Source organism: Ruditapes philippinarum, unplaced genomic scaffold (assembly GCF_026571515.1).
Source record: "Ruditapes philippinarum isolate M1 unplaced genomic scaffold, ASM2657151v2 ctg686_1_1_1_1, whole genome shotgun sequence".
Taxonomy (NCBI): Eukaryota; Metazoa; Mollusca; class Bivalvia; order Venerida; family Veneridae; genus Ruditapes; species Ruditapes philippinarum.
In genome coordinates, this window is record NW_026854763.1 from 1 (window position 1) to 132500 (window position 132500).

A 132500-nucleotide genomic window follows, 5' to 3' on the forward strand; every position below is an offset into this window, starting at 1 on the left:
AAAAAAAAAAGGCCTATTTTTTAAAGAATTTTAGGCCTTCTATATTGCAAATGGTGTCTATATGGTAAAATAAGAGTATCTGCTTGGGTATCACAAATAGGTCACCTTGAGCAGTTTGTGCTCTGGTTAGCTAAAAAAACACTATGTCTCTGACACTTATAAATGTGCATTGCAAATGTCGTTTTGTGGTAAAGGGAAATAACATACTAGTGCATTTTTAAAATTTAACCATTAAGGAAGTCTTTTTGTTTACATCAATAGCAAGATTCTTTATAACAACTGCTTCCAAATTCAATCCTAACTTCACAAGCCACATATAATGAGATGCAGTGAATATCATGCAATTGTTACTCAGAAGAACTGTAAGGAATACCTATGTTTGGTGAAAATGGTAAAATTCAACATGTGTCAAAGAATGCATCAATGGCATACTCTTAAAGCAGCATGCCTCCAGATTTATGATAAATTTTATGCACATTTTTTAAATGCTTAAAAAAGTAAAATATTGTAAAGTGATCAAAGAAAAGTAATTTACGCAATACAAACAGCATTACAAATCAATTTTTGACAATAGGTCAAAATATGCAAAAATAGTCCAGTGTTCCTAATGCAGTGAGTAGAAAATATGGTGATGTAAATTACCTCTTGAGTCTTGACTTCTGAATATCTTTACTTTACTTAAAATCTAAGAAACATTTTTTTAAGGTTGATTTTTTTAAAAAGTTTGGCTCCAGCTTTAAATCTATCTAATTTAACAGTGTGTAACAAGGGAGGCAACTTAAGTACCAAGTCATAAAAAGTGACTGTATACTTCACTCCCTTTGAAAGATAACTAACAAACTCTGAATAGATAACAAAGATAATTTATTTCCTTTTACTCCTTACAATAAAACTTCAATAAACAAGAATAACATTAAATATAATACAACATAATAACTGTACATTTATACATAATCATCATTTGAGCCGTGTCACAACAAAACCAACATAATGGGTTTGCGACCAGCATGGATCCAGACCAGCCTGCGCATCCGCGCAGTCTCATTAGGATCCATCCTGTACGCTATCAGTTTCTTTACTTGTTATAGCGTCTGTAAGTGTACAGCATGGATCCTGATCAGACTGCACGGATGCGCAGGCTGGTCTGGATCCATGCTTGTCGCAAACCCATTATGTTGGTTTTGTCGTGACGCGGCTCATTTCTAGATTAACAAGTGTTTCCTAGAATAAATGATAGAAAGACACAACTCTTAAAAACAGAATTTTGTGTCTAAAAATAGATCATAAATCAGTTCAACTTGCAATAATAATCTTTCTAACAAGGGCATGTAAAGTTAACAAATATAGAATGTAGAACTAACATTAGAAACAAGATTGCATTTGAGAAAAATGCTATGCCACCGCATGGTTCAAATTTCAAACTGTACATCAAAGGACAAGAAAGTAGGTCACATCATCAAAATCTAGGTCAAAGTTCAATTTTACAACTAAAACTGTGCACATGGTCAAAATGTCATTGCTGTACATCAAAGGACAAGAAAGTAGGTCACTGTCCCCTTGGGCAAGGCATAATTTTGACCCAAGGGTTTAATAACAATCTTGATACAGGTCCACCAAACAACATTTCAAGTCAAATATCTAAGCTATAGCTTTCTCCCATTCAGAAAACATTTGTTTTATTTTCTGTTTTAACTACGTGTACATAATGAGAATCACTGCCCCCGGGCAGGGCCAATTTTTGACATTTGAACAACTTTGGTAGAGGACCTATAGATGATATTATATATCAAACATCAAAGCTCTATGCCTTGAACCTTCAGACAAAAATTTTTTTTTTTCACTATATGTACATAATGAAAATCAATGACCCCCGGGGCGGAACCAATTTTGACCCCAGGGCTATAATTTGAACAATCTTGCTAGAGGTTCACTACACAATGTTTCATGCAAAATATCTTAACTCTATCCTTTGTAAATTTAGAGAAGATGATTTTTTAAGTTTTAACTATATACATATAAGATAAACCTATGGCTCCCAGGGGCGGGCTAATCTTGACACGAACAACTTTGGTAGAGTACCTTTAGATATTATTTAACAAATATTAAAGCTCTAAGCCTTGTACCTTCAGACAATAAGATTTTTTTATTTTTTACTATATGTATATATTGAAATCAATGACCCCCAGGGCGGGGGCAATTCTGACCCCAGGCTATTGCTATAGGTTTACAACACAATGTTTCATGCAAAATATCTAACCTCTAGCATTAATTAATGTCAATTGCTAGAAGAATTTTTTTTAAGTTTTTACTATATATATACATATAAGGAAAACCAATGACCCCTGGGGCGGGCCGATTTTGACCCCAGGGCTATAATTTGAACAATCTGGGTAGAGGTCTACCAGACAATGCCTTATGCAAAATATCTAAGCTCTAGGCCTTTTGGGTCTTTACAAGAAGGTGTTTTAAGTTTTTACTATATGTACAAATAGCGAAAATCAATGACCCCGGGGCGGGGCCGATTTTGACCCAAGGGCTATAATTTGAACAATCTTGGTAAGGGTCTACCAGATGATGCCTTATGCAAAATATCTAAGCTCTAGGCCTTTTGGGTTTTTACAAGAAGGTATTTTAAGTTTTTACTATATGTACATAGTGAAAATTAATGACCCCCGGGGCGGGGCCAATTTTGACCCCAGGGCTATAATTTGAACAATCTTGTTAGAGGTCTACCAGACAATGCCTTATGCAAAATATCTAAGCTCTAGACCTTTTGGGTCTTTACAAGAAGATTTTTTTAATTTATTCTTATAATTCCTTTTGGTTGCCATGGCAACCAGATTTCTGCATGGAATGAAATTCTTTGAACAACTTTGGAAGCCCTTCACCCAAGGAACAATCTTGACAAGTTTGGTTGAAATTGGACTAGTGGTTTTTCACAAGAAGATTTTTTAAGTTCACTATATAATCTATATAACACACACACAAACACACACACACCAACACACACACACACAGGTGAATCGCTATATGCCACCGCATCGCAGATGCTGCGGTGGCATAAAAACAAGGGTGCCATAGTCACAAAATACGCCCGTTTACGAAAAAGCTTTAGATGGAGATGGGGGCATTATGGATAAGTGTTATCTAGCAAGCAAGTTTTTATTCTTGGCACTGTGTTGTTAAATGAACCTTAAAAAAAATCAATAGGGAAGATATGCACAGAATGTGTGACCTTGACCTTGGTCGCAGGGACCTGAATTTTATGCACGGCACTCAGCCTCACAATGATGAACATTTGTGCCAAATTATATTGAAATCCCTCTATGCATGTAGAAGTTTTGCTCCAGACAAGTGTTTTTCTATGAGCTCTAACTGTGACCTTCACCTTTGACCTAGAGACTTGGTTTATGTGCAGGGCACTACGTCTCATGGTGGTGAACAATTCTATAAAAGTAACATTAAAATTCCTTTATGCATGTAGAAAATATGCTCCGGACATCATCTGGATATTTAATCATCTCCAGTGACCTTGACCTTGCAAATATTAACCTAAATTAAATGTGTAACACCTGTAGCCATGAAAGTTACCATTTGTGCTACAATCCATCAATAAATGATGACTAAATGGTCCCTATAACCATCTTCAAATTTTTATCTGAACTTTGACCTCTATGTGTAACCTTGACTTTGGTCGCAGGGATCTGAATTTTGCATGCGACACTCAGCCTCACAATGGTGAACATTTGTGCCAAGTTATATTGAAAACCCCCTATGAATGTAGAAGTTTTGCTCCGGACAAGCGTTTTTCAATGAGCTCTAAGTGTGACCTTGACCTTTGACCTGGAGACCTGGATCATGCATGGAGCAATACATATCATGGTGGTGAACATTTCCATAAAGTATTATAAAAATTCTTCCATACATGTAGGAGATATGCTCCAGACAAAATCTGGATATTTCACCATCTTTAGTGACCTTGACCTTGCATATATTGACCTAAAGTACATGTGTCACATCCGTAGTCATTATAATGACCATTTGTGTTACAATCCCTCAATAAATGATGATTAAATCGTCCCTATACACATCTTCATATTTTTTATCTTTTTTTAAACGGGCGTATAAAAAGTACATGTAATTTAATAACTAAAAAATTCTGATTTAAGATTTTATTCTAGGGAAATACATTTCATTACAATTCTTAATCTTTGAATGAGCTGAACTGATATTTACTTGAAAATTAAAATATAATTAAATTTCTATGAGAAAGTATTTACATTTGATAAGGTAATTACTGTATGATCTTTATGAACAAATACCAAGTCTACAGAACACCATAGTTATCACAGTTAAGAATCTTGACCAATGAATGAAACATGTGTAAATAAATGTTACATTCTTTAGAACATACTCAAGTCAAAGAAAGAGGATTATTTCATGCCCTTTGATTAAATTCTATTTTTAGAATTGAAAGTGAAAATAGATCAAGGGGAGTAATTGTGTAAGTCATTTATGAACAAAGTAATAACTTTGTTGTCTCCCTTTGATTAAATTCTATTTACAAAATCTGGATATTTCATCATCTTTAGTGACCTTGACCTTGTATATATTGACCTAAATTATATGTATCACAGCCATAGTCTTGATAATGACCATTTGTGTTACAATCCCTCAATAAATGATGACTAAATGGTCCATATACACATCTTCATATTTTTATCTGAATTTTGACCTCTATGTGTGACCTTGACCTTGGCCGCAAGGACCTGAATCTTGCACGCGACACTCCGCCTCACAATGGTGAACATTTGTGCCAAGTTATATTGAAATCCCTCTATACATGTGGAAGTTTTGCTCCGGACAAGCATTTTTCAATGAGCTCTAAGTGTGACCTTGACCTTTGACCTAGAGACCTGGTTCATGTGCGCGACACTGCTCCTCATAGTGGTGAACATTTATATGAAGTTTCATTAAAATCCCTCCATACATGTAGGAGATATGCTCCGGAAAAATTGGACGCCGCCCGCCCGCCCGCCCGCCCGCCAGGGGCATTCCCATAATACGTCCCGTTTTTCAAACGGGCGTATAAAAAGGAACTGGCAAATGACAGATGAGCTATATTTCTTCAATTTATCTAATACATTATGTACGGGTATATCAAAGGTTAAGTGCAAAACAGCTGTAACTCATATTACATAATGAAGGAGTTAAGTCAGTTTTGCATGGATCCATTGATATTTTTTTTTACCATCCCAAATCAATCAGAGAAATAAATGTCAGAAAAAGGGACCACAACAAAAATATCTGAAAATCTTTTAATTTATTTGAGTGAAGTTATAGATTTCATTTTTCAAAAAAAACCCAACATTAAACAACACTTGTCAGTAACTTGGACTTAAATAAATCTTGAAACTTTCACCCCAGCTTGTTTCAGTGTTGACTGGAAGATAAAATGTTACTGTATGTACAAAGTGTTAATAGATAAAGAAACCAACGTAAAATTACACTGGCAATGTACTGTGTTCCTACTTTAGATGGATCCCGTTTAAAAAAATCACAGGAAAGTTTTAAGTTTTAGAAAATAAGGTAAAATTCAGGCAGACGTGTGTACTTGACAAAGATTGAAAAAAAAAAAACATCTAGGAGGAATAACACATAGCCAAAAAGAAACTAATATCAATCCAGAAAATATCATCTTGCAAACAAATCTAACAAAAATAAAGCTACCTTTGGTGGGCAATGTAATAATACTAATTTTCCATTATCCAAAATCCCTCTGTAAACACATGGAAACTATCTTGCCCTTAACGACAGAGTAATCCTAGCATAAATGTTTTTCTTCTTATTTCCTACAAATAGTTTTTACGAATAATCTGAAAAGCTCTTGAGTAAAATGTTTTTTTATATCTTAAATGCAAAAGCTCAGGGTTAATTAAAATGATTACAGTTGAATATAAAACAAAGGACGTAAGGATATATAATTCTAACAGGGGCAAAAACTGTGTTTGTGTTCTGTAGAATAAGGCATGCCTTATGGTATGACTGTAAAACTTCAAGGATACAGCCATCTTGTGTCCCGCAATAATAAAGTACGCAGAAGAATATAACAAATAAATATGTTTCCTTCTTATTAAGTTAAACTTTCACTTCTACCTTCATTTGTGTAATAGATTTACCTTGCATTACATATGGGACAGTCCATTGGGTTTTAAACACAAAATATCAAAATTGAGCATATTTTAGCAGAATATGTTATTGATATTCATTTAGCAGAATATGTTGATTATTTAGCAGAATAAATATGTATATCAAGTATTAGAACTTAAATGAAAGCAGAATGGCACAACCAGCATAAATAAATATACATGTTTATGATATTAAGATAAAGAAAAATAAATCAGCTAAAAAAAATAATTTTTATACGTATATACATGTAGTACTCACTGTACCAAATAAACTGTGCATTAACTTTACATATTTCTAAAAATAAAACAAATCAAACAGTTAAAGACTAATAATTCCTTAACAAGTTTGTAAAATCACTGCATACTGTAAACATTAACTTGTGTGTTAATTCTGAGTCTGAGAAATAAACAATGATCATATACTTTTTGGTATGACTGCTTGGCTCACATGAAAGAAGCCAAAGTCCCATCAGAATTAGAACCCATAGCGGTGAGTGGCAAATGGTTTTGAAGTTAACAAACTTTACCACCCGGCCACAGACACCTTACTGCTCACTGGGGATGGCAGAAACAAACAGGAAAAATATAACTTTTATTTTTGTGTTTCAAACAGATCAAGATTTCTATCTATTTATTAAATACACAGTTTATTGGGCATGTTTAAATTTTTAGAGACTAGTATCACTGAATTTTTAGCACAATATGGGGCTTAGTGTTTCCAAGTTTAAATAAATGACTTTGGAGTACAACATTTATGTCAATCTGCGTTTAAAGTTGGTGCTAAGTATGTAAATTAGCATGTCCTTGAATTACTACCATATTTTCATTGACATTGTTTTGGCAGGGACTAGCATACTGTATGAGCCTATGTTTGAGGTGTGTGAGAGATGTTTCACTTCCCATTAAATCTCTCATGACACATATTCAATCAAAATGAATCTGTCATTTTAACCCACTGAATTTTTTTTTTTTTTTTTTTGTTTTTCATTGATCCTAAGAGAAGTTTGTCTTTGAGAACTATGTTACTATACATATACTTTGAAGTAAATTGGCATAAATACATATCTATAAGTAAATAAATACATCTATTTTCCTTTTATAAGATCAGTATTCTGGATTTTTAAATAAGTCCATATAGCAGAAAAATTTACATTCGCGATTTCAAAAAAAATCTTCCTGGCGATCACTTCATGAAAAATTAAAGCTACACATGGATTGAAAAAAAAAATGACTGCTACAAATATGAATTCAAATGGCAATAATGAATATGCATGAAATAGCTCCAAAAATGAATATTTAAATGACAAATGAATATTCAAATGATTGCAACACTAAATGAATGTTTAAATTCTATACTTGAATCTAATACAATACTTGAATATATCATAAAAATTTACAGCAATGACAAATAATCATGTATATTTGAATATTGTTATATCTAAGCTAAACTATCTTCAAAAATGTTTGAATGGAATGCATTTTTATTCATCTAACATATCATTATCCACATACATATTCAAATAACCATTATGCAAATTTTTTACATCATACAATTAGCTCCTCCCATGTACATTTATAAATATTTAAATGACAAACAAGACAAACAATTATAAGTTAACAAAACACTACAAACTCAACAACAAACAACATAAATGACTAAAATCAAACTTCTTTTTATAAACCAGTCCCATGCTGACTTGAATAATGGACTCTTCCTGCTTTGAATTTTGAACAGTCCATTGCTTTAAAAAGGGTATTTCAGCATGAAAACTTTCAATTTTGAGCAGTCGACAATATATAGCCTGACCAGATGGCACAGTGGTACAGACTAGTTTTGACTTTACACTGTTGTCAAAGAGAAATCATTATCATCACTGGCATTCTATGGATTAAGAGATTATAACATACATGGTATGTAAAATATTATCACCTTTTTAGGATGCCTATGAAATACTTAAACACTTGTAACTCATTCTGTAAATAGATAAATTCTTACATGGCTCCATAAACAATGCTTACTTAACTCTATGAACATTGATTGCTTAGCTCCATGAACAATGGTTACTAAGCTCCATGAAATATAATAACATGGCTCCATGAACTATGCTGACTTAGCTCTATGAACTATGATTACAAAGATCCATGAACTATGCTTACTTAGCTCCATGAACTACATGTATAAGAGATTAGCTCCATAAACTATGCTGACTTAGCTCTATGAACTATACTTACTTAGCTCCATGAACTATGCTTACTTAGCTCCAAAAACTATGATTACATAGCTCCATGAACTATGCTTACTAAGCCATGAACTATGCTTACTTAGCTCCATGAACTATGACAACTTAGCTCCATGAACTATGATGACATAACTCCATGAAATAAATTAGAAAAAGGGTTAACAAGAATCAAAATATCAACACCAGGGTACGTAATTCTATGTGGTCCACTTGTTTTGGCCAAACAATTGGCAGTCAATAAGATCTACTGTAGTTTATATTATATATATAAGTATATCAGATCCCTCTGAAGGTGACAGTACATTATGTTGATCTAAGATAGATTTGTTTACAGAGGCATAAGCCAAACCCTTAGTTAAACAGGCAAAGTCATACGAAGTATCATAAATAACAAAATACATGTATAATAACTATGTACATGTACTAAAAAAACTTTCCTTTTTTCCTGTATCAAGTCAAAAAATTGCCATTTTTTTGGCCACTGTTATAATTTGAGGAACAACTTTCCTCAGCAAGACTTAATATAAAATTTTGTGATCTATGAAAAATGAAGGTAATTTTTTTTTCAGAAATAAATCCTTTTACATACTAAGTACTAGAAGGGACATTATACATATTACATATCCTCTGTTATAAGATATTTAAAGCACGTATTTGTAGCTTCCTGACTTTTAAATGAGATCAACTTATGGTGGAGTATAAACAGTAATTAAATATCAGTTTTTATCTTGTGACATACTAACTTGTTTCCAATTTAAGATAACTATTACATAATTAGGAAAATTATAGATATTAACTATGAGAGCATTGTTGTAGAATAATGCGCCATATGCATACAGCTGTGCACTTGTATAATCATAAAGGGCAGGTAGGCCTATATCGTCGCCTTCAAGTGCAGTAACAGGTTAAGTCCTTCTAAATTAAATAGGTTAGTTAACCAGTTATTACATTAAGGTGACGATATCTAGGTGATACTTTATCATGCATTTGAACAATAAACCATGCATGATTGCACTGCAATGAAAGAAAATATTGATATCTTCTTCCATCTTAAAGGAACTCCACTGAGGTTCGAAAGCTTTAAACAAATAAAATTTGCATTCCTTACATCAGCAGAAGATGATTAAGAAATATTCTTAGAAATAAGTTAAAAATCGTATTTTCTTTTGTGCTATTAGAGTCATTTTTCACTATTAAAATCATCATTCTGGAAAAACTGATGGAGCGAATGATATGAAACTTTGCACACAAGTCATTGGTCTAGACCTACATCAAGTAAAGCATCAATATTAAGGAAAAAAATTCAGTCCCCTGAAAAATCTCAGTGGAGTCCCTTTAACACATTAATAGCGAGAGCATCACTAAATATATGTTGAACTACATTATTAAATGAGCAGAAAAATAATTTTCATGACATTAACATCATATGGCATATAAACATTTCTTTCCTACTTTTGAGCATTATTGTAAAAGAAAAATGCACTTGATTGCTCAGCGTGGTTATGAAAATAGTGTAAAAAGCATAAGAATTCTTACAATTAAAACATGTTTGATATAAAAATTGCCTGTCAAATTGTGTTATTACAGGTTTTCTGTAGAATCTGGCTTTACAACATTGTACATGTAATATGATAAAAAGTATCTCTAACATTTATAGTCATTTCAAAATTTATGAATGAAAACTTTTCTCAGAAAGAATCCTTGCCACAGGGTGTGCTTTATAAAAAGACAAAGATCCTATACACATGATAATTATGATAATCAAAATGATAGCAATTGAGGTCTGAGTAGAAAGACATATTGATAGTTATAAAGATATGTTGTTGTAGTCAACAATCAAGAATTAAAACAAAAAATATAACAGTTAAATTTTCTGATAATTTAGCTGCACGATTGAATTTCTATTTTAAATAATGTGATAAATACAGAAGAATAAACATTTAGTGAAAATTGTTATTAAAGCCACATTATGCCTCAGAAACAAATGAATAGTTCCTCTTTAAGAAACGGCAAATAAGAGATTAAGGATGTTTAAATAATTGTTTAAGAGCATACTACACGCTTATAACCTGAAGAAAATTATAATTATGGTAGACCATGGGTAATGCATTACCTTCACATTGAAGAGTATTCAAATAGGCTAGAATCACTTGACAACTACATTGAAATTGAGGGGTGTGGGTTCAAACCCCTGAAGGGGCAACTTTTTTTCTTTCTTTTTTTCTTTTTAACATTATTTATGTATCTCTCTGATCCCTTATGGCAGAAAAAAGGGTTTGATTTAAATTATATAATTTTTGTAGGTATTTATTAGCTAAATAATGCCAAAATTTATAGCAAATATGAAACCAGATATTTTCAAAGTTTAATAAAATAAAAACTACACGGTAAAAGTATTTTACATTTCACATGATCAACCAATATACCTTTAAGAAAATTGAGGCAAACTTTGAAAACAGCCCCTCATTATGGTAAATTTTAGCAATATTTTGAATAAGGCATTATAGATAGGGAAATGGTAAAGTTAGTGTTTAAAGTGGATGGGGTAGGGTAACATTTTTATACATATTAAGAACATTTTGTTTAGAAACAAACATTTTGCTTGTGTAATTTGTTACCTGAATGTTATTATTTGTTTCTTAAAATGAGCAATAGAAAAACATTTTTTATAATGATGATATTACAGATTATTTAAAGTTTCCTCATTTCTGAAAATAAGCCCTTCTAATGGCAAAGTCTTTGTTCAGAAAATATATCCATAACCCATAAACCACACGGTAAATTTTATTTAAATTTTGCATACAGGTGACCTTGAAGACATATAACTGTCCTATGTTGTCAATTTTACAGTTCCTTATGGTGCACATTACCCATGGTCTACCTTAATGTGAAATTTATTTGTTATAAAAGTAGCAAAATGTAAACAAAGAAGTATTTTCATTTCCATACAAAATACTAAATCACTATTTCTCTGTGTATTACCTAAAGGCAACAGAAGCAAAAGATGGTTCAAGTAATTGGCAAATGAGTAATTTTTGGAAACTTAATGACAGGACACCAAAAATAGAAAACTTTTGAGAAATAAAAATAAAAGCATTTCTGCAGCATAAAGGGCCTTTAATACAAAATACCATTTTAAAGTATTTAACTCCTCCAGAGGTTGAAAATATATAACAATTAGTGGAGGAAATGTATGAATGTATAAATATTATCAGTCCTGTGAAACTTTGAATGTGTTATGCAAAATTTGGCAAAACTTACTATTTTTCATCACCAATGAATGGTCCAAACGTTATGTACATGATAACTTAAAAACGAAAAAACACGTAAAAGCATATAAATGTTGAATACATGTATGTTTGCAGATGAATGTGCTATTTTTGCGTAAGATGTTACATGTCGGTTTGTACCTTCTTGCACTAATATGATATGCTTAACGTCACTTCTCTTCTAATATTGTCTTATGTAATATATATAATTTTACATATTTGAAATTGTTCCTTTTGTATAATTATGATGCTTTACTTTGCTTAATGTTTTTTCTTTTCATTGACTGTTTTATGTAATATGTATATCTTCGAACATTCGGAGGCAATAAAGATGTATATATAAATATATACTATAGGAGAGTGCTTTTGGCTATGTTAAATCACCTAATTTATACATGTACATTGTACACCTGGCAAATATCTTTACTAATCTGAGCACAAAACTGGAAGCATGTTGCTTTAAGGTAGAAACAAATATTCAAAAGTTTTTTCAACTAAAACTGACCTTTAAGTTTTATTACTCTGATTTACATTTCATTATTAGATGTTATCTGTAACTCAGCATATATGGGGTTTTCCCCCCCCATCTTATTCGTGGGTACAAACCATTACAGCTTCACGTTGCACTAACATTCACAGTACATTAATATCACTTAATATCACTTAATACACTTGTTACTATATATAGTAACAAAGCTTTCTATATGATTTCATCTGATTATGAGTGTCATGTGATCAATTTTGAGTTTGTGGCCTCAGAGGCCGAAACCTGGTAATCATAATCAGCCAGCTGAACACTTGTGGAAAAAGTGAAACAAATATCTTATTGAAAGTATAAAAATGTGTTTGTTTCCTGGAAATAGATGGGAAAACCCCTAATTTGTAGAGTTTTGGGGTACATGTATCTCTATTTAAAACAAATACTGTTAATCTTTTGGAGTTTCCTTTTGCTACATGTACTGCCTTTTGTTACAAGCACTGTGACAATTAATTTTACAGAATTACACAATAATTATTGTCTTCCTGAATTATTCAAATGACAAAGGATAACAACAATAAGTCTGGAATCAATTTTGTATGTTAACATATACATGTATTGTTGTATCTGTTGTTTTTTTGTTGTTGTTTTTTTCTATGTCATTGTGCAATAATTTAAATTTCATTGCACATTTATTTAAACAAGGAAGTATCACTTTTCATAAAGCTAAATTTAACTTGTGACAGCTTTTAACATTTTTTTTTAACTTCTGAAGTACTGTCAACAAATCTAATATGTAAGATGAATGTCCAATGGTAATAATCATCTGTGAAATACAGGAAAATATTTGAATGTTTTTTTTTCCTTTTGGGGGTTAGCGGTAAATTGTCCCTTAACATGCTGAATCTTTGTAATGGAATAGCCCTCCTTTGAATTTGGAACAGTCCATTCAAAGTTTAAGGGATTTCAATTACTAAGTACTAAATTTAGTAAAATACAGCTACCAACAGTATTGAACTTGGCCAGACTGCATGGACATGCAGTCCCGCCTGGCTCTATACTAGCTGGTGACAAATTAAGACTAATCTATTTTGGTTGCAGGAGGATAAAGGGTTAAACTATATGAAAAGTGTTGATGACAAGATGATTCTCCCTCCCACCTCCTTTTATCTAAATATAGTATCATATTGCCATTAATTAGAACTGACAAAAGACAACAATAAAGTAAGTCACTGATATGTAAGTTGAAATTTCTGTGAAAAATAGTTTCAAAATGAATTGTAAGATACAGGATAAGGTAAATTCATTTAATAATTTAATATAATTCACAACAACCGAAAGGCACATTTGTCTGAGAATTATTTTCACTTATAATGCCCAAGTCTTGTGTCAGTTTTTTATGTATATTTTAACAGGGTATACAAATATATCCATTTAGCAGAAGAGTACTATCCTCTTCTTTAAAAGACAAAAATCAGTCTGGAATGTAAGGTTTTGATTCTGAGGTATTAGTATTCATGCCCCCCCCCCCAACCCCCCAAAAAAATCAAACATTATCAGGCCAAAAATATTAAATTTTTGTTTCTATCAAATTTCATCTATAAAGCAAAAAAATAATAAGAAAAATAGTATATTGGTTTGCTGAACCCCTTTTCTTTATGATCCTTACAGTTTATAAGATAATTTTATTCAAAATAATTTTTTACTCTTTACAATTCAAAAGTTGTCACGAAGAACCACAAGAATAAAATCATATTGTGTTTTGGCCTATTATTAAAAAACAATAATATCATCTTACATTGTACATGCATTGTATAATCATGGAATATTATTATTGTATATAACATAACAACACTAAACTTCTAACATTAACAAATATTTAAACAAACAGCACAAATAACACTGATAAAAATGAATACTTTTAAAGGGAATGTGTCCAACACAGAAAAATGTAAACATTTAACATAGTTTCCTTAAGGCAAAAAAAAATCTGTTTCTAGGTCCCTTTAATCTTTGCTTTACTTTTTCCTTTAAAACAACATAATAATACGCTCTAGATTATAAATTTCTTTTCTCCTTTATATGTACATTATATAATTAAATATAAATATATATAATTATATAAATCTTTTTTTTATATTTATATGCTTACTTATTCGGTTTTTATCTTTATTTCTTTTATGTGAATAATCTGATAGAAAATGAGAAAACAAGAAATTAGAAATTTTGTTGATTTTTTTTTTCTAATCAAGTCTAATAAAGCCTTTTCCTCAGATACTATTTGTGAAAATAAATAAATGCATATGGCAAAATCATACAATATACTAATAGCATAATCAAAATCATATAATATTCTAAGTATTTCTTTCTAAAGAAACCTCTGATTTAATTACAGATACCACAATGTAATTTTTTTCATAAATACAAAATAAAGTTAAAGGAACTCCACTGAGGTCAAAAAGTCTAAATACATGAAATTTTCATTTCTTACATCAGAGTCCTTGTTTTTAAAAGACCCTGCTTACATAGATCAACTTAGACACTTTAAACAGAAAAATAAGCAAAATAAAGAATAAAGAAATATACTAAAAAATAAATTGAAAATTGTATTTTTGTGCTATTCATGAAAAACTTTGCAACTTTTCAATTATGGGTCATTTTTATTACAATAAGAATAATTATTCCGGAAAAAACAGAGAGTGAGCAATTGATCAGAAATTTTGCACACACGATATTGATATACACATCAAATGGTACAAAAATCTCGTAAAATTATTTCCAGTCGCGTCATGTCAAAAAAAAAAAAATCTCTCATTGGAGTCCCTTTAAATCAAATAACTTCAATGCATCCATCAATGTTTTTCTTAATGGTAAAATGATGTTATATGTCATCTACTGAATTTGTAAAGGAGTAAATAAAGGCAGTGATTTCTCATCTGATATGAACTTCAAAACAGCTTAAAATCAATACAGAAACAGAAAAGGAACATTAAATATATATCTACCTATCGTATGGTTTTACATGCAAAACTTAATCATTTTAACTATATGAACATTAAAATACATTACCTCAAGAGAGATGATGTTGTTTACAAAGTTTTAATCCTTAATACAAAAGCAACACCCAATTTTACCATGTACCTGAATTTTTTTTTCCACAAGAATTGTACAGCAATGAATTAAATAAATTAAGATACTCATACAAAACATGAAGTCAAAAATTTAACCAGTGAGTAATCCTAAATTAAAGTGAAGTATCTTATGTGTAGAATGTATCATAAACACTCTTGTTTTTGTGTTTCCAACATAAACAAAGTTAACAAAGTCCAAAAAAGATCTAAATTAGATTGCATTATACATGTACTAATATATCATATATAAAAGTATTTACTTTAACAAGCAAACAAGGAAATTGTGTTTTACAGATAAATGAAAATTATCAATATAATTTTATTAAAATTTCACTCTCAATTTAGATATAACTATGTTATTTCACAACAGATTTTCTTTTCATTTTGTCTCAAATAAATAAATACAAATATCAGCAACATTAACAAATGCTGCAAAAAGTTGCTGTGACATAGAGATGACCTTGCAATGGGGTAAAGTATGAAAATCTATTTTTAGCTCAATTAACTTCTGCTCCAAAAATTTGCTGTGACTGAGTATGACCTTGTAATGGGGAAAAGTATGGAGATCTATTTTTAGCCTCTGCTCCAAGATGTTGCTGTGATAGAGTAAGGTCTTGCAATGGGGTGACATATAAAAATCTACTTTTAGCCTCAGTGACTGACCTTTTTGACCTGAAGCCCTACCTTAACTAGTTATGCAGGTTTCGGATCTATGGCCAAGTATCACAAATAAAAGTCAGTATAAAAAGTTGCTGTGTGAAATGGTAAGTTGATTAGAAACATAGAAGAAAGGACAAACTGTCAACCATGCAGTATGCTCCATTACAAAATATCAATATGATGAAAACCTAGTACACAATAAGTTAAAAATTAAAGCTACATTTTCACCTATAACTGAAAGCTCCAAAATGTACAACAAAGAAAGTCCTTAACTGATACTACAGGAGACAAAACAGTAAAACATTAAAATTGTGCAATTTAAGCAGAAAATTTTATCCATCTAAAAATAACATATGATCAGATAATATGATCTCAATAAATGTGACTAAATTAAAAAAAAAAAAAAAAGACAAAAATTTATGTAAATCTTAAATAAACAATCTCAAAACATTATTTTCACTTGTTTTTTTTTTAAATTTTTGTGTCATTTCTTTACTTTGTTTAATTTTTGTGTCATTTCCGCTTATTTGTTTTAATTTTTGTGTCATTTCCTACTTGAAAATACTGGTACATTATCCACACTTTATTATTCTAGACTACTAAAATGCACAAGTTTTTACAAGCTATTGCAATCTCTGTTTCTTTTGTGTATGATATTTCCTTGTTCTTGACAATGTGCTCCCAGTGAGGCCATCTTGCAGATATCTGTCACCATGAAAATTAAATTTAAACTTTTCAAATGTCATCTCCATTTCATTCGCTGGCCATGATAAAAAATATTTCAACACTATATTGATGTAGATTTTTCACCCCCTCTGAACATCACTTTATCACAAAAAAAAAACTTTCAAATTACCTCCCCTTGCACTTCACTGTATCACACAAGCTTGAGAGTTATCTCCCCGCTGTCCAGCAGCCTTAGCAAAACAAATTGCCTGCATCCAGTCATTCTGTGCTGCATTTGTTTCTGCTTGTATATAATATGTCCTCCCATTTTCCTTCGACTTTATAGAAAATGCATGAGGTTTTTTATCAACAGTACTTTCAGAAATTTCCGCATTTGTTAGTGGGATCTTCTTTTCTGCATCCTGAAATATGAACAAAAAATAAAGACCATGCTTTCTCATTATAATAAAAACAACAGCCTAATAGAGGCTGCACTCTACATTTTCTTATTTCTAAAGTCAAACACATCAGAGGAAGTATTTTATAGTAAAGAGTTTTCCTACAATATATTTTTTAAGAAATAAGATTCAAAATATCATATTTGACCTTGATGATTAAGGTCATTCAAAGGTCAAGGTCACATTTGCATTAATCTTCATATCAGTTCTGTCAGAACTGAGAAGTACAATTTTATCTAAGAATGCACAAATCCATAAATAGAAAGCAAAGTAAGGAAAATTTAAAGGCACATAGTGTGCCTCAGAAACAAGTATTTTTCCCTTCTTTACAAATGGTAAAAATGGCTTTTATAACATTTAAAAATGTTTTTTATATATACATGTATTTTTTATTTTGGCTGGGTTATATGTTGCACCAACACAGTATACAGTAATTATACTATAGGTCATATGGCAACTTTTGAGCTTTACTGGTGGAGGAAGGTCTTGTGCATTTTTTCAGGGGCAATTGGGCAGCTGTGTAGAACCACTGATGTGAAGGAATCCTGTTAGAGATGAGTGGTTTGAACAATAATATGAACTTGATTGACATGGTAAAAAAGGTCAAGGTCATATTTGAGAATCCATTCATAAGTAACAAAGTTATAGCCAATTATAGCAAATATCAAACAAAATTCATTAATTTGACCTTAAAGGCCTTGAGTGAAGGTCATAATCAAATAAGACTACTTGAAGGTCTTGTACCAAGTATGAAGACAATCCATTGATAAATAACAGTTATTACCAATTATAGCAAAAATCAAGCAAAATTTGACTTAAATGTCAAGGTCATTTATGAGTTAATGTTAAGTTCAGTCTGGTCTACTTGATGGTCTGGTTGTGTTCAGTTATGAAGACAATCTATTCAGAAATAAAAAAAATAATGGCCAAAGTTAAAGTTATTGGATGGCAACAACAACCTTACTGAAAATTTTCTTCAGAAAAGTCAAGCTAAAAAACTGTTAAATAATAATGAGTACTGGCAATTAGTCAATAGTGATTTGAAATTCATTTGTTCAATCAAAATCGTGACCTAGTGAATAAGGTATGATGATATATCTGCGACTCAACCAAGAACTTGTTACTGTGGTCATGACTTGTAACAATCAAGAGTAAGTGCCACAAACTACAAAGCCAACTCTGAAATCCTTCAAATGGGCTACAAGCTTTTTTCAGAATCAAACTGAAATAAAAGACTTAATAAGGAAGGTAACGGAAGGTAATTCATTTTTTGGCAGTTTTAAATTCGCTCTCAAACAACTACTATAAGTAACTCTGAATGAACTCAATCAGGGTGTCCGTTTGACCCTTGAAATGACTCTCTGACCCTTCAAATTTCCAAAAGGCCTGATTTGACCCTCATGTTTTAACCAGTGACTCAACTTTTGTTAAAATCATGGGGATTTGACATTGTAGTCGATAAAACTTAGTCAAAATAACGCTCAGGATTTCATGGCTAGTGGACACAATATTTAAAGTGTCTCAATTATACAATCTCAACCATGAAATGCTACCGTACTCAGGGTTAGAATTTAGCGATATTTTCTACTTGCAGATTTTTGCAAGTGTTCAAATGCTTAACTGGCAATATGAGGTAGTCAACTGGCATTTCCATGATCACGAATCTTATCATTACTATAATACACAATGACAATGTATTTTGGACATCTAATATGACAAATGATAATAAGCTTGAATCATGTCAGAAGCATCTTTATCACAAGTAAACACAGATCTATTTCTTCTCGTAATGAAACAAAAACATTTCAACACATTAATTTATAAATAATAAACTGTTTAGGGATCAGATTAGATATACCAGAGGAGCACCCACTGATGACAATGTACAGTTATAAACTTGTTCATGTAATGTTATTTCTTAGGACCTTTATTAATTTTAGCGTATTTTGTGCTTGACTGAAACCTAGAGGTACTGATCTACTTAAACAAATATTTCAGCTTAAAAGTAACCACTTTACAGAGTAGTGCTACGCATTTACATTGGATAAAACAACATGGAGTTCTAACAAATAGTGTTTGGTTGTTATAAATAGTCCATCAAAACATAGTCACAGAAAAAAAATAGAGCAACTAAAAACTGATAGCAACTAAAAATTGATTTTTAAGTTTCTAAGGTAAACGTCATCATTTACTGCATCTGGCACATTAAACATCATCAGTTTCTTCAGCGGGCAGTAAAAATGCCAAGCATCATCATCAGCTCAGAAGATAACAATTTTGTATGATGTATATGTCCAAAATGAACAGTCACTTGCAAATAAATGCCAGCTAGAGTAATTTTTACTGACATTATTAGATTTTAACTGGCATTTTGCCAGTATGCCAGCTTAAATTCGAACCCTGACCGTACTGATCAGGGGAGGTAAATGCTACAAAGGAACACAACTCTGATTAAACATGCTGTTGCCCTTCTTAACTATATCCTTCTCCATCATAAACCATTGTGTTGCATGCAGTCAACATATCCTACACTTCAGTAAGGATGAGTTACCCTGTATTTAGATCACTTCCAAAGGAGGACCACCTACCTGATGCTTTTCGTTATCATCAATGCTTTTATAAGAAGATAAGAATTAATACATAGTGGTCATAATACTCATTAACTTTGTAATCAAACAAAAATATTTAATTCCTGGCTTTATTAAAATATGTTACTTTTTTGTGTCATTGTATATAAAGTACAAAATATTAAAAGACTCTTGAAATTGTAACTATTTACAACCGTGAATGTGAAGTTAACTCATGAAATAACAAGAATTATGTTGTTTTGGATAATAGACAATTTTAAAATTCTCGTCTGACATGATTTTTGGTTGATTTGGTGAGAAGAAAACAGAATTAAGGTCAAATTTATTTCATCTAAAATGTGTTGTTTTTTTGTTTAACAGTTTAAATGACACTTCAAGATTATTCAGTTATTCTCATTATAAATTAAATGTTCCATGTATGTTGACATGGTTGTTATTTCATATCTTTTTTCTCTTTTATCAGAGTTACCTCAGGTGTATTCCCATACTGGAGATGTGTATTTTGTAACAGAAACCACTGCTTCTTCCACTTTCTGGAGATCTTGGTTCTTTTCATTAACCATCCTTTTAATTCGTTTGTTTGAAGTTCTTCGTCATTGTGTACAGTCGACGAAGAACGATTTGTTAAACTATTTGTGCGACTATCAGAGCCATCAGAAGAGGCCATTGCCCGCAAAACAGGATTTTATTTAATATTTTGCAACTTCTTAAATTTCCAGTTTTGTTGTGTCACAAACCGATGCTTTGTTTGTCGTAAAAAAGGAGTTGTCGTTAATTTTAGAAATGATCATTTTTAAAACAATTTAGATAGATTGAGATTGATAATCGTCATGTTGCATTAAATATTTTTAATCATTTTTGTAAATTATACCAGAATTAAATTTAGTTGTAGCAAAATGTCAACTACGTGTGCGACATCGACGTCATTTGTTTGCGGTTTGTGGCTGCGACTTCACCCCAGACAAATTTTTTGCATAAATTTTGTGTTTTACGCCAATTAAAATGTTACAATTACATGATCATTCAAGTCAGTTGTTAAAATGAAATTTTTAATCATTGTATGATGCCAACCTGCTTATTTTTCTGGATATTGTTAAGTTAAAAGGACAGAACCCGGAAACGAGTTTGAAAGTGGATTATTTTCACGAGGAGATATTTACTTGAGGACATTTAAAATGTCAGAACCAGATTTGATGCGAAGGAACTTTTCGTTCCAGATGCAGATTGGTTTGACTAGAGAACAAGTTAATGTTGAGGGCGAACTAACACTTGCCAGTTTAAAGGAAATTGCATGTGCATTTGTAGATCGAAAGGTAGGCTCCTTTGTATTTTAAATAAATTCTTATGTTATGGATTAAGGAATGTGAAAGTAGAAATGTTTTTCTTTTTAACATTCATTTCACAATTTTTTTAGTATTTATATTTCCAACAATTATGTTTGACCAACATTCAGCAAACAAGTAATGTATGTTTATTTTGAAAAACAAATAAGATATACACAGATATTCTAGTGACCTACATATAGACAAGATAACTAGATAAGCAACAATTGAGACTTCCTATTTCCACAAAGTTTATCTGTCCATAGACTTTTGTTTTTTCATAAGTTTCAATGGCCATGGTCATGGTCTTTTGCAAAATCAACTTAAGCATGATGGGTCCTCCAACAGTAAACTAAAGGAGTAAAGACTTGCACAACAAGGGAATCCGGGTCAGCTCGGCCCTAAAACGTACTCGGCCCCCGAGTCAGCTCGGCCCTATACCAACTCGGCACGGGTCAACTCGGCCCACTTTTCAATTAATAATATTTAGGTTTGTGTTATCACTATTTATTGTAACTATTGTAATTATTTATAATATATGGATTGACAGTTTTCGAACTAGCAGCAGACAGGCTTTCTTATCAGTAGAATAGTGAGGAAAGATAACCGATTGCGTATCTCACTGTATTTCTGACTCGTGGTAGGTTTAACCGTAAATTTAAATACCTTCAGTGTCCAACTAACTCATTCGTTCAAATTTGATTAGTGACCATGCACCTGCAATTAATTAGAAGCTTATGATATTAAGTAAACACGTTTTTGTTTCTTATTTTTTGAATAGTACTTTTAATACAAACAAAATGCATCTAAGGAAACACATTTTCATTAGATCTATATTAATTTTATCGAATCTGCAAGACAAATGAATAACTTTTTTTTCTAAATATACTTTATTTCCGTAGAAGTAGATCTACAATGTAAAATTATATAATAATAAGATTATTTCTCATTATTCATTTACCTTAACAACATGCAAAGCAAAGTTAATACGTTATATAAATTTTTGTAAAGTGGGCCGAGTTGACCCGTGCCGAGTTGACCCGTGCCGAGTTGACCCGTGCCGAGTTGGTATAGGGCCGAGTTGACTCTTTTCCCAACAAGGCACTGGCTAGCTCTACAGGCTCATATTGGTAGCTGAAAATTCTAGCTGTACTTGATTCAGATACTGTTAGCCTATACACACTGTTGAAGCTAACTGTACAATATTTTAAAAATAAATAAAAATGTAAAACAATTATGAATATAATTATATATAATAATTGTAACTAGTTATAAATAACGAGAATTTACATCCAAAAACTCTTTAATTGTAGGTGAATTATATATTAGATGTTCATCCTTTGTTAAAACTATGACGGAATAATAAACTATTGAAGGAAATGAAATGCTACTCCAGTTAAAATTATAGCCAATAACATCAAAATCTTGTGGCTGTAAACGTTACCAATATAGCAAATTGAACAAAATTCCAAATTTGAAAATGATACTTTTTATGTCAACTTTACAGTTTCTATAGCTGGAACTTCACATTTGCTTATTAAGTTTTAAGAAAAAAATTGTTCTTAAACAACAAGCTTAGTAAAATCAGGGATTTTTTTTGCCGATATTCGGGTCATATTCCAATCGAAAATAGTATATTATTTCCCAATCCACAGGAAAAAATTCCACGTTATATATTCAGGGCTCACGCTGTCAGTCGCCATAGTCGCCATTTGCGATTATTTTATAAGATTGGCAATTATTTTTGCAGTTTGGCTACAAAATCTGGCGATTATTTTTTACTTCCAACAGTCATGACAGTGTTTACATAAGGTGTAAAAATCGATAAAGACTGCAGTAGACCAAATTAACATCGGCGGGGTAGATTTAATTGAGTGTCAGGTCACGCATTGCTTACTATTGCCCGAGGTGATAAAAAATACATGCAGGTGATAAAAATACATGCAAGATGTAAAATTGTGTATGTACTTAAAAAATATTGTCCAGCATTATAATAGCCATCAAAAACCCGTCAATAAGTTACAAAAGTCGTCTAAAAATTGATAAACTGGATATTGACCATGTTGACCAACCCAAAATTTACCTTAAATTGCAGAAGATGTCAAATTTTAAATTTTTTTCTTTTAAGCTGCTTGACTAAATCGCCAGTGGAAAACAATAATAAAATATTTAAAAAGTATTTACTTCCAAACAACTATTTGCACAACAACCAAAATTGTGAATATTTCTTCATAAAACAGGAAAAATCCGATTGTCACATATTTTCGCGACACCGATAATTTTGATATTTATTTAATTTTAAAGGTGAAAATAAGCTATGTTCTATTTAAAAATCTTTATTATTATGGCAGAAAATTTGTTTTACATTGGCGATGATGACATTTTTCAGTAAGTTATTCAGAAAAAAGGCTGCATTCTGTGAATGAGTTTGCAAGTGTTATTTCTATAGGCTAATATGACCAAGATCTACTCCAGTTCTGTGTGAAATGTGGAAATTGACAGTGGTTATAGCTGACAAAATTTGATTAGAACAAACAAAAGAAATTGTCTGATAACAGCATTATGTAAAGTTATAATGAATCTTTAATATTATTGTTATACAGTAATTATACTATATAACATTTTTATTCTGTTCTATAATAACAATTAAAGTTGTGGTTCTATGTAAAAAAGGTAGTTATCAATATACACAAATGTATCAGTTTATTTGAGAATCCTTATAAAACTGAAAAAGTTTTATATGTAATGTTTATTTAATCAACTGCTTATGTTGTTAATCGCTAAATCGTGAATAGTCCGCTGAACTTTTGGCTATTATTTTTTTAAGTTAAAAATATTGGCTATTATTTTATTTGAGCCAGTGTGAGCCCTGTATATTACAAAATAAAATATTGCATAACAAATTCTAAAATCTTGGAAAATAAGGGCTTCTTCACTGTTATGGTGTTTAAAAGTTAGAAGATGCCTTCCTAGACAGTTATTCTTTTGCATTCATTAAATCACTGCAAAATTTAAGTCATGCAATTTTTCCCAAATTTTAAGAGAACTGCTGAAATTCCCAATTCCATGGGTATGGGTCATGTTCCCAAAACCCTGGGAAAAAAACCTGCAGCTTAAATATGTATATGTACATTTTTATTGTCTCCATTTTATTTATTGGAATTAATTTATTTATAGATATATAAAGATTGTAATGCTGATTTATATTTCTTGCTAAAAGTGAAATCAGTTTAGTGGCAAACATTGTTGTTCTTTCAAGAACTGATATTGATTCTTAAGAACACTACATATAATCAGTTGGCATTGAGAGAAAAGTGTTGCAAATAGCAATAATTTTTTACATAGAAACTGCATTTTAAATGATTTTTAAAGAAATATGGCAGTTGTTAAAGTAATATTTCTTCTTCTTTTTCTTTTCTTCTTCTTCTACTTCTGGATAATGATGATGATGATAGTCATACATGTACAATGTTTAAATTTTTTTGTAACATTTTTGTCTCTACAATTATCACTTGAATAAAATGAATCATCAGTCTGTGCGAAAGTCAATCGGTCCTGGCTGAATAAAAATCATGCAGTCCGGAATAAGTTTCCTTTCAGTCAGTCCTAATGTCTGAATAAAATTTCAAGAAGTTAAAAATATGGATGACCTGTTTATACAAGTCAAATGAACCATTCCAAATGTTTCATAAACAATGGTTAATTTTGCCGTAAATTACAAATGTGAAAATTTTGTTTTACGATGCCTGTAGAAGTAGCCGATGCATATGGAAATTTTTTATATATTCTGGAGAGAAAAGAGAAAAATGCTTTCTTTTCATTTACAATGCCTCCTTAAAATTTTATATCTGGATGAAAAAAAGCCTTGTTCAAGTAATTTCCTAAAATCCTTGACCAGCATGTTTTAATAAGATGTATTTCCTGTAAATCACAATCAATATTTTTTTATTAATTTCTTAAATTTTTTAATGAAGTTTTTTTTTGGGGGGGGGTTTGGGGGGTGGGGGGATGCCTGTTTTACAGTTATATAGAATAAATAAAAGACCCAGAAGAATTTGTTCTAAAATTTAAATAAAGATTGTAACAGGCAATAAGAAATTACAGTAAAATGTATTTTGAACATATTTTAATTTTTTCAAATAATGTAGTTTCCCTTTTAAATTTATTGTTTTTAAGTACTGTGTATGAACTGCTTTAATGAGAATTAAAGTGACGACCCTTCTTTGTGGTCTGAGTTAGTTTCGGTTGTGACTTAAACTCTGACGCTGTTTAGTTTTTCAACGCTGTGTCTTCTAATTCCAACTAAACTTCATATTCTTTCAGATGACAAAGCTGTCCAATTAGCTTAAAGTTTCTTAAGGAGATCATGTTCTATTCAGGTGCCTGCATGTGCCTTAATCAGATACAATGCATCAGAAGTGCATATAAATGTATTGTCTTAATCAAACAGGAAAGTTTAAAAGTTACCATATAATGTCTTTAAATTTTTCCGGTGAAATGTAAGTAACTATAGGCCAAACAAAAAATATAAATTACTTCCACATTTTAGGGTTGTCATCATAGCTGTTGCATTGTCATTGCTTTTGAAAATGTGCTCAGGTTTTGGTTCCGTTGATATATAATATTTAATCAAATGTTCTCCAGGTGATCACATTATTATTGTGTACATGATCATTTTCACATTTGTGTGATTACTTTGTATTAATATCATCATTAAACTTTGCATTGGAATATTGATGACTCTTATGACAAGATAACTGACTACCATAACCACCTGTGTTTGATGAATCATATTTCACTCCAATAACAGAAACTTCAGTCACACTTGCGTATTGATTTATTAAACACTAGGTCATGAAAAAGGCACTTTATTATCATTATCATTATATACCTCATGATATTATATGAAATTGTGTTATAGCTGGAATTATATCACCAAGGAAACCAGTGAAATATTCATTTATTTATGACATCTATTTAGAATATTGCTGATAATTATCTAAGTATTGGATTCTGCATTCTGCCTAAGGTCCTCTCACGTCTGTGTCAGATGTCATGTAAATGTTTGTAAGGAAAGTGTAAATAAGTATGACCGATGCAATAATGATGTTGTTTGAATTTCAATAAACCCTTAACCTTCAGATGTGATTAGACTGCACATCCATGTAGGCTGGCCTGGTTTCTATACTGGTGGCATGTGAGTGGGCTCGAACTTTGTATTTTGTAAATGAAATCCCTTAATTTCAAATGGACTGCTCCAATTTCAGAGTAGGGCAAGTCCATTTAATACACAAATTAAGCAGGTTAAGGGGTTCAATATAGGAAAATAGTTTATGATTATGTTTGTATTACTGACCCTAGTGACCATTGATTATATGTATAAGTACTGTACAAGGTCTAATTACCAACATCAACCTCAAAACAAAACTTATAAAAAGTGTTTGTTTATCTATATGAAAATGTTATTTACTTTATACATTAGTTCAGGGGCTTCTTTTAAAAGAATATTGCTGCTTTATATTTTGCATAATTATATTGATCAAATATAAATATTTCTTATCAATTTTAAAAGAAAAATGTATCTGTTTTATAAACAAGCGATCTTTGTCAATCAGCGACTGTGTAATGATTATGTATGTATTCTTTTATATGAGCACAAATATATGGTTTTATTTTGAATGGTGTTCAAAGTCATTATACCAGTCAAAATACTCGTGATGATTTATTATATAACATTATACATGTATTTACAATACTTATCATCTACGTTTTTTAGTTATTCATTATTTATGCAATACATATGCAAATCGTCAAAAAAAATGACAATAAGAAGTGAATTTAATGTGTTTAACCTTAGGACAGTGTGTAGTGGTATTTAACATCAACTATAGACAATTGATGTTCATTCATTAACCTACAATATTTACAAACACCCCTCGGGCCATCTGTGTCACAAGCCATGCTATCTGTAAGCTATTTGAACACGACGTATAATAATTGTACGCATCAAACTAGATCAAAATCTATTGAAGTCAAAAGGGTATTTTATTTATGCACTGTATTTTTTAAAAAAAAAAAAAAGTATGCATTTTACATATTTATTTGAAAAAAGGGCCATTTTACTCTGAAGCAGCCATATTTTGTATGTACACGTATGTAATAATGTTTTAAACCGAAATCCTGCTGGCATTAACTGAATCTATCCATGTGACCTTTAGTACACAGCATACACAATCATGCCATTTGATCTTGGTCTGCACCGTTTACTATTCAGGCAGTTTTTAGAAATTTTCTCTAAAAATTATGAATTTATATAGTTATGTTCAGATTGAAAGATGGACAATAGTTAGTGGATGAAGCGTTTAACTGCACAGTGCTAAACTTGCCTAATATTTTGAAATTGAACAGTTCATTTTGAGCCACAGGATTCAATCATAATAATTTATAATTATATAAAGAGAGATGATATTCAAGTTTTTTCTATAAATAGGGGATTTATTTTCATCGAGAGATATGAAAATAAAATATTTCAGGAGTGGCAGTAGTCACAAGTGAAATATGATATATTTTTCATACCACATGTTGAAAATAAATCCTGTATTTGTAGAAAAACTGAAATATTCTGTTTTTTATACATTTTTCTCTTTTTTGACATTACATAGAGCTGTCATTGATTCAGTGCAAAGCATATCAACGATATATCGATAACAAGTAACTAAAATCAACGATACACCGATATATCGATAATATCCTATACTCACGTGTCTGTCATTCACTTTCATACCTGTTTCAATGATTTCAGTCAAAAACATGTTCTGTACAGTGCCTTGTCCACTGCATGATTTTTTTCTAGACAATATTTTTTGTCACCATTGCTATGAAATAATTCCGCTATATAACAAAAGCATCACATTTGATATAAATAATTGTTTCTGCATATATTTTGGGTGAATTGTATAATTTCTAGACAATTCATTTATAAGTCAAAAGTATTGATTTTTTTAAAATGTGTATCGATTATTGATCGACAAAAAAATATCAACGATACATCGATATTGTCGATATCGATGACAGCTCTAACATTACAATACTTAAATTTTGTATATTTGCCGAATTTAAAAGAAAGTAGTTTGGCATTTTAAGACACCAGTGAAAATACAGAAAGTAATTGTTTCACTGCAGTGAAAAATAAATCTGTTACCGTGAAAATATGGAAAATGAAAATAAACATTTTAATTCATCAATATTTATCAATATTTCATTTATATATTAATTTATAATTAAGTATAATTATGATGATATGTAATATTTGACATAACTAAAACGATTTGACAGCACAGCACAGTAATAGTCCAAGTCAGGTTAGAGTCAGTAGGGATGACAATTTCATTTACAAGGGCCATCATCATTATTTTTATAACCACTATGCCAGAATGACATGTTTTATAAATGTATGAACTTTAATATTATGGCTGAAAGTTTAATCACAGGAATTTAATACCACATAAATGTTGTTACTAACTTCCTGGGCCTGTGATTTACTGACATAATGAAATTACCTTTTGATTTACGGTCTTTAAAAAAAATGTTTGAAGGTTCGCATACATTTATATTGCAGTAATAAGCTGTAATAACAAATCATGTAACATGTAAAGAAATGATGGTACTTGAATATTAAATTATGAATTATTTTACTACCAAAACACATTCCAGTGCAAATCTGGGAAACATTTTTACAGAAAGGATCACAAAAGGGGTAAGGCATATTCCAGAAGGGAATGCCTATGGCATAATACTAGTTTCCTGGACAAGTTCTTGAGTGAATTTTTTACATGATTTTCATATAAAGAAGTAAGTTGATATTGAAAGTCAAATTCCTTGTCACAGAGGCTTGTAAGGAAAGTAATATGCTGGTCCAGAAATTCTACTTTATACATATATCGTTGTACGGTGCATATAGTGTACTTTGGAATCCGCTAATTACCAACAAAAGGTCATTGACTATATTTAAATGTCTCCGGTCAATATTGCCAAATAATATCCAGACCTTGATGTAATTAATATTTTATTTTGTGTGTAAATTATTAGAAATTTTTTTACAGAGGATAAAATATAAATCTGCCCGAACTCTTAAAAAAAGAATGTTAGGTGTTATTTTCTGATGCATTATTTACAGAAATTCCGTGGGTCACATGAGTTCCGTATCGTTCATACAAAGACAGTATTTAATATTATAAAAAAAAAAAAGACTGGAATTATGGCAAAATGCAAACTTATTTTGACTTTTACCTTGTCACTAACTATTATCTATATAATCTAACAATGGATTGTCATAATGTCAATTTAACATTTTGTAGCCAATGAATTGTCTGGTATTATAAAATATGAAAGCCAAACCTCTACCAACTTAATTATATTGCAATTAGTTGATAATAATAGAGAACTTTGCTGTCTTCTGCTAAACTCTCAGGTGTTTTTATCAGGTCTGCTCATTGTCATCTGCTTCTATGGATTTCTGGTAACCACGGCGACCATATTTTTTTATTTACAGCAGTACTAATTGTAAAACAAGCAAATTTGACAAATCCGGAAATTGTAGATTATTTAGCTTCAAACCATACATGTATAATATAACATGTATAATAACATGGGACTACATGAACTTGGGAAGAATAGTTAATTCTTTGTATAAATTTAATTGGTGTCTGTTGTTGCCCCCCCCCCCCCCCCCTCATCTTCTTAAGTTCAGAGATACTTTAACATTCATCTTAGGAGTGGATTACTTCAAATAACTATATTGATAATATTCCTTACTGTTCGGAGTAATGTGTAAAACTTGTATTTTATATAGCTAATAAAGTAAACAAATAAAATGCATTTTTCTACACATTCTGGTTAAAAAATGAAAAACCGGACAATTCTTCTGTTAATGTAGATCTACACATAGAATTATGTAAATAACAAAAAAAAAATTTTCAGTTTAAGATGTGCAATTGTGTTAATACACTTTTCAGTTGCATTTGATTTGATGTTGATTAAAGGGCAGGGTTGAAGCATCAAAAAGCTTAAAATTCAGTGGGGTCATAATTACTGTACACTGAGGCATTAAGGTCATTAATTTGTTTTATTTTTAGTTTTATTTGATTGGACGGTTAAATATGTGTTTTGTTAAAGAAAACTTCATATGAAACAATTTTGGACATTTTTATTTGATCGGTACTTAAGTTTTTCACCGAAGTTATTTTGGTTCGTACAATTTGATTACACTAAATGATCTGCATGATATTTTTATTCCAATTTATTATAAGACACAGCATGTCCCCGCCTTAGTGCAGTAACAGGTTAACTCCTATTGAATTATATAACAGTTTGCTTGTTACTGCACTCAGGTGATGACTTGTCGTCATCGAGTGATATTTAATTATAGGAAGAAGAATTGATTCTGTGTTATATCATGTATGCAATGTATAATACCATTAATTTGTTATCACCAAAGTTGACATGCTTTCGTGACTTCAGATATGATTTAATTAACATTCAGATATAAATTTTATTTTGGATGTAAAACCACTTATAAGACCGACACTCTTGTTGTTTTAAAACCCGCTATGCATGTCAACTTATGTCCGGATATATCATTATAATAATACAAATGGTGACCTTGATTATCTATTGAATATATCCTATAACTCACCATATTAAATTAGCCCTACGTGACCTAGTGGCTTATTTGTGGGGGGGAAAAAAACCAAAAAAAATCTTAAATGGGTTAATATCATTAAATCAAGTTAAAGCAGATATTTGTTTTTTAAATTATTTTAGTCAAAAGATTGATATTTTAAAAAAAAATATGAGCCGCGCCATGACAAAACCAACATAATGGGTTTGGGACCAGCATGGATCCAGACCAGCCTGCCTATCCATGCAGCCTAATCAGAATCCATGCTGTTTGCTTACAAACTCTATAACAAGTAGAGAAACTGATAGCGAACAGCATGGATCCTGATCAGACTGTGCGGATGCGCAGGCTGGTCTGGATCCATGCTGGTCGCAAACCCATTATGTTGGTTTTGTCATGGCGTTGCTCATATGTACATTATAATTATGTACATGTAGTTATTAAGTTAAGATATTTTTATCTATTTTTAACTTCCACCAGAGAATCGATAGATTTTTTGTATATTAGAAAAAAAATCTTCAGCTAACTTGCTGAACGTCCGTGGTTCAATACTTTGGGCCATACTTGTACCTGAATTAATACACAAAGGGGCATGCATGTGGGGTCTTTCTTCCCCAGTAAAGCTGGAAAGTTGTCATGTGACCATTACAGTGTGACTCAAAGATTGTATACTTCCTAAGCCTGTGCTAGGAGGTTACTGACAGACATCAGTGGTTGTACTCCGGTTCCTGTCTGAATAATACAAGGCCAGAAAAGCTGGAAAGTTGCCATATGATGTAGTCATGACTTTGTTTCTGCTATGTAAAAACCCAACCAAAAAAGGCTTTATTGCACTTTTACATTATCTCTAATAAACAAATTACCCAGTCAAAGAAAGTCTGCAATTTTCATTATTATTTTAATGTTTTTCATTGCTTCTGAGGGATTATACCCCTTTTCCAGATTTTTACAATCCATCAACAACAGTGATACTCAATATGCTCCTTTAGCTGCTTTATGGATGTTATAATTATTCTGCTGCAAGCCTGAGAATGTCTAAAATAATTTAAAACAACATTTTGATTGTTGGAAAGTTGCAACTTTTATGTCAGTTAAAAAGAATAGATTGCTTTTCTTTCCCCAATATTATTACAATTATGAATTAATAAGAACAAAGATCACACAATATGATAATAATAATCTATATCTCTGTTTTAATTAAAAAAATTGTTCTGTTGACCTGACTTATACAATGTATAATCATGGTTTTTTTTATCCTGGGGATCAAGGTTTTTGACCCTTTAAAAAGTATTTAACATACATGTACAGTACTGTTCTGAATGTGATGCTTAATTATAATGTAAGATTGTCAGATGTTAATTGGACATAGAGTATCCCTTGGTACATTACACTAAATGTACAGTATTATTAAATGTTCATCATAATAAAATAATTCAGCATCTAACACTTTTCCTCTTATTGTTTTACTAGTATTAATTATTTTGTTGCAGTAATGTTTTTTATGCCCCCTCCCCTGTCCCACTAAAAAGTGTATGTTAACAGGAACACTGTCTACCTATTTCACTATATATATTAATTGAAAAATAACTTCTTGAAAAGAATGTTAAAAAGTAATCCAAGAAATTCCTAACAAATTTATTTTCTAGAGTATTCAAATAATGTCTGTAATGTAGAAATAAATCTTATTAAACTATAATTGTCGATAGTAAGCATGTCTTAATTAAGAATTTTATTACAGTAATAGTAACTTATTACAATAAGTAACTTTAATAGTTACAGGTATTAAAAATTTAAAAATTGTATTTTTAAAGTTACATTTATTATTACATAATTATTTTGAAAGATTTAATTTCCTGTTTTGTTTTTTCGTAATATTTTTAGCTCGACTATACGAAGTATATGGAGAGCTGTCCTAGTAGGCTCGCCCCGGCGTCCGCGTCCAGATTTTAGATTAAAGTTTTGGTGCAGTAAAATATTTTTCACTATAACTTTGTCATTTCTTAAGGTATCAACTTCAAACTTCAAATATATGTTCCTTATCATCAACCACATCTTATGTGACAAGGTTCATAACTCTAGCACCAATATTTTCAGATTTATCTCCCCTTGAACTTAGAATTTTCCTTAAAAAAATACTATTTTTTACTGTTACTTCTTTATTTCTTAAGGGATCAACCTCATACTTCAAATATATTTACGTTATCATCATCCCCATCTTATGTGACACGGTTCATAACTCTAGCACCAATATTTTCAGATTTATCTCCCCTTGAACTTAGAATTTTCCATAAAAAATATTATTTTTTACTGTTACTTATTTATTTCTAAAGGGATCAACTTCATACTTCAAATATATTTACGTTATCATCATCCACATCTTATGTGACAAGGTTCATAACTCTAGCACCAATATCGCAAGAATTATCTCCCCATAAACTTAGATTTTTTTACTAGAAAAATGTTATTTTTAATTATAACTTTTTTTATTTTTAAAGGTATCTACCCCTAACTTCAAATACTTATTCCTTATCATCAATTACATTTTATGTGACAATGTTCATAACTCTTGAAGCAATATTTACAGATTTATCTCTCTTTGAACTTAGGATTTTCTTTAAGAAATATAATAACTTCTTTACTTTTTAAGGCATCTACTTCAAACTTCAAATATATATTTCTTATCATTACACAAATGTTGTGGTCCATAACTCTAGCATGACTATTTCTAGAATTATTCCCCTTGATCTTGGAATTTATGTTAACAAATGTTATTTTTTAGCTCGACTATTCGATAAGAATAAGTAGAGCTATTGCAGTCACCCGAGCGTCGGCGTCCGCGTCCGCGTAACCACTTATGTTAAAGTTTTTGTAATAGTTCAAATATTTTCAAAGTCCATAGACATATGGCTTTGAAACTTTGCACACTTGTTCACCATCATGACCCCAACCTGTAGACAGGAGGAGGTAACTCTATCAAGCATTTTGACAGAATTATGCCCCTTTTTCGACTTAGAATTTACGTTAAAGTTTTTGTAATAGTTCAAATATTTTCAAAGTCCATTGACATATGGCTTTGAAACTTTGCACACTTGTTCAACATCATGACCCCAACCTGTAAAGAGGAGGTGGTAACTCTGTCTAGCATTTTGACAGAATTATGCCCCTTTTTCGACTTAGAATTTACGTTAATTTTTTTGTAATAGTTCAAATATTTTCAAAGTCCATTGACATATGGCTTTGAAACTTTGCACACTTGTTCACCATCATGACCCCAACCTGTAAACAGAAGGAGGTAACTCTATCAAGCATTTTTTTTACTATCAAGCACTAAGAATAGTCGAGCGTTGCTGTCCTACCGACAGCTCTTGTTTATTATAACTTAATACATAATTATACATAATTGATTTTTCTTTCATAGTTTTGTTCTCCTTACTGCGTCCAGTATTTTATTAGTCGAGCTTCGCTGTCTCCTGTGACAGCTCTTGTTTAAAAGTTCATTGAGAATAATGCAACTTTAAACCTAAGAATTAAATTCATTAAAAATTGGGATTTTTTTACCAATTTTTACTGATAATATTATTTTATATTTATTTTTTTATAACTAATACAAATGTTACATTTTGGCATTGGAAATGATTGCATTTATTGGTTGTGTAAAAAAAACCTGTCATGACCTGTTGCACCAGAGTGCATGTATATTATCACTGGCTTGAGTTAAATTTCAAACAACCTAATGTAATATAGTTACAGTCATATAACTTGTCAGAAATATTCATAACATAGCAAACTTCCTTTTTTACAGACTTCTTTATAAATTGACAGCAGCCCTGTATATAAAAGTATAGCAACGTCACAATTATCCAATGAAAAGCAAGTTTTGCGGCCAAATGTTGCTCCAACATTACAAAAAGGCAGTAGTATGTTCTTATAAACAAGGATAAGAGAAGATTATTTAAACCTTTTTTGAACATGATTTATCTGTTATATTTATGTCGACATGCTGATGCACCGATTTTATGAGTCATCTATATCATACTTGAAAAGTGAAGGACCAATGATTGAATATCTCTTATCGTTTACATATTAATGTTATTTCCTGTCCAGTATAGCCTCTAGTTTTATACTGTCCGAATGTTAAGATAACTATGTTGAGACACAGAAACAAAAAATGTATTTCTTTGTTACTGTAAATGTCAATGTAACATCTGATTGCACAGGCTGCATTTGCAAAAAAAATGGCAAATTAAAATTTTGAGTCATTTTTGTTGAATTTTCTCTTCCACACTCAAATTTTATTTTAGATCCTTTGATTAAGTAATGTAATTTATCATTATCTAGATTTTTGTACAGGAGTCTTTTGAGTTAAATTTCTGCAAGCATGAATACAATGAACAGGAAAAGTTAAAATTTTATGGCAAAATATTAAACAAACATTTTTATAATGTCTGCAATATTTTTATTTTACAATTTTTATTGAAAAAAGTTATAGTATCCTTATATATTCAGTTGAATTTAATTTACAATACTTATTTTGTTATTTCTTCTATCATTTTGGAAGTACCATGGGCAATTAGAAAAAAACTATCATTGGGAATTTTAGAATAATAAGTAAGTACTTCCGAAGCAATGTAAAAACTGAAATTGGTCAGAAATGTTAACTTGTTATGATGAAGGGTATATAGCTATATCTTATGAAATATTTTTTAAAAATTATCAACAGTAAAATCATATTGGTTACATAGTCTTAGAGTCATTCTCAAAAAGAGTTGTTACATAGAAATTGTCTCCATTATAAGACTCATGATTATTGTACTTAAACAGAATAAAATGTTCCGTTTCAAATAAAATATTTAAAGTCAGCTATTTTGAAATATTAGCTTCATATCTGTAAAGCAATTATTTAATGCATGCACCATTTACTTAAGACTGAGTTTACTGGCATATAATTTCATACAAGCATTTCGTAAGGAATCCTTTCTAAAATTCAAACTTTAATTTTCACAGCAAATAATTACATATAGCTTTATACACTTTCATATGATGTGCATTGCAAAAATCAACATCTGTCTGAAAAAATGTTTTCCAATTGGGAATATGTTTAACTGCATTTACTGATCATGTTTAGCAAAACCTGACTCTTGATCAATGACACATAACTTTATTGGGAAAAACGACTCAACTGGGAGAATACAAATCTTCATTATTTAAGAACCAAATGAAAGAAATGTGTTTGGCCGTGAAGAATACTTACAAATGTTTTCGCTGATGTATGTTTCAGATAATGAGTCAATTGACAAGATTTTGGACACTTTAACACCACTTTTTGTTTGGGAAGTATTGTTAGTAATTATGTACAGTTCATTGTAAAGCTAATAAATATGTCTCACCAGATACATAAAGGTTAGGTCTAAACTCTAGACCTGTTGGTGAAAGGCTATAATTTATTGTATCTGTCTTTACTCTTTTTATAATCATATGTACTTAGGTAATTAGGAAAGCTAGTTATTCTGGCAAAAAGGATAATGTCTGATTGTGTGTATATGTATATAAATATAATAATAAAATTATACACATATTGAGAATGTATACTTTTAAAGCTCAGCATGCCTCCAGATTAACCAAAATATTTATCTAGAGAATCAAACATGAGAAAAATGTCCTAAAACTTTAAGAAAAGTTAAAATGATTTAAGATTTAAGAAAGAAATTACATTTTATGTGAGATTATTAAATGATTTTGCAGTATTTAATTATCATCATTTTTAGCTTGACTATTCGATAAGAATAAGTAGAGCTATTGCAGTCACCCGAGCGTCGGCGTCGGCGTAACCACTTATGTTAAAGTTTTTGTAATAGTTCAAATATTTTCAAAGTCCATAGACATATGGCTTTGAAACTTTGCACACTTGTTCACCATCATGACCCCAACCTGTAGACAGGAGGAGGTAACTCTATCAAGCATTTTGATAGAATTATGCCCCTTTTTGTGTCGCCTTGAAAAGGTGACATATAGGGGTTACTCTCGTTGGCGGTGTCGGCGGCGGCGTCGTTGTCGGCGTCGGCGTCGTTGTCGGCGTCCCCTAAAGCTTGTCCGGAGCATAACTCAGTCACTATAAGTCTGATTGACTTCAAACTTGGTATGCATGCTTCTTTCAATCACCCGAAAGTGCAGTGCACAAGGACCGGTACTCTGCAGGTCTTTATTTTTTGAGTTATTGCCCTTTGTTAATTTTCATACATTAATTTTGTCCGGGCCATTTCTCTTCAACTAAAAAAGCTATGGACTTGAAACTTCATAGGATGATAGATCTCATTAAGAAGAAATGCAGTGCACAAGAATCAGTACTCTGCACTTCCTAATTTTTTGAGTTATTGCCTTTGTTTAATTTTCATACTTTATTTTTTTGTCCGGGCCATTTCTCCTAATGTATAAAAGCCATGGACTTGAAACTTCATAGGATGATAGGTCTCATTAAGAAGAAGTGCAGTGCACAAGAACTGGTACTCTGCATTTCTTATTTTTTGAGTTATTGCCCTTTGTTTATTTTCATACTTAAATTTTGTCCGGGCCATTTCTCCTTAAGTATAAAAGCTATGGACTTGAAACTTCATAGGATGATACATCTCATTATTAAGAAGTGCAGTGCACAAGAATCGGTACTCTGCATTTCTAAATTTTTGAGTTATGGCGCTTGTTAAATTTCATACTTTATTTTTGTCCTGGTCATTTCTCCTCAAGTATGAAAGCTATGGACTTGAAACATCATAGAATGATAGAATTTATTGATAAGAACTGCAGTGTACAGAAACTGCTGCTCTGCACTTATTTTTTTAGTTATTGCCCTTTGTTATTTTTCATATTTCATTTTTGTCCTGGCCATTTCCCCTAAACTACATTGTTCACAAGGCGACACATCCGACTCGCGGAGTTCTAGTTTGACTTAGAATTTACGTTAAAGTTTTTGTAATAGTTCAAATATTTTCAAAGTCCATTGACATATGGCTTTGAAACTTTGCACACTTGTTCACCATCATGACCCCAACCTGTAGACAGGAGGAGGTAACTCTATCAAGCATTTTGACAGAATTATGCCCCTTTTTCGACTTAGAATTTACGTTAAAGTTTTTGTAATAGTTCAAATATTTTCAAAGTCCATTGACATATGGCTTTGAAACTTTACACACTTGTTCACCATCAGGACCCCAACCTGTAGACAGGAGGAGGTAACTCTATCAAGCTTTTTGACAGAATTATGCCCCTTTTTCGACTTAGAATTTACGTTAAAGTTTTTGTAATAGTTCAAATATTTTCAAAGTCCATTGACATATGGCTTTGAAACTTTGCACATTTGTTCACCATCATGACCCCAACCTGTAGACAGGAGGAGGTAACTCTATCAAGCATTTTGACAGAATTATGCCCCTTTTTCGACTTAGAATTTACGTTAAAGTTTTTGTAATAGTTTAAATATTTTCAAAGTCCATTGACATATGGCTTTGAAACTTTGCACACTTATTGACCATCATGACCCCAACCTGTAGACAGGAGGAGGTAACTGTATCAAGCATTTTTTTTACTATCAAGCACTAAGAATAGTCGAGCGTTGCTGTCCTACCGACAGCTCTTGTTTCTTCTGCTTGACTGATGCAGTGAGGGATATTTTGGCATATTTTGACCACTAATATTTGTTTACAACGATTGTAAGTGTTGTTTGCAATACGTTAATTATTTTCTCTGTTCATTGAACATTTGTTTTTTTTTAAATACATTTTCAAAAATTTCATGAAAATAAGCATTCATCTGGAGGCATGCTGCTTTAAGAAAAAACTTTCCATCTCCAACCCTCCCCCCCCCCCCACCTCCCACTCTATGTCACTGTCACTACTCACCCACCATATTAATTGATATGGAGGCAAATTGGTCTAGACTAAATAAGATCATGTCAGTTTATCTGTCTGTATTTGCTGGGATTTAGTTATAAAATATATTTGTACTTACATGCTTGGTTACTGTAATTGAACAGCTTCGTTACAATGACATATATTGAAATTTGTTAAGACTCTCAAATTACTGAGAGAAATGTCATAGATTCAAGACTCCAGAGACATTTGTGTTTTGCAAACATACATGACTGTACATTTTCTGAGATTTAGATGTAAAGTGTGTATTTTAATATAAGTAAGTGTCAGTTGTATAAATAAAATGACTTTTTACATATTTTTGTAAAAAAATTTGGGGGCTTTATAAAACATAAAATAAAGTTAAATTCTACCACGCATTTGAGATATTGTATTAAACACATTAGTTCATCATTATAAGGGTTGTGCAATAGGTAGTTATTTATTAATTTGTTTTCAGAGGGGTTTCTGAAATATTGAAAAGTCTGTGTTCTTCTTTTGGATGAAAATGTTTAGTTTTTCTAGCACATTGTGGAAAATATTGATTCTGCTTTATCATTTAGGTGAACTTATTCACCATTTATAGATTGTTTTGTCACTATGATAATGCGAATTTGAAGATCTGTTTGATTTATAATGGCTTTTCTTAGTAGAAAAATAAAAATATTTACAACTTTTACCTTTCCTTCTTTTCTCACTCTTAGCACTTTTATTATTTTTATGGATACCTTGGAACACCTCTTCACCTAGGTAGGACTGCAGGTCATTATAAAAATGTTACAAGGTCAACAGCTGAATTGGCTTAAAATAGATTATTTCCCAGTAAAGCCTTTGGCTTTCACATGTATTCACAGCATGTTTTCCCCAATTTAAAAGAAGGCCTCACTCACAGTGTTGAAGGTAGGCAAAAGTGCAATTTAGGATGATCCACCAGTATTGCCAATATTCTTATCATTGAAAATCAAAGAGTTGAATGATAAAAAGTCGGTGAAGCAGCTGAAGTGCCTTTTGAGTGGTTAAAGGGACTCAACTGATTTTTTTTTTGACATGACAGAACTGGAGATAAACTTTCAAGATTAATATTATTCGATTTAATTAAGAATATGACAAAATATGATTTTCAGTTTATTTCTGAGTATTTTTCTTTAAATTACTAGTATCTCTTGGCAAATTCTGACATATCTTTCTGTTTTAAGTGCCTCAGCTCATCTATGTAAGAATTTAAATTTTTCATGTTTTTACCCTTTTTGACCTCAGTGGAGTTCCTTTAATGTAAAAATATTATGATAAAGATGGGTGTTCTGATGAGATGGCAAATGGCTGTCATTCACTGTTTCATGCAACTGTCAAAATAATTAATTGCTCCATTTGAAATTCATTTGATTCATTATTAAGTATTTTTAGAGGTTACTCGCTTAGATGTTTTTATACCTTTGACATTTCAGTGTTACTCATATGAATGTTGGCCTAATTATAAAAAAATTGTTGACATTATCATTGTTAGAAAGTTAGGTTAATGATTAATGTAGTTTTATTATTTGTCAGTATTGTTTTACTATGTACATAAACATTTAAGAAAAATGTCTTTGAAATATTTTGTAATCTTGTTTATTGCAGTAGTAGGAAATCAAGGGCAATTAAACAAATGAATGGAATGCCACTGGTTCTTGTACCTGAATAATGCACAGAGGGGGCCCAAGTACCTGAGATCTTCTTTCACCAGTAAAGCTGGAAATTCACTTGTTCAGTTCAGGAGATTAAGGGGAGCACCAACTGAATCAATAGAAATAAAGGGTTAAACTTTTATGGAAATTGAGGGTTATAACTGTTTCAATGGAAATTGAGGGTTATAACTGTTTCAATGGAAATTGAGGTTTATAATCTATTCAGAGGAAATTAAGGGAAATATTTCTTTCAGAAGAAATTAAGGACAATTACTTTAATGGAAATTGAGGGTTATAACTTTTCCAATGGAAATTGAGGGTAATAATTGTTTCAGAAGATATTAAGAGCAATTAAATTAATGGAAATTAAGGGTTCATAATAACTGCACAAACGTTAAATAAGGCAATTACTTTTTCAAAGAGTATAATTTATAATAAAGGGCAATAACTGTTTCAAAGGCAATTAGTTCTTTAACTTATTCAAAGGAAGTCAATGGAAATTATGTGAGTGAGTCAAAAGAAATTCTGAAATACTGAAATAACTTATTTAAGGAATATTTAAAGATGATAACTCTTCCAAAGGAAAATGTAATTAAGGCTTTAACTTATTTAAAAGAAATTAATTGTATCATACCAATTATTTGAAGGAAATTTGCCCCCGTCCTCCCATGTTTTTGAATTAAAGTTATTTTAAATTTAAAATAAAAATTGTGCATTCTATTGGTGGTTTTTCGCCCTTGTGTTGTTGTTTTGTAACTTGATAATTTTGAGTAGTGGGCAGTAACTTTTGTTTTTTGGTTCCTGGTTGACTCATAACTAAATGGTTAAAGATGTCATCATTACGAGCTGAGGATATATGAGCCGTGTCACGACAAAACCAACATAATGGGTTTGCGACCAGCATGGATCCAGACCAGCCTGGGCATCCGCGCAGTCTGATCAGGATCCATGCTGTTCGCTATCAGTTTCTCTACTTGTAATAGGGTTGGTAAGCGAACAGCAATGGATCCTGATCAGAATGCGCGGATGCGCAGGCTGGTCTGGATCCATGCTGGTCGCAAACCCATTATGTTGGTTTTGTCGTGACGCAGCTCATATTTACTACAACAGACTGCATCATTGGCTACTGAGTGGGAGTTACTCAAGGATATATGATATGACAGCAAAAAAGACAAATTAACCTAGACCACAAAAAATAGTCTGTATACATTGTGTAAATGTTAACATGTATGTTAATTATATCATGGACAAAAAAGGGTTAATTTATTATCGTGTCGTAGATTTTAAAAAAGGTCATGACATGTGAGATTATCATGACATCCTATGTAAGCATTTCATGATTTTCGAAATACGGGGAATCTGTAAGGTATCACGATTGAGTATTTTGAAGGAGTTGATGATCAGATGTACGTGAAAATAGCACAGATGAGCAGAATATAGGGTACTTGACACAACCGAATTATTTAGGTGATGTGAAATCCACTTGAGTTCATTAGTGGCAATTGTTGACTTAAAAGGAGGGTTGTTGACATGAAAAAAAAAAGGCGTTCAAGAAGAGATTGAAAAAACGGAGACGTTTTTTTCAGTGTCTACTACTAGGGTTTCGCTCCTTAGGTCATGTAATTATATCCTCGTCTCGCAATATTCTTGTAAAGCCATGATTGTGATATTTTATCTGGAAAATGCTTTAAACTTATGATAGTTATAAAATATAAGATTTATTTACAAATAAGTACAGGCTTAAACTGTTGGGCGTTGTCTCTTACTTTTATTGGGCAACATGATATCCTTATTAGGATTATATATGTTTTAAGATGTTGTTTACATGTATTAAATTTTGCATCATCATATGACTTGCTATTTTGAAAAAAACCCATCTTTTTATCGATCCCTTTTCAGATTTTTATTTCTAATAAAAATAGCTACATTTTTAGGGGGGGGGGGGGGGGGAATCAACCTATTTTGTTGCTTCATTGATATTATTTAGATGCTGTTTATTGTAACCTTAATGTACTCTTGTGAACTCTAAATACCCAGTTGATTAATTACTCAAATTATCCTGCAGGTTGTGCTGACCAAATTTACTAAGAATGAAATTAGCTAACTGTAGGAGTAAGCTGTCTATATATGCATGTATAAGACTCCCAGCAGAGAACGCCAAATGAAGAAGTGTGTCTTTTACACGTTTGGGAACAGGACACAGACTGTCACAATTTTTGACAAATTGGCATTTGTGTCATTGGGAATGAGGAAGTTTAATTGGACACATTCTTCACCTTTAGACTATTGGCAGTAACATTATTCTATCCTGCATGCAACCAGTACAGACCAAGATCCAGTCAGCATTTTTGTGCTGTCTAATCATGGTCTGCACTGTTTGCTATAAGAAATCGGTCAATACATTTTATTTTAAAATTTCCCCTAAAAATGATGAATAGTTCTGTCAAGATTGATAGATGGACAAGTCCATTTTCGATATTTAGTGTGGTCAATGTTTTAAGAAAGGACGATAAAAGCACTGGATATTAAGAGGTGGCTTTTTATCAATCTAAATATGCCGTTGGGACAGATAAAGCTTGGAATTATTTGTCGTTTTCTAACACACAGAGGGATAGAGTGCTTCCAGTAAATGTGTTATAATTGAAGATCGACATGATCTAATGTTCCAGCGACTATATTTATTCCGATTGTCCTACATTATGTGATATGGATATGAATTATTAGAAATATCTTGGTTGTAATCTTGAAACTTCTGGTGAGATTTGTTTTAATCGTTGTCAGTTGTCGGCTGATTTTCTCCGCTTTAATGTAAGTTTTTCTACACTTGTTTTAGTTTTTTTGCAAGGTATTTTTTTACATCATGAGTTTAAGTGACTGTGTTTAAGGTATTTTGACATGCAACAGCATGGAAATATTTATCATAGATTTGTGTACTATTTGATCAAGGTGATATGATGGGATGGAAATATTTATCAGATATTTGTGTAACATTTGTTCAAGGTGACATGACAGTACAGAAATATTTATCTAAGATTTGTGTACCATTTGATCAAAGTGACATGATGGGACAGAAATATTTATCCAAGATTTGTGTACCAAATTTTGTTCAAGGTGACATGATGGGACGGAAATATCTTTCTTGCATAGCATACTGGCGTTTCCGTTAGTTTTACCCATGCTGGAAATTTCATCTGGCATGGGGGGTGTCAGATGAGTCGCATGCTGTACAATGGCACGCTTAGGATGACGTCATTTTACCGTTATGAATGAAGTTGCAATTTCATACGCTGTTGTAAGAAAGTAGTTACGGTTGTCATGATATTAATTTCCATTAAAAATAAAGATAGAGAATTTAAAATATAATGGAATATGGTAAAATATGCAAGAAAAAATATCTGACATATGTTTGTGGTTCGGATCGGAATATCCGAATACTCGGCAAGATTTGTGTACCATGTGATCAAGGTGACATGACAGGATGGAAATATTTATCTGAGTTTTGTGTACCTTTTGATCAAGGTGACATGATAGGACGGAAATATTTATCTGAGTTTTGTGTACCATTTGATCAAGATGACATGATGGGACAGAAATATTTATCTGAGATTTGTGTACCATTTGATCAAGATGATATGAGAGCACAGAAATATTTATCCAAGATTTGTGTACCATTTTTGTGTCGCCTCTACGGAGTAGTGGCGACATATAGGGATCACTTCTCCGTTGTCTGTCTGTCCGTCTGTCTGGCTGTCCGTCCGTCTGTCCGTCCGTCCGTCACAAAACTTGTCCGGACTACCCCTCATAAACTACTGGTGCAATTTCATCCAAACTTTACAGGAATGATCAGTATCAAGTCTAGTTGTGCATATTGTCAGCATTTTCCAGGTTCAATGATTTTTGTCAGAGTTATGGCCCTTTAATAATTTTTAATTTTAAAGTTTGTCCGGACTACTTCTCTTATACCACTAATGCAATTTCAATGAAACTTTACAGGATTGATCGGTAGCTCAAGTCCTTGCGCATATTGCAAGGGTTTTCCGGTTGAATGATTTTTTGCCGAGTTATGGCCCTTTGATAAAAAGGTGTTTTTTTCTGTGTGTTGCCAGATACACAATAGCTTGTCCGGACTACTCCTCATAAACTACTGGTGCAATTTCATCCAAACTTTACAGGAATGATCAGTACCAAGTCTAGTTGTGCATATTGTCAGCATTTTCCGGTTCAATGATTTTTGTCAGAGTGATGGCCCTTTAATAATTTTTATTTTTAAAGTTTGTCCGGACTAGTTCTCTTATACCACTTATGCAATTTCAATGAAACTTTACAGGATTGATCTGTAGCTCAAGTCCTTGCGCATATTGCAAGGGTTTTCCGGTTGAATGATTCTTGGCTGAATTATGGCCCTTTGATAAAAATGTGTTTTTTTCTGTGTGCTGCCAGATACGCAAAAGCTTGTCCGGACTACTCCTCATAAGCTACTGGTGCAATTTTATCCAAACTTTACATGATTGATCAGTACCAAGTCTAGTTGTGCACTGTCCATCTGTCTGTCCGTCTGTCACAAAATTTGTCCCAACATGAAATTGGCCATTATGAGGCGACACATGTGATTACTGATCGCTCTTGTATAATGGTGACATGATGGGATGGAAATATTTATCTGAGATTTGTGTACCATGTGATCAAGGTGACATGACAGGATGGAAATATTTATCTTAGATTTGTGTACCATGTGATCAAGGTGACATGACAGGATGGAAATATTTATCTGAGATTTGTGTACCATGTGATCAAGGTGACATGACAGGATGGAAATATTTATCTTAGATTTGTGTACCATGTGATCAAGGTGACATGACAGGATGGAAATATTTATCTGAGATTTGTGTACCATGTGATCAAGGTGACATGACAGGATGGAAATATTTATCTTAGATTTGTGTACCATTTGATCGAGGTGACCTGATGGGACAAGATTTGTGTACCATTTGATAAAGGTCAGACATGACTGGACAGAAATATTTATCCAAGATTTATGTACCATTTGATCAAGGTGACATGGTGGGACGGAAATATTTATCTGAGTTTTATGTACCATTTGATATAGGTCGATCTGGTCCAGTAACTTGTGATTATTCAATCACCCATTTGTCCATAATGCGCAAAATGAACCAAAAATGACCCCTTAAACTAAAAGCAGTGCAACGCCTTTCACTCATTTTGGGCAAATCATTGCACAAAAAACGTATTTTCAATTCAAGGCTGAGTATAATCTGTTTACATTATAACTCAGCTTCACTTGATCTTATGTAAGAATTCCAAATTGTTTGTTTTCAGAGTTTTTAACCTCAGTGGAGCTCCTTTAATGATGATTAATTGTATCCATTATTGCAATCATTTGTTTTTCAGTTTTGTTGTGTTAAAATCTAAAAAGTTGTTTTTGTCAGTCACAGCTTATGCTGGAAGCACAATATCATTGATCTTAAATATGCATCAGTTGGTATTATCTTAATGTATTTATATCAGTATGTATCTATTTAATATTTCCAAACTCACCAAAACTGAAGGATGGGGGTGATTATTATTATTATTAAATTATCAATTAGTATTTAAAGTCTTAATAGTGCAATGCTGAGATTTTCTTCAAATTTGCTATGTAATGCAGGTTATATTTACTTTCAGTTTTAATAACAGCAATTACATTAAATTATTCCCAGTGGCCACTTAAACAATTGTGCCAAAAGATTTTATTAAAGATTTTTATTTTGGAACTTTGTCATAAATTTTTATCTCTGTTGCATATATCAAAGTAGAGATGAACTAATCTTCAAATGAATTCACATTTATGATCCATTGAAGTTATTATTATTCAGTAAATCTCAGATGTATTCAACATAATAATTTGGTAATAAAATTATTTAGTAAACCTCCATAGAATGGTTCTTCATTATATTCACACAATACTGCTCAGGTAACAGGGTTTAATGAAAGTCTTTTGAAAGGTATATTATTGTATTGGACTGCCTTTGTAATGGCTACAAAAACTAAACACCTAATATCTCATACTTATATGACATTGTATAGAGATATTTTATAAAAGAGAAAATAGAAATAGTTTACCTTAATGCCTTTTGTTTCCAGATGTTAAACTGAGCTTTGATTTTTCTACTTTTGTTTCCAGATTATTAACTATATGCTTTGTTTTTTCTACCTTAATGCTTTTTTTTTCCAGATCATAAACTTGGCTTTGATTTTTCTACCTTAATGCCTTTTGTTTCCAGATGTTAAACTGAGCTTTGATTTTTCTACCTTAATGCCTTTTGTTTCCAGATGTTAAACTGAGCTTTGATTATTCTACCTTAACACCTTTTGTTTCCAGATGTTAAACTGACAGCTTTGATTATTCTACCTTAACACCTTTTGTTTCCAGATGTTAAACTGAGCTTTGATTTTTCTACCTTAATGCCTTTTGTTTCCAGATGTTAAACTGAGCTTTGATTTTTCTACCTTAATGCTTTTTTGTTTCCATATCTTAAACTGAGCTTTGAATTTCATAAAATCATGCTGTCTTTTCATTATTTTCTTTTTGACTTATGTTATTTTACTTTTATCATTACAGTACCCCGAGCATGGTTTCTATGGCATCGCAGACAAGATTTTATTATTTCGCCATGATTCAAGCAGCTCGAATGTCTTACAGATCCTCAACAATGCCTGTGAAGTGATTGACGGTTGCCTCGTGGAAGTAGTTCTCTCAGGTCTGTCTGCGTATTGATTTTTAATGGTTTCCTCTTTATTTAACTTTTACCACTTTTCATTTTATAAAATCTAAATATCATTTTTTCGGATACCAAAATAAAAATTTTAAAGTAATAAAGCATCTAACAGTATAAAATCTAGCTAGATTGCGTAGATAATGTTGGCTAGCCAGTGGCTCTATACTGGTAGCAATATAGGCTCGTCACTCTCAGTTCAAGCAAGTTATTGATTTTTACCATTTTCTGTCACCATACTACATGTAAGTCTTGTAAACACAGGTCCATCTTAAACACTGTTGTTGTAGCACTTTGCTTCTTTAATTAATGGAGAGAAATGGGAAGAATTATTGTTAAGAGATAAAAAAAAAACCTCCCTGAGAATTATCTCGCTGACATGTTTAGGTGTAAATGTCCTTATAATGGCCAGGAACAAAAATAATTGCACTTCTTGTTCCATTTGCCACTTACTGTCTGGAAAGTGTTGACAGATGATTTTGATTTTATTTTTTTTTTTAATAAAGAAAAGAATGTAATACGTCACCTCAGTGTAGTAATAGGTTATTGGTCCTTATAAATCATATAAGGAGTTAACCCGTTACTGCACTAGAGTGACAATAGGTTTGCTGACTAGATCTCCTTTTTACGTAAGATTATTATGTTATTTCATGTAATATATTGGAATCACCATTAGATTGTTTAGCGATCATTGCAAAATAGAAAATGCCTAAATGCCTAAAAGACAAAAAATTTATTGTTTGTATTGATTTCGAAACTTTCATATCCATTGGGAGACTAATTACTACAGCTTAAATTGCTCTGAAAAATAATATTATTGTAATTAGAATTCTTTATTATTTTTTTTCCAATCAATTTTAGCTTGACTTTTCCATGAATAGAGAGATATATTGTACTCGCCCAGACGTCTGTGCCACACAGTTAAGTTTGTATGTGCAATTTGGTATCTCCAAGACTACTGAAAACTTCACAAATTTATTTTAGAGCATAAAAGGAGGTCACTATCCATCAAATGCCCACAACTCTACAATGGCTTTTGACAGAATAATAAAAAATGCCACATAAAATTCTACACTATCCACTATCAATCATTGAGAATAGCCAAGTACGGCGTCCTACCTGAGCAGCTCTTGTGAATATCATTTATTAAGTATGTTTTCAAGTAAATGATTTCACTTAGATTTATATTTTAGACAGGGTATATTTGAAAGTAACTATAATGTTTCAAGACAGAAGTCTGAAAAAGAGACTTGGAAGGTCAAGTTTTGTAGTCCAAGGTCAAGTTGCGTAGGTTTTGTTTGTGTAAAGAAGATAACGTCATATAGTTTTACTGAAAACATCTCTTCTATTTGCATTACAATGTTTTGGTACAAGTGGTAACACCTGGTTACATCAAAGGGAACTGGTCTTTGTTACATTTTAATGCTTTCCTAAACAGGCAAACATTGTTTTAAAGTAGGTAAGTTCATTAGAATTTTTGTGAGACAAAAAGATATATTTAGAACAGTTGAAGGGTGGTTTTTTGTGTTGTTATGTAAAATGATGACTAAAAAAAAATGTTAATTTTTGTTTTATTGGCAGAAAATCTTTTAATTTGAAAAAAAAAAATAATAATTTGAAAGTTAAGAAGAATATTAATTTCCTTTTGTATCATAATCTTGTTACTAAAATTGACTACTTTAAAGTTTAACATTACATTATGTAAAATTCTTGCTAAATACTTAATCTGTGTGTGACTGTCGGATATAGTTTTTCCTTGTTGATTCCTTTCATATTAAAGTTTCTTCTTTTTTTATCTCACAGAATTTGACCGGCTTTGCTTTTAAGCTATGTCAGTGAAATCTGGGATAACAATATATTATTAATTGTTTTATGAAATTTTAAATATTATAGGTATCCACATTTTTTTCCCATTTAAACTTACATAAAATAAGAATCTATAGGGTTCATAAATTTGTGTCATATATAGTTTTTCCTAGAAGTTCAATTTAATTTTTGAAATGAAAATTCATGAGTGATTGCATAAAACATTTAACACTGGTATGATGGTATTTATATTTCATTTCAACATTAATGTGAAACAGATTTGCCATAGATCATTGTTTTGTCTTTTAATATATTCTGTTATAGAGGAAGACAATTTATGCAAAAATAGATAGGCAATATATTTGTCTAAGACTCCTGCTTAATAGGAAATGAATATTAATAATGTTTTTCCTTGTTGTTTAAATGAATGATTTGTTTTTGTTGTGTTTTTTTTTTTGTTATTGTCAAAATGTCGTAAAATGGGAAGTATTTAAGAAATTACGATTCAAAATATGTTCTGACATGCAATGTTTTTTTTATTTGCATGACTTAAGATATTGGTTAGGTTACTAAAACAATATGATGATTTACGTCATTTCAAAATTTGTGATGCTATTACGTTGTAAGATGATTTTGCGGTAATGTACTTCATAAAAGTCAAGAGTATAAGAGCCAAAGCTGCATAAAAGGGCAGTCTAACTAGACTCACAGTAAAGTACTTTCAGTTGCTTAATTGTGGCGTTAAGCATTGCATAGACTAGGCTTAAAGCTGCATGCCTCCAGATGAGCCAACTATTTCAAAAAAATCAAACTTGAGAAAAAGTGTACTAATTTTTAAGAAAAGTTAAAAAAACTCAAGATTTAAGGCATAATTTAATTGTTCAATTTGTCTTATTATATAATGACAGATTTGCAGTATTTATCACAATATTTCTACTGCGTGACTAATGCAGTAAGGGCTATTAAAACATATTTTGACCTCTTTTTAGTACCGTAATTTACAATGGTTATAAATGCTGTTTGTAATGTGTTAATTACATGTATATTTCTTTGTTAACTTTTAATATTAAATTTCTTTTAATATTTTACTTTTAAATACATTTTCAAAATTTTCAGAATCTGGAGGCATGCTGCTTGAACGAATGTGTTGGAACTCACAAATAACAAATAAAATATATTTTCCTTAATATAGTGATAATTATACGTATTACCTATATTTGGAAATGTTAGAACTATGTTTTTGATAATATAAATAGTATTTCCAGTTTTCATGTTGTTATATAAGTTATTGGAAAAATTCATGTGAGGTCATGGCCAAAGTTACTTGTCAAATATCAGCCCTTAGTATAATAAATCTGAGTGAAGTAATAACTTTTGTGTCATTTTCTTATTTTGATACCTACTGTTATAATGAGGATTTGACTGAAAAAACATTACAATCAATATTTATCAGATTGGGTTTTTTTATTAAATGCACGTAATGGTGTCCCGGAATTAATGTTATCTTACAACCCCTAGGATGCACATGTGCTTAAAATGTCATTTTTCTGACATAGAAAATTAGTTGCATTGGGTCATCTTCATTAATGTGGATTGGTCTACAGTATGGGCCGATTTTCCGAAATATTTCAGTTATTGACAAAAACAATAGAAATGTATCATTTGAATATTCTTATAAAATATTACTGGGGAAAAAAATGTTGATAAAGTTCTTAGTGATTTAGTATGAGTATTTAATTATATTATGAATAATAATACTTTGACATAGAACAATTTATTATTCGCTATACATTACATGATATGAATATAGTATGTAATATCCGATCATTTAATTCTCACACTCGCCAACATCTTCCATATACAATTCTTACATTGTTTGTTGTTATGTCTAATAAACATAATTATTTATTGTAATACAGACCTTTCATTATATACCAATTCACTTTAATGAAGTGGTACAATCATGTCACTACAGACTATAATAGATTATTTTCTTGACCATCATGCTGTAAGTTTGTAAAAAACATCACCACCCCTTCACACAAACAATGGTTCTATTACCTCAAAAAATATTTTATTGTGTAAGTGACGAGGGTCAAAAATGTTTTAATCAGGAGTGCCATGTTCACAATAGAGATGCTGAACTCATGGTAAAAAGATTAAACTATCCTGCTGTCAGTTTCTAAATCTATTTATTGATTATAATGATAATTAATACAGTTTGCAAACAGGTGATGCCAGGTGAAATTAGGCAGGGCTTATCAGCTAGTGGCTATATTACTAGCTGACCAATAGTGAATCAATATAACCATATCAAAAAGTCTAGGGCTTTTAAATCAAGGGTGTTTTTTATGGCTGTAAGGTCTTGACACCATAACACTGTATTTTGAGATTCATGTAATTAATAAGTGTACAATTTGATGTCATATGTTATCATACTTCAATTAAGATAATGGACATGTTGTCACCTTAGTGCAGTAACAGTTTATGTCTTTCTAAATTTAATAGGAGTTAACTACTTATTGTACTAAGGTGACAATGTGGCATGTGACAGTCAATAAGTTTTGTATGATCACTAATGTTCTATGTAGGTGATTTTTCACAAGAGGGTAACATGCTCAAGGTCACTTGCTGCAGTGGCCATCTTCCCTCTGTTTGCCCACTGTGACTTTTCTTAAAAATAACCGTTGATCATACTTAATCAGTTGGTCACTTTGTCATTGTTACTTTATAACAACACCTTCAATAGTTGACTAATATCTTTGATATTTGGTGTTTTGATACCTTCTATGGACTTCTAGCCATATATAGGATTTCAGGTCAATTTAAACCATGTCAGGGTCCCCATGGCTCAAAATAGATTTTCCATGGATTGAGGGACTGCTGAATTACATGTACTGTAAAGACACTGCACCCAAAGTTTAAGGGACTTTAAAGCATTATTTGTGTTGTATTTTTGTTTTATGATGATGATGTGGTAATTTACAAACTTTATAGGGTGAACTGTGCTCTATAAGGATGAATTAAATTGTGTAGATGAGCATGTTCACAATCAATGATTTGTCAAGTTGGTGCTAAACGGTTTTATGTTGTATGACAGTACGACATAGAGAAATAAGTTTCACACTGCCCCCATATAATGTATAGTTTAAGAAGGAACTATTATGTAATTTATTTGTATATATTCAGCGAAGGCAACAATGGAGGAGAACTATTATGTTATTTGTTTGTATATTTTTTAGCAAAGGCAACGATGGAGGAGAACTATTATGTTATTTGTTTGTATATTTTTTAGCAAAGGCAACGATGGAGGAGAACTATTATGTTATTTGTTTGTATATTTTTAGCAAAGGCAACAATGGAGGAGAACTATTATGTTATTTGTTTGTATATTTTTTAACAAAGGCAACAATGGAGGAGAACTATTATGTTATTTGTTTGTATATTTTTTAACAAAGGCAACAATGGAGGCCCGAGAACTATTATGTTATTTGTTTGTATATTTTTAGCGAAGGCAACAATGGAGGAGAACTATTATGTTATTTGTTTGTATATTTTTAGCAAAGGCAACAATGGAGGAGAACTATTATGTTATTTGTTTGTATATTTTTTTTTAGCAAAGGCAACAATGGAGGAGAATTATTATGTTATTTGTTTGTATATTTTTTAACAAAGGCAACAATGGAGGCCCGAGAACTATTATGTTATTTGTTTGTATATTTTTAGTGAAGGCAACAATGGAGGAGAACTATTATGTTATTTGTTTGTATATTTTTAGCAAAGGCAACAATGGAGGAGAACTATTATGTTATTTGTTTGTATATTTTTTAGCAAAGGCAACAATGGAGGAGAACTATTATGTTATTTGTTTGTATATTTTTAGCAAAGGCAACGATGGAGGAGAACTATTATGTTATTTGTTTGTATATTTTTAGCAAAGGCAACAATGGAGGAGAACTATTATGTTATTTGTTTGTATATTTTTAGCAAAGGCAACAATGGAGGAGAACTATTATGTTATTTGTTTGTATATTTTTAGCAAAGGCAACAATGGAGGAGAACTATTATGTTATTTGTTTGTATATTTTTTAGCAAAGGCAACAATGGAGGAGAACTATTATGTAATTTGTTTATATATTTTCAGCGAAGGCAACAATGGAGGAGTTACAGATACGACCACATCTGTTATTTGTGCATTCCTACAAGTCACCACACTTCTGTGATTTTTGTGGAGAAATGTTATTTGGCCTTGTCAAGCAGGGAATCAAATGTGAAGGTATTAATTTAACTATAGCAGCAATATTTACATTGACAGTATTTAGATACTTGAGAGATTTTTATGCCCCCACAATGTGGGAGCATATAGCATTGCACTTGTCCGTCCGTCCGTCCGTCCGTACGTCCCGAAATCTTGTGAACGCAACTCCTTTTAAACCAGATGGCAGATTTTGCTTAAACTTACAGGGATGAACAACCTTAATGTGTAGATGGTAGTAAAGGAAGGAATTTTTGCTGCGACCAAATTTAACAGAATTATGGCCCTTTGTTGATTTTTTCACTATATACTATGTAGAAATTTTGTGAACGCAACTCCTCTTAAACCGGATGGCAGATTTTGCTTAAACTTACAGGGATGAACAACCTTAATGTGTAGATGGTAGTAAAGGAAGGAATTTTTGCTGCGACCAAATTTAACAGAATTATGGCCCTTTGTTGATTTTTTCACTATATACTATGTAGAAATTTTGTGAACGCAACTCCTCTTAAACCGGATGGCAGATTTTGCTTAAACTTACAGGGATGAACAACCTTAATGTGTAGATGGTAGTAAAGGAAGGAATTTTTGCTGCGACCAAATTTAACAGAATTATGGCCCTTTGTTGATTTTTTCACTATATACTATGTAGAAATTTTGTGAACGCAACTCCTCTTAAACCGGATGGCAGATTTTGCTTAAACTTACAGGGATGAACAACCTTAAGGTGTAGATGGTATTAAAGGAAGGAATTTTCACTGCGACCAAATTTTACAGAATTATGGCCCTTTGTTGATTTTTTTCACTATATACTATGTAGAAATTTTGTGAATGCAACTCCTCTTAAACCGGATGGCAGATTTTGCTTAAACTTCCAGGGATGAACAACCTTAATGTGAAGATGGCAGTAAAGGAAGGAATTTTTGCTGCAACCAAATTTAACAGAATTATGGCCCTTTGTTGATTTTTTCATTATATACTATGTAGAAATTTTGTGAACGCAACTCCTCTTAAACCGGATAGCAGATTTTGCTTAAACTTCCAGGGATTAACAAGCTTAATGTGTAGATGGTAGTTAAGGAAGGAATTTTTGCTGCGACCAAATTTAACAGAATTATGGCTCTTTATTGATTTTTAGTTTTCAACTTGTGGCACATGTAGTCCAAAAAATATTTGACCTAGAGTCATAAGATTGACAGAACAGTGGCGTGTGGGGGCATCTGTGTCCTATGGACACATTTCTAGTTTGAAAGGACTCCACCAAGGTTTTTTATTGTCATGACAGGACTGGAAATAATTTTCCAAGATTGATATTCCATGTTATGTTTGTCTGGCCCAATAACTTTTGTGCAAAATTTCAGATCATTTGCTATCAGAATAATTGTTAAAATTGTGAAAAATGACACAGAATTACAAAATTTCAGTGCTCTAAGTAAAGAAAACAAGTCATCTGTATTGATAAAGAAAATTGGTTCAAGGAGGAAAAGATAAGCTAGTGTTAGCCCTTAAGTAACTTTTTTCCCCTTTTATCTCACTTGATGCTTTTATTGAAACTTGTATTCCTATGCAGGATGTGGCCTAAATTTCCACAAGAGATGTGCCTTTAAAATACCCAACAATTGTTCGTATGATCGTCAGCGTCGAACGTCTACCAGCAGTATTAGTAGTCTTTCATTCTCACTGAAAGACAAACCAGAGCCCACAACACCCACTGAGGTATGTATTAAGTTCACCCCTCTGAGGTTTGTATTACAGAGTATGGCTGTGACAAGTTATATACAGTGACAGATGATGAAAGACATATGATGATGGAAAAAAACAAATGTCACTGTAATTAATCCTATTAAAAAATATCTTGGTCCCAAGCTTACCAATTATTATATTTTATGCTGTTCATTCAATATATGGATAGCCATTTCTGTTCAGTTTTTGGAATACTTAAGTATATAAGATATTGAGCTCATGAGATAACTTTATCTGGGATGGGTAGATAAGGTCAAAGGTCAAGGATTCTGTGGACAAGGTCAAATGTCAAGGATTCTGTGGACCAAAATTTTGTATCCTGTTGCATTGTGCATACATCATTAGCAGCATTTTATATGTATAATGATGTAATATATTTCATGGGGTCAAACTGTATGTATACCCTTTAAGGGTGAAAGGTCAAGGTTGTGTTGTTTAGAGATAAGAGAGCTTGAATGTCTGTTTTGTTATTGTTTTGTAGCTTAAAGAGTTTAATGTCTATGTGTACTATGCTTGTCTAGTTGTGTTTTATTTGTTGTTTAATGTTGAGTGCTTTAATTGTTATATGAAGGTAGGCATGATTGAGTCATATTGTTTTTCCATTAATGGTCAGAATATTAGCTCTTTGTAAGCTGTAATCTGATACAAATTAAAAACCAACAAAGAATACCAAAGGTACAAAAAAACTACCTACTAAAATGCAGCTGAGAGCGTCAAGCTTACAAACTTAAAGTTGATTTTGGCAAAGCACAATTTTGACACTGGTGATGTGTCTAAAGTCAATTATTCTCTACCACTGATTGGCATGTAGCGAAATTGATTACTATGAAGTTATTGTGAAAAGCAGGCTTTTATTTAAAGAAAATTAGTAACTACAAGTAAATAATTTGAAGACAGTAGATAAGTACTGGTTCATAAATGAAAGCAGGTCAGTGCTGGTACATGATATAATTATGTTCTGGTACATAAAATTTAAAGAAAGCAGTAAGTACTGGTACATAATTTAAGGAAAGCAAGTTAGTACTGATACATGATTTAAGTAAAGTAGTTTAGTGCTGGTACTTAATTTAAGGAAAGCAGGCTAGTGCTGGTATATAATATAGTAAAGTAGGCTAGTGCTGGTATATAATATAAGTAAAGTAGGCTAGTGCTGGTATATAATTTAAGGAAAGCAGGCTGGTGCTGGTATATATTATAAGTAAAGCAGGCTGGTGCTGGTATATAATTAAAGGAAAGCAGTCTAATGCTGGTATATAATTTAAGGAAAGCAGGCTAGCACTGGTATATGATTTAAGGAAAGCATGCTTAAGTGCTGGTTTATAATTTAAGGAAAGCAGGCTAGTGCTGGTATATAATCTAAGGACGGCAGGCTTGTGCTTGTACATAATTTAAGGAAAGCAGTCTAGTGCTGGTATATAATTTAAGGAAAGCAGGCTGGTGCTGGTATATAATATAAGGAAAGCAGGCTGGTGCTTGTATATACTATAAGTAAAGCAGGCTAGTGCTTGTATATAATCTAAGGAAAGCAGGCTATTGACAAGGAAAGCAGGCTGAGTGCTGGTAGGAAATGAGAATTATGAATACATTTGTAATACTAGTGTGCATTTAAGATATAGTCTGATGTTGTTGTATGTAAAGATAAACTGGTTGTCATATTCAGAAACAGAACAAATGTCAAGCACCTGTGTTAACAGCATAGTTAAATACTGTATTGACAGATTTCTTGTATGACCATTTTGCCCAGTTTTTCTAGTTGAAAAACTTGTAATGTATTTGGCATAAGGTCAGTGTCTCTGTCAGCCAAATATATAAATAAGTCTTTGCTTAAAAAGAAAAATATATCTTATTGATTGGTTTGAGTATGTTAGCTGGATTTTTAAGTATATTAAATCAACATTTTTAACCCTTAACCTGCTGAAATTGTGAAATGGATTTGTCCAGCTTTGAGTTTGGACCAGTCCATTCAGAGTTCAAGGGATTTCAATATGAAAAATACAAAAATTGAGCTTCCAACAGTTCAATGAAGTCTGGGCCAACTGCATGTATGTGTAGGCTACCCTGGCTCTGTATTGGTGGCAAAGGTTCATCAGCAGAATATTTGTTAAATAAAAATACGTTTAAGAATTTTTGTACATATTTTGTATGGATTAAAGTCACTATCACTCACTTTTTGTTCCACTTTTCAAAGAAATTTAAGTCTCTTATCAGTGTTTCCATTTGGTTAATCCTTTTTATAAAAATGCATTTTTCATAAATTTTTAAACACAGAGTTTATTGATGTTATAATTTTGAATACCTGTTCAATCTCTGAATTTTAAAAGGGTAGGTAATCCTAAATTTCATTTTTTGCACAGTTATGCCTCTTCTAACAAAGAATTTCCTTTTATTGATATATTCCCAAGTAGGACCCTTACTATCTTTAAATTTGCAATACCCACTGCAGTGACACTTCATCAATGCTATATTTAGATTTTTGTCATGAAGACCATAGAAGTTGCTCATTCTCTACTAATAAAATAGAATCATATTCAAAATGGAAAGATAACCTTTAATTTCTTTTATCAACACAGTTATGTCCCCTTTTCAACTTTGTGTTGGTTGAGTTTACAAAGTGAAGGCCTTTTTCTTAAAAACCACTGCAGATATTTAATTTCAAAGTCGAAAGCACAGCTAATGATTTATATGTTTTATAGTCGTCATTTTAAAAATGAATGCCCAAGGTCTGGCTCAGGTGCAATTTCATCGGATTATGATGATTTCATAGAATAATATATTGTAACATCTTTTTTTTTTTCAGATAAATCTTTTGCATGATATGCAAGACTGTCAATTAAGTTAAATAAAACTGAAAATTGAATGAAATTTATTACAGCTTTACTAGTAGTTTATGTGACGAGAAAAAGCAGTTTTTCATGTAATGACATTTTTAGTTTATTTTGACCATTGTGTTAACTGTAAAAACTGTATAATGGAACATTTGCTTAGTATAGAAATAGTTTCTTTTTTAAGTTGTAGAATTTATGGTTAGCTTGTAAAATGGTAGCAGCATTTAAGTAAGAGAAACTTTTTTTGACAGTCTGTGACTTTTCTGTATAGCGTATACCCCCTTGTTTAAATGCTCCATCCAAAATAAACACCCCTGGAATTGTTTGTGTCAAGAATAGAATTGGTATTATTCTGTAAAAAGAACTCCACTGAGGCTTATGAACATTATGGGACTAATAATTTTTGGGGGATTAATGTTCCATTTGATGTAGGTCTAGACTGATAACTTGTGTGCAATTTTTCAGATCATTTGCTCACTCACCTTTTCCATAAATAATTCTTGTAACTGTGAAAAATGACCCGAATTGTAATGGTTTGCATAATATGCTTTACGTTAAAATTGGGCTATATGTAGCACCCATAAATTATACGGAATAAGTCACTTTTTATATGTAAAAATTTGGTTAAAGACACTTTGTGATCTTACCATATTTAGCAAAGTAAGTGAGATAAATCGCCCTACATCAATCAGGTACTTGTGTATTATTACGGGCAACCCTGTTAAAATGACTTTATAGGAGCAGAGTTATATCAAGTACCGGACATAATTCCTTATAACACATTAAACCAGGGGGCGTTTAAACTGAGGGTATACAGTAATTTAATTCTGTATCATGAGTAATATAGGAGTAAATTTATTGTGTGATATGCTTTGTTGTAGAACTGTACCACCATCTCTCTACCTCCTTCCCCCGGGCCAAGGAGCCCACGACACATGGGCTCCCGACCAATCAGCTTTGGTCTGTCAGACAGCAACCCAAGGAGAACAGAATACAAGTACAGTGTATGTATGGCACATGTTTTTAGTATTTGGCTGGTTTCAGGCTTTTAAAGCAGCACACTTCCAGATGCATGTGAAATTTTTTTATTTCTTTTTTTTTTTTGAAAATTTACAATATAATATTATAATTAGTAAAACATTGTCGAGTGTACAAATGAATTGATTTCAGCCAGCCTAGGGCTATTTTTCTATCCACAGAAATCACCTACTAGTATAGCATGTGCTAAGCGTTTGTACGTTATAGCGTAGTGATATGCGTAGATATGTGGCGATAAAATCAGTCATATCAAAATACTCAAAATTTAACATACACTGTAAATATTCATTCATTTATTAGTCTTTTACCATTTTTTTCTTAATGAACAAAAAAATGCTCAATGTTGAAGTTTACCTGACATTTAGAGGTGTTCAGCCTTAATAAATACATGTACATGTACATGTTATAAACAAAGATTTAAGGAGTAAAAAGTCATTTATGGAAATTTCGGTCTTTCATGATGATCGTGACTTTAGTTAGAGATGGCGACACTCCTGCTTCTAAAGGTGTATATATAAAGTAGGTCAAGTCAGGAGTTTTAAGGAGTTTTTCAAAATCAAACTGATAAAAAAAACTTGTAACAAACATCCATTCCATCCGGCTTCAACCTTTATTATTATGCTCTAACTTCTAAGTACATGATGCTATGCATGAAATATGTAAGGCAGTTTACTGAGAATACAATTAACACTCTGTGAGCTTTGACAAAGTTACAATGGCTAGTTTTTGGTTGAATTTACACACTTCTTGGAATCTGAGATTTTTCATGGACCCATTTAGAGAGGTATATCTGTTTGAATAAAATAGTGAAATACAATAAGATAATTGAGTATAAAAGTAAGCCTAAGTTAAAATCTTGTTTTATTCTGATTTATGGAATAGGTAGGGTGTCTGTCTAATGAGACAAAATTAAGAATTTAACCTTATTTCTTTTTTTTCTTTTTTTTTTTTTTTTTTTTTTTCTTTTTTTTATAAAATCAATGCAAGGAAGAAAACCGTCACAAACTCATGAATTATATATTTCTTTATCAAAAATGCATGCCCAGTTTTGTTATTCTGTAAAAATTGCATTGCATTATTAGCCGTGCATATATTTTGTTGTCATTTGCTTTATACAAACTTAGTGTAAAGACGCGCTAAATGTTAGCCTTACTGTATGAGACAATCCAATTTAAAAATGATTCATTTGCACTTTATACATTCTTTATTTTTGGGTATGTGATAAATAGAATATTATATTCGTTAAGTTTCATTACTGAATTTATTGATCTCGTTGGAAAAAAAAAATTTGCTTCAAAGGCTCGAATAATAATAATTTACTCAACTAATGTTCAATAAATTCAGAATTGAACCTACACTCATTAAATGAGCCGCGTCATGACAAAACTTACATAATGGGTTTGCGATCAGCATGGATCCAGACCAGCCTGCGCATCCGCGCAGTCTGATCAGGATCCATACTGTTTGCTATCACTTTCTCTTCTTGTTATAGGGTTTGTAAGCGAACAGCATGGATCCTGATCAGACATCGCGAATGTGCAGGCTGGTCTGGATCTATGCTGGTCGCAAACGCATTACGTTGGTTTTGTCATGACGAGGCTCATATGTTCTCTTGTTATCAAATACTTGAAGTCTTCCTCAAGCTGGAAAATCACCATATGACCTTTAATGTATTGGTGTGGCATAAAACCCAACAAAGAAAAAAAAATTAAATGCAGTAGATTTTGGGTAAGTCGAAGTTGAAGGGACTTACGTAAAAACTTTGACACATCGGGACTTCAACTCATGAGTAGGTCTCAGTGGTAAACAATTGAAGCATTTTATCACACATTTAAACACAAACAAAGGCTGTTGGAACACATGGCTCGGCAATTCTAGGCATTTTAAAGATCCTAGTCTAGGAATGACTTGAATTGCCTGATTTTGTTTTATGAAAAATCTAGAAACTGGTAATTTCTAGGAATGCCTAGTAATACCTAGATCCCGGAAATTAATGGCATTGCCTGTAAACCAGGAAAGAAACAGAAGTTTAATTATTTTTCAGTCTGTTTCTTTTTGTTATTGAAAAGAAGTAAAAGGTAATGTCACATTAGTGCAGTAATGGGTTAACTTTCTTTTTAGTATCCTCTGAATTAGCCCTTTACTTTGTTAATGAGTTACAACTTTACGGAATGATTATCACTTTTAATATCAATGGTAAAGTTACAATATGTGATAATTAACAGAAGATATTGTCCTAGGTTTATAAGACATCTTATAAGGCCAGCCTCACTAAAGATACCGTATTCCTCTTAATATAAGCCCCATGGAAACTAAAATAGTAATTCTGTGTAACAAAAACATTAATGTAGCAGGTAGTTATTCTGGTAATGGTGTTTGTTGCATTGACAGTCTGTTACTTAACCTTAAAAGTTTTATTTCTAAGGCTTAGTGGGTTGACAGGGGGCCTTCTGTATCAATAGAAGGGAGGGGCTTACTGGTATAAAAGGGAGGGGATTGACTTTTTAAGGAGGGGCTTATAATAGGAGAAGCACTGGTTATAAAAAGAGAGAGATACCTTGCACTTTACTGAAATTTATCATGAATCTTTTCACGCACACCCATTTTTCTTTCCTGCACATCCGCACTTATTCTGTAACATTCAACCATTTTATCTTAAGGTGTGTAACTATGTACATGATTTTTGTCTTTAGTTTGTAATAATAGCCCCTCGTGTTTTAATTTTAAAATTGGCTTTTAATTTGAAAAAACAGTCCTTATTATTTCCTTTTTCATTAGTTTTAAAAATTTATTATATATTGAAAAATTGATTTTGAGATAATATTTATATATTAATTTAAGATTAGTATCATTTTCATATTACAGTTGCCATTAGTTACAGACAAAAAGAAATATAAGAACGCTGTTAGAATTAATTTTTTTCCTAGAGGAAAGCGGCAGTTTTAATATCTAAGGGACTTCCATTAGTGTAGTTACTATGGAGTGTTTTAGAATCATCTAGATGAGATGTTTTATATCTGAGGCGGTCTGAAAGCTTTCTAATTCACCAATTTACTGGAACTAAGTGTCTCATTATTGCAGTTAGATTTCTATTAAATGCTGTCTTTTTATGGCCGTGCAGTATGTCTTTCAAACAGTCGGGGAAACATGTCACACTGAGGAGTTGTGAAGTGTGCTGACCAAATGATTGCCGTCTGCTATAAATTAAGCATAATTGTATGTATAAAACATGAAAAACTGTCAAGGATTGTTGACCGTACAGTAGTATTTAAAGAGAAAACAAACACCTTCTGTTGGTTAATTTTTAAAGGTTCAATATATAAATCAATACAGCATTGTAAATAAAGGTCAAAGGTCAGTGAGAAGATTATCATTTAAAAGTTCCATGTATAAACAAATATAGCATTGCTAATGTAGGTCAAAGGTCAGTGAGAAGAGTATCATTTAAAAGTTCCATGTATAAACAAATATAGCATTGCTAATTTAGGTCAAAGGTCAGTGAGAAGAGTATCATTTAAAAGTTCCATGTCTAAACAAATATAGCATGGCTAATGAAGGTCAAAGGTCAGTGAGAAGAGTTTCATTTAAAAGTTCCATGTATAAACAAATATAGCATTGCTAATGTAGGTCAAAGGTCAGTGAGAAGAGTATCATTTAAAAGTTCCATGTCTAAACAAATATAGCATGGCTAATGAAGGTCAAAGGTCAGTGAGAAGAGTTTCATTTAAAAGTTCCATGTATAAACAAATATAGCATTGCTAATGTAGGTCAAAGGTCAGTGAGAAGAGTATCATTTAAAAGTTGTTCCTAAGTCTCACTCAATTTGAGCTTGTTAGATTCTTAACTATTTCTTTATAAAAAATCATCATTAATATTAAAATTTGAATGAAACAACAAAGTCTTGTATAAACTTTACAAAAATTGTGAACAAAAGTCAAGGGTCAAGGTTCCTGTTTTCCGTTAGTTTAAAGAACTTGCAGTTGTGACATTTCATCAAATGTTATAATTGTACTAGTACATCAGACTTTGACACACAAATATGTGAGTCACCCTACATGTAGAAAGGATAGTTATTATTTAAATTTAAAAGGTCAAAGGTCAAAAAGACACTGGCTTTAAAAAAGAACATAAAACTTTGAATATTATATTTTTTCAGCAGTATCATGTAAATTCAGTGCATTTGAAATTAAACAGCCATTAATTTATATATAAATTATAATCTATCTCATTTTAAAAGGGAATATTGAAACTTTAAAGACAAAATATCTTTATGTCAAGTCGACAATTTATTACATTTATCTCATAGACCGAATAATTATAATGGATATGAAAATGATAGACAGCAAACAATACTCAAAGGAGTTGGAATTATTCCTCTTTTATACATATATTGAATAGTCTACAAAAATACAGACATATTGAATAATTCTTGTGTAATTTATATTAATTCCCAGCTGATTCTATCTACAATGGCTGTTATATTCACTGTTTCTATATTGGGATGGAATTTCTGGTATTGTAGTTTAAACTTAAATGGTTTGAAATAAATCCCAAGACCAAACTGTATGATGTTTTAATTCTTAATGCATTTGTTACTATATATAGTAACAAAATTGCTTATGATTTCAACTGATACATTGTATGTGACTGTTTTTGGACTGAAAATTCAAAATAATCTGCCTGCTTCTAAAATTGAAACTATGATGTCACATTTTTTGTCATCAAGGCAAGTAGCTTTAAAGTGAAATGAATAATGCCTTCAGGGTCATTATTATACCCCCGCACAACAAAGTTGTAAGGGGGGTATACTGGAATCAGCTTGTCCGTCCGTCCGGCTGTCCGTCCGGCCGTCCGTCCGTCCGGCCGTCGGTTTTTTCTTGTCCGCCCAATAACTTAAGATTCCTTTGACCCTTAGTCTTCATATTTGGCATGGAGGTTAGTCATGATTAGTAGATGACCCCTATTGATTTTGAGGTCACTAGGTCAAAGGTCAAGGTCACAGGGGCCTTGACTTCAAAAAGCTTGTCCGCCCAATAACTTAAGATTCCTTTGACCCTTAGTCTTCATATTTGGCATGGAGGTTAGTCATGATTAGTAGATGACCCCTATTGATTTTGAGGTCACTAGGTCAAAGGTCAAGGTCACAGGGGCCTTGACTTCAAAAAGCTTGTCCACCCAATAACTTAAGATTCCTTTGACCCACAGTCTTCATATTTGGCATGGAGGTTAGTCATGATTAGTAGATGACCCCTATTGATTTTGAGGTCACCAGGTCAAAGGTCAAGGTCACAGGGCCTTGACTTCAAAAAGCTTGTCCGCCCAATAACTTAAGATTCCTTTGACCTACAGTTGTCATATTTGGCATGGAGGTTAGTCATGATTAGTAGATGACCCCTAGTGATTTTGAGGTCACCAGGTCAAAGGTCAAGGTCACAGGGGCCTTGACTTCAAAAAGCTTGTCCGCCCAATAACTTAAGATTCCTTTGACCCACAGTCGTCATATTTGGCATGGAGATTAATCATGATTAGTAGATGACCCCTATTGATTTTGAGGTCACCAGGTCAAAGGTCAAGGTCACAGGGGCCTTGACTTCAAAAAAACTTGTCCGCCCAATAACTTAAGATTCCTTTGACCTACAGTGTCATATTTGGCATGGAGGTTAGTCATGATTAGTAGATGACCCCTATTGATTTTGAGGTCACCAGGTCAAAGGTCAAGGTCACAGGGGCCTTGACTTCAAAAAGCTTGTCCGCCCAATAACTTAAGATTCCTTTGACCCATAGTCTTCATATTTGGCATGGAGGTTAGTCATGATTAGTAGATGACCCCTATTGACTTTGAGGTCACCAGGTCAAAGGTCAAAGATCACAGGGGCCTTGACTTCAAAAAGCTTGTCCGCCCTATAACTTAAGATTCCTTTGACCCACAGTCTTCATATTTGGCATGGAGACTGGTCATGATTAGTAGATGACCCCTATTGTTTTTGAGGTCACTGGATCTAAGGTCAAGGTCATAGGGACTTTGACTTCAAAAAGTTTGTCCACCCATTAACTTAAGATTCCTTTGACCCACAGTCTTCATATTTGGCATGGATGTTGATCATGACGATAAGGTGTCCCCTATTGATTTTGAGGTCACTGGGTCAAAGGTCAAGGTCACAGGGACCTTGACAAAAAAAAAAGCTTTTCTTCTCAATTGCTAAAGAATGTCCTGTCCGCAATGTATTGATTTTGACATTTTCACATTTGAAGCATGTAGAATACATAACTTAGCAATGCACTGGCTTAGTAACCTCAGATTTGGCAGGGAGGTTGTCCTTGAGCTCTAAATGGCCACTGTTGATTCTGACAAAGTGGTATGCGGGGGTATTCACGCCATGATAGTGGCAGTTCTAGTTTATTTTGCGGGTCAATTATAACCTTCCAGCCCTACTTTGCCGTGAATTAACCTCTTATTAGCCAACTATAGCGGTAACAAATTCTGCACATGAGCAAAATGCAGACTGAGATCATTGGCACATCTTTTCTGTCTGTTCATTTACATGGTGTGCTTTTCAGTCAATATATAATTTGTTTGAAAATTTTCCTTGAAATGATGAATGATTTTGTGAAGATATTAAGTATGGTAGGGGTTAAAGTAATCATCCATAAGGTCGGATGTCGTCTGTAAATTTCAATACATAGATATTGAATAATACTTTTTTCTCCTGAAGGAATAAGGATATTTTTCTTCCAGGAAGTTAGAGATTATATTAAAATTGCATTTGTCCAGTAAATCAAATATCAATTTCCTTTTTGAAGCATTTGAAGGTTTACATGGAAATAAACCCTTGTCTGAAGGTGACAACTTAATACATGTATATCTATGTGACCCATGCAGACCATAATTATCTGATCATAGTCTGTACGTCATAATATATTTTGAAATTTTTCCTAAAAGCAGATTGAAACATGGGCAGGCTCGAGGGATGAGAGTTAAAAAAAGAAGATAAAATGCTTATAAAGAATGCATTCTATGTAAACTTATTCAAAATAATGAAGTTTTCTGAATTTTTCTGTATAATTTAAGTGTTTGAATATTGTAATATGTCTTGTATTATATATTTCTGCATGGACAATCAACTGAATTTGTTAAGTTTATCAAATAACTGCAGCAGAGTTAGGAGTAATCAGCAAAATTTTTCACTTTCTTCTAGAATAAAGTTTTAAATTTGGGAATAAATGGCCATCAAGGATGGTATCTTTTTACATGTATTTGACAGCTCTGTTCCTAATTAAAGGCTTTGCATATCCAATATAACTGTATAAGTGGATATTTTGGTGTGTCAAAAAGTTAAAATTTTTAGACATTTTGTGCGAGGAAATATTAGCAAATCATGCCAGGGTAGAATTTAATGACAGATGGTTGATATTTAGGCTTGAGGAAATTTTTGCGATTTTGGTCAATTTGAGAAATTTGCCATATTTCTGCATGGCTAACTTAACCCACTTATAGGGTATTATTTCAGCATAGTAACGTATAGTGTGTAGATGATGTAATATGATGATGTCATTTCAGACATTGACTGTACCTGGTCAACCTATTCTGGAGGGACGTAACAGCCGATCAAAATCATGGAGTGGTCGGCCAATCTGGCTGGAAAGAGAGTTTGCAAGTCGTATCAAAGTGCCGCATACGTTTATAGTTCATAACTATACGCGACCCACTGTCTGTATGTGGTGTAGAAAACTCTTGAAGGGACTTTTCCGGCAGGGCGTTCAGTGTAAAGGTCAGTTAATGAGAGAGATTTTATATCGTTATCTTAGCTGTTGATTACAAATGTTAAGAAAGATACAAGTTTATATAATTCATTTGTCAAAAGTCGACTATCAAGTACTAGTGTCCCTACAAGGAAAATTATGTGTTGCCACAGATTCAGCCCACACCTAAAGGATGATATCATTGCCCTGCCTAATCTTACAGTTCAGTTGCACTTAAATAAAGGAAAAACATAGTTGATCCTCTTGCTAATTCACATCCACACCTTTTCCTGTTTGAGTTTAAAGACCATATTAGTTTACTTTAAATATATTTATTAAGCTTGATTGTGAAACAAGTTCTTGCAACTTATATTAATCACATCGAATCCGCTTCTTGGAATCAACTATTATTATAATGGCGTCATATGAAGAAACATGGTTGTGACCTGATAAGGGCACAAACTCGTGATCCCTTGGTTGAGTGGTAGACACCCTAAACCACTAGGTCACGGCTCGCCCTTTTGATCATATTGATAATGGGATTCAAGCCCATAATGTCTGTGATCATTAGTCATTTAGGCAGATTAAGTTTTTAGAAAGATTTAATACTGAACACAGCCTTGCTTTTTATATGATTATCAAATGCTTTTGTCTTGATTGATTATGAAAGCCTGAAATGTTAATCAATGAGATGGGCAAAAAAATAAAATGCAGCTCATAATTTTGGCACCAACCAGATCCAAGGATCATACAATAAGAAAATTTCTGTAACCTTGGCTTATTGATTTAAATTTTGTTTGACATCAATTTGTATCAACAGCATAATATATATATCATTAAATATATTAAGTTTAAAAATATTTATGAGAAATTTAAGGCAACTCTAGCAATTAATTTTATTATTGGTATTTTAAAGCAAAAAATACTGAAATAAAATGTTTTCCCTTTGCTATTGGAAAGTAATTGTTTATTCCTTTACTTTATTTTCAAAATTTCCTTCTTGGTTCAGAGTTTTCCAATTAAACTGTATTGGTAATGAAAGGACAAATTTAATAGAACAAGTGTCACATTTAATTATTTCCAGATTGCAAGTTTAACTGTCATAAGAAGTGTGCTCCACAAGTGCCCAAGGACTGCGCAGGAGACCTGCCTAGTGGAGAAGGTATGTAAAAAAAGAAGTTCAAATCTCGTTTTAAAATTTAAAGCAAAGCACTTTCATAAATGCATCAAAATTTTCTCTTAAAATACGTCATTTATTGGTTAACTGAGTTTCAAAAATTAAGATATCCTCAAAACCAAAGTGTAATGTTACATGTAAAATAGCTGAAAATAATCTTGAAGCCAAAGTACTATTTGGCAGGAAATAAATGTTGAGACATTTCAGTATGCCAGACTTTATTGTATCAAATAGGTACAAATGTTCTATGTCTTAAAACCAAAAACTGTTGTTTTGACCTGCAAAATCTATATTCTGCCTTTTCCTCTTGTAAATTTCTTCTTAAATATTTGATGAGTATATTGATGTTTGATGTTTTCATCCAGTCTCAAAAGGAGAAGTAACCATAGGTTAATAGAAATATATGTTTTACAACACCTCAAAAATTTTTCTTTTCCCAAAACCGTATTCCCTACAGAATTCTAAAAGGAATTTTTTTAAAAAAAGGGGAAAACATTTTTAAAACCAAAATAACATTTGGAAAAAAAAAAAAAAGGGCAAGCCCCTGTTTCAAAAATTTATTGGTTATGCATCTGCAAAAATTTTTGGGTTGTCAATAATAGTTATGTATCATGCATCTGAACATATTGGTCATCAAGCCGCACATGGTATCCCAGTCGAACATATGGGGTCATAAAACCTCACAATGTAAATTTTGCCAGCTAAACATATTGGGGTCATAAACCCTGACATATGTGACTTTTCCCCAGATAACATATGACAGTGGTGCAACAGGTTTTTATGGATTTTTAGCTTATGAATGAAATCCCAAAAATTGAAAATTTTAGAGCAAAAAAATTTTTTCAGCAGAAAGTTGAACCTTATGAAGTAAAAAATTTAACTACTTAGTAATTTATTAAAAAGAAAGCGTTTTTTGGCACAAAGGGTGGGGGGGCTATTTTTGTTTGAATTTTTGATTTTTTTAAACATATACATACAAAAACAGTTTCAAACAAGGGGAATATGGCAAAAGGGTTATAAAATTTTCTCTAAACTTTAGCAAGGGGTTTTCCCCTTAAATTTTGGTTGATACTTTAAGACCACCCTAAAAACCAACCCCAGAAAGGGACCAAAGCCGGCTCATTGCGCAGTCTGATCAGGACCCTGCTTTCGTTTATATACTTAAACAAGTAGAAAACGATAGCGAAAGATGGATCCATCAAACTGCTGGATGGCAGGCGGGTCTGAACCATGCGGGCGCAAACCCCATTACTTTTGTTTTTGTCGTGCATGGCTAAATTTATATTAAATTTCCCACATGCTTTTATATAGGAATGGCAAGGAGTAGTCTGATAATGAAGAACTCATTTGGATTTATTGTCGGCTAACAATAGTAATACTGGAGTACTGTTTAGAAAAAAGTATCCCTTTATTTTTCCATTGTATATGTATATGAGTATAGGGAAATAAAATTGTGTAGAATGGACTTCTTAATCAGGCAATCAATAATTTGACAAGTTTAAGAAGTACACAATAACTACTTCCTTTATTTCATTTTCCGTAGCTGATGACATTTTAAATTACCAAACAATGTTTTTGCTAAAAGTTTTTTAGGGGGATTTGAATTTTAAACCTTAAAGTTTATGTTTAATTAACAACTTAAGTATTATAAACCGAAAAAAGGTTTTTTTTTTTTTAAAGGTAGTTCCTGCATTATGATACAGCAATTCTGTTAACAAAAGTGGATCAGGGTTGGGGGTCATTTATTAAAAATTCCCCAGAAAAATGACAGGTTTGACAGAAAAGTTGAAAATAGATAGACTTTGAAATTCGTAAGAAATCTTCTAAGTAACCTAATGTACTCAATTGTAATATTGGTAATGGCTGAACCCTCGAGCACTGAAGTCTGTACATGTGCGTTCCTTACTATAGTGAAACCTTATTCGGTGCCATGTTCTTTTATCACTGGCTAGTCCAGTATTTTGAAGACAAAAATTATTTATTAAACCGAACACCGCATTGCCACCAACGAGAACCTTACTTTTTTAGGCATACATAAACCAATTGATTTAACCAGGTTGATTGCTTGTTTTTGACTTCAGAGCATCTGCTTTGTAATTTATCATATTTTCTGAAATTGTGCCAAGAAACATTAAACAAGAAAGTTCTGCTATATTATTGAGGATTTTTATATGTTAATTGATTGCTTGTTTTGACTTAAAATTACACCAAGAAATCTGAGATTTGTTGTGTATTTTTAACCTCCTAAGGCACTAAGAAAAATTCTTTAAAATTGAAAATATTGAAAGCCTTTAATGTTTTTTAATTAACAAAGCATGTTGGAACAAGTAAAAAAGAAACTCCAAACAGAAAAAGAATTTTTAGATTCTTCAGAAGGATTCAAAAAGACTTGTTTTGATGATTTTATTTCCTAATCTGATATCACATTCTCTTTGTAACCTGCATGCATTAGGTAAGAAACATGCAAACTTTTGCCGCTCTTTCACACAATGCATGTATCAAAAAGGAGAAAAAAGAAAAAAAAAACATCAAAAGTTCCATTGATTTTCTAATTAACCATCCCTATTCAGTTAGTACTTATGTTTTTAAATTTTCCCAAAAAAAAAAAAAAAAAATTCTCAAAAGAAAATTCTCAAAAAATATAAAATTATATAACATTTATTTGATATCTTATATATTGAACATAAATTTAACAGTATTCCTATATATATAAAATATTTGATATCCTTTCCTTTATATTGAACATTTGATATCTTATAAAGGAAACTTTTGATATAATGTATATTAAATATTTGATTTTTTATACATATATATCAAACATATGCTATTCTGTATATTAAATATTGATATCTTATATATTAAATATTTGATATCATATATGTTAAAAATTTGTTATCCTGCATATTAAACATTTGATATCTTATATATTAAATATTTGATATCTTATATTTAATATTTGATATCTTATATGTTAAACATTTTATATCTTATATGTTAAACATTTTATATCTTAAATATTAAATATTTGATATCTTATATATTAAATATTTGATATCTTATATATTAAATATTGATATCTTATATGTTAAATATTTGATATCTTATATATTAAACATTTGATATCTTATATGTTAAATATTTTATATCTTAAATATTAAATATTTTATATCTTAAATATTAAATATTTGATATCTTAAATATTAAACATTTGATATCTTATATATTAAATATTTGATATCTTATATGTTAAATATTTTATATCTTAAATATTAAATATTTGATATCTTAAATATTAAATATTTGATATCTTATATGTTAAATATTTTATATCTTAAATATTAAATATTTGATATCTTAAATATTAAATATTTGATATCTTATATATTAAATATTTGATATCCTACATATTAATTATTTGATATCATATATGTTAAATATTTGATATCTTATATATTAAATATTTGATATCTTATATATTAAACATTTGATATCTTATATATTAAACATTTGATATCTTAAATATTAAACATTTGATATCTTATATATTAAATATTTTATATCTTATATGTTAAACATTTTATATCTTAAATATTAAATATTTGATATCCTACATATTAATTATTTGATATCTTATATGTTAAACATTTGATATCTTATATGTTATAAATATTTGATATCTTATATGTTAAATATTTGATATCTTATATGTTAAACATTTTATATCTTAAATATTAAATATTTGATATCTTATATGTTAAACATTTGATATCTTATATATTAAACATTTGATATCTTATATAATAAACATTTTATATCTTATATATTAAACATTTTATATCTTATATGTTAAACATTTGATATCTTATATGTTAAACATTTGATATCTTATATAATAAACATTTTATATCTTATATATTAAACATTTTATATCTTATATGTTAAACATTTGATATCTTATATATTAAACATTTGATATCTTATATGTTAAACATTTTATATCTTATATGTTAAACATTTTATATCCTATATATTTAATATTTTATATCCTTTATATTAAAGTAATGGTTTTTTTCCTGTGTATAAAATGTTTGATATCATGTGTATTAATTACATTCAACATTATAGTACATGTGTATAGCTTTCATATTATACGTTTGATATCTTTTGATATAACACATTTGACATACGCTTTATTTTGAGCCTGTTCTATTTTCAGTATATTTTGAGCAGAGCGACGCATCAGAAGTGGAGAGTACGAATGGGACCGAAGTTTCTGAAATACAGGAGGACGATATGTTGCTTTTGGAAAATGATAACGATAATGATGATAGTGACAGGAAACCACCTCTTAGGTATGCCATGATATTGTTTTAGCCCTGACCTTGCGGCAACCGGAGGTGATTAACCTTTGCCAACAGTATAGAGCCAGGCCAGCCTGCACTCTTTCCTCGACTTACCTGAAACTTCAATCATCATTATACTTTTGACTCGATTTACCATACATGCCTTACTCAACTTATCTTACACTTAAATCACCATGCACTCTTCACTCAACTTCCCTCACACATTAATTACCTACCATACAATCTTTACTCAACTTGTAACCTTATACTAATATATCACCTCACACTTTATCACCATTTACTCTACTCAACATTCCTTACACATTTTTATGCCCCCGCCATGTAATGGCCGGGGCATATAGTGTTACCCTGTTCCGTCATTCCGTCCTTCCGTCCTTCCGTCTTTCCGTCCTTCCGTCATTCTGTCATTCCGTCATCATCAGTTTCCGTTCATTATCTTAAGAACGGTTGCACACATTCAACTCAAATCTGACATATGGATATGTCATGAGAAAATACAGGTCAAGTTCGAATTTGGTCATGGTTCGATGATTTTTGGCAGAGTTATGCCCCTTTTACTTTGAAAATAATATGAAATTTCAGTTTCCGTTCATTATCTCCCCAACGGTACAACACATTCAACTCAAACTTGACATATTGATATGTCATGAGAAAATACAGGTCAAGTTTGAATTTGGTCATGGTTCGATGATTTTTGGCAGAGTTATGCCCCTTTTACTTTGAAAATAATATGAAATTTCAGTTTCCGTTCATTATCTCCCCAACGGTACAACACATTCAACTCAAACATGACATATTGATATGTCATGAGAAAATACAGGTCAAGTTCTAATTTGGTCATGGTTCGATGATTTTTGGTAGAGTTATGCCCCTTTTACTTTGAAAATAATATGAAATTTTCAGTTTCCGTTCATTATCTCCCCAACGGTACAACACATTCAACTCAAATTTGACATATGGATATGTTTTTGGAATGCCCAGGCCAAGTTTGAATTTGGTCATGGTTCAATGATTTTTGGCAGAGTAATGCCCCCTTCACTTTGAAAATAATATGAAATTTACAGTTTCTGTTCATTATCTACCCAACAGTGTTACATATTCAACTTAAATTTGACATATGGATATGTCAAAGGAATGGGCAGGTCAAGTTGGAATTTGGTCATGGTTTGATGATTTTTTGGCAGAGTTATGTCCCTTTCACTATGAAAATAATATAGATACATCTTAGGAATAGGCAGTTTAAGTTTGAATTTGGGCGTGGTTCAATGATTTTAGACAAACTTATCTTTCCTGAATGTTGGAAAAATTTTGAACTTTCAGTTTCAGCACTCATACTTTTAGCCATTATTTTGGCTACAAATATGCAATATGCTATTTTTAAAAGGTTAAGACTGAATAATTTCAGTGCCTTGAACATTGTATGAAAATGGTTTATGTTAACATTGAAATGTTTTAAGGGCTTTGAACTTAAAACGAAAAAAATAATTAATGCAGCATCTGAAATTTTGGCTGCATGCGGGGGCATCCGTGGCATGATGACACATTTCTAGTCTACTAAACCTTCCTCACACTTTAATCACCATACTCGACTTTCCTTACACTTAAATCATCATATACTTCTGACTCAATTTACTTTACAGATAAATCAGCATGCACTTTTTGCTCAACTTTCCTTACACTTAAATTACCATACACTCTACTCTCCTTACACTTATATCAGCATGCACTCTTTACGCAACTTGCCTTACACTTAAATCATTTTGTACTTTTGACTAAATTTACCTTACACTTAAATCACCAGGCACTCTTTACTCAACTTCACCTCACCATTAACCTGTATGCAACACTTAAATCATTTACACTTTACTCACCTTACACTTTAATCACCAGACACTCTTTCCTCACTTAAATTATGATAGTGTTCACTTGTTTCTTAGCTTACCTTTCTCTCTCTACTCAAGACCTTCTTGTACTATTAACATGGAAACTTCCACTTCACCCATCAACATACTTCAGTGCCTACTTTAAAACAATTATTTCATTGTATACATGTTTAAAGAAGAACACTACTTGATATACTTATAAAAACTTGTGAAGTTCATTTAAGTATTGTCTATTTAACAAAGAAATAAGCCGCGTCATGACAAAACCAACATAATGGGTTTGTGACCAGCATGGATCCAGACCAGCCTGCGCATCCGCGCAGTCTGATCAGGATACATGCTGTTCGATATTATTTTCTCTACTTGTAAAAGGGTTGGAAAGCGAACAGCATGGATCCTGATCAGACTGTGAGGATGCGCAGGCTGGTCTGGATCCATGCTGGTCGCAAACCCATAATGTTGATTATGTCATGACACGGCTCAAATTCTTCCTCAACATTCAACATTACTAATTATATACAGTTTAAATGAGGTTGCGGCATGCAAACTAATAGAACCACTTTGGTGGTATTTAACTGCAGTGCTTTATTGGATTATAATGAATACACATATAAGGTAATGGGGTGGTTTATTTGTAAATAAACAATTTAGTATGGTGCTAGTAAGTAGACACTTAATTTGAATAAAAGAAAGGTCGTCAATTAAGGCGGTGCTTTTAAGTATTTTGCAATACTGTAAATTGTTTAAATGATGAATGTTTGATCAAATCAAGATCAGAAAGATGTAAAAGTGGTTTGATAAGAATGTGGAATTGGATTATTCTTAAGAAAGGTTTTTGTAAATTTTATTTTGATGATAAACTTTTTTCACTGTTGATTTTGTTGATCGTCCACAGAACATTGGTGTGAGCTAGTATTTGTACAATAACGCTAAAATGCTTGGACATCAGTTGTGAATTTATGAATCAATATTTTTAAGTTGTTTTACAGCAGATTTGTAGGAAAATTATATAATAATACTTTTTATAAAAATAGTTTATCTATTATTCTCCATCTGATGAAGTAAAATTTGGTTAAAATTTTGCTCGTAACTTAATGTATCATTAACCATTGAGTATGTTCAGTTGAAACTGGAGGGGGGGGGGGTTGTAGGCTGAGTTGTCAAGTTTGTTGATTTTAAACCACTTGCCCCTCACGGAATCTCGATGTGAACTTCAGAATCTTTCATGTGAGGAAGCTATCCTGCTAGCTAACAGAGCGTCTGTGGTTCAACTCAGGTGCCCGTTCATGCCTGAAATAATGTATGGAACTTAAAAAAAAAATATTGGTGATGAGTTTCCATGCAAGATCAAATTTTATATATCGGTATAAAACTACTGAAGGTACTCAGTAACTTGAAACTTTTGTCAACATATTCATATTATTGTATCTGCCCAAGATCCACAACTCTTACATTAATTTATACTGAATTACTCCCCTTTGATAATTGTAGAACATTCCATTCTAGCTGATGTGTAAGTGTAAAAAAGTGAAGCATGAACTTGAAAGTTCTTGTTAGTATTTATACTTCACAAATGTCAAGGTAATATTTAATGTAGATGATTTGGGGTAAAGTAAAGAATGGAAATATTAACTCCTAAAAAGAGCATTATATCTTTAAGGAAAGATATCTGTCTGCTTGTATCTTTTTTTTTCATTCCATTTAGTTCCATTTTATACTTATTTTACTTATTTAAAATTATGCCAAGAACTGATTTTAAAATCCAGTCAGTAAGTGTGTAATAGAAAATTTTCAAATTCATAGCTTAAAAAAAAGATGTAAACATTGTCAAAAATCACTGTTTTAATTTCTCTATAACACTTTCGAGTCAATATTAAGACAAACATTTATATGCCAGTGAGCATATTTTAGCATGCATGGCCAGACTATGTTGCTGGTTTTATAATTTTAACATTTGTGATCCTAAAATCCCTTAAATCAACAATGGACATGTCCAATTTATAAGGAAGTTCATAAGGCAAGTCCATTACACAAAGTCTGCTGGGTAAATTTCTGTTGTTTGAATGTGAAAATAAAATTAAATCTGTGCTGACCTATATGTAAGAGTTAATAAAAGTATACTTCACTTATAAAGAAATTCTGTTTATAATTTTTGTCTAACTGGAATTAATGTCACAAAATTCTGTCGGTTTCTATTCCCCTAGCTATGCTCTTGGCTTTTGAATTTGATAAATATAATAGTACATTTAATGTATTTGCCAGGTTTGGGTGTTCAATATAGCAAGCTAGTCATTTGTTATTTAGGAAAGACATGTGCCTTATGTCTTTATAAAGATCAAGAATTGCACACTGGGTCTTTATTGATTCTGCATAAATTTGTTAATACAGCAATCATGCATGTATCAAGCTTATGTATCTGCTGCAAAAATTATTGTTTGAATTTTACAAAATAATGCTTCCAAAATGCTTTGACGAAATAAATATGGTAGTAAATTGCCTTAAAAGTGAATGGTGAATAGACAAAATGAATAAATCCCAACTTGAAATAGCAGATTGATATTTTGTTCCGAAACATTTTATTCTGTTTAACATACAGAATTCATGTATTCTTAAATGATAGAGACATTCTATGCTACAACTCTTTCAAGAAACCACCATAAGATTATGGAACCAATATAATTCTATTTTTCCTTTTGATTAATTTTATAAAAAATATTTCATAAGATATAGCTTTATACCCTTTTGAACCAAGTTTGTATTTGTTAAAAAAAAAAAGATAAAAAAAAACCCAGAAAAAAATTTCCCTTTTCTTATGTTTCTCTTCTATGAATTACAGACACTCTTCTTCTACTGTCTTCAAAGAAATTGTTTATAATGCTATGTTTTGCACTTTCAGAAATTTTATCATATGCATTAAAACAATAATAAATGACTTCTGGAATTGTGCATGTTTCTTATTTAGGAAAACAATTTTAAACAGGCAAGTGGGTAGGTTGGGTCTTCAGAGAAATATGAATTTCTGCTGTACTTTCAATATCGTGAAAAAAGACAAACCTTTATTTTGATCTTGAAGGAAATATCAAATGATTTACGATACTAAAACTTTAGGGCCCAGTTACACAGACGGTCGGTCCCCAATCGGTCATTAATTTTAGATTTAGTTGCTGTTATGATCGGTTGTCATGCGTGATTTTATTTCTGGTTTTCTGTGTAAATTAACGGCCATCGGTGACAGACAGCAAACTCAAACGGGAATGGGTCGCTGAAATACTTTTGGTTTTTATCGTTTGTAAATCGGAGCTAAATCGGGCGTAACGCTGATTAATCGGTGTTTGATAGCTAGTCATCAGTGGTTAAACACTTTCCGTCAGATATGGCCGGTGATTCATATTTGGTTATCTTTGTCCGATCGGCGATATCGGTGATTAAGAGCTTGCACATCTCGTGATATAGGTTGCCGTCGGTAATTTTTAAAATATTTTCACCGATCGAGAATTTTAGACGTGTTTAAAAATCCCAATCGGTAATTTTTCACGGATGAAACTTATCTTTCCCCAATAGCAGTTGATAGGTGGAAAACAGGTGACCAATAGGTGATATCGGTGATAAATACGTTGTCATCGGTTCACTCCATAAGTTGGCTAAAAAAACTACCTATCAATCACCGATGGCTCTGTGTAACTGGGGTGTTACTTTTTATCGTGAAGGAAATATCAAATGATTAACCATACAGAAACCTTTATTTTGATCTTGAAGGAAATATCAAATGATTTACGATACTAAAACCTTATTTTTTATTGTGAAGGAAATGTCAAATGATTAACCATACAGAAACCTTAATTTTGATCTTGAAGGAAATATCAAATGATTAACGATCAAATGATTTTCCATACCAAAACCAGATTTACATTGAGTAAGTTCACAATATTATTTTGTCATTGTATGTTTTTCAGTCCCACCCAGAGTAGTAACATACCCCTGATGAGGATTGTACAGTCTGTAAAACACACAAAACGTACTGGTTCTAAAGTTCTCAAGGAGGGATGGATGGTACATTGTACTGATAAGGACAGCCAGGTTTGTTAACTGACATTTCTCCATTGTATTAAAATTTCACATGAGGGTCCTCTGGTCATAATGAAATTTATGAAAATTTTAATTAATCTTACTTAAAGGTTCAGCGTGATTTTATACACCCACAAAGGGAGCATATAGATTTGAATAGATTTGAACTTGTCATAGACTTGCCCTGATGTCGGTCAGTTCCATATCCAGGCTGTCATGCTGCCTATCATTAGACGGACAAAACATAGGAATGTTGCAGCATCATGTTGGGATATTATTATCAATCCAAGAATGGAAGGATGCAGTGCTGAGGAGATCTAATTTACATTATGTAGAATATATGTGTTGAAAATAAACTACATTTTGTAAATCAAAAATGCCCTGTGACCATGTTTTAGACCGTTTTATACTCAGATTTGTTTTTTTTGGTGATAATATCCCTTAAATAACAAATGGACTGTTCCAATTTAAAAATCAAGGTCAGTTCATTATATGAATTTAGTAGGGTAAGTTTTGAAAATATGTAATAATTATATAAATTATGATTTGATATTTACAGAGGAGAAGACATTACTGGAAGCTGGACAGTAAGTCAGTGACAATGTTTCAGAACGAAAATTCATCTAGATACTACAAGGTAAGTGTATATCGTGGGTTGACCGCAAAACTGTTGTATGTCTTTGGTTATTTCATATCAGTTTCTTCAGTTTTGCAGTTAAGCTTCAATATAGGGATAAAAATGCCATGTTCAGGACTTTGGTTTTACAAGTTTTTCAGTGTATACTTTAATAGATTGGGTGCTGTTGATACCTTGCATGTGCAAAAGTAAATTTACTAAATATAGCTTAAATATCACTTAAGATGTTAACGTGTGATTCTAAAAATTATACATGTATTGATATGATTGCGTTTTAATGATGGAACTTCTTTAAATAGATCATTTTTCCCCATATCCAAAGAAAAATACAAAATGTGTGATTACAGTTTTCCATAAAACAAAATGATTTAGCATCATGTTAAATACTATTTTTTTCTGTGAATTTTTATTTTTCATGAATTTTTTTTATCTGCTCGACAGGAAATTGCATTAAATGCTATCATTGGAATAGAATCTTTCAAAATGGACCCTAGTAATGAGTTTCCTCGAGCGCCGCACGTGTTTGAGATCCGCGTACAGAACATGATCTACTATGTGGGTGAAGATCCTTTCTATGGTTCAGAGGAGGGTAGTCTTGTGGTCTCGACGGAGAGTGGTAAAGGGTTGGAGCAGGCACGACACTGGGAGCACGCTATCAGACAGGCGCTGATGCCGGTCACGCCAACGTCCAGCGTTAACCAGGGTACACAACCAAAATGTATGCATGAGGCCTTTCTTTCTGTTCTATATTTAGTGGTAATTTTGTTACACAAGAGTATACCCATGCTTACATGCCTTGGTTTTTAGCTTGTCAGGTTTGAAGAAAAAGCGAAGATATTATGATGGCTGTAGCGTTGTCCTAGTCTAATCATGCAAAAACTTTAATGTAGCCCATTTTTCAAACAATGTCAGAAGTTTTGAACATGAAACTTGGAATACTTGCTTGAATGTGCAGTTGTTAGATAAGGGGCATAATTGTGAAAGCAATATTTTTGGAGTTATGTCCCTTTTAGATTTAGGATTTTTTAACAGACAAGCATTTACACCCAGTGCTCTGGTTGATATTTTAATTATCTAGATGTTCTTTTTACTTTATTCGGGGTGGGGGGGGGGGGGGGAGTGGGAATAGGCATCTTTGATTGAGACATGGTCCATTACATCCAGTAATCGGATCGGTATAAAGAAGATGTAGAAATATCAGCAAAATGTCTTAGTCAAATATTAGCAAATAATCTTGAATTTTGAATTTCTGATCTAGACTGTCAACAAATAGAACATTAATCTCAAAAAAAAAAATTCCAATCCCCTCATGCCAAAAAAACTCAGTGGAGTCCCTTTAAGTCTTTTAAGCAATAAACGAAATTTCGGTCTCCCAAAGAGTGCTGCATTGCAGGGATCGCACTGTAATTACATCAGTGTTGTGGAAATTTCTATAAAAATTTGGATGAAGTGTGATTCCTCAGAAGCATTGATCACAACAAAATTACATAAAAATTGCAGGCTCAGTTTGATTGCGTCTGTACATGAGGGATAATGAAAAAGTGCAATATCCCTCATGCCCCTAGCACCGGCTTGAGTTCCAACACTAAAAAGTGCTTGAAATGATTATCACGAAGGACCAGAAAAACACTATAAACTCTGTAAAACACTATGAAATTAAAAAATAACAGGATATTTTATAGTGAAACTCTTGTGTAACAAGTTTTTCTCTATTCCAATCTTTATTTGTTGTTTTTATTTTTCTTATTCTATCCAGACAAACCCGTAAAAAATTTCTTGACATGTTACTGGCACGTAATTTATATTTAATATTTTTTATATTAAAGGCTTAGGAAGAATGTCTGTCATAGAGACTGAAAGTTTTACAAAATGTTTTATTATGTAAATTTAAAACGTCTAGACTTCTGAAATTTTTTTTATTACTTATACTGGCATTAAATCGGCATTATTTCTTATGACAGTGTAGCTTAGTTTGAAACTGACATTACATTCACTTACAAAAATTCAATTTTTAGTTGAATTGCAATTTATTTAATTATTAAGGTTCATGGATACCATTTAAATGCAAGTGAAAATGAGAGGTATCAAACTTTCATACAGTGCATAGAGCAATACAGGACTGTTGATATTAAGTCACTGAAAGATTCATAAAAATTAAGACATTAGGAAGCCAGATATTTTTTTTAGTTTATTTTATGTTGTGTGTAAAATGTTCCTTCTTTCTTTTCTCTGTGTAATATTGTGCTTGTAATCTATTAACTGGTAATACTTGTCAATTGGTAATCCCATGTTTGTACTGATGACAAAGCTCAAGTTTTCGTCTGTCACTCAGGTTTGTTGTCTCGTAAAATCCGCTTTTTTATCTAATTTTGATTACGCAAATCGTGAAATATCCATTGATTTGTTGTCGCATAAATTCCTTTTTCTGTCATTTGTGATATACCAAGTCTAGGCTGAATAGTTCAGGACAGTTTTCAATACTCTCGCACTAAATGTGATATTATGTGTCTCGTGAATTAGGCGGGACAAGTCTGTGCTCTCCGGCTATATGCAAAATTTGGTGAATTAGTTGGGACAGTTATGTGTTCCCCGGCTATATGTCTGATAGTATAGAAATTTGATTAGACAATTACAAAATTCTTAATTTTCTAGAGAACAAAATTGATAAATTGATATTTAACATTCTTCTAAATACAAAAATAGATTATTTTGGTAGATTTCAACACCCCCTTAACCCCCCCCCCCACACACACACAAATTTTATACATGTGTTTGGCTCATTTGTTAAAAAAAAAGAAATTCAGTGCATAAAAAAAGTCATTGTAATACAGATTAAGCATTGGTTATATTCATTTATTACTAACCATTTATGGTTTTAAATTTTTAGCTATTAAAAAAAACACGAAATTTTACTCTTCAGTCTGATAGGTTGTTTCATTTTTATCCCCTCCCCAGTCCCAGTATGTCCTTCCACCTGCTTTCCCCAAACTTCATAAGTACATGCATCTTGATGAGTGCTACCAGCAAGACCGACTAAGAGGTTGTCTAGCTGTCAAGCAACCCTCCCCACCCCCAACTCCGCCCTCTTAGAAAATTGCATTCAGTCAGACCTAATGCACTTGTTTGAATTCAGTTGTTTGAAATTATCATCATAGCCATCATGGTTATATGTATGATAAAGTTAAATTATTCTGTTATTCATCAAAGTCCTTTATAATTTCAGTGTGAAAAATTGCCCACAGAATATTGTTTTGTCGTAGAAAATGTTTTAAGTCAAGTATTTCCATGGTTATTTGTTTCTGCTCAAGGATGAATAACTGACCTTGTAAATATTGCCAAAATCTATTAGGCAAATGGATTATCTTAAGTTTCTTGGTAGAAACTCAATTCCTTTGTGTTTTTCTAAAGAACTACATTATTGATAGTGGGAACAAAAGCGGAAAATTGCAGAATTGTTTTCAATATTTGATTAAAGATTGTGTTGTCTCAGATGTTAAAGCGTCAAGCAATATTTGTTATCAGAGCTTTAGAAAATAAGGGGGAAGAAAGTTTTTCTGGTTGTCATGTCATTAATTTTTTATGTCCCTAGGTTGATAGACACAGATGGGAATATTGTTTTTGGTACATTGGTTAGTCTGTTTGTAATGTTTGCCAGTCTGTCAGTCATAAAACTATAACCTTGACCATACCATGGAAGTCCTTCCATCTTCAGCTTTCAAAATTCACCCCACTTGTGGCTAAGGGGTTGCCTTTAAGGGTTGAAGTATCAGAATTGCAGCCACTGTTTATACCTGCTTGGCTTGGAGACAACTAGAGTTCGAATTTCTGAAGTCTAAGCAGCCCTTAGCTCCAGCAGGTGAGGTGGTTTTGACCCCTGGTGTTGCTTTAATTTTGTTACAACCGAGGTTTAAGCCAAAATTATCGTTCCGGTTTGGCGTCATATGACCTATATTGTGTTGGTGTGCTGTAAAACCAAACAAAACAAAACAAATCAAGCTTCACAGATGCTTAATATACCTAAATGATCATCACTATCTGCCAGAGTTACTAAAAATTACAGGGTCAAAAGTCAAGGTCACCTCAGAGGGGTCATGGCAGCACTCATTTGAATGTAGCACTTGTTATTCTAAATAACTATTTTGTAACCATGGTAATAAAAAAGTAATGGCTTATGACTGCAAGTTTTTATTTTGAGCAATGGAGGGCTTTTAATTTGAAGACTGCATTACATTAAAGTCTTTTACTCAGTATATTTAAAATTTTCTTGATTTTTTTATTTCTCACAATTTTCTTCTTTTGTTATACTTCACATGTGTTTACATTTTTATATGTTTTGTATTGTTTTGTAAATGCATGTACTTTGTTAATATATAAGCTGGTAATTTTGTTCTATTAGTAACTATGTATAATCACAAAACAATATTTTATTAACAACAATAGCTTTTCTCTTTTTTTTCTGTTTTTGCTTTTCTTTGATTTACAGTAAAGTTTTATCCGCATTTCATGGATTTAAATATTTCAAGCTTGTGCAATGAATCATGATTTAGGGCCACTTTGATTCTCAACCTTTATAACTTTAAGGTATCCAAAGGGTCAAATTAAATAACTATTTTCCTGTCTAAAATAACATGTTGCTCCTTACCTCGCATTAAGAGCAATTTCAATTAAAGGTGTGTAAATAGAGTATAATTTTAGGATCAATACTCTGTATTATATAAGTAAAGTCTGACTTAAGGAGGATAATTTTATCACATGACGTGGCTAATGCTTTCAATGAAATATAACCTTTATTAGTATTATTTTTCCTTTCTTTACACATGTTTATTACACATGTTAAGTGTCATGTTTTTGCTAGAGTAATTTTATCTTCTGACTCATTTAGTGCCATATGATAAAAAGAATTGTACTCACTATACTTGCCATACTACTATGGCTGAATGGTTACGGTTGTTATCCTTGAACCACTTTAACTTGCCACGTGAGGAAGCTATTCAGCTAGCATATAGGCGGTTGATTGTTCTACTCATAGGCCATCGATGGTTCTACTCAAAGGCCATCGATGGTTCACTCATAACCCAGTGATTGTTCTACTCATAACCCATTGATGGTTCTACTCATAACCCATTGATGGTTCTACTCTTAGGCCATCGATGGTTCTTCTCATAACCCATTGATGGTTCTACTCATAGGCCATTGATGGTTCTACTCACAGGCCATTGATGGTTCTACTCATAGGCCATCGATGGTTTTTCTCATAACCCATTGATGGTTCTTCTCATAACCCATTGATTGTTGTACTCATAGGGCCATCGATGGTTCTACTCATAGGCCATCGATGGTTCTACTCATAGGCCATTGATGGTTCTACTTGTAGGCCATTGATGGTTCTACTCATAGGCCATCGATGGTTCTACTCATAACCCATTGATTGTTCTACTCATAACCCATCGATGGTTCTACTCATAACCCATTGATGGTTCTACTCATAGGCCAACGATGGTTCTTCTCATAACCCATTGATTGTTTTACTCATAGGCCATTGATGGTTCTACTCATAACCCATTGATGGTTCTACTCATAGGCCATTGATGGTTCTACTCATAGGCCATCGATGGTTCTACTCATAGGCCATCAATGATTCTACTCATAGGCCATCGATGGTTCTACTCATAGGCCATCGATGGTTCTACTCATAACCCATTGATGGTTCTACTCATAGGCCATCGATGGTTCTACTCATAATCCATCAATTGTTCTACTCAGGTGCCCACTCATGCCTGAAATAATGCACAAAAAGGCACCTTTGGTCTGCCTTCATTATGAAAGCTGAAGAGTCACTTAAAAGCCATTACAGATTTACTAGGACCTAAAACCTTACAAAAAAATATAAAGAAAATGACAGCACATGTAGGATCCAATATATATAAAGTCTAAGATTATTGTTGAAGTACTTCCATTAAAGGTCATGTAATAATATGCTTTACGATTAATTTGTAGATGGCCAGGCTAACAACCCAGGTGCCCCTGAAGAACCACATGACATTAGTCAGTTATACCAGATATTCCCAGATGATGTGCTCGGGTCTGGACAATTTGGTATTGTCTATGGAGGTATGAATCTTTGTTCAGACTGGAGAGGGAGGGGGGGGGGAGTTTGTTTTCTTGTTTTTATGGCAAAAGCCTGTGTATGGAATTAAGTTATTAAAGGGAGGGGCTGTTTCTTTTTGTTTAATTTCAATTTTTATGTCAAAAGTCTGTTTATGACATTTAGTTATTAAGGGGAGGGGTTGTTTCTTTTTGTTTTACTTTATGGCAAAAGTCTGTTTATGAAATTAAGTTATTTTATGAATATCAAAACATGGTAAAATTCTCTAGAGATGTTCTAACAAGTTTTCTGGAAAATTTAAGCTTTAAAAGGTTAGAAAAATTTCCAAGGAAAAAGAGAAAAGTCAACATTTTTTTGGGGAAAAAAATCTGATCTGACAATTGTGTTTTGGCCTACTGAACTAAAGTGCATTAAAATTTGTGCCCAGTGATAATATTTTTAATAATTATAGAAGATACAATCAACCGTTGACATTTTCACGCTGATAATCAACAAACTCGAGTCTCCAGGGAATCCTTCTGTGATAAAAGCAATTATTGTATGGTGCAATAATGTTGTCAATTGATGCAAAATTGCATGTAAAAATGTAAATGTAATCTTAAACTTGGTGTATTGTTTCTGTAAAATCCTTGAATGCTTTGAGACAATTAAAACTCAGAAATAAATGAAATTTTTAGCAAGATTATTTTACAAATTGCTGACATTTTTTACAAATGTTATGTTCTAGGGCTCATAATGATAAATTAGGGGTCATTTACCAAATCCATAAGCAAAATTAAATAAAATTTACTGATTAAAGTAGCATCCCCAGATATGCAAAATTTCATGAAAATTTTTTGAAAAATGTATGAAAAAAAGTAAAAAATATTAATAAAAAAAAAAAACTGAAAGGAAGCAATTTAAAAACATTACAAACACACCAAAACCATAAAAACCCAAAAAAAAAAAAAAAAAATTCAAAAATAGCCTTTTTGGATTAATAAAAAACAAATAGAAACATGTAATTTTATGAATTTTTTTTTTCTTTTCCTAGTATTTTATATATTTTTCTCAGGTTTAATTTTCTTGAAATATTTTGGCTCATCTGGAGGCATGCAGATGTAAGAGCTGTAACCAATAGAATACCAATAGAATTATTAGTTGACATTTTTCTGTTAATTGATAATCGGCACAGATTAAATTTTTACTTATTTATAAAATATCTTAAGTAAAGAAAATTAACACAGCTGTGGTGCCCTGTCAGAAGACTATGTCTAAAACCAGCCATAGTTATTAATCAGACATCTTTCATGGCAAAGCTAGCTAGATGTGGTTATTGAAAAACATGCAGACATTTAACTGAAAACGAGCATGAAAATGAAATACTGTATTCCTAGAAAAGATTTCGCGCGTTTTAAGTTAGCGCTTTTCGCGGTAGGCATGATTCCGCGAATCTTTATAGCCGCGAATATGTCACTTATAACAAATCCGCGAACATTTCTAGCTTCAACCAAACATAAACGTGCAGAATATTTATTATAATCTAATTACACAAAAAAACATATAAACGCACGTGCTAAAGAAATGTGTAAAGAAATATGTATGTTATAGATACCTGTTTGGACCCCGAAGAAAATAAATTGTCAGTTATTAGTAATTATCATGCTTATTGACGTCATTCGGTAGTCACGACGTATACAAAAGCATTTACAGTTTGCGTACATTGAATGGCTTGGATTTTTTTGCATGGCGTAGGTGTAATCTTTTGTTAAAAGTACAATAGCAATCAAGTACTACATTGATAAACAGCTATTATGTTGTTAAAATAAAAGCGATGTACACCGATACTGTGTAAAAAACGTATCGACATTTTGAAGATAAAGTCAGTTATGATTCAAATGAGAATAAAAGCTAACGGGTCTGACTATATATTACTGAATCACAAAATGAAAAAGGTAAGAAAATAAGTTAAAAGTGTTCACGGAACAACTGTCTGTGTTCGACTAGTCAATAGATAAAAAAGGTATTGTCAAAAAAAAAAAATTAAAAGTACCCAACAGGCGAGGACATGCATCAAAAACGTAGCCTCTTTGGGCCGTAGCTACTTAATATTCGCGGAATTCGCGGTTACTACAAATCCGCGAAAGTTTGTATCCGCGAAAATGCAGACGTTGTGAAAAACGCGAAATATTGTATCCGCAAACATTTCTAGGAATACAGTATAGTGAAATAATACTTTCAACTCATGTATCGCCAATATTTGTAATCCAATCATTGATATTCTTTGAACTGAATCATTGAATTGTTCACCTTGGTGGTCATAGGAAAATTCTAGCTGGTTCTAATGTTTTGCTACTTGTAGTTAAATTTTCAACAATCTGATAGTTAAATTGGTCAGTTATTACCTAATTTGACATCCTTAAAATGTCCAAGGATGTTAGCAAACGGGTTTTGGTGATTTGTCATTATAAATAAATTGCAGGTAAGCACCGGAAAACCAACAGTGAAGTTGCGATCAAGGTCATAGACAAGATGAGATTCCCGACCAAACAAGAAGCCCAACTTAAAAATGAAGTCTCAATTTTACAGGTAAAATAGATGAAAATTAGATTAAAATTTTTTTAAGGAAATGGTGGCAGACCCTTTGGGAGGGGAAAGTTGTACTCGGTTGGAATGAAAGCGGTATCATTGATCAGATGAAAATAAGTACAAAAGCAACATAATTTTGATGAAAAGAACTAGAAAAAGTTTTAAAATTTTAAATACAAATTTTTGTTTTTTGAAATGTTGACAAAAATAATGCTTAAAAATTCTTTGAAGAAATTTTTAGCCTTTTTTTTACTAGAAAAATTTATAGTAACCAGCACAGGTGTGTGGTGCTAGATTGGTTACTTCTCCCAACCCCCTTTATAACCCCCATAACTTTTCCCATACAAACTAAATTGCAGTGTTTTTTCATGTGTGTGACACGCATTTAAATATTATATATATGACCCGCCAAACACCAGTGGCAATAATAGCACATTTTCTGAAAACTTTGCTGTATCAGCCTACTTTACCTCTCATGATAATTAAGTTACATTTATTTACTTACATGCAGGTAATAATTAAGTGTCTCTAGTATAATTAACTGTAGAGTTTTGAGCACAATAATTATGCTGTTAGGTAGGTAAAAACATACTTAAGAGGTTGAAAGAGCAAATTGTACATAAAATTCACAGCTTCCTATATTTAATTGTATGTTTTGTCCATATATACTGAACTTTTCACTTTTGATAATTGAGCCGTGTCATGACAAAACCAACATAAAGGGTTTGCGACCAGCATGGATCCAGACCAACATCCGCGCAGTCTGATCAGGATTCATGCTGTTCGCTTACCAACCCTATTACAAGTAGAGAAACTGATAGCGAACAGCATGGATCCTGATCAGACTGCACAGATGCGCAGGCTGGTCTGGATCCATGCTGGTCGCAAACCCATTATGTTGGTTTTGTCGTGACGTGGCTCGTATTGTTAAAGGTAAAACCATTGTTGAGTACAATGTGTCTTTGTCATTATTTTTACTAACATTTTCTTATCCAGCTATCATATTATTAAATGAAGGTGGCTCTACTCAGGTACCTGTTGGTGCCAAAAATAATGCACAGAGGGGCACTTGATGTCTTCAAGTTCCGCCACCAGTAACTTGAAAGTTGCCATAATATGACTTATACTGTGTTGGTGCAAAGTAAAACCCAACCAAAAAACCCCCCAAAACATTTCAGACTTTTAATGTTGTCCGCACTTGGCGATGACATGTAGTACTAAAAAGATTTTAAAAAAGTTTACTACCAGACAAAATGTTTATTTGTTTTGTTTGTTTTGCTATTAATGTCAAACCCTTCCTAGCTGTGTTTTGGTTTTGCTTCTTATGTCAAACCCTGTGTTTTGGGGACCTACTCATAGCACTTTGAAATGTTTTCAAATGACTGCATCCTGGGTGTCTAAACAAGTAATCCCAGCAGTGTTGACTGAGGGAGCCAGAGAAGAAACTCGCCTGCAGAAGGGTCAAACTCATGACCCCTAGATTAGGTTTTTTATGCATAAACCCTTCACCACTCTTCCATTTGTATTTGGTCTGACACTTCCCCTTACATTCTTATTCTTTGTCAAGAAATTGACCGTTGTTGTCAGCTATCAACCCACCAGTATGTGCATTACTGAATTTTCTTTGACTGATACAAATGAAATTACAGTTAACAGACATAAAAAAATGGCTTATAGTTTGATGCTGAAAGTGAATTAGTCTATGCAGATAATTTAGTTACATTAATTCAGCCACTGGGTGAAGATAGGCATTACTGCATTTGTCCTATTAGACACTAATTACAGTGAACAATGGGAAGTAATTACCTTGTCCTTTTCTAGAGTAGAGCTTATAAAATACAGATTCTTGATTACAGTTTAATTCCCTGCTTGACAGGATTGGTTTTTAGCTTGACTATTTTTGGCTAATAGAGAAGATAATCCTCTCATGGCAACATCAATGTTGACGTTAATGGAAAATTTGGTTACTGTTTATTGTGCAGATTTGTCTTCAGAGTCATAATTGTCTGTGATTGGTTAGTTCCCATTATGAGAGGATATTGAATGAGTGTAGATTTAATATTAAATTTATTTTAACGAGTTGAATAAAATATTAATATGCGAGCCTCTTTCTGTCATTGGTTAGTCCCCATAAATAAAGGATATTGCTTGAGTGTAGATTTAATACTAAATTTATTGAACGCGTTCTCCACAGCAGCTGAAATAATTTATTTGAAAATTCACTCACCAGTGTCTTAACTGTAGGACACTGACCAAGACCCATAACTCTAGCAGTGAATTTACCGTATAAGTGGTTTTTTCTGCGTGCTCCAAATTCTGCAGTTTTTCCAAATTTTGGCATGTTTTTATTTCTGCGGACTTTATTTCTGCGGCACATTCTATGGACAAAACATAATTTAAATTCTGCGACACGTCTTATCAAAGTCTAAGTCACATTGCCCTCTATTATATTTGCATGTACACGTTCGCATTTGTTTATCGTCGTCACCGCAAAACTGTATAGTAATTACAAACAGTTATATTGTTTGCTTGCAAACAAATATAATGCGTAACAATAGAAAGGTATACATCTTTGATCAGCGTGAAGTAACGTGTGAAAAATATACCCCGGTTGTATGATCTTTAATTGAATGAAAATGATAGAAGTTTACCTATCGTATCCGAAAACAATTAAAGTAAACAACGATTATTTAGCAGTTTTTGGTTGGAATGGTTTGAAATATCTTTATTCTTTAATTAGCATAATTAACAATAAGTACATCCTTACAAACACACATTACATACTTAGCCGACAGCGATTTTATACAACTTGAAAACCCGCTAACCATTATAATCTGTAGCAATGTAGGATACATATCGTAGCAGGATAAGAAATATTCTGCGGTTTTTATTTCTGCGGTGCCGAAACTGACCGCAGAAAACGCAGAAATAAAGTCACCGCAGAAAAAACCACTTATACGGTGGCTGAATTATTTGTCGTTAGGTATTGCATCATATAACAGTTTAGAAAATAGCAAGTTTTCTGCTTCCCAGTTCTTGTTATTTATAGCTTTTACTCTAATGCCTTTAAGAAAGTTCATTAAATTACTGTTACTGAAGAAAATAATTGACTTTGTCATTGTCGTTCATTATGAAATAATTGTCATAATATTATAATTAGCAAATGGATAAATCGGCAAATCGCCCTTTATTTTATATTATAACTTCACAGCTTAAGTGTGGAAATTTCTGTCTGTGATAAAGCTTATTAAAGATTACAATTTCATTTCTAAGAAGTCTTCAACAAAAAGTGCACATTGTAATATTAAATGAGCCGCGTCATGACAAAACCAACATAGAAGGTTTGCGACCAGCATGGATCCAGACCAGCCTGCCCATCCGCACAGTCTGATCAGGATCCATGCTGTTCGCTATCAGTTATCTACTTGTTATAGGGTTTGTAAGGGAACAGCATGGATCCTGATCAGACTGCACGGATGTGCAGGCTGGTCTGAATCCATGCTGGTCGCAAACCCATTATGTTGGTTTTGTCATGATACGGCTCATATACAAGTGCTATTGTAACGTAAACTTAATGTTTGGTATAAATAACAGAAACGTTACATATAGAGCATACATATACATGTAGAGCATAGAATTGACCATTGCTTTATGGAAACAATATATCTTTAATGTTTATAGATTTTATGAAAATATTTCATAATATATCGCTTTATATAGATCTACCCTTTAAATTTTCCTTAGGAATGTTATATCAAGATTGTGTCGTCATAAAATTGGTACTTTGCAAGTAGTCTAGTACTGGTGTAACTCTCCAGGAACGATGGTTAGGCAACTTATTAACCGCCTATATGACTGAAATACTGTTGGGGGGAAAAGGCGTAAAATGAAACAAACAAACAAACAAACAAAACTTTGCAAGTACCTGAATCCTCAGTATGCTATGTTGGTACCATAATTAAACCAATAGATGAAACAAAAAAATGTTCTGAAAAAAGAGAAAAAGTCTTAAGGGAAGAAATAAAATCGCCAGTGATATATTGAACTGGTATCCCAGAACAAATTTTCTGTCAAATTTTCATGTAGAAATAAACCTTCGAGTGAATCAAAATTCAGGCGAGATTTTGTAAAAGAAAATTTCCTTTCCTATAGACAGTGAATTTTGTTTTATATGCGATTAACGTATTAACTGTTATTGAATACGAGACACATGTTTAGACATAAAGTAACGAGACACTTGCAGACATGTTAATGGATTTTATCTCGCAGTTATACGATTTCAATTTTGTAGAATTATACAAGACTTGCAAAAAACATGCAACAATCTAATGTTGTGAAGTAGTTCAGATAATTTTTACGTCTTGACTTTTATTTTATTGATTCAAATAGTAGGCCTTATTTTTTTAAAAGATTTTCAAATTCAAGAAATGTATATAATTATGTGAATGTTAATGTGTTATCAACAAAGCGGAGATTAATGCGCTTGAAATTCATTGCGGTAATTGGTCTTTTTCTTCATAGCACTTGTTTAAAGCAGCATGCTTGCAGATTCATGCTAATTTTCATGAAATTTTGAAGAAAATTTTGAAAATGTATTAAAAAGTATGATGTTATATAGTGAATTACACATTGCAAATGGCACTTACAATCCACGTTAATTCCAGAAAGAGGTCAAAATGTGCAAAAATAACCCTTACTGTGTTAGTCACACAGTAGAAATATGGCAATATTAAGTCACACAGTAGAAATATGACAATAAATACCGTTTTATTACTTGAATTTTAAATCTTTTTACTGTTCTTAAAATGAGCCGTTTTACGACAAAACCAACATAATGGGTTTGCGACCAGCATGGATCCAGACCAGCCTGCGCATCCGCGCAGTCTGATCAGGATCCATGCTGTTCGCTTACCAACTCTATTACAAGTAGAGAAACTGATAGCAAACAGCATGGATCCTGATCAGACTGCACAGATGCGCAGGCTGGTCTGGATCCATGCTGGTCGCAAACCCATTCTGTTGGTTTTGTCATGACGCGGCTCAAATCTTAAATACATTTGTCTCAAGTTTGATACTCTTGAAATATTTTGGTTCATCTGGAGGCGTTGGTTCATCTGGAGGCGTGCGGCTTTAATTCTTGTTCTAAATTAGTCATGTATACCATGTGTGCTACAGAATATTATTGGCATAATATTAAAGAAAATTTTAAATATCAGCTGGAGAACGTTTACTGACTTAATGATAATAATAACATTGCATGTCAAAGTTTTAGGATTTTTGCTGAGACTCCATGTGTTCTGGAGAAATTGTTTTTTTATAACATTTACAGCAGTTCTTACATCAGTATTTTTATGGTAAAAAAATGCCATATTGTATGAGGCAAATTTAAAGAATCTGAATTTCAAAATCAAAACGAGCATTAATTCTCTGAAATTTATGGAAGCATGCATTGATATTGAAATTCCACCAGCACTGATGAAATTACAGGGAAAAAAAACTCTTGCAAATTGTCTTAATTGCGATTTGCACTTTATAATGGCTGCTGGCTTCTGAGAGTATTTGCCTGTCGTTCACGACCATCATTTTACATGAATTTTCATGAGATGTGAAATCAACATAGCTGTTGTTAGGAAGTATAACTACAGACAACTGACCTAGATATTTGAAGTGAAGGCTGTTAAATTGTGTTGCCCTAGAGATGATGTTGAGAGCTGTGATTAATATTAGATTTTAGTGTAATAGACTATCGCCATGGCAATAAAAATGAGCCACATCACGACAAAACCAACATAATGGGTTTGCGACCAGCATGGATCCAGACCAGCCTGCAAATCCGCGCAGTCTGATCAGGATCCATGCTGTTTGCTATCAGTTTCTCTACTTGTTATAGGGTTTGTAAGCCAACAGCATGGATCCTGATCAGACTGCGCGGAGGTGCAGGCTGGTCTGGATCCATGCTGGTCGCAAACCCATTATGTTGGTTTTGTCATGACGCGGCTCAATTGTTTTTTATTATATTTCAGAATCTCCACCACCCCGGAGTTGTGAATCTCGAGAAGATGTTTGAAACACCAGAGAGGGTATGCTCTAAAATATTTTTAAATAAATGAAAGTGTGATTTTTTTTTTCAAGCAACCTTTTCTTGTATTTTCATCTACAAATCATGGGATTTGAGTTGAATATGATGACCTTGATGAATATGAAGAACTAAAATTGAACGGTATGGTTTTTGGGAGAGTTCCCCGTTTTTTGGGACAGTGCAAAAGTACCTTAAGATTTTTCAATTTCAAAGTACTAAAAGTCAGCTGTCATTTACAGTATAGAGTCTAGTCAGACAGTACCAATATCAAGTATGTGCTGGAAAGTCTGATTTTCTGCAGATAGTATAATTTTGTAATAAATGATCCTGTTTATGCTGAAAGGGTTAGAAAATCTAGAAAGATAATATCCTTTGATAGCAGTGAAAATAAAATCAAACTGTTGAAAATCACAGACACAGTTTTACAATAAGTTTTCATCTTAGTATGAGCCGCGTCACGACAAAACCAACATAATGGGTTTGCGACAAGCATGGATCCAGACCAGCCTGCGCATCCGCACAGTCTGATCGGGATCCATACTGTTCGCTATCAGTTTCTCTACTTGCTATAGGGTGTGTAAGCGAACAGCATGGATCCTGATCAGACTGCGCATATGCGCAGGCTGGTCTGGATCCATGCTGGTCGCAAACCCATTATGTTGGTTTTGTCGTGAATAGGCTCAATTATATCCTTTAAACTGATGTACAGTTCCTTTTAACTTACATACAGTTCCACAAGGGGGAACCCTTGTGGCTGAGGGGTGGCTTTTATGGGTTGAGGTATCTGAATTGCAGCAATGGTTTAACTCTGCGTGATCATAAGAGGCAACTAAATGGGTTAGAATTATTGATGTCAATGCATCTCCTAGCTCCAGCAGGTGAGGTAGTTTTGATCCGTGGTGTTGCTTAAAGTTTGTAACACCTGAGGTTAGCCAAAATAATCTTTCCTGTTTTGACGCCATATGACCTAAGTACATGTAGTGTTGGTGTGCCGTAAAACCAAATAAACAAACAAAATCCAAAAGCAGAATGTCCAAAGTAAAGTATAATTTTATGTTATATTGTATGATAATATAATATGTTATAAATTGTATGTTACAGATATTTGTGGTAATGGAGAAGTTGAAGGGTGATATGTTAGAGATGATATTATCTAGTCCTAGAGGTCGACTCAGTGAACGAGTCACCAAATTCCTTGTCTCACAGGTAGGTTTATCATTTATCATCTTGTGATGATTTATTTTTGTTCTAAAGCAGAAAGTGTGTATTGAATTGTAGAATGCAGGAAGCAGTTGAATCTACCCATGCAACCAGTGCAGACTGTCCTACAAAGTGGCATTTATATAATGCTCATTTTTGTTTCTGTCCAGTTGAGTTGAATAAGTAATTTATTTCAAAAGATTAACTATGATAATGGTGATTGATTGATAACTAATAACATTGACCAGTACGTTCTGAACAATATTTATATAAGTTCCCAATGGTCACTTGAGTTATTGATTATTATATCAATTTGAACACATTTATGGCAAAATGTTTACTTATTTTGACTTTTGCCTGTTCACTGATCATTTACACTTGAATGGGCATAATGTCATATTAGTATTTTCCCTAATAGAGATGAATGGTTTCGAAGTCTATTCTCTCACCTTCTAAACTTACTAAACCGGAAACTGTGTATTCTGACCAAAAATTTTCCGCGGTCCCGATTTTTTTTCTTTCTATTTCTTTGTACAAAAAAGCTTCTGTAAAGCGAAACCACCGAATTCTGCAAACCGGAATGATTTCAGTAGAATTTTTGTTCATTTTCAATGTAAATATATCTCCTTAAACCGCAAAGGAAAAAAATTCAAGTCGATTGACATCTATAGATCTTGTGTATTATCAATTGTAATTAAAAATTTCGCACCTTTAAGAACACTTTTGTTGATCAAAGACGGTGCGGTGCGTTCATTAAATTTGAAAGGTTCGAAAATCACAATTTTTAGGATACATTTGATTATTCTTCTTGCTAAATTTGTAAAGCGATGAATTCTTTAAAGATGATAATTATCGGACCATTAGCGGTTACGAAGAAAAAAGATTAATTTGTGATCCGTTAATATTGATTAGCAGAAAATTTTGATTAGCAGAAAATTGATGAAATATGTATACTGCACATCAATTGAGGTACAGTAATTCAGTGGTTTTACTACAGTGTCATGCTATACAAAATTATACTTATAGTAAATTTCTTTGCCAAAAAAGAAGAACTCCGCAATCCGTAATCCTCTCTAAACTGGAAATTAATAAATCTTACAGGCAAAAAAGGTGTACACATTAAGATTTTTAATGGGTAAACTCTTATCATGTATTACAGAAACTGATTTTTAAATAATAGAAAATATATTTTAGCAGTGGTATGTAAATGCTGAGGGTGCGACTGGCCTGAACTTAATTTTTAATACTTACAAACTTAAAACTTGTAATTCATAAAATTCTATATAATTCTGAATTCGAAAAATCTCAAAAGTTTGAAATCTTAATCTCATTCATGTAATGATGATATGAGCTGCATCACGACAAAACCAACATAATGGGTTTGCGACCAGCATGGATCCAGACCAGCCTGCGCATCTGCGCAGTCTGATCAGGATCCATGTTGTTCGCTATCAGTTTCTCTACTTGTAATAGGGTTTGTAAGCCCTGATCAGACTGCGCAGATGCGCAGGCTGGTCTGGATCCATGCTGGTCGCAAACCCATTATGTTGGTTTTGTTGTGACACGGCTCATATATAAATGCCTTCAGTCTTGTTTAAGTGTTTCTCACCAAATTGTTATCTCCTGACTTGTGATCCCGTAGGTATTGTCTAAGTGAGGAAGTTATCAAATGTCTATAATTAATCTTCCTAAAGACTTTAGTTTATCATTTACATAATATTTTCTCTCTCACTTTCCCCTCGTACATTTGGGATTTTATTTTCAGAAATTATCCCACAGATTTATGTTTCTATTCAATTTTGATGAATTGCTTTGACTTGTCATATGATATTTTACCAATTGAAAAAATAAACAATATTATGAATAACATTTTAATTGGACTGTCAAAAGCTTGTAGAGTTTCTTGTGCCAAATAATCATAAAAAAACCAGCATCCATGTTAGTTGTGTGTTGAGATATGTGATGAATTTCATTATATTTTTAAATGTAGTTATTTTACTCATAAAAGACACAAGTATATAAGTAATTACCATTCAAGGTTTCCTAATATTTTAAATTTTCAGGCTTTAATGTGTAGTGAAACAAAAATACTTTATTTAATCTAGCAATGTTTGTTAAAGCAATAATGCTGAAAGTTCACTAAATCATCTTCCTTATTTACCTCTAATTTGCTATGTTTGTATTATTATTTGTTGTATAATGTTTGTTCACTCTTATGCCCTAAGATCAATAAGTTTTGGGTTATGAATAAAGATAAAAATATATAGATATTTGAATAAGCTAATAGTTTCAATTACAGTCAAACTGAAGAGATTGATGAAACATTGTTTAAGGATTGTCAGCAAAGTTAACGTAATAAACATATTTATTCATTAAAAGACTTACCATCTGTAAAACATGGAGTTGATTTTAGCATATTTACTCACTTATAAAACAGGATCTTGATTTTACCTTATTTGACTTGCATAATAAGGTAAGATGACCAACTCAAGTGTTTGTGGATAAGAAAGAAGTTACATCTTTTTGTACCTCTAAAACAATCAAATATTAAAGCAAGATTATGTAGCCGGTGAGTTTTTTTATTTAAAAAGAAGGAAAATAACAGTAAAATATCTTAAATAAATAAATTGCAGGTAGCACAAATTTTAGAGATCAACTTCTAAAAAAATAAGTTGCGGGTAGTACAAATTTGATAAAGATAAAAATGGATAATAAAATGTTTAAAGTTTTCATTCTAGAATTTTTTTTCAGGAAAACCTTGCATCAACACTTTACTATGTTCATTATTGATAAAAGTTGTATAATGAAAATGCACTATTAAATGAAATGTTCCTCTAAGGTTAAGAAAGATGTCATAATATCTGAAAATAACTTTACTTATGAGGTGACTGGCTCATAAGAGTACATTATGATTACAAGTACCAAAGAAAGATGGTTAATATTCTGATGAAGTACACAATTTATTGTTGTTTAGTCGTGAGTTTTTGTGGATTTATAGACACATCAAGGGATATTATCATTTCAGATAAATTGTCATTTGTTTAAGATTTATTGCTTGTCTGTTTCAGATTTTAGTGGCCTTAAAGCATTTGCACTCCAAGCATATTGTACATTGTGATCTTAAACCAGAGAATGTACTTCTCTCCTCAGAGACAGCATTCCCGCAGGTAAATATCCTTCACAGTACACACTACAAACAGTGATTAATATTATTCTGTCCAAGCAGCCAGTAAAGGGACAGGCTAGCCTTCATTTACATGATGTCTGACCAGGCTATATACGCTTTGCTACTTGTGTTTATATGATTTTTAGCTCGACTATTAAAAAAATAGGGAGAGCTATTGTACTCATCGAGTTGTCATGTCGGCACCACACTTTGGTTAAGGTTTTGCTTGCAAGTTGATATTTCCAGAAATGCAGAAGGAAATGTGTTGTTTCTGTAATTTCACACGCTTGTTCTCTGTGATTATCTAACATGATGGGCGCAGGTCCCATAACTCTTAACTCTTCTTACAGAGTTATGCCATTTTTCTTACTGTCAAGCACTGTGACTAGTTGAGCATGCCAGTCTGATTGACAGCTCTTGTTGAATTTTAAATCCCCTAGACTCATTGCACTAGTTCAAAGGGGTAACAGCATGGACTTGGTAATGACCTGAAAATAATCATATTTTTTTCTTAAATATAATTATAGTGACAAATAAATGCCATCTGCTTTAACAGTGCAATCAGCCTGTTTTTATATTTGTATAATATAGCAGTTAAATAGCAAAGATAATGACAGACTTATCCCACCAATATAGATCTAAATATAAGACAGTCTGTAAAACTGTGAAGCCTGGTTGAGTCTATTTTGTGATTTGCTAATTTTAGTAACAAGGTTGTGAAATTGATCCAGTAATCAAGAGACTTCTCCCATTAAAAGCCAAACAGGGGCATCACATTTAAATTATCTTTTCTAAATGTTCATGAAATTTTATACTTTTGACATATTGTTATTGATGTCAAATGCATTTTCATTGCTCTTAGAACTATCTTTGTATATAAATGTATCAATTTTGTTTAAAGGATTAGTACCCCTTGTGGCAGCGGCATCAGAGTTGCTGCCACCATTTAACCCTGCTTGGGTTAGTGTTACAAGACTTGCACATCATTAAAATTTGTCTGTACATACATTAATTTTGTATATCATTATGTGTTGTGTTTCAATTATAGGTAAAACTGTGTGATTTTGGATTTGCTAGAATCATTGGTGAAAAGTCTTTCAGGAGGTCTGTAGTAGGAACCCCAGCATATTTAGGTAAAGTATATCACAGCCTATAATTTAAGTTAGATTGGATACATACTGTGATTTTTAATTATAAAAATTACTTAAGATGGAAAATAAAGTTAAGATCAAGAGTTGAAAATATTTAACTTATGGATTTTGTGTATAAATAAGATTACTTTATATAGAATTCTATATTCATATACATTTTTCATATATTAGCAATTTTAAATTGCAAACTGAATTCTAGTTTGAAATTAAAGGACAACCTATGTTATTTGAGAAATACATGTAAATTGTAATGCATTAATTTTATTGTCTCCCTTATTGATATTACTAGTAAAGTTGTACATTTAAAAGTAATGCTATAACAGTACACAAAATGTATATTATTATATATGTTTTTAGCACCAGAAGTATTAAAAAGTAAAGGCTACAACCGTTCTCTAGATATGTGGTCAGTCGGTGTTGTTGTCTATGTTAGGTAGGTAGTATATAATCTTGTTTTCTTGTTTGATTGACATGGGCTTTATCCTGAATTGATCCTGTTTAATTGGCTTTTTCTAGCTAGTAATTGGTGTTTAATGATCTGAATGCCATCTGTATTCCCCAATGTGGCAGCGGCATCAGAATTGCAGCCTCCCTTTATCCCTGCGTGATCATAATGGGTGACTAAATAGGTTTGAATAACTGGAGTCTTTTAGTTCCAGCAAATGAGGTGGTTTTGATCCCTGGTGCTGCTTGAAGTTTGTAGTGCTGAAGGTTATCAAAAATCATCTTTCCTGTTTTAGCTCCATATGACCTAGATTGTGCCAGGGCACTGTAACACAAAACAAACCATCTGTGGTAATACCAGTATACATGTACAGCAGGCCATTCTACACATCCATACAATTGTAATCAGGCCTTAAACTGTTGGGGCTGCTTGATTTGAGTATTGGCAACCTCTACAATAATAATGGATGGTTCCATAGTCGAAGCAGGAACAGTCCATTACACATGATAGTTTACAGTGATAATGATAATTATATTGGTCATCTAACTCATGTTTTGAATGAAATATTTTACCAGAATACTTCAGTTGATTGCATATTGCTAATGGTAATTGTTTTTTACTTTTGAATATTAAATGGAATATTCTGCCACACTGATAATAATTATGTTCTTACCTAGGAATATCAAATGGAATATTCTGCCACACTGATAATAATTATGTTCTTACCTAGGAATATCAAATGGAATATTCTGCCACACTGATAATAATTATGTTCTTACCTAGGAATATCAAATGGAATATTCTGCCGTCACACTGATAATAATGATGGTTTACTCTTGAACATTTAATGGAATATTCTGCTATATACTGATTATGATTATGTTATTTTCACCCCTGCAGTTTAAGTGGAACATTCCCATTTAACGAGGATGAGGAGATCAGCGACCAAATACAGAACGCAACATTCATGTACCCACCTACACCATGGAAGGAAATTTCACAGGAAGGTAGAATAGTTTATATCTTTTACAAAGCACAGCATGGAATGTTATGAATTATTAAATGAGCCGCGTCACGACAAAACCAACAGTGAGTTTACGACCAGCATGGATCCAGTCCAGCCTGCGCATCTGCGCAGTCTAATCAGGATCAATGCTGTTCGCTTACCAACTCTATTACAAGTAGAGAAACTGATAGCGAACAGCATGGATCCTGATCAGACTGCGTGGATGCGCAGGCTGGTCTGGAACCATGCTGGTCGCAAACGCACTATGTTGGTTTTGTTGTGACGCGGCTCATTTAATTGAATTGTAGAAATATGTATTGACAAACATTAACAGTGTCCTTTTTGTGTCAAACTAAGATGGCTAACAGTGAATCTTGGGACCAGATCGTCACCATAACGCAATAACTGTTTAACTCATAATAAATTTAGGAGAACTTAACTCGTTACTGCAATGAGGTGACAAAATATACTTTCAAAGTTCTGTAGAAAATAATAATTTACCTATTGATAGTTCAGTATTGATCTATATCATTGAATGTTGCTGGTTTTATGATTATTTGCCATTACTGATAAAAAAAAAATTCACTTAACAGTGTGAATAGCCATTTTCAGGCACCATACTTTTCAATGTTATACAGATAAATAATGAAATAGATTTTAGCTAAACAAACTTTAGCTATAATTTCAGTTATTGTATTGTACATCCTTTTCTTTATATTTCAGCAATTGATTTGATCAGTAATTTGTTACAAGTGAAGATGAGAAAGAGATTCACTGTGGACAAATCACTGTCACATGTCTGGCTTCAGGTATGTTCTTTATATGAGCCGCGTCACGACAAAACCAACATAATGGGTTTGTGACCAGCATGGATCCAGACCAGCCTGCGCATCCGCGCAGTCTGATCAGGATCCATGCTGTTCGCTATCAGTTTCTCTACTTGTAATAGAGTTGATAAGCGAACAGCATGGATCCTGATCAGACTGCGCGGATGCGCAGGCTGGTCTGGATCCATGCTGGTCGCAAACGCACTATGTTGGTTTTGTCATGACACGGCTTATATTTTTGTATTAATCCTTACTATTTTTATATCATTATTAAGTATTTATTCGATATATGTTGTCAATATTGTAATTTCATTTTTTACACATTGCATTTACAGACATAACTATAAACTTTAGTTGATTTACCGCACTATGAACTTTAGTTGTCAATGTACATAGCTATGACCTTCAGTTGAAAGACTTATGTTACGAGCTGGCTTATGTAAATGATCAAGGTAAACAATCCACAGTGGTGGGGGTACTGGTTAGGACACCCAGGAAGCATTCACCTTGCATGACTAACAGTAGGAAACAGTCTGGGTATAAAAAGAATTAAGTTTTACTTAAAATGGGAAAAACTAACAGAGGTAACTCTGTGTCTGTCTGCTGTCCCTCTACTATTGTTTATTTGATTCACTCTTAGAAAATTGTTTATGAAGAAGAAGTCTTGTTTATGTAAGCCGTTAGGCAATAGTGTTAATCTAGCTGATGTACAGTACAGGGCAGTCTGACATATATACCGTATAGGTACCGTAGGCCTAGTGGTTAAGGCGTCTGTCTTTGGATCGGGAGGTTGAAGGTTTGAGCCCCACGGGGTAGCGTTAATTGAATGATGAATGTTTCTCGTAGGACTATAATAAACAAGACCTTTACCTTTACCTTTTTTATATACTGTTCTCTGCTGAAGTGGTTAAGGTCATTGACTTCAAATCACTTGCCCCTCACTGGGTTTTAAATCCTACCAGGAACTTTTGATTCTGTCATGTGAGCTAGCTATCCAGCTAACTTACTGAATGTCAGTGGTTCTATGCAGGTGCCCATTCAGGTCTGAAATAATGCATAGAGGGTCACATGGTGTCTTCCTCCACCTTTTAACCTGGAAAGTCGCGTAGTGGTTTGAATATTGATTTAGTAAAGAATAATAAATTACTTAATTAGATATGAATTGTCAGGTCTCTGTTGCGATATTCCATCAAGTACTCTGACAGAAAAATTGGCGTATATTTTACAGGATTATCAAACATGGTGCGATTTAAGAAAACTAGAACAGCTGGTCGGTCAGCGTTACCTTACTCACGACTCAGACGATGAGCGCTGGGAGACGTTCAGGCGAGAAAAGAACTTGAAAGTTTGGCAAGACGTAGGCCAAAAAGGTGTGAATGAAAAGTACAATTTAAGCAAGTCTCGTGACCGTAACACGCCGAGTTCTGGTACCACGGTGTCATGACATAGTGTCGTGGTGAACGTTGTCCGTGATTACTTGTGTTCTGTGCTATCTCATCTCAAATCTCTCAGTTCGATATTGTGTTACTGCCGCAAACAAAAACCAACCTGCATCGTATTATTATTTGTTGTATATGTTTGTTTTTTCTTTACCGGGGAATATGCTCATTTTTTTTATAGATTTATATAGCAGGTTATTGAACTTCTCAGACAGTTTTCATGACGCAAGTAACGAGCTACGCTACAAGATTTTATACTTGAAATGATGGGTTGGAAAAAAGGCAACTTTTAATCATGTACGTTAATTAACAAGTACAGCTGAACAGAGATCATTGACATTTTAAGCCGAGGTTTTCAGAGATATTTGAGATAATGATGTAAAGAATTTAGATGTTGAAATACAATTTCTCTATTTTTTTACGACAGCAAAATTTTGTTCAAAACAGTAAATACGATATAGGTAGTCTTGTTTATAATATGTATAAAAATAGATACTATATAGAGAAATAGGGATGGTTTGAACGGAGGATAAAAAAACCAGATGTTTTGTTTCTGTTTTATAAAAGTTTATTTAAATATTTGTATATTTTGGATATCTAAACATACACTATTGCAAGAATTATACATGTATGTAGTTTTAATATGTACCAGGAAGCATTTATGAATGAATTGAATGAGAATATATGTTGTTCTTTCGCAAGTCGTGTCGACCAAAAAATCAAAAGTTAATATATGCACTTTTCTTGTGTATCCATGACTTGTTATGATATTGTTTTTTCTCTTTTGCATGAATTATTTCAAAGAAACATGTATCATTTATATATTTTTAAATGTAGTAAGTTATTGTTTTATGAAACCTTTATATTGAAAGGGATTGCTTTTAAATGTATTTTTAGATTTTATAATTACCTAAGGCTGTTTTAAAGCCGTAGGTCCATGAATGCAACAGCGATTTAGTGTATATACAACAAATTATCTTATCGGTGTGTTTTGTAAATTTACCAGTGAGATACAAATCATATCACACTGTTTGAAACTTAGTGAAATATAGAATTTTGGTTTCCCTTATACTCTTGAAACTTAGTGAAATATAGAATTTTGGTTCCCTTTATACACTTTTGAGGGAAAGTGAAACTTAGAGAAATATATGATTTGGTTTCCCTTTTACACATTGAAGGAGAGTAGATCACACACAAAAATGGATCAAGATTTTACATAATGTCATAGTTATGTGAAATTATGATGTCATTTGCCCACTGATTTGGTAATATATGATCTGTTTTAATGCAAAACTAAAGAAAACATAGAATGATTAAAAAAAAATTTCTTTGTTTTAGCAAGTATGGAATAAAGTTCATCTTGAAGTGAGATTTTTAATATTTTCACTTTGAGCCTAGAGCTGGTGAAAATATTAAAAATTCCATTGTATAGCAAAATTAATTCTATATTCACTAATTCAAGCAAAATCCATACCAAGGGGTCCAATGTAAAAATAGATTTAAAAGACTGATGTAACAAGTACTAATGTGTACACCTTTATTTCTCTGTCATGCATGTTATAAATATCACCTTATAAATATCACCTTGTACATAAATATCACCTTGACCCATCAATGACCTTGACCATTGTGGTATAATTTTCAAATTTCAGTATTTAATATTAACTGATTCACTGATATTTAATTAAAAGGGGGTTGGATTGTGTTATATGCACTTGGTGTTTTATGAATACACTTTTTCGTGTTCAGTTTAAAGATAAGGTAAAGCAGTCAAGATTTTCATTTTGATAAGACTGGGTCAAGGCCATTATTTTATGTCAAAGGTCATTAAAAGTTTCCAGCAAATGAGAATCTAGTTTAGTCAAAGACTTCTGTAGTTAGTTAAGTTTCAGTTTGTGCAGTAATTATGTTGCCATAAATAACCAGTATTGTTGAAATATTTCTTTCTTAGGAGTAGATATTTTAGTTTAATCTTCTACGAAACAAATGCATTAGTTTAGAGTTGACATTTTATATGTTAAACTGTTGCCACATATTATTCTTCCTTTATTTCTACTGTACTGTATTGAGTTTCTTTAGAGTTTAAAATAAGATTTTTTTATGCGCATTTTATTGACAGTGCTCTTCCACTATTCCAGTAGATGTTCATGTTCACATATATGTGTTTTTCTACCAGTTCATAAAAATAAAGGGCCTCATGCATGTTCACATATGTGTTTATTTACCAGATCATATACATATTCAGATAAGTCCTCATGCATGTTCACATATATGTGTTTATCTACCAGTTCATAAACATGTTCACATAAAAGTCCTCATGTATGTTTGCATATATATGTGTTTATCTACCAGTTCATATACATGTTCACAGAAAAGTCCTCATGTATGCTCACAAATATGTGTTTATCAACCAGTTCATATACATATTCATGTTAGCATCGAGTTAACATATAACTTCTCATTTGTGTTTTACTAGCTGGTGTTCACATAAAAATTATCATGCATGTTCACATATAAGTCCTCATACATGTTCACCTTTATGTGTTTATCTACCAGTTCATATACATATTCACCAATAAGTCCTCATGCATGTTCACATATAAGTTCTCTTCTATGTTCACATACATATGTTTCTTTACCAGTTCATGTACATGTTAAAATGTAATTCTTCATTCATGTTCACATATAAGTCCTTATTCATGTTCACATATATACTATTATATATTTTTTAGCAATTTTGTCCCAATCCTTGCTCTTCCATGTTTATTATAATTGTGGAATTTGGTGCTAAACTGCTGTATCTTCTGTATCTAATAGGACTGGGCAATATAGTGCAGTATGCTTCTTAATGCAATAAATTTTTGATGCTGTAATATATGGCAATAAAATATCAGATATTGTAATATTTAAAACAGGGTATGTATATATTCATTATAAGCAGCACAACAAAAGATAAAAAGATTTATACGTATGTTTATGAAATGTTAGCAAATGTAATGTATAGTAAAAAAATATTGTTGAGAGAAGAAATAATTTTTGCAAACATAAAGAACTGATTATGCTAATTCATTTACAATTAATTATAAAAATCTTTTGATAGGTTATATGGTTATATGGCACAGTATAAATGGTTGTGAGCTTATATAACCCAAGCTCGTGGATGAGGATTATATTGCAAACAGGCATCATAGACAGCCATATAGCCTGTCAAAAAGTCCTTATAACATATTTATAATACAACTTGATTCCTATTTTTGAGAAAATATTTATATGACTTCATAAATATTTTATTACAAAAGCTTTTTCAGGTTATTTTGACCATGTGTAAATAGTTGTTTGCAATATTATTTACGTAGCAATACTATCATTTCATCACCTTACTGTAACAGGTTAACTCCTTACATAATTTGATAGCAGTTAACCCATTACTGCAATGAGGTGATGATTTAACTTGCAATACCCAGCCCTGTTATTCACATTTAGATACAGTTGTATAACACGAAATTCTTCAAATTGTTCTGTTTTGTTATTTGACTATGACTTTACACTTTTTAGCTCGACTTTTCTATGAAAAGGGGAGCTATCCTACTCGCCCCGGCGTCGGCGTCGGCGTCGGCGTTGGCGTCGGCGTCACACCTTGGTTAAGTTTTTCGTACCACCCCACTTTATTTCAGAAGTATTACAAGTATGGCTTTGAAACTTACCATACTTGTTCACCATCATAACCTCCATCTACAGACAAGAGTACATAACTCTGTCAAGGTTTTTGACAGAATTATGGCCCTTTTTTGACTTAGAAAGTGTATTGAGCTTGGTTAAGTTTTTTGTACCACCTCACTTTATTTCAAAACCATTGGAGGTATTGCTTTGAAACTGACCATACTTGTTTACCATCACGACCTTCATCAACAGACAAGAGGACATAACTCTGTCAAGGTTTTTGACAGAATTATGCCCCTTTTTGACTTAGAAAAAATACATTGAATATGGGTAAAATCCACTTATTGCCTTAACCCTTTGAGATATTGCTTTGAAACTTTTAATGCTATTTCACATCATTACCCCATCTGTACGCAAGAGAAGGTAACTCTGTCAAGGATTTGTTTTAAAAATTAAGGCCTTTTATCGACTTAGAATCTTGGTTAAGTTTTTAGTACCAGTCCACTTTTTGACTGAACTGTTTGAGATATTAATTTGAAAGTTGGAATACTTGTTTACAATCATGATTCCCAAACATGTCCAGGAGAAGGTAATTCTGTCAAAGATTTTATTTGAATTATGGCCCTTAACTGTCAATGTTTTGTATTATAGGCAAGCACTAAAAAACTTAAAAAATCTAAAAAAATTCATTCCTATCCACTTGTTCACTTTACCATAAATTATGTCATATAAACATTGCTGTAATATTCAAGGGTATCAAACAACTACTTCACTTTAAAAATACAGAGATTCTTGTATTGCCTTTTACTGCAAAAACTTTTTTTATTGGCAAGCAATAAAAAAGTCGAGCGCGCTGTCTTACGGACAGCTCTTGTTCTATATGATATCATGTTTAAATCTTTCATATATGTTTGTTAAACAACCAAATGCTAGTCATTTACCCTTATATCACCATGCTTGTTTGTCATCTCTTTCATATGCATGACTTAATAAATGTTTAAATCTACACCCAGAATTACTAATAGGTTGTTAGACATTTCTTAATATTGTAATGCTAAGAAATAATAATTGCAGCTTCAAATAACTTTGCACAATTCCATTCAGGTTGCTTGACAATGGTAAAAACTTTGGTGAAAATTTCAATTAAGATAGCTTAACAGTGGAACCAAATATTGTGAAAATTCCATTCAGATAGGTTATCAATGGAAAAAAGATATTTTGAAAATTTTATTCAGATAGCTTAACAATGAATTAAACTTTTGTGAAAATTTCAATAAGATAGCTTAACAGTGGAAAAAAAAATATTGCTAAAAATGTAAAAATGAAACTAAACATTTATAAAAAAAAATTGTGTACATCACTATACAGTCAAACAAAATATACCAAAAAGAATATTTGCATATTCAAGTTCTGTATGATTTAGACTTAAAATGTTGATGAATATTGGCCTTAATGTTTTTACATTGTTTTTTTTCAACATTTTTGTTTGATATGTGTATGTTATCTTGCTGCATATTGAATTTATAGGGGCAATTTTTAGACATCTTAAACATGGCAATATCATTTTTTTCTCTTCACCATATCATTTCTTTCTACACATACAACTTAAAGCATGACAATAATTATGATCTTTCCCTACACAGTAGTACACAGGTAACTTAAAGCCAAAGCAATATGGTTTTTCCCTACACAGGTAATTTAAAACCATGGCCATTTGATCTTCTGTACACAGGTAACCTAAAGCCATGGCAATATGATCTTTCTCTACACAGGTAACTTAAAACCATGGTCATATCATCTTTTTATACACAGGTAACTTAAAACCATGGCCTATCATCTTTCTCTACAAAGGTAACTTAAAACCATGGTCATATCATCTTTCTATACACAGGTAACTTAAAACCATGGTCATATCATCTTTCTATACACAGGTAACTTAAAACCATGGCCTATCATCTTTCTCCACACAGGTAAATTAAAATCATGTCCATATCATCTTTCTATACACAGGTAACTTAAAACCATGGCCTATCATCTTTCTCCACACAGGTAACTTAAAACCATGGTCATATCATCTTTCTATACACAGGTAACTTAAAACCATGGCCTATCATCTTTCTCTACAAAGGTAACTTAAAATCATGGCTATAGCACCTTTCCCTATACAGAAAACTTGACCCATGGCCATATTTTTCTCTGCAAAGACAAACCATCTTTCTCTACACAGGTAAATTAAAATCTTGTCCACATCATCTTTCTCTACACAGTTTACTTAAAATCATGGCCAGATCACCTTGTTCTACACAGAAAACTGGACCCATGGCCAGAGCTTTCGTACACAGGTACATCATACATGTAGATGTGAACTTTGTTATGCCATATTAAATATGTCATTTCCTTTGTTACTAAATTATCAACTGAAAAAGTTTAATAATGCCATTTGTATTTGACATTTGTTACCTATGTGATAGATGAAAAAGAGTGATAAAGCAACATCTTAAATTGTGTTTGTTTGTGAATTTACTCATAATTTTCGTTAAACTGAAACATAACACTGGCCCCGAAATGATGTTTACCAGCATAGTCATGGTTTCTTAATTCAGGATATTTCTCCATAGCTTTGTTATTTAGGAATTAATTTGGAACAATAGTGTTGTTTTTTTTTGTCTGTTAAACAACACACTTCTTTCATGTTACAATTTTTTTGCTGGCAATACCTTTTTAACATTTTTGTAATTTTTATATTGATGAAATATGTTTGTCTTCTGTAATTAAATGCAATAATAATGTTGAAAGTAAATTGAAAAACTCAAAGTTGATAGATTTTTTTTTAATTTGATTTTTTTGAGAGAGAGAGAGAATTGTTTCTGCATAAATACCATTATAAAAGTCTATGTCTGTTGAACAGAAGAGGCAGACTTCAATCCAGTACAAATTGAATTAAATACAAAAATTGTGATTATTTTATGTTTTTGATAAAGTTATTCTAGTTTGAAAGTTTCATTAATTCAATGTTATTGAAATTTTGAAAGAAAATCCTGAATAGATGTTATCCAGAACTCAGCAAACCTGGGTTTTTCCCAGCTAATCCATAGGTACAAACAAACTTACCGTTATAGCTTAACTGTGCACTATCAGTCATAATAAATTTGTCAACCTGTTGCGCTGGTTTTCGAAGCTGTAACTAAAAAGTTTGTTTGTACCTACAAGTTAGCTGGGAAAACCCCAAATTTTCTTTATTCCAGAGTTAGTGTATTGACCCTGAAAGTATTTTTTCCTCTTACTCTGCTGTCATGAACATATTCTACCCATAGAAAGAGCATCAAAACATGAGGCTATCTGATTTGTACGAGGGGGCGTAGTCCCCGAGTATAAATCAGATAGCCGAGTGTTTTGATGTTCTTTCTCTTTTGTATCATAGTCAAGCATAAAAACACGTTCCCTGTTGTCACAATATGAAACCCCAGAAAAAAGTAACCAATGAACGAGCATCTGAATATGATATTTCTGTCGCTTTCCCTTTCTCTGTCGTCACAATATGTAAACCCCAGAGAAAATGAACCAATCAATGGCCATGCTCTGGAGTGCAGGTAACTGATACCTGCACTCCAGTTAACACACTGTGCATGTATATGTATATGATTTAACTCTGACATTTTTTCAACAGAAAGGTCACCAAACTATGATATAATACTATATTGTATCATATTTTACGAAATTGATAATCAAAATAGGTAATATTTACCTCCCTTGTACAGAAATGTTGTAATTACCTCCCTTTTTACTGGCTTTCTTCTACTGATAGCATAAATTATTGTTGCTTACCCACGAAATTTAATTTTCAAAATAAATGCTAAAAATAGATTGAAAATCAGAAACATAAAAACCGTAGGATGGCATTTTAGTTATTGTTATTTTTGTGTATTTTTTTTACCAAATCCTTTGTTAATTTAAATACTTGCATTCATTGCTCAAATTCATTTCATAAATATGTGAACCTTAAAGTTACGTGCTCACAAGTAAGAGTAAAATTTTTTGAAGATTTTCAGGGTTAAGTCCTTCTTTAAAGTTAACCAGTTATTGCACTCAAGTGATGTGATGTGCTGACTGTTTTTGATCTGCAATGGTTGCATGGGTAAATTCAGTTTTTGCTAGCATGGTAATGGTTTTAAAACTCAACTTCCTTAGCTTGAACATGCTTGGTCTAATTGCCAATAAGCATTATTTTCGTATCACATGTAATTTTGAGATGGAAAATATAACCATCTATAAAATGTGAGCAAGTAACTTTAAAGTGTTTATAAGTTACCTTGTAACTATAAAGTATGCTGACCTTGCCTTAATGTATAGTGTGTATTTAGATTTTTGTTTATACAGTGTAACCTCTGTAATGCAGCCCATTGTAGACCAACATAACCTCCATAGAGCAAGCCCTCTGTAGAACAATAACCTGTTTATAAAATAAGTATCAACTCAAAGAAAGAATTCACAGTTAATTTAACCTCTCTAATGCAAATATCTCTCAATAACAACCGAAATCTTTTGTCTCTCAAATGGTATTGCTCTGGGAGTTTGTTTTGTCGAATGCAATACCTCTCAATAACAACCGAAATCTTTTGTCTCTCAAATGGTATTGCTCTGGGAGTTTGTTTTGTCGAATGCAATACCTCTCAATAACAACCGAAATCTTTTGTCTCTCAAATGGTATTGCTCTGGGAGTTTGTTTTGTCGAATGCAATACCTCTCAATAACAACCGAAATCTTTTGTCTCTCAAATGGTATTGCTCTGGGAGTTTGTTTTGTCGAATGCAATACCTCTCAATAACAACCGAAATCTTTTGTCTCTCAAATGGTATTGCTCTGGGAGTTTGTTTTGTCGAATGCAATACCTCTCAATTACAACCAAAATCTTTCGTCTCTCAAAGGGTATTGCTCTGGGAGTTTGTTTTATCGAATGCAATACCTCTCAATTACAACCGAAATCTTGGTCTCTCAAAGGGTATTGCTTTGCAGAAGTTTTACTGTAACTGCCCTGGTGTGAATGATAAGCTTGTTATTCAGAATGGTGCAAAACTTGTTTTAATATTCCCTTAAAGAGAATGTTGTTTTATTTGTTCACCTCTGTTAACAGCAAAGGCTCTGTTAACAGCAAAGTGTTAGTTATTTAGATTGGAATTTATATCTTGTTTTATTATATAAACCAATATTTTAAATGTTAATGTATATATTTTTTTATCTTATGATATATGTACTTAAGCAACAGGGTCATATAGTGGGCATCTGGGCAAAATGTGTGAAACCCTTTTAAGGGGTAGGAAATGATGGAGATATGACCTTTTTGCACCAATCTCCTCTTTTTGCACCAATTCCCAGAAACAACTGTTTGAGATGCGTCTGTTTTGCACTAAGCCCATGAAATTATGTTGTCTGCATCTTTGTTAATACTGATTTCATCATGTTTTGTTGCTATATGAAAGGCTTGGAGCAATAAGGGTTTAACTCTTTATTATCTTGAATATTGAAGTTAGGTTATTATTGCACCAAGACATTCAGTATAACAGTTATAAATGTTTGTTTGTTTTATATTTTTTAACAGAAGTATTTTAGTTTTCCCCAGTATTTTTTTCATTGTTAATGTTTGAAAATGATATATATATACTGTTTATATATATTGACCTTTTTTGTATATGCAAATATTTAACAGTGCTCTCTTGAATTTTGAAATACATTATTTTAAATGTATACATGTTTTATAAATATAATTTGAAAAAAAAGGAGATAAAATTGAAAGAAATATGTTTGCAATACAAATATAAAATGTCCATGTTTTGGCAATTGTTAAAGCAATTTTCACCATGTACCTTTATTTAGTTATAGTTTGATTTTAAACATAAAGTTTGAATAATGAATTAATCCCACCCTGCCTAAATATCTTAAATGGACTTGTCTTTCTTTTAATATGGACAAGACCATTTATGATATTTTGGGAAAATTTCATAATACATACTGACCAATTAACATTGCTGTGAACAGTTCAGATCATGATCTTACAGCATATATGATAACGTGCTGCCTTACCTTGGTCTACATTGGACCCATGGGCAAATTCAGTTACCCCAACCAGACTAAGGGCTTAACAAACATGAATTCAGATAAAAATACAGAATTTCTCTACAAGATGATCTTTTTTATGCTTCAGGAGTTTTCTTTCTTTATTTAGCATATATTCACCAATATGTCGTTCCTTTTGTCCTAACTTCCAACATTCAGTGTATCAAAATAATTTTTTATTGACCTTTACCCATTGGTAAAATGTGTGGAGATCACTGGAGCAAATGATATATTTTACAGCCTTATTGATTTGTAGCTTAGATAATTGGTGTGTCTGCACTTTCAATCGACCTGTACCTTTGGATGGAGTTTTCAGGTTAAATAGGTCAAGGTCACTGAAGCAAACAGCAAATTTTAATTTTTAAAATTTTGGCTGAACTTCTGTTATACTACTTGCGCAATTTAAGCTTGGAGTGAAACTTTACAGGATTGATTGGTACCTCAAGTACTTGCACATATATAAAAGGTTTTCCTGTTTAATGATTTTTGGCTGAGTTATGGCCCTTAAAAAAAAAAAAAAAATTTTTTGGCATGTTAAGGATTTTTGTGTCTCCTGCTACCAATTCTGCAATGTGCTACAAAGTAATCGGAACATAAAGGGAACAAACCGGTCAGTCACCATCATTACAACTGCTTATCATCAGGGGACACATGTGGTCACTGACCACTCTTGTTATAATATTCCTTGGTGCTTTTCTTGTACATGTATGTAAATGCCCCGCATATTTCATTTCAAAATCTGGGATATAGAAAAACAGGATATGGCAGGAAAATAAAACCAAAGAATTTTATTTTAAGTTTTTGCTAATATATTGCCAAACATAGATACTGTCATGCTGACCATAGAATGTTAAATCACTATCCATAGAAATGCATTTTAAAAACCATCATTTTGAATTATATTCATATTACACATACAAATATATTCCTAAGAATTTTATTTTTGCATGGTTTTATTTAGATATTTTAAAAGTATATAGATTCATATATATATTTTTTTTCTTCTAGCTAAAAATAACTTTACTGTTTTGTGTACTATTGTTATTTTTTGCATACTTGTTTCTATATTTAGGTCTTTCTGAAAATATTATTCTACATTTGAATTGAATTTAATAGTTATATTACACTCATTTGCTATATTATAATATTTCTATTTTTCAATGGTTATTTACCTAAAATATATGATTTTTTGTTGACGTTTATTAAAGAGTAATGTCCATTTTGAATTTGTAAGTTTAAACAATTATTTCTATTTTTGAAGCCAGATGACATATCTAGCATTCTTTATTCACCATTTAGAACAGTCTTCAGTATTTAAAAAATGCCTAACTGTATCGTTTGCCTAACTTTAACTTTGTCACGAAGTTCCTGTTTGATAAATCATACCTTGATTTTAGTGTAAAATACTTTTCTTTCCTAAAAATATATGTCATGGCAATTTAAATTCCATTTTTTTTGAGTTAATTTCATTTTATTGACCTAGTACATTTGTAAGACTATGTCTGGAAGTGCCAAATGCCTAACTTTGACTCCCAGTTGCCTAACTTTGACTCCCGGTTGCTTAACTTAATTTTGAAAAAAAAACATCATATATGTGACGTCAAAGGTAGAAATACATTGTTTATGACTAGTACATTATTGGAAATAAGCGGCTTTTCATGTTCTATATTTTTGTACACACATGTTTATGTTACCATACTTGTTTGGTGAAAGATTTTTGCATACACATGTATATTTTTTTCCATAAAAAAATGAGAAAGTTATGAAGATGTAGAGGAATACTCAAAAAAAAATAGACAGTTTAAAAATGTTAAATATTGTTGTGGTCTATGTAACCCCCCTTTTTGTGTGTCTTGAAATATACAGCCCTAGTGCCCACCGAGATAATAACATTTATGTTTGTAATGTATGGTAAGTTTTGCATGAAATCCTTCAGTTTTGTCTCATTTTGTTGTCTGATTAATGTATTGCTTTTTGCTCAAAAAAGCTTGTTTTGTGTAGTTATTTGTACTTTCTTAAGGTGATATCCCATTACAATTCACCTTGGGTCAAAGGTTATGAAGAAATGTTCCGGGCTCAAACTCAGATCTCAGGGACTTGATAGGTCATAGTCTGATACAGAATGTACACTGACCAATGAAAATCCTGAGATTTGAGGCAGAACTCAGAAAAATGTTTTAGAACATCAAGTCATGTTACAGCTTACAATTTGTACCTCAACAGAACATAAAAGGCGTTACGAAGTGAGCTTTTATGCTAGCAAGATGTCCATGTTGCCGAGTATCCATAGTTACTGAAAACATCGTCTCCTCTTCTTTTACCAAATTTTACTGGAATGATCCTTAGTAGACTCACGGTTATACTTATCCCCCGCCGATGGAATCGGGAGGGGGATATTGTTTTGGCGTTGTCTGTCCTTCCGTCCATCCGTCCGTCCGAATTTCGTTTCTGGAGTAGTTCTCTGCAACTACTGGCTGGAATTCAACAAAACTTTATGGGAATCATCAATATCAAGAGGAGATGTGCATATCGTCTGCTTGTTCCGGTCAGACACTTTAACTCAGAGTTATGGCCCTTGATTAGTTATGCAGTATGCATATAGAGCAAAAATCATTTCCGCGCTACTTCTCTGCAACTACTGGCTGGAATTCAACAAAACTTTATGGGAACCTTCAATATCAAGAGGAGATGCGCATATCGTCTGCTTGTTCCGGTCAGACACTTTAACTCAGAGTTATGGCCCTTGATTAGTTATGCAGTATGCATATAGAGCAAAAATCGTTTCCGCGCTACTTCTCTGCAACTACTGGCTGGAATTCAACAAAACTTTATGGGAACCTTCAATACCAAGAGGAGATGGGCATATCGTCACCTTATTTGGGTCAGACACTTTAACTCAGAGTTATGGCTCTTGATTAGTTATGCAGTATGCATATAGAGCAAAAATCGTTTCCGCGCTACTTCTCTGCAACTACTGGTTGAAATTCAACAAAACTTTATGGGAACCTTCAATACCAAGAGAAGATGCGCATATCATTGCCTTGGTGGGATCAGACATTTTAACTCAGAGTTATGGCCCTTGATTTACCTAGCATCCGGTATCATTAGATTTTACATAGTATATATGGAAAAAAGACTTTAACCCTAGGGTCCAAATTTGTCTTTCCTCGGTAGCTTGTTTAATTTAACATAGTTATATAGGAAAATCTTTATAAAGATCTTCCACCCAATCCCATGGTTTAGATATATTTTGGTGTTTAAACACTTTTAGTAGGCCTTTGTAAAATATTTTCCGATCATGACCACGAAGCCATCTACATAAAGTCATAAAGGGAACCCTTATTGAAATATTTTGCTCTATAACTGCAAAACTTAGAGAGCTCACTTTTGTGTTGCATTGTATAGTAGACCACTGTTGCATTTCCTTGTGTGTTTTGAATTTATCAATTGCCGTATGTCTTGTCTCCGGTTACACAAATGTCTTCCAGCATGAAATCATAACCTTTGAATAAAAAAAGGGATAAAAAATTGGTCTCGTCCTCATTTACAAAGGCTCATATAGTATGCCTGTAAAACATCTACTCTCAAAGCAAACGGTATTTGGTGTGTAGCAGTGTGTTGTCATCTGTGTTTCTCTATCTGCAAAGGACTTCTGGAGAGTGACCGCTGATGACCCTTTTGTTTTTATTATCGTTTTCTCGTGAATGCACTTATTTTCGTGGGCATGAAATTTCGCGGGTTCTTAAATTCGTGGATTGTCTGTTGTTTTTTGTTGGTGTTGTTGTTTTTGGGTGGGGTGCAAAAAACTACAATTCAAATTATGTAATAAAAGTATTCGCACAGCAGAAGAATTTAATTTTCGTTGGATCTTAAAATCGTGGATTGACCTATCCACGAAAATAAGTGCCCCATGAATATTAATTATTTTGCAGTATACATATCCTTTTTTTAAACACCACTAAAATAACAAAATTAGGGTCAATGCTTAGATCAGAATTAAAATCCAGATAAAGTATTTTTTATCCTTTTAAAACAATTCATAGATTTTTCTCACGAAATTGAAATTTCCCAGTAAACAAGTATGTATTTTGATTTGATCTGAATGGTTCAGTAAGGAGCTATATGCTAGATCTGCAAATATCGGTTTTGCGAGTCCGAGTCTTTTGCTCACTAACGTTAGTCCGTGACGAATTTGCAGACGATAAATGTTTTCGTCCCTGTCACCGTTTCAAAGAACTTCACGGAAGTGGGGAATGGATAAAGGTCTGTCTGTTTAAGACTGAAAAAGCAAAGTAATTTGACGTCTTGGTCAGATTTTGATATACATTTGGCGGATATTTTGCAAATGCACATTATTAACTGTAATCAATTAAATACCAGCGTTTGCACCATGTGATCTCGCAAAAGAAACAATTATTGGATCCAATCTTATCACTTTCATGAAGTATCGCTTTCATTTTTCGAGTCCAGAAAATTTTGCAAATTACTATTGAACTCCATCCATCCTCGTTTTCATATTTCGAATTGCAAAAAAAAAATAAAAAAAATTCGTACACAGCGTCAAAACCTACAAAATGTATATTGGACGAGGCCAGCACCTCGTCCAATATAGGTTTGACAGCTATGCATTCGTCCGATTGACTAATGATTGAATCACAGTACGTTAACATCTGGCACAATACACGACAACTTTTACGTCACCATTTTTGTGACGAGTTTGACTTATATTCCTATAGTTATGTTGGACTATGTTGCAAATGTTTGTTTTTATTTCTCTTGCAGAATAAGTGCATGGCATGGAATAAGGAAGAACTTACGGTGAAGATTTGACGTGAAGCTACACCAACCAAAGTGAAAACTGCATATTTTATGATGTGTATTTTTATTTTATTTCTATGTGCTGTTTTGACTTATTTTATTTAATATGTCACTAAGGGAAAATGTGTATTAAGGTATATAGGAAGACTTTTAAAATTGCACGTTTGTAACGTCGTTTTTCATTTGATTATTGTGATGATGTAGAAAAGTCTTTTTTTGTTTTTCACTGAAAAAAAAGAAGTTTGTCGTATTATAAATTCGTTATAAAGATGCTTATCAACTGAAGAAAATGTGAACTTATTTGGAATAAAGGTAGCAAAATGTAATTCCATACAAATACTAATAAATTACAGTGTAGAAATTACTCAAAGCGCAAAAGAAGTAAAAATGAGTAAGTATTTGGAAACAGACGACATTAAAAATGAAAGTTTTTGAAAAATAAAAATGGAAGCATTTTTTAGGCTTAATGGGCCTTTAAAATAATTTCAACTTGTGCGACGGAATCGAGGCGTTATGCTGAATCAATGTAAACTAATGTTGTGTGTCTGTTTTATTTGTTTCTGATTTGTATGTGTGTGTTTATTCATATCTAATTCCTATTTGCTTGACGGGGTACCTATATTTTTATTTATGTAGAAACAATGCGACTTTTTCTATCATTAATTCAAAAAGTCGGCAAATGGTATGAAGATATCTTCTCCTTCAGTAAATGTAAAATAATTAATGTCTAAGAAAAAAAGATTTGAAATTGAAAACGTTATACACATTGTAATTAATGATTTATCCCTGTGCTTTGTTTCGTCTGTTAATATATTTTAAATGAAATTTTGCTGAAGTCGCTTTAATACAAGTCTGTTCCAATATTTGCATATTCTACACTTTACCAGCAAATAAAATGGACATAAGGAGTATTGCATTGTTGCTGATTTATGCCACGTCGTTAATCGCTCCGTGGTGACATTGACGTATACCATAGCCTTGTGTCTTGCGGAGCGAATGTGCGGACAGAATGTTGACTTTTTCGTATATTCGTCTTGTGTCACGCAGAGCGAAAATACGACATGGCATAAATCACCAGAGTATTGAGTATATTTATAAGTTTTAAACGTTGCTGATTGACAAAGCTTTTGCTGTGTTACGTAAAAATGGCAAAGAACGACAACTCTTGGCGGAGTATAATAATGGTGTGAATTTATCACAGATAAAGCGTATACCATCATCGACATGTTCCGTGTCTTGAATAGAATCTTATAGATGCTAACTTCAAGATACGGAAAAACACACTCGAGAAAATGCCGAGTTTCATCGAACGTGTGATGGGTATTTTTAATACACCTTTGATGTACCTCTTTTTATTTGATTTTGTGTATCAGTTGTTATTTTTTGTATCTATGTCACTTATATTTCTATGAAATTTCAATAAATTTGTTGTCACACAGTGTTTTCTATATCTATTTATTCTGTATTATTTACATATATTTATAACCCTTGTAAGCTGCATACAAACAAGGCTTTCATTAAAAGCCTTAAGAAGTATTTCAACGTAGAAGCTAGATGACACATTTTCAGAATATCTGGATTTTAAAATACAATAAAGGAACTTTAGTCTTTTGATAGCGAAATCTCTTAACTTACATAAAATAGACAATTCCATATTTCAAACAGGATGCACATTTATATAAAATAGAGAAACTGGGAATTCCTTTAAGGTTTAGCTTCTCAAACTATACAAAAATAAAATACACACTCACATATCCATGGAAACCCAAATTTGAATTTTCGTATTCACGTATAAAACATAATTCATAGTCCGATATGACCGTGAAAATTTAATAATTGAATATTCGTAAAAATAACAAATGGCGCTTTAAATAATCTTTGCCACTTTTAGGTTACAGTTTATAAGCATTGCAGGTTTTTTGTTCTACACAATGCCCTGGGTTATTTTGTGCGTTAGCTGCTAGAAACACCAATATCCCGGCTATAAGTTTGAACACCAGTGCAGCCACAGAGAGCCCGTAACAGTAACTAAGCTTGTATTCTCCCCATTCGGGGTCAGTGTCAGACGGCTTAATATAAGAATTTCGCACCATAAAAGATAACCCCAATAAGGTAAAACAGACCTGAAATATAAGTTACATACATTGATCGTATGCCAACGTTTTCATATCCACAAGTCAACTGTTACAGAACGCCATGCCCCTTCTGGCTTCACCTCAGAGGAAAAATTAGTTAAAAACGTATTAATAATATGTACATATCTGGAAAAATGTGATCCCTCGGGAGCATTAAAAAGAGCAAAATTACATGAAAATTGCAGACTCGGTTTGATTGAGTCTGTACAAGCTCTATTGAAGGACCTCCGCATTGAGAGTTGGATATACTCTCTTTTACGTTGGCGCGAAAACAAAAAAAAAACCACATTGACCCGACGATGCGATTTGGGTTGAGAATACAGATAACTCATGCATTACAAGGTTTAGATAAGGTTCCACAATGTTTAGTCTATATACATGGGGTCACTGGAAATCATTAAAGGACGGGAAATCAAAGACTCAGTTAGATTTTACCTGTGATGAAACAAATGAGAACAGTGGATACGGCAATTTCCCTGCTTCCCAAACATCCGGGTTTAAACATGTACGAAATTTGGAGGACTAGAGCTGCGTTGATTCCAAAGAATCCAATGGCGACAAGTGCTTGAGTTGCAGCATACCAGTCTGAAATTAGAAACACGTGTATCACGTGACATAATATATGTACATCTAATGTTAATACATGTATTAATTAATTCATGTCAGTAAAGACATTTAAACAAGACAGATCTGTTTGAATATTAAAAATATTAAAAAGATGCCGCTTTTCGAGAAAAAACACCGTTAGTTTAGATAGATTCCCTAAATTCTAAAATTAGAAAGTTCTTGTTAAAAATCAAAATTGTTATCTGACGCGGATTTATTTGTCACGCATAGTCTATATGAGAACACTTCTCTTGGCATTGATGCGCGTTACCAGTATATATACAAATAGACCGGAAGTTACTGTTATTAGCATGCTAAAGGGTAGCACCTGAGTAATCAGGTGCATGATTATTCAAAAATCATTATTGCTGTAGTGACCTTTCACCCCGAAACACCGTTTTTTTCTACATAGACCCCTTACTTGATTCAACCCAAAACACTCACCGTTTGCCCATCCGTCCGTGGCAACGCACCCAGGAAAATGTTTGTTGTCTGTGCAAATACGCCATAGCCCATGCGTTCCCGCTTTGGGTCCATCTACCGCCTCGCCCCAACCAGTACATGTGTATGCTATCCATGCAAACAAAGTTGAAATAGACAAAAGTCCTAATGCCAATTTGTTATAGATTCTACAAGCTGGAAGAGCTTTCTTCGAAATAAAAACCCATAGTGAATGTTGTTCTCTTCTTGTAATTTTCCGCCAAAAACATTGACGTCATCTTACAAACAAATGGCGCGTAACTTTACGACGTCAATGGCGGAAGTGCATCCGAAACAGAGACAAGAAACAATAAGGACAGTTGATAAATGCTTTATTTTGAAAATACCAAAACTGTTATACATTCATATTTTTTACAGGATATAACTTTTAAATATATCATCCAAAAAGCTGCATAAGTCAAGTGGATATTTCTATTTCATCCGTTTGCATAACATTTTTGACAAAGTGACTTGAAATGTATAAAACCGTTATAAAAAAAAGCTCCTCTGGGACCGGACAATAAATGACAATTTTTTGAGATAGTTGTATTGACGAAAACATATTTCAAAGATAGATAACAAATTTAATGTGGTAAATGACACCGATGATGATTTTTTCCGGTGATTTAAAAGTTAATTTTATTCAGTTTATTTCTTTTCTTAGATGACACATATAATAATAATACGAATATAAAACGTATATAAAACGTAAAATAAGCATACGTACATGTATTCATGTATATACATGTATATATCATCAGCCTACGTTTTTAGAAAGTCTTTCACTTTATATAAAACATAATTAAACAGTAATAAACCTAACCTAGGTCAGTTACTATAATAAATCAATGTGATCATCGCCTTTTTCTACAGTTTCAAGTACACTTCCAAGTACCTTTATATGGATTAAATAACATCAAAATTCACTCTTAAATATGTTAAGTATGGAACCTTATTCTCTCCAAATATTAACATAACCTATATTGTTAGGTGGGGTCCACAAAGAAGTATCACAAGGTGAATAATCAGTTGACATTTCAAAAGCGGTGCTGCGGTACTAGATATTTTGTCGGCAACCAAATGGTACAGTACTCACGGAATGAAATGTTCACGGGATCTATGGATCAATTCTTATCCATTGGTCTTAAGGTATCATGATGATTTCTTTTTAAAGATTTTATTTGAAGAAACAAAAATCCAGAATCACGATTCTGTTTTTAGCGATTTTAATACAAACTTTCACAGAGGTTTTTATACATGTACAATAAACTACTTGTAATACAACATACCGTTTATGCTGTTAATGAGTGCTAAATATCCCCACCAAAACTCACTCAAGTATGATGAAAGTACACATTTAAATGTAAAATTACTGTATTTGTAAAACTGGCATGTTTTAGGTGTTTTCCCACTGTTCAAGGACTTCGAAACATTTTTAATTCAAAAGTTCGAATTCCCAAAATGCGACATTAGTTGGCTAACGAAAGTCGGCGGTTTTACTTATGTGCCGTATGCACAGAGGGTCATTACCAATGTTAATGTTGTTGAAGAAAGTTCAAATGTTATCATTAATGTCATCATCATCATCATCATTATTATTATTATTGTTGTTGTTGTTGCTGTTGTTGTTGCTACTGCTGATGTTGCTGTTGTCGTCATCGTCATTATTATTATTATCATCATTTTCATTTTCAGAAGGATACATACACGTGGTCAGATATGACGACGAAATAATCCGACGCATAAATGCTTGAATAATTTCATAGTTTGTCCTAATCATAAAACTAAAGTAATCGTCGTTATTTTATTTATTTGTACTGAAGTTTCAAGCGCACTTTAGTATACATTGGCGAAATTAAATAAATGGTAAAACTTGACTGAAATATTTTTGTCGATTTTATTAGACGTTTTCACACAAATCAATTTATTTTCTTCTAAAAGATTTAAAATAAACGTTTCTTTTGCCGAACCTTTTTTTAGATATGTTGAACTTTTTGCCTAGGCGAAAAGTTATTTTTTCATCTTTTGTGTAACTTTTGTCTTTTTGACAAACATTCGCCTAGATAAAAAAAACTTCAAGCGTTTTGAGAAAAGTGACTAAGGGTGACAAAAAATGGTCTAGTCTTTGTGAATGAAATGAAATGATTTGTTTTAAAACATCTATTCAAATTAAACAAAATCACTCGATCGTCTTACACATCATGTGCGCACTAAATGGAGGCCCTTTAACGTTTCCGTAGTTTGCCTAAATTAGTTCTCTTGTAATCGATTCCACTTGACCAAAAATGGTTCCAATGTCGCAAATCTTATTCTTTTGATCACATGTGTTAAATAATTAATTAGAAAATGTTCCTTTTCAAAAGAACGTGATCAAAGAAATTCGTTTGGAGTGCGTGTCAACTTGTCGTGATTGGCAAAACTGTTTAACTGTCTATCTGAAAATCTGTACATCTGTTCAGATTATATTGAATTGTGTTAATTCTCTTTCAAGGATAATTGAATGTATTGGACGTGTTGCATTTCTTTAAATTATGAAACTATTTCATAGGTTTGTTTATTGTTATTTTTGTAATAGTTCTCTGTTTAAATTATTTAAAAAGTAAAAGTAAAGAAAAAAGGGAAATAGGTGCGCTTATAAAACGTTTATATCATCATTTTTTCCTGCAAGTCAGTAACTTGACCACTTGATAAAATAATAAGTGTTTATTTTTAGTATTAAGAACATGTGTCAATATGTACATAACATTAAAACTTCCAGATTTTCTTAAGTAGGCAAACGATCAGGCTTCAAAGATTTTTTGCAAACACTTTTCACAAACCCGCGAAACTTTAACATAACTATAATACTAGGTACGTAAGTCTTGAACATATAAACATGTATATCATTAACTCTTAACATGCTGAATTTCATGACAGGACTTGTCCAGATTCCACTTATAGATCTGTCAATTTACAATGTTTGGAGCAGGGGACCTAAAATGAGCAATTTTGAAGTTCAGTGTGGCCAGAAACCCAATTCTAAATATTTCAAAATCTGTTACAAAAGTAGTCCTATAACATAAGACGTTTCCGTTAATACTACGTTGTATCAACGGAAAAACGTCGTATAGGACTTTTACAAAAGCAGATAACCAGTTGCGCAGCATTATTTTAGGAAATAATTATGATATACATTGAAGAAAATAATAGTTTGCATGCATTGCTCCTTAAAAATTATTGACTGACAGCAATTTATATTTACCCCACCTCTGAAATATACTAATATGGGCCATCTTCAGAAAGGTGAAAAATTAGACATATACAGGAAGAATTTACTAGATTTAACAAAAATCTGCCATTTATAAAAGTATTTTACCCAAAGATTGCCATAGTAAAACTTTAAAAAAGTGAAACAATTGTTCCTAAAATGATTTCCCCCCGTGTTGTATTGTTTTTACTTGCTCATAACTTATAATTCATGTACATAGAAATAAGACGTACAATAAGTTACATAGATATCCAAGTATTTATACATGATCTTCTTCACTTTATTAACAAAAACAGAATGATGTAAAAATCTTTGTAAATTCATATAACATATAATACTCCTATATAATATATTGTGTATTTTATTCACCAAAGTCCTCGTATTATTTTGTAAAAAGCGTGCGACAAAAGTCTACGTACATGTACTAGTACTTTAATTCTGATCACCGCTCGTATTTACGCTTGCTGCCAGCTTAGTTTATCAAACCAGGTACCATAGACCATGTAGACTAAGATAATAAACATCGCAAATTGACGACTTTATACTAAGATATCTTCCAGCAAATCAAACCAGTAGCTCTTATCATAAATGATGAGCATCATTCTAAATCTAATCCAATCAGACGTATGCTTTTAAAGGGACTCCACTGAGTTTGTTGGGGATTTTTTTGACATGACGAGACTAGATTTTTTTCGAGATTAATGCTTCATTTGATGAAGGCCTGGACCCCTAACTTGTGTGAAAATTTTGCGCTCACTCCGTTTTACCTTAATAATAATAATTGTGAAAAATGTTCCAATCTTGAAAAACGTTGCAACGCCTTCACTTAAATCGGGGTAAGAAAAGCATAAAAATACGATTTCCAATCTATTTCTAAGTATATTTGTAGCTGTTGATTTTTTTATTTTTTTTTGGCGGGGGGATATGTTTTGTTTTTGTTTAAAGTGCCCCAGTTGATCTATGTAAGAAATTCAAATTTTATATTTCAAGGCTTTCGACCTCAGTGGAGTGCCTTTAATGATGAAATACAATGTAATTACAAATTTGTAACAAATACCTAAATATGGTAAATGTTCGATGTAATAAATATATCACGGTATTAAATAATTTAAATAAATCTAAAAGTTGTAGTCATTATGCGGACGGGGAGGTACCGCCTTTCTTTGAGTCGAGGAAAATCAAAACTCCTGCAACAATTTCCAGAATGAGTGCAACGATGGATAACCCAAAGCAATAACCTAGTTCAAAATCTCCCCACGTTGGATTATTGCTTCCAGGGTCAATGTAATCCTTATCAAACTTGGCACCATACACGATCACTCCTATTAGATACAGTACTCCTGAAACGGAAAATAAAAAGAAATAAATAAAAAATAAGATTGCACGCATTTTGTGTTCTATGTCGGTGTCAAAGGCTAACAAGCAATTATCATAGTATTGCAAGCAATCCATAAGTCCCCTACCTGTTAGAACCCCAGCAACATTCTGAAGGGCCTTTGGCCATTCACTTATGTTTCTATTTTAAGTAAATTTGTTGAAAAAGTTCTTTAAAAGTGATCACAGGAAACAGTTTTTATGTACAGACAGACAGACGGATTGAAGGACACTCTAAAGTTATTTTTTAAACATCCCTGTTATCAAAATATAACATTTTTAAAAGCAAAATTTTTAAAAAAGAGATAACTCTTGAAATAAAGATGCAAGATGTCATACATGATGTGAGTGTAACAAAGAACAATTAGTAATGAAGGTATGAATAATGAATGTTTATTTTGAATTTGAAGTAAATGAAAGTTAAAAGAACAAATAGGAAAAAATAAAAGTTTAAGGAGGAGATTATTCTGGAAATATGGATGCTAGATTTATAAACCTTGTCATTATTATTATTATTATGTGGGAGTTTGAAGAAAATCCTATCATGATTGAAGAAGTTGGAGTAAAAATTAACAATTTCTCAAAAAAAAAGTTCAAAAGGGGCATAATTCTGGAAATAGTCTTGCTAGAGTATTGAACTTTCTCACAAATGTTGAGTGATAATAAGAAACATTTATATGAAGTTTGAAGTAGATACATTCAGAAAAAAAGAAGTTATTAAAAAAAACAATATTTTTTCATGAAAATTTTAAGTTCAAGGGAGGTAATTCTGATAAATTTTGTCCTAGAGTTGTAAACCTTGTCACATATGATGTGGTTGATGACTAGCAACTTATATTTAAAGTTTGAAGAAAATACCTTAAGAAATAAAGAACATATAGTGAAGAAACTTAAAAACTAGAATCAGATATCTTGAAATTCAGTCTATTTGTTGCCATAGCAACCAGAATTTTCAACATAGGAAGATAAGAAAAGGATGTTCATAATTTCCATACTGCCATCTACCCATATGTCAAGTTTCATAAAAATATTTTCAATACTTCTTGCGTTATCACTGGATCCAGGTTATGTGTAAAATTTGCCAAATTTTCAGTCTATTTGTTGCCATAGCAACCACAATTTTCAGCATAGGGAAAAAAGAAAAAGACGTTCATAATCTCCATAATGCCATCTATCCATATATCAAGTTTCATAAAAATATTTTCAGTACTCTTTGTGTTATCGCGGGATCCAGGCCATGTGTAAAATTTGCCATATTTTCAGTCTATTTGTTGCCATAGCAACCAGAATTTTCAACATAGGAAGAAAAAAAATGCCGTGCATAATCTCCATACTGCCATCTATCCATATATCAAGTTTCATTAAAATATTTTCAGTACTTTTTGCGTTATCGCGGGATCCAGTTTTGTGGACGGACGGACTGGCGGACGGACAGACGGACGGACGGACTGACGAACAGACGGACGGAGGGTTAACCTAAAGTCCCCACCGGTAAACCGTTAGGGGACTAATTCCAGCAGGTAAAGGTTAAAGGTCACCCCGCTTTCTATCGGAGATATGATATCCATGAATAATGTGTTTACTCCCAGTCGATTTCAATTTATAATAACATTTAATTTAACATTTGTGAACATCAATCTATTTTACTTGAAGATTTGTCAGTTCAGATTTTTCTGTGAATCGAAATAACCAAGCTACCTGTATTTATAGTATTAAAATCAATCACTGCTTGACAAACTTTTCATGAACGCTTTCAGAGTGCTTTACAGGTCAGATAAACATAATTCCTTTAAAGTTTATTTATTAAATCATCGCAAAATAAGTGGTAAGTAATTCAGACAGCGACTGTCGGCAAATGGTCAAATATTTGACTAACTGACTATGCATGTACATTATTTTTCAAGACCTTTTATCTTTCACCTCATTTCATTATTATAATTTTAATTTTTAACTATGTAAAAACTGAACGCCTAGATTCAAAATAGAAACAAGAAAAATTGGCCGCGTAATGCTGATGATTTTTTTTTTAAACTTTCGGTTGCATTTGTTTTAGTTTCAGATCTAAGAGTCGTTTTAACATGAAGTTTAAATACAAATACAGCGATATTTATGTTGATAGGTTCATGTAAAGTCATGTTGTTCAGACTCAAATTATATCCATTTAATGTGCAATTAAACGTTCATAAATTAGAATTTTATCACAAGAAGGTGAATAAATTATTGAGAGTGAATTGTATGTACAAAGTAATCGTTAATTTACAATGATCGTTTACAAGGGCGATATTGTGAAAAACTAAATCAGCGGGGAAGATTTACATCGTAAAACGTAAAGTTTACAATAATACAACAGTGTTTTTTTTCTTCTTTCAAAATGTGTTTGTACTATGCACGCAAACGATTAAAATATTACAATGTAGAAAAACTACGGACTTGAGACGCATTCACAATTAGTACATTGAAGAGATAAACCTGGATATAGCGGCCATTTTAAAAAACAAAAAACAAATACGTGCTCTTTGTACAGAGATCGTCTCTTATAAACAATAAATTTGCATTACACTTTATCACTTTTTGTACTGTTTTACTTATTCATCTTAAAAAGTTTAATCTTTTTTATTTGAATTGAGAACATATGAAATTGTACACTTAGTTTAAAGAAGCTCCACTGATGTCAAAAAGTCTTAAAAGATAAAAATTTGAAATCCTTACAATGATGAAGCGAAGCATTTAAAATAGAAAAATCTGCAAAGTCTACTGAAGAAATATACTCAGAATTAAAATTGAATATCGTTTTTTGTGCTATTTCTAGCCCAATTTGAGTGAAAATCGTTGTAACTCTTTTTATTTATGTGTCATTTTGCACAATAGAAACAAATATTTTGGATAAACTGGTTGAGAGAATAATCTTGAAATTTGCACACAAATTAATGGTCTCGGCATACATTAAGAGCACTCAAATCTCTGAAAAAAAATCAGTCTCGTCATGCCAAAAAAAAAAAACCTCAGTGGATTCCTTTTAACAACATTTCCGATTATCTGTCCTAATTGGAGAAGATATTAACAAACAAATTAAATTATAACTTCTTGGTCGTATCAAAGCAAAATATAGTATAATATAAATATCAAACTAGCAGGTCTATAAAATACTTTTATTCGTATATTTAATCATAATAGTGTGATTTATTGTTGACTTTTTTACCACTTACTACATTTATTTAGTTTATTGTACGTTAAATAAATGGTTAATGATTAAACTGAATTTATTGAAATTGCGATTATATCGGTGTGCTTTGTTACTGGCTTCTTGGTTCAAACATAATTATTTAAGCTCGGTTGCAAAACAAGTTCTTGCAACTTATGGTAATCACTTTCGAATCCGCTTCCTGGAAACAACCAGTACCGGTGCCATATGAAGAAACATGGTCGTGATCCGATTAGGGCTCGAACTCATGATCCACGGCCCGGGTTAAGAGGCAGACACCTTAACCACTAGGCGACCGCTACATGGTTATACTGATTGCATACTTGACAAAAGAAAGATGAAAAACTCCTCAGAGCAGCTTTATTACTTTTTGTCATGTGAAAGTCTGCATTACATTGTACTTACAACACTAAACACAAGACATAAATCTTTTTAAAAATTGATACAACATAATATATAGTCATAAATTTAATAAAACACCACAGTCACGTACAAAACGTGTTTCGGCAGCCGGGCTTTGAACCTTAGTTGACCCTTGAAAGACTTGTGTAAGTTCACCGAAAGAAATTAGAAAAAAATAAGTAAAAAAAACCACCACCAACAACAATAAAACGGAAAAAACCCACAAACCTGTTACTATGCAAACAATTGCGGCTGCCATGCCAATCTCTCCATTCTTTAGGCAACTTGGAACAAACATGTACAGGATCAGCAAAAATAGACCCACATTTATACCAAAAAATCCGAACGTTACGAATGCCTGGCAGGTTGCATACCAATCTGAAACCAAGCAAAAATAATTAAAATACAGTCTATAGACGAAAAAATATGTTTTTCCTACATCTTTAATTCGGATAAGATTTCAATGAAGCATTGCACGATCGCTACATTCTACTCAATTTAAACGTTAATTTGATGCCCATCATTTTAAATACTGTAGTATCGATAATTAAAAAAGAAGGGAAAAAAAAAAAAAAAAAAAAAAAAAAAAAAAACACTAAGGGCGACAATTCTGAGGGCTAAAATCCTAAAACAAAATATGAAATTTAATAGTCAGGCTGTTTCTGAATTTGAAAGTAAGCACTATAAAAAAGTAACCTTGACAATTCATTCAATCGATGATTAATTCTACGACTACTGATTTCAAACATGCATGAAACTTAAATTGCTGCAACTTATGTTACAAAAGATTTAGAAAAAGCAATCGATTGACGATGTCGAAATGTACAAAAATGACTATTTTGAGGAGAAAAAAATTCACATGAAATATTTTATTCACCGGCTTACCATTGGCCCATCCATCAAGTTGTATACAGGTAGGAGTGTACTTATCATCTGAACAACTTCTCCATAACCCATAATGCCTGCCTTCATTTGTGCCTGACGTTGCTTCTCCCCACCCGGTGCACGTGTAAGCTATCCATGCGAACAATGTCGCCACCAGTAATAAACCGAAGGCTATCTTAGCGAACAACCCTGCTCCCTTGAAACCGTCGACAACTCCCATGATTGCAAAAATAAACGGTGACGCACTGCACTTATCGAGAAAGCTTATATGTATTTTTTTATTTTATCCTTTCACTTTCTTTCCACAATGTTAACGAGAAAAAACTCAAATGCAGTTTATCTTATTATTAATTCAAATACAGTATTTTTTCACTTAATTTTTACAGTTTAGATATTAACATCGATATACGAACTGACTTCGATTTCACTTTTTTATAACAAATGTGCGATTAATTTTTATTGCATTTATCTTTTATTACACCTAGCTCATTAGTTGACAAGGGTAACTAACGCCTGATAGATGCAGGATCTTGATTTATATAGCTGTTGGGTTACCTGAGTGGTAACCAATGTAAACATTAGTAACTACAAACAATCAACAAACTGTCTGATGAGGTTGCGATCATTAAAATTCTAAATTTCGAACAAATGTATGTGTACAATTTATAATACCTTTCGAGTGTGAACATAACGCTTTAGCAGAAAAATACGATTTAGTCTACGAATAGCACAGATCAAATAAAGCCAATAATACAATAATTCTTGAAAAAACAATTACTTTAGATTCTATAAATTGAAGTGGAATAATAACAGTTTACTATAAACGGATGGATTAATCAATAAATAATGAAAATAAAAATCATTTCAATGAATTGAGCGGACAGGTGTTTTCTTTACGAACTGTAGAATTTAAAAGTAAAGTTCTAACAGTGTCACATGAATTTCGGTCAATGTTTTTAATATACAAGTAAATTGTCATGAGTATTGTTTAACAGAAAATGATGAAAATACTTGAAATTACCCTAAATCGCGTTTTTTCATGTTTAAACATGGCCTGTCATATAAATTTGAAGAAAAATTGTTGTTTTGTAGATTTTTTTGATTTTTTTCATTAACCCATTACTTCATGAGCTTTTTGTGAAAAATGGCTGTTTTCATTGAAAGGTCTCCCTTTACAAGTTCAAATTGCTATCATACTATAAAAACTGCTTCAACACTAATCAAACTTGGCACAAATGTTGACTGGACCATTGCCCTTGCAACAACATGCTCAGGCTTAAATTTTTTGTTAATATGGCAACGAGGGGACATCTCAAAATTGCCAAAAAACACTATTTTGCGTTAATTTTTTCCATCAAAATTGATTTCAAAGTGCTGCAACTTCTCTATGGATTGAGATAGAGTCAAATGCTTTTCAGCGTTGGTTACACGTTACCTTATGATCAATCTGGGGTCATTTACAGCCTCCCACAAGTCCAAAATTTTCTTGGCGATGAGGGGGACTCCGCCCCCCTTCAAACCCCCCAAACAGAAGGGGGCACATCCCCCTTCTCGCAACCCCCTGATGTATCTTTTGGTTGGGGGACCGCGCCGAAAAAGAGGTCACTTTTTTAACAACATTTCTCAAACAAAAACAAGTGTTTGGGGCCTAAATAAGGCATTTTTTTATCATTTGAGACAACAAAAAGGGGGGGGGGGTGAAAAAGGCGTTAAAAGGCGTGTATATGAAGTAATGGGTTAACAGAAAATGATGAAAATACTTGAAATTACCCTAAATCGCGTTTTTTCATGTTTAAACATGGCCTGTCATATAAATTTGAAGAAAAATTGTTGTTTTGTAGATTTTTTTATTTTTTTCATTAACCCATTACTTCATGAGCTTTTTGTGAAAAATGGCTGTTTTCATTGAAAAGTCTCCCGTTACAAGTTCAAATTGCTATCATACTATAAAAACTGCTTCAACACTAATCAAACTTGGCACAAATGTTGACTGGACCATTGCCCTTGCAACAACATGCTCAGGCTTAAATTTTCTGTTAATATGGCAACGAGGGGACATCTCAAAATTGCCAAAAAACACTATTTTGCGTTAATTTTTTCCATCAAAATTGATTTCAAAGTGCTGCAACTTCTCAATGGATTGAGATAGAGTCAAATGCTTTTCAGCGTTGGTTACACGTTACCTTATGATCAATCTGGGGTCATTTACAGCCTCTCACAAGTCCAAAATTTTCTTGGCGATGAGGGGGACTCCGCCCCCCTTCAAACCCCCCAAACAGAAGGGGGCACATCCCCCTTCTCGCAACCCCCTGATGTATCTTTTGGTTGGGGGACCGCGCCGAAAAAGAGGTCACTTTTTTTAACAACATTTCTCAAACAAAAACAAGTGTTTGGGGCCTAAATAAGGCATTTTTTTTATCATTTGAGACAACAAAAAGGGGGGGGGGGAAAAGGCGTTAAAAGGCGTGTATATGAAGTAATGGGTTAAATATCGTTGTTTTTTAATTGGTTTTTGTTTTTGGACATAAATAAGTAAATTATTAAGAAAGTATTTAATTGCTATTTAAGTATTGAATGGTAGATACAGCAGGGATTTTATCATATTTTTTTTAAATCTTTTTTTTTTAATTTTTATTTTATCTATTTATTTTCATATTATTGTTATCTTTTTATTCTTCTTATTTTTTTGGGAGGGGATGGGGTATTGGTTGGGCGGTGGGGGTGGGGTGTGGGGTGTGGAAAGGGAGTTTGTGTATCCGTTGGTACTTAGCATAATCCAGTGACTTGCAGTCCAATACATGTCTATTTTCAGCAATTAACCGTAAATTCTTCGGGGTGGGGCGGGGAAACAACAATATGAGTATTAATATAGCATTTAATGAACGTTCTTAAGCAAAAAACACTCACGGAAAGAACAACAAAAAAAATAAGAAAATAAAAATCCACAAACAAACAGTACTTGAAAAGTGTCACGCTAAAGCCTCGAACTCAATATTTGATCGTCATAGGCGAAACGCCCATTTTATTGTATAAAACTCGCAGTTTA

At 32.3% G+C, this 132500-nt stretch overlaps 3 protein-coding genes and 1 long non-coding RNA gene across 5 annotated transcripts; 2 read left to right on the forward strand and 2 right to left on the reverse strand.

Moving 5' to 3' along the window:
* Positions 1-16835: 16835 nt before the first annotated feature.
* Positions 16836-20345, reverse strand: LOC132740952 (cytohesin-2-like). Its single transcript, XM_060729012.1, has 2 exons — positions 20148-20345; positions 16836-17054 (listed from the first exon to the last, which is right to left on the reverse strand). The coding sequence occupies exons 1-2, from the start codon at positions 20343-20345 to the stop codon at positions 16836-16838; spliced, it is 417 nt and encodes a 138-aa protein (XP_060584995.1).
* A 265-nt stretch (positions 20346-20610) lies between these two features.
* On the forward strand, positions 20611-104101 carry LOC132740954 (serine/threonine-protein kinase D1-like). 2 transcript variants are annotated; one of them, XM_060729013.1, is made up of 21 exons: positions 20611-20991; positions 46861-46999; positions 52965-53096; positions 54646-54791; positions 58525-58647; positions 66240-66450; positions 67506-67583; positions 71815-71950; positions 77799-77922; positions 78470-78547; positions 78989-79265; positions 84545-84658; positions 87115-87221; positions 93245-93301; positions 94402-94506; positions 97569-97667; positions 98715-98799; positions 99175-99250; positions 100163-100269; positions 100992-101077; positions 102324-104101. In XM_060729013.1, exons 1-21 carry the CDS (start codon positions 20854-20856, stop codon positions 102537-102539), a joined length of 2634 nt encoding a protein of 877 aa, XP_060584996.1. In that variant the 5' UTR covers positions 20611-20853; the 3' UTR covers positions 102540-104101. The 2 variants fall into 2 exon arrangements, with proteins under 2 accessions (XP_060584996.1, XP_060584997.1); XM_060729014.1 differs by having other exon boundaries at positions 78989-79250.
* A 1978-nt stretch (positions 104102-106079) lies between these two features.
* LOC132740955 (uncharacterized) lies at positions 106080-114120 on the forward strand. Its single transcript, XR_009627229.1, has 2 exons — positions 106080-108204; positions 108244-114120. It is a non-coding gene; the product is annotated as an uncharacterized LOC132740955 (long non-coding RNA).
* A 9710-nt stretch (positions 114121-123830) lies between these two features.
* LOC132740956 (uncharacterized) lies at positions 123831-129961 on the reverse strand. The gene is made up of 3 exons (XM_060729016.1): positions 129455-129961; positions 128798-128947; positions 123831-124931 (listed from the first exon to the last, which is right to left on the reverse strand). Exons 1-3 carry the CDS (start codon positions 129672-129674, stop codon positions 124726-124728), a joined length of 576 nt encoding a protein of 191 aa, XP_060584999.1. The 5' UTR covers positions 129675-129961; the 3' UTR covers positions 123831-124725.
* Between the last annotated feature and the right edge of the window lie 2539 nt (positions 129962-132500).

Bases quoted from the DNA above. Each gene is read 5' to 3' on its own strand.
- LOC132740952 (XM_060729012.1), bottom strand. From the start codon at position 20,345: ATGGCCTCTTCTGATGGCTCTGATAGTCGCACAAATAGTTTAACAAAT. The intron at 17,055-20,147 runs GTAACTCTGATA...TTCATATTTCAG, and splicing joins AGTATGGGAATACACCTGAG to GATGCAGAAAAGAAGATCCC.
- LOC132740954 (XM_060729013.1), top strand. From the start codon at position 20,854: ATGTCAGAACCAGATTTGATGCGAAGGAACTTTTCGTTCCAGATGCAG. The intron at 93,302-94,401 runs GTATGCTCTAAA...TGTATGTTACAG, and splicing joins TGTTTGAAACACCAGAGAGG to ATATTTGTGGTAATGGAGAA. The intron at 100,270-100,991 runs GTAGAATAGTTT...TTTATATTTCAG, and splicing joins GAAGGAAATTTCACAGGAAG to CAATTGATTTGATCAGTAAT.
- LOC132740956 (XM_060729016.1), bottom strand. From the start codon at position 129,674: ATGGGAGTTGTCGACGGTTTCAAGGGAGCAGGGTTGTTCGCTAAGATA. The intron at 128,948-129,454 runs GTAAGCCGGTGA...GCTTGGTTTCAG, and splicing joins ACTTGATGGATGGGCCAATG to ATTGGTATGCAACCTGCCAG. The intron at 124,932-128,797 runs GTTTGTGGGTTT...TTTCCGTTTCAG, and splicing joins AATTGTTTGCATAGTAACAG to GAGTACTGTATCTAATAGGA.